The sequence below is a fragment of the Odontesthes bonariensis genome, chromosome 16 (assembly GCF_027942865.1).
Source record: "Odontesthes bonariensis isolate fOdoBon6 chromosome 16, fOdoBon6.hap1, whole genome shotgun sequence".
Classification (NCBI taxonomy): Eukaryota; Metazoa; Chordata; class Actinopteri; order Atheriniformes; family Atherinopsidae; genus Odontesthes; species Odontesthes bonariensis.
In genome coordinates this window covers 2,207,568-2,329,463 of record NC_134521.1, presented here as the reverse complement: position 1 = coordinate 2,329,463, position 121,896 = coordinate 2,207,568, and the positions used below count along the sequence as shown (strand labels likewise).

Sequence of the window (121,896 nt, the reverse complement as noted above, 5' to 3'; positions counted from 1 at the left end):
TCCAACTACGCTCTCTTTCCTCTGAGAACTATTAGTATCATAATTATGAGATAATATCTCATAATTTCGATTTAGTATCTCATAATTTCAACTTAGTATCTCATAAATATGAGATAGTATCTCATAATTTTGACTTAGTGTTAGATCTATTCTTTCAATCGTAGCTCAAGAACAAGCTGGAGGAATCTCAAGTTAAATAAAGTGTTTATTGGTAGTCACACATCAAGCATATCAGCGCTGGGCTCAGTGGAACAAAGCTCCCGCAGGAAATCCGTCAGACTGAGCCTCGATTTCCGGGTATCATTTGCATTTATAGCCTCATAGGTTGGACTCACACTCGACAGAGTATGATTGGACATGAGTATGTTCAACATGTTTTATCATATTCTCTTGATCAGCCAAAACAACGTGTGTGTGTGAATCTGCACCTGCTTTCCCAGGCTAATTGTTTTGTCTTCCCATTCCTGGAACACTTTAGGTCATCATGGAAAAGTACAGAGACTATTTCATTCATAATGTCTACAAACAAAGCCAATTTTAACAATTCCCCCTTTTCATATGATTCTATCATTTCAACTAATTCAGTCAAATAACTCAGGTAGGAATGTTATCTTCTGTATTGTGTCACACCTGTTTAGCAGCAGCAAGTTTTTTAGCAGTCCCCCCAAATTGCAAGATGCCACTTACCTTTAAGGTGCAGCACAACCAGATAGGAGATTTTTGTTATCCCCCTTTTGATATAACTTCATGTGTCATGTGAGCTTTTATGTGTAAGCTGTTCTTCATTGCAATTACCAGCAGCAAGCAAGTCATCATTGCACAAGCATATGGAAATAGTAAAAATAATTTCAATGCTTTAGCTAAACTTTCTATATCAGGAGTATTTGATCATAATTCTAGAAATAGAAACTCTTTTCTAGTAAGGTTAAGACCTTCCTCACTCAACTGATAATAACTCTGCAAATGAGCACATTTCTGAATAGATTATATGTAGAAAATAATATTTTGATATTGTGGCGGGGTGCTGTTATAACTTGGGCAAAAATTAAAGCCAAATGCCGGAATTCACTTAGATGGTGTTTTATTGTGCTCATCTTCAAGGCTCAAACAAAAGAGTACGAGTCTAAAAACCCAGACTGCCAGACTGTGGCACCGAGCCCTCTTCTTATAGCTATAGTGCTCCGCCCCGAGGTATAAACCACACCTCTTTACAAACAAAAGACAAGTAAACCCCCAAACAATTTCTACTAATTCAGGTAAACATCTCACAGTAAATAAAGTCAAAATGTACAAAAATAAATAAAATAAAAAACCTGTAATCAAAAATATCTACTCAGTTTAACAAATGCAAACTAAATTAATAAGTAACCCGATGACGTCACCATTGCTTTGTCACATGACTCCCTTCCGGCAGCGCTCACCCGGAAGTAACCAATCTTACCGATCTAAACCATGCAAAAATGTTTGATACTAAACTACAACTTATGATGGATATGACGATTGAGGCAGGAACACCGTGTGTGCACCCACGACGACCCGCTCCAGCTTCACTGAAACCAAAAGTAAGTGTATGTATGTATCTGTGTATCAAAACGGACTTTACTCTTGTGCTACGTTCTAGCTCATGACGGCTCCTCCGTCACAGATATATATATATTGTGTGTATGTGGCCCCGAACCCATCCTCTGTGGAATCTTTGTTCATAATGGCCTAAAACTATATGTGGTTTGAGCAGTGTCAAGGCCCTAATCACCCATAAGTACCATCACAACACACAACACTGATTAACTAAAAATTCTCACATCATTTCTAAACTACTGACACTCAACCATTGCTTAAGGCGATTAACATTACCATCAGGATTGTCAACTGCTCGCAGTGCATAGGAGTGAAAAACCAGATTTGTGAACCGGGAATTCCTCCTATGGCCCCATTTCCACTTGGCGACCGACCGAATCAATGTCTAAGGTCCCACTCCGATCAGCTGAGTCACACCAATGGCAATGGACATACTACTAAAAATCATTCATTAACACCCTTTATTAAGAGGAATTAGCTAAATTATTTAAAAATGAAAACATAAGAAATATAAATTTAACAAAGGCATCCCAATTAGGGATGGGAATCGAAAATTCCTTGGAATCGTTTGGCGATTTTGCAAACGATTCCCTTATCGATTCCAGTGGGCGCAAATGACGTCACCACGCAACGCTGCGTGGCGAGTCCAGTGCAGCCAACAGTCAACAGTAAACATGGCGCCCAAGCGGTACAAACGCTCGAAAGTTTGATTACACATCCCTAAAAAAGACGACAACAGGGCAACTTTAAAGTGAATATTTCACCAAAGGGAGGAAATACTACCAACATGCAATAACTATGAATGAATGTCGCGTTTTCGATCTGCTCCGGACTAACGTTGGTGAATCTGAACCCAGCAACGTTAGCAACGTTAGCATGTCCTCGGCTAACACTGCAGGTAACTAACTAACAAACACTGCCTATCATGTTAGCACCATTTGCCTGATTGTAAAAGCTGCTGTTAGTAACGGTTAAGGTTAAATGAATGCCTTCTCAGGCATTACATTTAGATGAAATCATGAGAGACAGAGCCTGACTGGCTCAGAGCCAGAGGCTGGTGGTACTACCCCCAGTTCACCTCTACCTCCAGCTTCTCCTTTCACCAGAGCAGGAAGAGTTAAATTACCCAGGCCAGGATAGACCAATGTGGACCTCACCGTTGTTGGGTTTGTAAGGTCATGACTCGTGTTACTTCTAAACTAAACAAAGTTGATGCTAATCGACCGCTTTGTTGTCCTTTTTCTCCAAATGAGAATCGATAAGGGAACCGACAAAGAACCGAATCGTTAAGCAGAATCGAAAATGGAATTGGAATCGTAAAAATCTCATCAATTCCCATCCCTATTCATTATATGATTACATGAACCTGTTGACAAATTATGATTAACGTTTCTTTTAAATGAACAAAAATGATATATATATTTTTTTCTGATGACCACGTGATGAGTCATGTGGTCTCTTCTGGTCCAATCCTGTCACTGCTTGGTGCTCGGTTCTCCTCCTGGCTGAACATCAGTTCAGCATTCTGATCCGGAGCTAACTCGAAGGAGAGGTCACCAGTACGTCACTCCATAAAGGGTCTTTACCACCCCTTTTTCTAACTAATCTTCTTTTGGGATAATTTTGTTGTGTGGTTTTTCCACCATCATCTTGGCATGATGGGCAAGGCCTCCCAGAACTCAAGCTTATGAGTCCTCCAGCCGTACGTCCCGTAGTGGTTCTGAATCTGTGGATTGATATTAGCAGGAGAACAAATCGCGCAGCACACCAGTGCAAAATGTTATTTTCACGGTATTTTTATACTCAGGGCATGTCTTTTTTGAAAGGTTCAATCCTAATCCCCAATTCATCATTTATTTATTTTTTTTTTTTTAAATGGACCCCAACCCAAAACAAAAACAAACGAAAATTAAATTAAATTAAATCAAAGAAATCATGAAATAAACATAAACCAAAACAAAACAACTGGCCAGTTGGTATAACCCTTGTTTTTAGGACAAAGTTGCTGTCCAGCATTCATAAGAAATTCTGTATTATCAACTTATTCTGCTGTGGAAAAAAACTTCAAATCATTTAGAGAACACATCAGCACAGAGACACAAGACAAGACAACGCAGAACAATAACAAATAAAACAAAAACACACACAGATTTTTGGGAAAATTTGAGAAGTTTTAGTAAACCATGATTAATTGTTAATTAATTGCCAAACTCCTCCACTGCAGTTTCTGCTCCTGTGTTGCTCTTTGCTGCAGGATAGAAATGTTTGTGGTTAGATTTTGGGAGCAGCACAGCATCAAGAAAGCAGACATTTCTTCTCAATGACTAACTGATTAACCTGTTTAGGATAAGTATTGTCTGTCCTCTCTTAATTCAGCTCAGAGCGTTAAAGGGACACTATGTAATATATTAAGTAATTTATTAGCTCAAATCAACATATTCTTTCATAAATTAGTCCTCATTGGTGTAAAATTATCTCTGTCAAAAATCTCACTTATCCTCCTGAGTGAAGAATAACTTGTCTGTATCTACATAGAGCGGGCAAGCTCTATGGAGGCTGCCATGTCCTTACGGTCTATGAAAAACGACGAAGTGCCGAGAGGGACATAAAGCACTTCGACGCCAGGCCCGCAAGAGTAAATGCATTTTGACGTCACGTCCGCCGAATGGCTTATTACTGGCGCTAATGGTAAATAGATTTTATCTCGTAAATGATCCCACTAATAATGCATTGATTGTTACCAAACTTCTGCCGCAGTACACATAGGCTCTTAACTCACAAAACGAGGAATTAGAGAGTTTGTAAGTTTACCGGGAGTTTATTTACCGCTGCTAATGCTCCTATTGCTAACGCTGCTAATGCTAACGCTGCGTCGACGTCACTCCCGGTAACTCCCGGAATATGACTAATTGCATTGTTTGCACACCAAAGGCTATGTCAACTTATGTTATCTGACATGTTATCTGCCATCTGTATTTATAGTGTTATTGTATGTGTGTTATGTAATCCTTTGTACTGTGTGTCTTGATGTCTTTTTGTTTGTATGGACCTTGAGTCTGAAGCAGGGGCGGCGCCAGAGATTTTTTACTGCCCGTGCTACGGGGGAGCACAGCTTTTTACCGAGGGTGCTACCCCTCCCAACCATCATCCCCCCCCCCACACCACACCACACCACACACACACACACGACCATGAAAAGCGCTATATACAATCGATTGTATCATCATTACTGTTTTACTGTTGTTTTTATTATCATTATTATTTATTACTATTAGGCTATTATTATTATTAGCCTACCTCCAACGCAAGACAGCCTACTATAAACACATTCACTCATACTTTGCATTTAAAATGCGTATAGGCTAAACTAAATACTTGTACACATGTTTCCATACACTGCACGAGCCTTCACGAGCCGATGCATTTGGAAGTTTGTACATAGTCCAGGAGTTTATTATTATCAACACAAGCCTAATAGCTTTTCTGCTGCTAAAGCTGCGTTGACGTCACTTCCTTGATCTGGGAGCTTCAAAGTAAGATGAGGGTTGATCTACTACTGTAGACAACAAAGCAAGCCTGCTCAATTTCTCCATTGATAAAATAAATCCACAACTCTACAACATAAAAATTCATAAAAATTCATGCAGAATATAGCATATACTTTGTTGTCTACAGTAGTAGATCAACCCTCATCTTACTTTGAAGCTCCCAGCTCCCAGAAGTGACGTCGACGCAGCTTTAGCTGCAGAGAAGCTATCAGGCTTGTGTTGATAATAATAAACTCCTGGACTATTTTCAAACTTCCAAATGCATCGTTTTGTGAGTACAGACCATATTTGTACTACTGTAGAAGTTTGGTGTCATGGCATGTGATTTTAATGTGGTAATTTTGGAGATACTGCCAGGGTCCGTTAGCGCTTGTACCCTTAAGGCCGCATAAGGGATAAGAACTCCTGGGTGCTGTTGATGGTATATCCCTGCTCTTCTTCTGCCTGCAACTTGAAAATAAATTGGGTCAAAGCTTATGACAGAATCGTCATTTTTTTGTGTCTAAAACAATCTGTTCGTTGATAACTTTTTTTATTTTCTGGCTGAAATATGTTACCACACAATAAATAATAGAGAATATAATTTAATATTTGAAAATGGGATATTTTCTTTGGGTTGCTACGGGGTGCTATGGCTAATCCAGGGGGAGCTATAGCACCCCCTAGCGCCCCCCTGGCGCCGCCCATGGTCTGAAGCTATAGCTTCTTGAATCTTGACACATCCCGCCTGCCGTAGTTCAAGAAGATGCAACGCACATTTGAAAATGCGAGGCGCTAGAGAGCAAATTCATTCGACTTTGCAAAATAAAATTGCACCACTAGATGGGGGAAGAATTACAAAGTGTCCCTTTAAGATAAAATTTCAGCATAATCTGCTTAATTCTCACTTGTTACTTAATAATAAGTTTTCTTAAATTCTTACTAGTGGCTGTGTTTGGTGATGCTGAGCCGTCCACAGACAGTTCAGGATCAGCATTAAGTTTTTTCCGGCTCCAGTTGAATCAGAAACACTTCATGTGGTACCAACAGTGTGACATCAGAGCTGTTTCCAACATCACATGATACCATAACATGTTTCCATACAGATTAGAATTAAAAACATAGGTTCATTTTATTTCTTTATTTCTCCTAATTCATCCTTTATTTTTTATCTTTGAGGTGAGCGTTGTGGCCCTGTGCTGCTGACTTTTCCTCAGCGGTGCCACAGCATCGTGCTTGTGTTGTCAGACATCAGATCTTTGGTTGGATATTGATCCTCTGTCAACCACACCTTTACACAATGTGATGTAGCTTCTGCTACCTTGTATGATCCCGTCCACAGAGGAGAGGACCAGTTACGTTTGTTGACTTTATTCAGTTGTTTCCCATATTCACACAAGTTTTCATACTGTCGTAAAAAAGGGTATTTTCTCCCCGTCCAGGCCTCATGCGGGACAACCTGACAACATTCATATATAGGTCATATATTACACATCATATAAAATATTAGGTTAAATAACATAATAGGGAGAGCTTCAACCCAATTTATTTTGTTTTGGGCTGTCACCAAGCTGCTCTCTGCTCACTGTTTTTAAATGCGCCATAAAAACAAACCTTGACTTTTCTTGTTATGGCTCACTCTTGCTGCAGCTGCTCCTAATGCCCTAATTTATTTAAACCTCTTTGCTGCTTTATTAAGAGAGCATATTAATTGTTTCATAGATCTGCTGCAGTTAAATAGTTAAATGATTTAGTTAAATAGTTAAATGGTTTAATGAGTTTAAATCTAAATATTGATTATAACTATTAACTCAGAATTGGTGAAAAGAGGCAGAAGAAAACTATTTAGAGCAGCTAAAGTCACGTTAATATCTCCTAATAACAATAAAGGCTAACCTTTAATACTTTAAGATGATATCAAATTGTTTGACATCTGACTATCTGGCCGTGATATTAAATCCTAAATCCTGATAGTTTAACCTGTCATAGATGGTCTGACTGTCTCATCTCAGTCCTGCTTCAGGTGAAATCAGAAAGTTTCAAATTGTACAACATTTTTTCTCAGATGGTTTTTCAACTAAAGGAGCAAATCTCCTAAACACTCTGCTTGTGTATTTGTCTTTAAGAGAGCTGTTAAGTCTTGTTACAGCAACAATTTGTATGAATGTCTTGTTTCAAACACTGTTGTTCCTGGATTTATTTTGGACATTTTGTTGTTTCTTATCTCATCACTGCGATTTTTGCATTGTACAGCTGTTTTCAGTTTATCTACATACTTTGGTGTATCTCCCAATCATATGCATGTTAAAATAGATGGATGAATTAATAATAATTTCTCTAGTACAAAACTAAACCCATTATCATTATAAACTCAGGCCATTGATCACTCAGAGTCTGTAGATAAACAAATTGTTTGGCCTGTTCTCACTCTCAGGGCTGAATGAGAGAAAAAGGAAGCAGGGTTGAGAAGAGATGCTCTTAGGGTGTGAGCATTTATGACAAAGAGAACAACTATAAACTTAAATTGGGAACATTATGGCTCAAAAAGCGTTTGGAGAGTTTAATCTCTGTGATTCATTATTTCCTGCGATGCTGCTGCACAGCTGACCTTTAGTTAGAAACCTCAGGCCTCAGGCCAAGCCTCCAACTCTGTTGATCTTTTCTTTTTGTTTTATAGGTCTCTTATTAGTGCGTTGATGCTGAAAAAAAATTATTAACTTCTGTCAATGAACTTTGGGATCAAATATATCAAAAGCTTTTTCCTCCTGTATTATGCATGTGCTTGATTCTTAGTCCCTCGCTTGTTTTGAAAACATTTTGAACACACTGAGCTTCATTGGAGCAAACTCACACATTCCATTAACGCATTTCTCCAGTCCAGTTTACAAATCTATCCGTCCCTCGTTTTTCTTCTTCCCTCGGGACCATTTTATGCCATCTAGTCAAGGTGTTAACTAATACCAACTCTACACTTTTCCCAGTTGTCGATCAATTTATGTGACATATTCAAATGTTAAACACGTGTTAGACAGAGTGGGTGAATGGCGTAATGCCCGAATGTTGGAGCCCGGTCAAGAAACTTCTACACAGAACCTAAAAGTTCTGTGCGCTTGATCGCTGGGGGTTCACCCAGTCCAGTCATCCGTTTTAATTCAACCCTCTGTGTAACACCCTATCTACCGTTCCCCCTTTTTATCTATACCAATGCCCCCTTTTGAAACAGAACTACTTGAGATCTGCGTGATATCGCAGTAAAATATCAATCAAGTAGCAAACCACCCCACATTTTCAAGAAAGATAACAAATCTTTTCCTGTGTCCTTATGCCGAAATCTTGGTCCACCCACCACATATGGAATTACAGACCCTTCGCGACCGGAGTTCTCAATCCGTCCTAACACCTGTCAGGGGGAAATGAAGACCTTTCGCCCACGGAGCTCTTCACACACGGTAACCTCTCAATTTAGAAGACAATTCCCCCCATGGGATATTCATTTATAAAATGAATTTATTCTGTCTTTTATTTGTTCAAATTAAATTATCTGGACACTTATTTACTTTCCCTATGTGTGATTATGTGTGATTGTGTGAGGACATCTTAATTCAAACAACTTAATTTAGCATGACCAATGTGCAGAAATTTCACATATATTCATATGAGGTTTTCTGCTCACCTTATATTCGGGCGCCTCGAATTGTCTGAAAAAAGGGTCCCCCTCGATCACCTCCAGCTGTGCTCCCTCGGACAGGTCTCAGAGTCTGCCATCCGGGTCACGGCACCAAATTGTTCGATCGATTCTTTCAATGGCAGCTCAAGAACAAGCCGGAGGAATCTCAAGTTAAATAAAGTGTTTATTGGTAGTCACATGTCAAAGCATATCAGCGCTGGGCTCAGTGGAACAGAGCTCCCGCAGGAAATCCGTCAGACTGAGCCTCGATTTCCGGGTATCATTTGCATTTATAGCCTCATAGGTTGGACTCACACTCGACCGAGTATGATTGGACATGAGTAGGTTCAACATGCTTCGTCATATTCTCTGGATCAGCCAAACTGTGTGTGTGTATGCTTGAATCTGCCCTTGCTTTCCCAATCGTTTTGTCTTCCCATTCCTGGATCACTTTAGGTCATCATGGAAAAGTACTGAGACTATTTCATTTATAATGTCTAAGAACAAAGCCAATTTTAACAAAAGCCACCATGAAGACGTTTTAAAATGTCTCTATAGGCCTACCTGTGTCTGTTCCTGGTGCAGATTTGTGGCCTCATTTTTGTGCCCGGCTCTGTAATGCCTCAGCATTGAAGAGGAGCTTTAATTAATGTAGGACAGTTCTGTCCAACAAATGCGACATTTAACCTGCCGAAAATAAAATAATTTAAACTGAGTCACTTTGAAATGGATTTGAATTCTGAAAGATCAAGTGGGAACTGGGAGGAACAGGATGAAACAAGCAAATAAAAAAAAAAGCCTTATTTGCCTGATATAAGATCAAAATGGTCCCATACGGCAGAAACTTTTCTTTTTCTTTCTGGCTCCATTATGGCTTGTAGATAAGATGTCTGTTTGAAATGATGAATGATTGTTTTGGCAGAGATGCATCCCGTTGACAGATTCGTCTCGTTTTAAACACAGTTTGGCGTGTATCGTGACAGGCGATACTTCAGCTGTATCGGTCACGTCCCGTCACTAATGTAAATATACATAAACGTATTTTCCCGTAAATATTGCCCGAGGATGAGAAGAAAGTGCACTTGAGTGAGTATGAAGGGAGAAACTCTTCCCCCAAAGAGTTTACATGTTAATTCCACTGTGCCATCCCTCGCCCCTGATTGGTTCAACTGCTCGACAGAGAACGGTCTTGTTTCTATGGAAACCTGTCTTTGTTTAGAGATGGCGGGCAGAGGGAAGAAGGAGCGCTTCGGTCACTCTTTATCAAGAAACATTATGGAGTACTGGGATATCTTGGGATATCAATTAGTAGATACCGAGACTTCATAATCCGTTGAACTGGCTTTATTGCAGTTACCAACACTGGCCATCATAATACAGGATTAACATGGGGGAGTCACGTTACAACCTCTCCTGGTCCGGTCTTTGACCTTTGGCCCACCAACTAACATAATGCAATTGGGCCAATAACACTGGAGCCCTCTATTTGTGATGAATTGTCATGAGACGTTCTGTGTCAGTGTCTGGAGGAAGTAAACACCTGGATGAGAGAGAATTTTCTACAATTAAATGAAGACAAAACTGAGATCATTCTGTTTGGGAGCAAAGAGAAGAGGGTCAGCGTTGGTAAATATCTTGAGACTCGGGACCTTACAATCACTGACCAAGTTGGTAACCTCGGAGTGTTGATAGACTCAGATCTGACTTTCAGCAGCCACATCAAAGCTGTCACCAAGGCAGCTTTTTACCACCTCAGAAACATCAACAGAATTAAAGGTTTCCAGGATCCATGCATTCATCTCCAGTAGACTCCATCACTGTAACGCTTTTACATTACATTACATACACTTAGCTGACGCTTTTTATCCAAAGCTACTTACATCTATTTAGATACAGGGTATTGGTTACAGGCCCTGGAGCAATGTGGGGTTAGGTGCCTTGCTCAAGGGCACTTCAGCCATGAATAGAGGTGTAGGGAGAGGTAATGGCGGGACTTGAACTTGCAACCCTCTGATCTTAAGTCCACCTCCCTAACCACTAGGCTGCCCCACAGTTATGGCACCATGTTGATGTACGTAATAACACCTTAAGGTACTGCTGGGATTTGAACCCAGGATCTCCTGTTTACTAGACAGGCAATTTGACCAACTAAGCCACAGCGCCACAATTTTAACTGGACTTCCCACAAAGAGCATTAAACATCTGCAGCTCATCCAGAACGCTGCTGCTGGAGTTTTAACCCGGACTAAGAGATCTGAACACATCACAGCAGCTTTAAAATCTTTACTCTGGCTTCCAGTCAGTCACAGAATAGATTTGTTTGCTTTGTTTGTTTGACTCACTACGAACATTTGCCGAGGAGCAGCGCGGACAAAGATCTCATATTTTACAGAGGTCTCACTCTGATGTGCCGACAAATGTCTCTTTATTTTGAGTTTTTGTGGGCGGGTCAGAGCGTGTTTCTCGACATGATGCGCTTTTTGCGTTAAGGTACAGATATGGAGACATTATAAAAGCCCTCGTAGAAATATCTCTGATAAGTGACAAAACAGATGAGCCTGGTGAAGCAAGTGCGCTCAAGAATGCCATAAGGAAATTTTCTTTCATATTTTTGGTCAACATGCAAACCAAGATTCTTGAATGTATAAACGTTGCCTCACAGTTACTGGAAGCTAGGGACGCGGATATTCTGAAAGCATCTACTCTTCTGCAAAATGCCATCAGTGTTTTGATGGAGTAAAACTAACCCAAAATTCCGTGGTTGCTCTCCGTGGCGTTGAAGCTTTTAAGACCCGCTGTTGCGGCAATGTGTATGTTGTAAAATTATGTTATGGTGAGTTTAATAAAGGTCGACAGCAGTGTCCATCCTCACCCCTCTGCATTGTTACAGAGACCCCGGTGACTGGTTATTCTCTAAAGACTGAGCGGTATTTCACCCGACACCGTTTACAGTTACATTTTATAGTTATATTTTTCATAAGTTGCACTAAACCGGTATCTGAGTTTACAGATTGCGTAAAGGCACAGACCTATTTGAATGTTATTTGTACTTTTATACATGTTGGCTGCAGATTAATTTTTTATGTTTTATATGCACTTAACTTTTACTGGGAAATTATCCTAACTACCTCCTACAGGGTTTGTTGTCGGGCAGAAGTCATATATGTACACGCACATTTTTCTGGGCTTTGAAGTATCGTTGTGTTAGCCTGGGCGAAAGCCGACTGTTGACTCCGTCAAACAGTCTGGGAAAACCCAAGAGGAATCTGTTTCCATGGAGGGTGGGACCTTACTCAGCAACTTAAATTCATTGGAGTTCCCTTAGCCAATCAGTAATGTTTAGAAATGACGTAGTTATGCACCGAGGTTCATGCTTACTCTCGCGAGGCTCTAGCTCGCGAATCACGCTTCCCACATCCGCTTTCATGATACCGGTACCATTTGATAAATCAAACTTTTCCCAAAGCCAGTTGGAAGGAGAGCTACGACATCCTTGCCACTAACAAAATTGACGAGGCATTCCTCTTGCTCTCGTTTTAATTGTGTAATGATCTCCAGAGTTGAGACAACTTCATGGATAGCTTCTAGCGTTCTTCCGTCGCCATGTTTATTTCCGCTGCGGTTGAACTACAATTATCTGGACTACAATGGACTCCGCGCGTGAGTTCTGCGTCACCACTCGCAACTGTTTGCTGATTGGCAAAACACTGAGCGAACCGAGGTAGGGGGGTTGAGCCAGACTATGTGCGGAGCCAAAATCTTTGGGCGGAAGTACGTAGGATGGCGTCGCCAGGCTATCGTTGTGTATCTTTGCTGACAGAAATAGTGTGATTACCATGATAATGTAATGACTTTGCTATTTTTGTGTTGTAAGCTTTGCCGATAAGTAACTTCTCTTCCAGGTGAGAAAGTATGGACATTTACTGGGCATTTGCCACAGTGTTATGCTGTTTTATTCCCCCAGAGGATTTCTTCAGGGACTGTGGGAAAAATGGACACTCATGGGAAATGTTTATTGAGAATTGTTCATTGTATTTTGTAACAGTGCTGGAGTGATGTTAAGGTTTTAATCATCATCCAGTGTGGGGGTAGTGTTACAGGCCCAGCCTTACTGTGATTTGTTATGTGGGAGGGGCTAGTTTTTCAGGTAGTACGTCAGCAGCGCATGCTGGGAAGGTGTATTGTTTTTCTTGGTGCAGTGAGCAGGCAGGTGACGCGACTGGGCAGCTACGTGTGTGTTGGATTGTATTCTTTTCATGCGAGAAGTGCTGGGAATTAAAAGTGCCGTTCTTCAGACGTGGTCCCGATCATTTTGTTTGTCACCACAACGAGCTAAACAGAGCTATCTCCAAGGGGGCTCCACCTACCACGGTTTGAGGGTCTGCCAGCTCAAGTTTGGTAACAGAGTCAACGAATTTTTACTTTTTATCTAATAATCATAACTTTTTATGAAAGCGCTGACTAATCTGGCAGATCTGAAATCACAAGAATATTTATTTACTAATTAAATAATTGATACACCATTAAAAATCTAATGGATATGAAAACTTAAGTTGGTAAATCTAAAAACGGTTTCTTTAAATAAAACAAATACTAAAGGGCAGAGTATTTTAGAATGGGTTTATTAAAGGAAAGATGCTGAATGCTGTGTTTATATCATAAAAGAAAAGGCAGGAAACTGTGGCACTCCGGTTTCATTATTTTTTACTTTTGTTTAAGGCAAAGGACTGACCGACGCGTTTCGACCTTTCACGGTCTTTGTCAGGGTGCAGTCATTCAATCACAAGACACAATATATCACAGCTGTTAATTAGTCATTGGTGGTGGGCGTGATCCATCCACTTAACCAAAGTGAACAGGTAGTTGTGAGACTTAGTTGCACAAAACATTTAACAAAATTCAAGTTGCACAAAGCATGAATAAAACAAGTTTGCACAAAGCACCAGTCATGACTGAAAACTAATATTCAGGTAAGTATGAGATTAATATACACAGATCATAACATTTTTTAGTTGTGGGTCCACTGAGTAACAACAAGCACTACACTTCATTGAAGGCCAATATTCACACACTGGTATAGGGCACATTCAGAAGAACAGATCTATCAAGGAGTTTTTTGTATGTTTTTTTGTCATAAGAATGGTAAATAGTCCACTTCATCATTAAGTCCTGGTGGTTTGGTAGCCTGTAAAGTAACAATCCAAAATGTTTCTCTTTGTAGAAGTTTTTTTACTCTGTCTCCTCCTCTTATATTAGGAGGTACACTCTCAAGAACCACTGCTCTTAGGGAAGATGGGCTTCCATGCCCTGCCTCTTCGTAATGCACAGCCATAGCATAGTTCTGGTTTATTGTGCGAATTGCAGTCTTATGTTCCCCGAGGCGGTCTTTGAATCTTCTTTTAGTTCTTCCAATGTAAAAGTGGCCACAGGGGCATTCCAGACGGTAAACTACACATTTGGTGTTGCAGTTGGCAAAGTGGTTCATTTTGTATGTTTTTTGTTTGAATATGTCTACAAAGGTGTTGTTTTTGGAAATGTTCTCACAGTGGCAGCAATGTCCGCAGGGGTAGGTGCCCATTGGTTTCTGGAGCCATGAAGTTCTTGGGGCAAGATGACTTTGGACCAGCTTGTCCTGTAAAGTAGGTGCTCTCCTGGAGGCAAAGGAGGGTAGATTAGGAAACAGTTCAAGCAGCATTGGATCTCCATGTAAAATATTCCAATTATTTTCGATGATATTGCATATTTGGTTGTACTGTTTACTGTACTTAGTCACAAAATAGACATTTGAATTGTGCGGTGTTCTTTGTGTTTTTTGTAGGAGATGTTTTCTGTCCATAGATTTCACTCTTCTGTATGCTGTTTGCAGATTATCCTGTTTGTATCCCCTCTCCCTAAAGCGTAGGGTCATTTCCACAGCTTTTGTATCGAAATTATCTTCTTTGTCGCATATGCGGCGAAGCCGCTGAAGTTGCCCGAATGAGATGTTCTTAATAAGGTGAGGGGGATGACAGCTCTCCGCGTGTAATGTGGTGTTGCGGTCTGTATCTTTACGGAAAATGGTGGTATGCAAGTCCCCTAATGGTGATTTTGTGATTTTCAGATCTAAAAAATGTATCTCACTCTGGCTGTATTCTAAGGATAATTCCACACTATCACTAGTGGAATTGAGGTATTGGTGCATAGCTTTAAGGCTCTGTAGGTCCCCATTACAGAAGAATACAAGATCGTCTATGTACCTTCCATACCAGATGATGTTGTTCCGGTAGATGTTTGAAGGGCCCCAGATGAACTTTTCCTCCCATAGTCCAAGAAATAGACAGGCGTAGTTTGGTGCAAATGTGGCTCCCATGGCTGTGCCCCGTTTTTGTTTGAAGGTTTTTTCCTGAAACACAAAGACATTGTTGTCGAGAATCCATTTTATGAGTTCCAGTATGAATGCATTGGGTGGATATCCTTCCGTCCTGGATTGCAAGAAGTGACTCACAGCTTCTAGGCCATCTTGGTGTTTGATGTTACTGTAAAGGGACGTGACATCCATAGTGGCCATGTATCCCTCTCCAATGTTTTTGATGTCGTTAATTTTGTTCAAGACATAAGTGGTGTCTTGAATGTAGGAAGGGAGAGAATATACCAATGTTTTAATGTAGTAATCAATGTATTGGGAGGAAGGCTCAGAGATGGAGTCAATGCCAATGATGATGGGGCGGCCGGGGGGGTTTTCTAAATTTTTATGAACTTTAGGCAACATGTAGAATGTTGGTATTTTAGGATTATTTTTGAGGAGAAAGTCTTTTTCTAGATCCGTAATCCATCCTTGCATCCTGGCATTATTTAATATGTCTTCCAATTCACGTTTCATGTATTCCATTGGATTGGATGGAAGAGCTGTGTAGTATTCTGTGTTCCCAAGTTGTGATAAGGCTTCTTGTATGTATTGCTCTCTTCCACACACAACAACAGCGCCCCCCTTGTCTGCTCTTTTAATAACCAAATCTTCATTATTAGATAACCAACGCAAGGCCGCGTTCTCTGGTTTTGATAGGTTAACTTGAGGGCTGTGTGTTAGAGATTGTAGAAAGGCGTCCATATCACATGAAACTTTCTTGGTAAATGCAATCAATGAAGCGTTATTCACTACAGGACAGAAAGTGGATCTAGGCTTAAATTCCTTTGTAGGTCTGACCTGGGCCTTGTAGTCATGTAACATTCTTTGGGTTGTAGAAGCATTTAAATGATGCCATGTTTTTAAATGTAAAGTTCTGTAAAACTTAAACAAATCAATCTTAGTTTCAAAAGTATTGACATGATGGGTTGGTGCAAAGCTTAGACCTTTAGAAAGCACAGAGGTACATTCTGGTGAGAGTGGGGTACCTGATATGTTGATAACTGAATTGAGTCCTATCGCCTCGTCGATAGTTCTGCCACTCGCTGACTATGGCGCGTGGGCTCCAGGTTTTTTCTTCCTCCCCCGCCTCGTCCTCTTCCTCTTCCTCCACGAGGTCTCTGGGTCTGGTGATGGGGAAAATCCAAAAAATCCGGTCTTTCAGTAGGGCCCTCTGTGTATTCATCTTCACTACTGGTTGGTAGGTTGAAGGAGACGGTGCGCGCTCGCGGTTTCCTCCTCAGCGCAGGAGCGCGTGTTGGTCGAAACGCGTCGGTCAGTCCTTTGCCTTAAAGAAAAGTAAAAAATAATGAAACCGGAGTGCCACAGTTTCCTGCCTTTTCTTTTATGATACTTACCACCCACAAAGACTGTTTGAGCACCTGTGTTTAAGACTTGGATCCTCGCAGCGCTTTCCGTTTTTCCCCTTTTTGCTGTGTTTATATGTTTCAGTTTTAAACACCAACATGCTTAAAGCGTAACATCGAAGCTATTAGAGACCTTTGTAGGAAAGTTATTTACAGGAAAATGACTTTTTCATGAACAATTGAATCCCTCTGCCTGTAAACCAAGCATATGTGGCAGCACCACCATGTGGACGGATTCAGTAGACCTCCACTGAGTGCATAATTCAGCTTGGTGGCTGCTTTGCTCTCAAACCTGAGCTGTAGCAGCCGTTGCTTCTCCTGTAGGGAGCGCCACAATAATTCCATTAAGTTTTTATACATTTTTAAGCCAAACTTACAATACGCAGATGTAGCAGCAGAATTATATATATTTATTTATATGTAAGTTATTTTTATGAGCCCTGAATGGTGGGGTGTTTGAACAGGAAAACGTAACATCCTGTAGTGATATTAAGAGGTTTTATTTAGTAAGAAAGACCGGAAGTAGTTCTGTGGTTACCCTGTAACTGAAGGTGAGGATTGAAGGTGGCCGCTGTTCGAGCCAGCGAATGTTGAACTGGTTCTTATGTGTAACTCAGTATATCAAGTCAAGAAGACCATCGTCTTACATATATATATATACTAAATTAGAAAATGGATGAGGTTTGTTTTAATAATGGGGGTTTTGTTGGGAAGCGTTGACGCTTTGTACTGTGAAACTCCGCCCACTGTCCTCCTTTACGTCCGCAGTTCAGATATAAACACAGAGCGCGCGCTCAGCGGCGTCAGTTGGTCTTTGAATTTTCAGAGTAAACGCAAACATGAGCGGCAGAGGAAAGGGAGGCAAAGGACTCGGTAAAGGAGGCGCTAAGCGGCACCGTAAAGTTCTCCGTGATAACATCCAGGGAATCACCAAACCCGCCATCCACCGTCTGGCCCGCCGCGGCGGAGTCAAGCGCATCTCCGGCCTCATCTACGAGGAGACCCGCGGTGTGCTCAAGGTCTTCCTGGAGAACGTTATCCGCGATGCCGTCACCTACACCGAGCACGCCAAGAGGAAGACCGTGACCGCCATGGATGTGGTGTACGCGCTCAAGAGGCAGGGCCGCACTCTCTACGGCTTCGGGGGTTAAACTCATCCGAAACCCGCTAAAAATAACCCAACGGCTCTTTTAAGAGCCACCCACCTTTACCTGAAGAGCTCAGATCTGCTGTTTACATTTTTATTTATATCTATATGTTAGCAGAATCATCTTTCGGCACAGCGTTCAACGTGACACAATGAGTCGGTTTGGCTTTCGTGTTTTTCCTCATTGTCTGAAGGACACACCCTTTATTGTGTTCAATTAGACAGGTCACGTGATGTGACACACAATAATCCAATAACCAAAACAACAACAAATGAGAGCACAAAAACATTCACAATGTCAACACTATATATAGATATATATTATATAAACGTGTTTTAAGCAGACCCCTTTGAGTCTGCTTAAACCACAACTATTCGTATAAGAATGTGTTTGCTAGCAGAGAGGAATGTGCTCATATAGCGTAATGAATAATAAACATTGAGTTTGAACCGTACTTCCCCTTCATCACATCGGGCCTTTGAAGATTGAGCTAAATTTCCTCAAATTAAACTGAACCCTCAGCTGAGGTTTGGGAAGAAAGAGGGAAATATATTAAATAGTGATGTGTAATACCACCAATTTCATTTAAATTTGATTCCGAGTTAACTGTACTGATAAGTTTTACCTTAATGTGTTAAGAAGGGAATTTAAAAAAATTGTTTCAACCTATAGCCACCCACTGACACCAGAGATTATCTTTCTTATACTTTATTTATCAAGCATTTTCAGTTGTAATAAAGATGAGAGAATAAAATTACTGAGAAGCTGCATTTTTATTATAAATTAAGGCGAGACACGGCCGGCAAAAACAGGGATTTTTCATGTAGTGGTCAATTTTTAGATTTTGGGCCAGTCTGCTCCTTCAATATGTGTTATTTCAAAACATAAATTAAAATGTTTATTTCATCACATTTTGTTTAATTGCGGCGGTACGTTTCGCCCAAATTTACCAAAATCTTTAAATGCCGTTTTTCAAAATCAGTTTTTTGTATTTTTCCAGTATCAATATCTCAGCCTATGGAGCACCTACTAACACCAAACTTTCCAGTTATACACTTAGCAGTATTCTGAAGATATTTGCAGAAGGATTTGTTGATAAATCATTCCTGGCCTGATTTATGTGACATTGCTAGAGGTTGTCAAATACTGATAGTAGGACACAGAGAGGTGCAAATCTGTGCTCCCTGTGTGAAGATCGCTCTGTCCGCACAGCATGTCATGCGAGGCTAATACGTGGTGGCCAAGGGGCAACTGCTAACCCTTCCACGTAAAACAACAACTTGCACACTGCAGAAACGTCACACCACTTTATAACCCATCCGACAATAAAGTCACAAGCCTTACCATCAAAACCATATGCATGGTTCTCACATTACTGGCATGGGGACGTTACAAAACAACTTTATAAACAGCATGTCACTCACCGGCTGGTTGTATGCTCGCGCATGTGAAAGCCCAAAAGAGTCGATGGAGAATAATCCCATATACAAAGCAATTATCTTCTCTAGAAAAACTGCGTTCAAGTATTTAAAACATTACAACAATACATGCCCAGTAATATTGTTGTAATGTTTTAAATACTTGAACGTAGTTTTTCTAGAGAAGATAATTGTTTTGTATTTGGGATTATCGTCCATTGACTCTTTTGGGCTTTCACATGCGCGAGCGTACAAATAACCGGTGAGTTACATGCTGTTTATAAAGTTGTTTTGTAACGTCCCCATGCCAGTAATGTGAGAACCATGCATATGGTTTTGATGGTAAGGCTTGTGACTTTATTGTCGGATGGTTTATAAAGTGGTGTGACGTTTCTGCAGTGTGCAAGTTGTTGTTTTACGTGGAAGGGTTAGCGCTTGCCCCTTAGCCACCACGTATTAGCCTCGCATGACAGGCTGTGGGAACAGCGCGATCTCCACACAGGGGCCCTCATTTATCAAGCCATCGTAGAAAGCATCGTATATATGAGCGGAGAAATCGTCGTACGCAGAGGCTCAAATGAGATTTACAGAACATGCGTACCACACCAATCCCATCGTAAAACAGAGCGGCTGTTGATAAATCCGGCGGCCGAAATCCATCGTAATGATCCTAACCACGCCTTCTACAAAAGGGGGTTGAGAGGCCGCACCTCTGGAATTTGCGACATGGATAGACGAAAGGCGGCAAAGAAACGCTGCCAACAGCGTTGACAGCTGGGACGGCTGTCACAGCGTTGGCGATGTAAATCGCTGACCGGACGAGTTATGTATTTTCCCCTACTGTCATGGTCAATAAAATGTGATAAACTCCAGATTAAATGAAATCTAAAATTGAACGATGTTTTACTTTTTCTCCAATAAGATCAGGAAGAAGTGGTCCGATATGAAATTTGCAGCTCTCCGACGCAGCATGTCACAAACGGAGGGGGGGGGTCTCCGATCCAGGTTTGGATTTGAGTGCCTTGGAGGAGAGGGTGGCTGGCCTGATCGGAGCTACGTCTTTGCGTATGCGCAGTGTTAAAGCACCTCACCTGTATGGCTCATGAGCCACTCATCATTTTCCCGAAAGAGATTCTGCCGGTCCCGGAACACTCTCTCGCGCCTGATCCGCGCGTTCAGGTCCTCCAACAAAGCCAGATCTGCCATCGTTTCGCCATTACCGCGCCGCTAGAATCACCTCTTAAATAGGCGGTTGAATAATGAGCCATCACTCTTCCAATTACGGAGTTGTACTTGTTTAATTTTTTTATTTATTTAATTTGCGTTTATGTTTATATTTGTGTTGAAGTCAAATAAAACATGGGCCTTCTCTGAAGTGATAAGTCTGTAATTTTAACCGAGGGATTTGTTGCGACTCATGAGGCACGCACTAGTGACGCTGCTGTTTATGTATGCTATTGCAGTCACCGCAAGTCAAAATGGAAAAGTGCGTACACGGCTTCAGACCTGTCGTGGCGATTTCATCTTTCCTGCGCTCACGATGGATTTGATAAATGCCAACCTTTGCGCAGAAAAGAACGTACACACGACCTACGCATGTTTTCCGTCTTACGCAAGTTTGATAAATGAGGGCCAGGGAGCGCAGATTTGCACCTGTCTGTGTCCTACTATCAGTATTTGACAACCTCTAGCAATGGAAACACGCTTCAAATGCCCCGGAGTTCCCCTTTAAGAGACAACTGTTGTCAGATGGGGAGATTAGCCTGTTAGATGGAAGGTGTGATTAAGGAAGATATGCATTATAACCAGAAACTTGTACAATTAATTTCTGATTAATCATAATGGCTGTCTTCCCAAATAAACTTATATACAGGCAACAAGACGGTGAACTCAGCGATCAGAATTAGAGCAACTTTCACAGCGGACTGACAACATTTTTCATTTCTTACCAAGTGAAGATGGCAAAACTGATGTCGGTGGTCTGACTTGGATAAACTTTCCTAAATGGAAAATCCGTCTACACCAGGGATCCCTTTAGTTAATTCTGTCAACCCAGAGAATCAAGCTGCTTGAAATGCTCCTGAAAAACCATGTTTTATGCACCGAATTCAGGCTAGCTCGTTTTTATGTCTTCTGAGTTATTCAGTAGTTTTCAAACTTACACTTACTTCTACAGAAGAACCACCGATGACACAGTTCTGGAAGAGTTCTTCTCATTCCAGCACAGACTGAATGGATCATTTCAAGTTGCTTATTATTTCCGAAAAAAAAATGACTTTGATTAAAACAAGAAATTATATTCATTTTACATTTGATGACAGTGATAAGTTACCTTCACACTTTAATCTAAGATTTAGAATACTGCGCTTTGATATTCATTACGTGACTACTTTATCAAGTATTATCAAGTGTTTTTCTACATATTTGACTTGTATCAACTATTAAAAAATAGTGTGTTTACAAAACAGGAAAACAGACATTAAAACAATCCACAAGTGCAGAAGAAAAAATGGACTTTGTAAATGTTACAAGTAGGAAAATTATTGGAAAATAAAATTTAACCGTCTTATATTTTCTTCTGATGTAGTGCTGTAAACAATAACAAACGAGCCTAAATTTGGGGAGAAACTGTGAGTGACCGTTTGAGATTTTGAATTTTTCAGCCACGGAGCGGGAGTCTTGTTAATGATATGCGTGTTTAACGTGAACTCTACTGTGATTGGTCAACTACTTTAACGCTCAGTCTGACCAATGAACGAGCAGCTGGGTTTGTTTATATACGCTGGCATGTGAACGTCAAGTATTCACTCTCACTGTAATATTTGAAAGGAAAGCAGCAGCATGTCTGGAAGAGGAAAGACCGGCGGCAAAGCCAGAGCAAAGGCAAAGACCCGCTCCTCCCGGGCCGGCCTTCAGTTCCCCGTCGGCCGTGTCCACAGGCTGCTCCGGAAGGGAAACTATGCTCAGCGTGTCGGAGCCGGAGCTCCCGTCTATCTGGCGGCTGTGCTGGAGTACCTGACCGCTGAGATCCTGGAGCTGGCTGGAAACGCTGCCCGCGACAACAAGAAGACCAGGATCATCCCCCGCCACCTGCAGCTGGCCGTCCGCAACGACGAGGAGCTCAACAAGCTGCTGGGCGGCGTCACCATCGCTCAGGGCGGCGTGCTGCCCAACATCCAGGCGGTGCTTCTGCCCAAGAAAACCGAGAAGGCCGCCAAGGCCAAGTAAACACCCGGCAACAAAAAACAATACAACGGCTCTTTTAAGAGCCAAACAACCCTCTAACAGCAATTCTCCTACTGAACATTGTTTATTACAGGAGACACTGATTCGAAATATTTTTATAGCCTCTTCTCCATCTAAAAACAACTTAAATTGTATATCAAAAGACTATATATAATCTTGTGCTTTCTTTCATTTGCACCTGTGATTTCACTTGCTTAAAGTTGATCCATAATTGCAAATGTAATGTATTCCATGTATAGGTGCCTTACTTTACACACAGGGTCACCTTACATCATCAAAGATAAAATCAAACTAAATTAAAATTAAATAAGACAAAGAAGTTGTGAGGGAGAGATGGAAGGGTTATCAATGGAAATGGGAAAGTTATGGAATTTGTTATCTGTAGATTTTGTGCCTATTAAAATAATTTCTGTTTTATAGCAATTTAATTCAAGGAAGTTTGAGTTGAACCAGGATTTTAGTTCCTGTTGTTCTTAATCATTAAACTTAAATCTATCTGATCATCTGGAATCAAAATAACTGTCTGTAAATCCAAATCTGCATCAAAATGCAAATAATGATGAATATAAATGGAAAATATGGATGTTTTATTTATTTACAATAAGCAGATGTAGCAGCAGAATTATATATATTTATATATGTAAGCTATTTTAGGAGCCCTGGATAGGGATGTTTGAAAACTGAAATGTAACATCCTGTAGTGATATTAAGAGCTTTTATTTAGTAAGAAAGACCAGATGTAGTTCTGTGGTTAAAGGTGGCCGCCATAGATATGTATAGAATGGCTAGATGTGTTACGTCTGAGTTTAGAACGTCAGCAGAAGTCGGCCATCTTACCACAGGGTGAGATGTCCGGGAGACAGTCAAACCTGAGGTAACCATAGTTACGCTAAGTGATCTGCTCTGACGCTATTACTCTTATCTCGCAGAAATCTCCACCATTTTACACTGTTTTACATACTAAAAGACCCTGTGCGATATTTTATTTATTCGGTCATCTGTGCAATAATTCACGTCACTACTGTGCAATATCATATCTATTTATGGTCAGACTATGTGCATACAATGTGTAATTAACACAAGTGTAGTGCAATATGGGCAATAACTCAACCATAGTGCTATAACTTATTTTATTTAACTCTCTTTACTTTGTATATCTTGTATAACCTATATTCTTTTTTACACTTTGTTTTAGATTATTCTATATTAATTATATTTTAATTATATGTTATATTAATTATTCTATATTATACTGTATTTTAGATTTATAGAGATCCTATGTGTGTGTTTGGAGCTACCAGGGACTTGAATTTCCCTGAGGGAGTCATCCCAAGGGATAAATAAAGTTGAGTCATGGGGCAAATAAACGTGAAATATTTACGTTTTTATTTTAAAAAATAAATATGGACTTCGTCTGTAGTGTGATAATTAGCTTACTACTTTGATATGTATAATAACCTAAACGTTTGAGAATTAAGCAAGTTATGTCTTGAATGTTTCACCAACACAATGTTTTCGGCGTTGACGTGCCATCCAGCGAAACTCCGCCCCCTGTCCTCCTTTACGTCCGCAGTTCAGATATAAACACAGAGCGCGCGCTCAGCGGCGTCAGTTGGTCTTTGAGGTTTCAGAGTAAACGCAAAAATGAGTGGCAGAGGAAAGGGAGGCAAAGGACTCGGTAAAGGGGGCGCTAAGCGGCACCGTAAAGTTCTCCGTGATAACATCCAGGGAATCACCAAACCCGCCATCCGCCGCCTGGCCCGCCGCGGCGGAGTCAAGCGCATCTCCGGCCTCATCTACGAGGAGACCCGCGGTGTGCTCAAGGTCTTCCTGGAGAACGTCATCCGCGATGCCGTCACCTACACCGAGCACGCCAAGAGGAAGACCGTGACCGCCATGGATGTGGTGTACGCGCTCAAGAGGCAGGGCCGCACTCTCTACGGCTTCGGGGGTTAAACTCATCCGAAACCCGCTAAAAACTACCCAACGGCTCTTTTAAGAGCCACCCACCTTTACCTGAAGAGCTCAGACCTGCTGTTTAGCTTCAGTTATGTGTACGATGCAGTCAAAACATGTGTAGAGCAGATTTCAATAAGTAAATCCTCTGATCCTTTGCTAATTATTTATTTTTTTTTTTTTTTACAGAAATGGAAAGAAAAAATAAATTATAATGTAGTCCTTGTCTGCACTTAATCCTTTGAAGCCTGAAGTACCTAAAATGGAAGCTTATCCCTCCTGTTGTCTTGCGGGTCTAAAGTGAGCCACTACCATGTTTAGCTGTAGAAAAAATACCTTAAACTATCTTTTTCCAACTTGAAATGTTATGACTTTTCCTAAAGGGACCCCATCATTAGAAAAAGTCACACTTTATTTTTGTTTATGTTTCCATGTGGGCTGTACACCACTAGGGGACAAAGATTGTCTTATGGGTCATTTTTGACCCTTGAATTATAAAAACATTTAAACACCAGAAAAAAGTTCACTGTTTTTTTCCCTTTCAATATAATTAATTCAGAAGTAATTACTTCACATTTATATAATAGCAATAATAAACCTTTATGTAAAAGAAAACTGAGAAAACAAGAAAACTGTTGGTCCAACTGACAGTTGGTTTGTGGTTTAAAAAAAAAAAAATAAAAAGTGTAATCCTGAAAACTGCTGATTGTCTTTCTGTATTGTGTAACAAAAAATACATGATAAAAAATGTATTGAATTGAGTTGAATAGATAAATAACAGGTGGTTTCATCATACAAAATAGATTTTGGATTTAAAATTCAATTAAGTTGCTTTATTTTGGGGCTTTGGTAGGGCGGCTCACTTCTGACCCGTAGGACAAGGGAAGTAAACACAATGTTAAGACCACACAAAGGGTTAAAAGAACCCTCAAAACTGAATTTTGGGGAAACATCTGCAGTAGTGATGTATAATGCCACCAAGTGAAACCCATGCTGTTTATGATACTGATACTTTTTTCTTCTACAAACGCTTAATGAATATCTAACCATTGACACCAAAACTCATTTTTTATTCTTAATGAAGATCAGAAATGGGGATGGGACAAATTAAAACTAAACCTGAGAAGCTGCATGTTCATTTTAAGTCACAGCAACTGACCTGCAGAATAAGTGAAGATGCACCCTAATCCTACGTCCACAGGCTTATTTATCAGTTCAGACTTAGAACCATGTGCAGTTTGATCGTACATGGTTTGGGATTTAATTTAAAATCCCTATCAGCTCAAAAATCAGAACAGGAGACATTTTCCTCTCACGCATGATTATGAAATATTTTTATCTCAACCCTTACAAGCAGTTGACCTCCAACCTCCAGAGATCCCTTAAAGTCAATTCTGTCAACCCAGAGAATCAGGCTGCTGGAGATGCTCCTGAAACACATGTTTTATGCACCATTCTTCTGAGTTATTCTGTAGTTAAAACTTCCACTGAAAAGTTAAAACAAGCAATTCTATTTGTTCATTCTATTTGATGATATGATTAGTTGCCTTTACACTTTAATCTAAGATTTGGAATACTTTGCTTTAATGTACATTACTTGACTACTTTCAAGTATTATGTGTTTTTCTACACATTTGACTTGTATCAATTAAAAAAAAAAAAAAAGTTTAAATAATTTTAGAGCATAATGCTATAAATCCTCTTAATTGTATTATATTTTTCTTTTTTCGCATCTTCTTTGATTGCTTTAAACTGTGGGTTTTAATTTTTATTCTCTTTAAATTGCTTTTTTATGCTGCTTTATGCTGTTCTTTTAAACGTCTTGTCTTTATGTAAAGCAAATGGAGTTGCCTGTGGTATGAAATGCGCTCGCTATAAAAATAAAGATGCCTTGAAAAGAGGAAAAACAAACATTTTTACTGATGTAATGCTGTAAACAATAACAAACGAGCCTAAATTTGGGGAGAAACTGTGAATGACCGTTTGAGATTTTACATTTTTCAGGCACGGAGCGGGAGTCTTGTTAATGCTCTTCTGTGATTGGTCAACTACTTTAACGCTCAGTCTGACCAATGAACGAGCAGCTGTGTTTCTTTATATTCGCTGGCATGTGAACGTTAGTCATTCACTATCACTGTAACATTTGAAAGGAAAGCAGCATCATGTCTGGAAGAGGAAAGACCGGCGGCAAAGCCAGAGCAAAGGCAAAGACCCGCTCCTCCCGAGCCGGCCTTCAGTTCCCCGTCGGCCGTGTCCACAGGCTGCTCCGGAAGGGAAACTATGCTCAGCGTGTCGGAGCCGGAGCTCCCGTCTATCTGGCGGCTGTGCTGGAGTACCTGACCGCTGAGATCCTGGAGCTGGCTGGAAACGCTGCCCGCGACAACAAGAAGACCAGGATCATCCCCCGCCACCTGCAGCTGGCCGTCCGCAACGACGAGGAGCTCAACAAGCTGCTGGGCGGCGTCACCATCGCTCAGGGCGGCGTGCTGCCCAACATCCAGGCGGTGCTGCTACCCAAGAAGACCGAGAAGGCCGCCAAGGCCAAGTAAACACCCGGAAACGATACAACGGCTCTTTTAAGAGCCAAACAAACATCCAACAGAGTAAATCTCCTATTGAATATTGTTTAGTACAGCAAACACTGTTGATTGGAAAATTTTTCTAAAGATGGGATTTATGGCTCTTTTGGGGATCTGGCTCTTTATGGCTCGTTCCTTTCAAAGAGCTGTTCAAAAAACTGGCTCTTAAGTATTTTAGGCTTATAATCAATTTCCGCCATGTCCGCTCGTACACATGGTTACTCAAAAGATTTTCTTAGTCTTGTTTGACTGTCTGTGGTTACTCCACAAACGCAAAGTCCTGCACACATTTGGGAATGCGGCAGAAATCATACATAAGATGCATAAGTTACATTTAGCTTTGGCATCCCCCTCAGCTTGAAAGTGGACACAATATTGCTCCTCTTTCTCTAGCTCATTTCGAAACAAATTTGGCTGCTTCCCTTTCTGTAAGCAATGAGTGACTCTGACTAGATTCCTATATTACTTTTCCCTCACGTTCTATGTGTCGGCGTGGCACCACAAAGGCCTCCCCCCATACAGAAGTGTCAGTGCTCACTCAGACACGCACGTGTGAAGGGCACGTGCAAGCTACCTGTGCCCTACTAGTATTTGTCCTATGTGGGGGGAATCTGCAACTAGATGTCCCCTGGGAGCTGCGTGAGACACGCATAAGTAAAAAAAAAAAGAACAAGAAATAGAACGGCTCCCGCGCCGCTGCAACTCGGCTCCCTTCGTTCATATCAAAGGTGCTGTTTACACATACCCGGGTATTTTGATAAGCGCATATTTTCTAACCTTCGTTTTCAAAAAAAACTTGGTGAACACAGCCCCGTTTAAAAAAAAAAAAAAAACACGTCTACATTGATCCGCATAAATACGCTATCAGGAGCTGTTAAATTACGCCAAGCCTGACGGTGGTATGGCCGGGCTCTGTCTGCCAACAGAAGCTCCGCAATTGCTGCTCTCCGCGCCGTAATGCGCCTTTGTTGTTCAATACATTGTATGACTGTAATTTTCAAAATCACACAAGCAAGTATAGCTCTCAACAACAGAAATGCTGCTAGTACCTCCATGCTTGCCAGATAGGGGCGGGGCTCTGTACTCTGACGACAACTCCGCATTCCATTCTGAAAACTCTGTTTTCGTCTCTTTCAACCAGTTTACACACAAACTGTGTGTAATCTCCACTTTTGCCGGAGTTTTTTTTTTTTAGCTTCGTTTTCGGAGGAAAAAACTCCGTTTGTGTATAAACGAAAGGAACAAACGAAGGGAAAGGTCTTCGTTTTTCAAAATACCCGGGTATTTGTAAACGGCACCAAAGAGCCGTTCAAAAGACCGGCTCGTTCGCGAACGTCACAACACTAGTAGAAGTCTTTGCAAAACTTCCTGTCTTCACCACAGCAGAAAATTGAGAGCAGGCATATATATATATATATATATATATATATATATATTTTTTTTTTTTTATAGATCTTTTATAGATCCTTACTCTCTTGAAATCAATGCGTATTTTCTGAAAAATACTTGAATAGAATCTCAAATACCACTATTATATAATACTGTTTTCTTTTAATATACACCCAGAAGAAGTTAAGTCTGTTAACTCAGATTTCTAAATGTATCTACTAGTGATGGGTCCATTGGGCGTCCTGAAGCGTTTAGACACGTTTCCAAACTGTGTCGATGCTGTCGGTACTGTGTTGCTCACTACTGACACCTCCTGGATCTTAAAAATCATTACCGGCAACCAGGGGCGATTTTAGGATCTGGTCTTTAGGGGGGCCCAGCCCCCAGTGCTCGGAGGCACATTATTTCTCACTAACTAAGGCAAACTAGTGCATTTTATAAATTTTGGAGCTGTATTAGTTTTGCTTTGAGTAGTGTTTTCCCCTACAACATTCAATTTTGACCTCGTCATTCATTGTGGCTTGACAGGGATAACAGAGAGCCTGAGACAAATATTGAAGATAACTCAACATTTATTTTGGGAGTAAAGAGTTGAAACAAAAACAACTGCTAGAAAATAAAATAAAATGCTCACTAAAATAATGCATCCTTGAGCAAAAAAACCTGTCTTTTAAGGTCATAACATATACAAATCAAAATGAAGGTGTTGTGAATGCGAGGATGCTTATGTACTTGTCCTTGAGGCAGGGTGGGGATTCTTAAAAAACTTTTATTCAAGAAAATGAGTAAAAATAATATGAATTAACTATCAATAAAGCCACCATGAATGAGTTCGACACATGCGCAGATGCATCGGTGTTGCCGGACCCGTCACTACTGTAAATATACATAAACGTATTTTCCCGTAAATATTGCCCGAGGATCAGAAGAAAGTGCACTTGAGTGAGTATGAAGGGAGAAAATCTTCCCTCATGTTAATTCCACTCTGCCATCCCTCGCCTCTGATTGGTTGAACTGCTCGACAGAGAACGGTCTTGTTTCTATGGAGACCAATTAGTAGATACCGAGACTTCATAATCCGTTGAACTGGCTTTATTGCAGTTACCAACACTGGCCATCATAATACAGGATTAACATGGGGGAGTCACGTTACAACCTCTCCTGGTCCGGTCGTAGACCTTTGGCCCACCACCTAACATAATGCAATTGGGCCAATAACACTGGAGCCCTCTATTTGTGATGAACTGTCATAACAGCAGTACCATCAGTGACATAACAGTCAGGTTATGCTTCTGAAAACCCCCCCAAAAAAACCGGTTTGTGCAGATCTGAAGCAACTAACCACCTTTTATCAGTGATCAACACTTACTGTAGCTGAGGTGGATGTTTTCCTGGTTCCTCATTCCTCACTGAGCAAAACATACTTATATTAAAAGGTGAGAGGATTTATTCAAACTTAAATGTAACTTTTTAAAAAAACGTTTGATTTACATTTTACGTATTTACATTTCACCATTTTTTTCTAACTTTGATTGTTGGCCACTTACCATGACAGATCTGTACATCTTTTAGTCAAAATGAATTCCAAAAGTATGAGGAAACATTATGTAATGAATCCTTCACGGGACTTGAAGGCCCAACCACCCTCTGAAGGAAACTCTTTTCAGTCTCTTCAATCTGCAGTCTCATTGTTCCAGTCACGGCCCAAATCTCATCACCACCTGTGAGGATTGGAACAAAGTTGGACCAGTTTATCAAAGGCATCACATTTCTGCTCAGCTGCCTCCTCACCGCATTGGACCGCAACAACACCCCCAATAATGCTGACAAATCCCTGATCTGTCCGTCCATTTCTTGCTCCATCTTGCCATCACCTGTGAACAAGATCTTGAGATTTATAAACTTCTCAGCTGGAGGCAAAAAGCTAATCCCGACCAGGAAAGGAGCACTGCATCGTGTTCTGATTGTGAACTGTGACCTCAGATTTGGTGGGGATGACTTTCATCTTGGCCACTTTGCACCTGACTGGGAACCAGTAAAGTGCAGGCAGGAGGTCATGAAGAGACCAACAGAAACAAATCTATAAACTTTATTCCAAGCTCAAAGCCCACAATGGAAACATTACAGTACAAACATCATTAATACAATACATTACACATTCATATACATATACTGACTGACAAATGACTGCAAAGTGCAGAGATAAAGATTATATATTAGATCGTGACTATTGTGTACAAAAGGAAACAAAAAATAAAATAAAAACCGGTTTGTACAGATCTGAAGCAACTAACCACCTTTTATCAGTGATCAAAGTTTACTCTAGCTGAGGTGGATGTTTTCCTGGTTCCTCATTCCTCACTGAGCAAAACCTACTTAATTTAAAAGGTGAGAGGATTTATTCAAACTTAAATGTAACTTATTATTTATTTATAAATAAAAAATAAAATAAAAACAGGTTTGAACAGATCGTACCATCTTTTTCAGTGATCAACGCTTACTGTAACTGAGGTCGGTGTTTTCCTGGTTCTTACGTATACTCTGAATGGTTCCTCATTCTTGAACATGTAAAACCTACTTAGATTAAAAGGTGGCATTCTTCTTTTAAACTGAGATTCTACTTTTTTAAAAACAATTAAACTGCGTATACTGACTTCACATTATTAACTGCTAAGCTGGTTTAAACTTTCTTGTTCTGTGAAAGTACTCAGAGTACAGAGTAGCCTGTTAAAAACAGGCTGTTCATCTTTAATTTCCCCTCCTTTTAATAACACATTATACTAAGTATATTCATCTCTATCTTTTTGAGTTTAAACTGTGAACGGGCCAAAGGACAGCGCCAGCTTCCCCAACACCTCGGGGACTTTTTGGTTGGTGCTGTGGACAGCTAACCAGCTAACTAGGGCTCTGTAGCTCATTGGGGGAAAATGTGTCTTTGCACAAACTCAATGTTTATTCTTCGTTATGCTGTATGAGCACATTCCTCTCTGCTGGCAAACACATCCTCATGTGAATAGTCACCTGATCTTAATCTGATGTTTACCTGGCAGGACGTTACCTCCCTCATCCTCACACCTCTTTTTTCGGCTATATAAATCTCTCAGGTTTGCAGGTGACACAGTCGAGGTGTGCAGATTCCCAGAGAAAGAATGAAGATCGCTCTGTTTCTCCCGCTGCTTCTTGTGGTCTGCTCCGTCTGCTCCGTGGAGACGGAGCAGACGGAGGCGTTGGCACTCCAGCAGTCATTTTCACCGGACGTCCATGCTGCTCTGAGAGAGATGATCGCCTCGTTGGAGAGGCTGGAGCTCAAGTTCCTAAAAAACGACAATGCAGGTACATGTTTTGTCAGATAATGAATGAACTTAGGAGCCATGTTTTGTATTTTTTCTGGGTGAAAAAAGAAGATTCCAGAGAATTGAAGACAAATTGAAATTAAAAAAGCCGTTCATGCTGTGTTTTTTGTCACATCCAGCAAAGTTTGAGAGACAGGAAGCTGAAATCGAGAAGCTGAAGAAGCAGCTGAAAGGTAACATGTGGAAATCATCACAGCTATGATTAATCCAATCAAACTGTTAGGCTGAAACTCGGTCTGGACATGAGTTTGAAGGCACATGTTGCAGGAATATTAATGTGTTTATTTGTGTTAATTAACTTGTATTAGTTTTAATCTTTTTCATGAATTAATGAATTCAAGTTAAAACGATCTTTAGTTTGGAAAATGTTCTCTATGATGAACAAATTTTCCAGTGTGGATCCAAAGCCTGCATGATGCTGACATATTAGAGGGTGTTTAAGCTTTGTCAACAAGATGAAAATATTTGCAACATATATCTGTGTCATGAAACCAATGCTCTGTTTTTCAGACCATGATACGAAGTTGGAGGGACAGGAGACTGAGACGAACAAGCTGAAGAAGCAGCTGAAAGGTACTGGAAGGAAATCATAATCAATCTGATTGGTTCCCATAAATATGGGATGTTTCAGGGTCACCTGAGCCATCCCTAACTATAAGTTTTATTAAAAAGGAAAGTTTTAAGCCTAATCTTAAAGGTAGAGAGGGTGTCTGCTTCCTGAAGCCAAACTGGCAGCTGGTTCCATAGAGAGGGGCCTGATAACTGAAGGCTCTGCCTCCCAAACTGGCAGCGGGTTCCACAGAGAGGGGCCTGATAACTGAAGGCTCTGCCTCCCAAACTGGCAGCTGGTTCCATAGAGAGGGGCCTGATAACTGAAGGCTCTGCCTCCCAAACTGGCAGCTGGTTCCACAGAGAGGGGCCTGATAACTGAAGGCTCTGCCTCCCAAACTGGCAGCGGGTTCCACAGAGAGGGGCCTGATAACTGAAGGCTCTGCCTCCCAAACTGGCAGCTGGTTCCATAGAGAGGGGCCTGATAACTGAAGGCTCTGCCTCCCAAACTGGCAGCTGGTTCCACAGAGAGGGGCCTGATAACTGAAGGCTCTGCCTCCCAAACTGGCAGCTGGTTCCACAGAGAGGGGCCTGATAACTGAAGGCTCTGCCTCCCAAACTGGCAGCTGGTTCCACAGAGAGGGCCCTGATAACTGAAGGCTCTGCCCCCCAAACTGGCAGCTGGTTCCACAGAGAGGGGCCTGATAACTGAAGGCTCTGCCTCCCAAACTGGCAGCTGGTTCCACAGAGAGGGGCCTGATAACTGAAGGCTCTGCCTCCCAAACTGGCAGCTGGTTCCACAGAGAGGGGCCTGATAACTGAAGGCTCTGCCTCCCAAACTGGCAGCTGGTTCCACAGAGAGGGGCCTGATAACTGAAGGCTTTGCCTCCCATTCTACTTTTAGAAACTCTGGGAACCTCAAGTAAACCTGCAGTTTGGGAACGAAGTGCTCTGTTAGGAAAATATCTTACAATGAGATCTTTAAGATATGATGGAGCTCGGTCAGTAAGAGCTTTATATGTAAGGAGAAGAATCTTAAATTCTATTCTGAATTTAACAGGGAGCCAATGAAGAGAAGCTAAAACTGGAGAAATATGATCTCTCCTGTTAGTTCTCATCAAAACTCTGGCTGCAGCATTTTGGATCAGCTGAAGGCTTTTCAGAGAATATGTGGGACAGCCCAATAATAAAGAATTACAGTAGTCCAATCTTGAAGTAACAAATGCATGAATTAGTTTTTCTGCATCACTCTGAGACAAGATGTTCCTGATTTTAACAATATTACGAAGGTGAAAGAAGGCAGTCCTAGAAACCTGTTTTATATGAGCGTCCAATGATAAGTTCTGGTCAAAAATAACTCCAAGGTTCCTCACTGTAGAACTAGAAGCCAAGAAAGATGCTTGTCTTCATCCCACTCCTTTCCAAGCTTATTTGAATTTGCACAAATACTTAGCCGCTTGTTCTTTCTGTATATTATTTTTGCTTGGAATAAACGAAACAAAACGAAACGAAGAAAATACCATCTAGAATAACTATATAGCAAGACAATTTCATGTGGAAATCATCACAGCTATGATTAATCCAATCAAACTGTTAGGCTGAAACTCGGTCTGGACATGAGTTTGAAGGCACATGTTGCAGGAATATTAATGTGTTTATTTGTGTTAATTAACTTGTATTAGTTTTAATCTTTTTCATGAATTAATGAATTCAAGTTAAAACGATCTTTAGTTTGGAAAATGTTCTCTATGATGAACAAATTTTCCAGTGTGGATCCAAAGCCTGCATGATGCTGACATATTAGAGGGTGTCTAAGCTTTGTCAACAAGATGCAAATATTTGCAACATATATCTGTGTCATGAAACCAATGCTCTGTTTTTCAGACCATGATACGAAGTTGGAGGGACAGGAGACTGAGACGAACAAGCTGAAGAAGCAGCTGGAAGGTACTGGAAGGAAATCATAATCAATCTGATTGGTTCCCATAAATATGGGATGTTTCAGGGTCACCTGGGCCATCCCTAACTATAAGTTTTATGAAAAAGGAAAGTTTTAAGCCTAATCTTAAAGGTAGAGAGGGTGTCTGCTTCCTGAAGCCAAACTGGCAGCTGGTTCCATAGAGAGGGGCCTGATAACTGAAGGCTCTGCCTCCCAAACTGGCAGCTGGTTCCACAGAGAGGGGCCTGATAACTGAAGGCTCTGCCTCCCAAACTGGCAGCTGGTTCCACAGAGAGGGGCCTGATAACTGAAGGCTCTGCCTCCCAAACTGGCAGCTGGTTCCACAGAGAGGGGCCTGATAACTGAAGGCTCTGCCTCCCAAACTGGCAGCTGGTTCCATAGAGAGGGGCCTGATAACTGAAGGCTCTGCCTCCCAAACTGGCAGCTGGTTCCACAGAGAGGGGCCTGATAACTGAAGGCTCTGCCTCCCATTCTACTTTTAGAAACTCTGGGAACCTCAAGTAAACCTGCAGTTTGGGAGCGAAGTGCTCTGTTAGGAAAATATCTTACAATGAGATCTTTAAGATATGATGGAGCTCGGTCATTAAGAGCTTTATATGTGAGGAGAAGAATCTTAAATTCTATTCTGAATTTAACAGGGAGCCAATGAAGAGAAGCTAAAACTGGAGAAATATGATCTCTGCTGTTAGTTCTCATCAGAACTCTGGCTGCAGCATTTTGGATCAACTGAAGGCTTTTCAGAGAATATGTGGGACAGCCCAATAATAAAGAATTACAGTAGTACAATCCTGAAGTAACAAATGCATGAATTAGTTTTTCTGCATCACTCTGAGACAAGATGTTCCTGATTTTAACAATATTACGAAGGTGAAAGAAGGCAGTCCTAGAAACCTGTTTTATATGCGAGTCAAATGATAAGTTCTGGTCAAAAATAACTCCAAGGTTCCTCACTGTAGAACTAGAAGCCAAGAAAGATGCTTGTCTTCATCCCACTCATTTCCAAGCTTATTTGAATTTGCACAAATACTTAGCCGCTTGTTCTGTATATTATTTTTGCTTGGAATAAACAAAACGAAACGAAACGAAGAAAATACCATCTAGAATAACTATATAGCAAGACAATTTCTCCCTGAAGCGCTCAGGTCCAAAGATAACGACTTTAGTTACTCTTTAAGACATGCTTGTAGTCTGACCAACCTATTGGGTTCATCTGGTTTCATAGATAAGTACAGCTGAGTATCATCAGCATAGCAATGGAAATTTATGCCATGCTGTCTAATAATGTTACCTAATGGAAGCATGTATAAAATGAAAAGAATCGGTCTAAGCACAGAACCCTGAGGAACTCCATGACTTACACTGGTGTGTGAGGAACATTCTTCATTTACAAGAACAAACTGAAATCTTTCAGATAAATATGATTTAAACCAGCCTAATGCAGTTCCTTTAATCCCAATAACATGTTCAAGTCTGTGTAATAAGATACTGTGATCGACCGTATCAAATGCAGCACTGAGATCCAACAGGACAAGCACAGACACAAGTCCGCTATCAGAGGCTAAGAGGAGATCATTGGTAACTTTCAGCAGTGCAGTTTCTGTGCTGTGATGCACTCTGAATCCTGACTGGAACTCTTCAAACAGATTATTTCTGTGCTTTGATATGCTCTGAATTTAGATTCTACTAAACTGTTAGAAATTCAACGTAACACGTTCATTTGGTTTCAGCTGAACCGTACATTCCATTGAATCTGTCAGTGATGTAAAACTGTCCACATGGTGAGACCGCCGTGTGTTATTATGTTTAGAAAAAAGTAGAATTTTTTACTGATCCATGAAAGTTGCTGAAATATTTTTTGTTTTGTTTTATAACATAGAAATATGTTTAGCTGTTATAATTGTGATGAAGGTGTGACTCAACACCAGCTTAAATTCTGATATTCTCTCTTTAACAGTCAGTCAGGTGGCTTTCTCAGCTTCTCTGGTGGTTGACAGCGCCAAACATTTTGGACCCTTTAACATTTTTACTACGTTGGTCTTCAGTCATGTCGTAACAAACATTGGAAATGCCTACAACCAACACACAGGTAACAACCTACATCACAACAAGTCTGACCAAATTTCAGATTTGATTTATCATTTAACAACATCAACAAACATCCTGCAGGTATTTTCACTGCACCGGTGAAAGGAGCCTACCACTTTGAGTGGTACATAGGTGGACATGGTGGCAATGAAGGTTCAGGCGCTGTGTTGCTGAAAAACGGAGCAAGAATCTTCATCTCATACGAACATCAGACGTCCGGTTATGTAAAGTCCTCTAATGGTGCCACACTGCTGCTGGAGAGGGGAGATCAAGTATTTGTACAACAGTGGGCTCATACAAAAATATTTGACGACGAAAATCGCCACACAACCTTCAGCGGCCATCTGCTGTTCACCGTGTGAGAGAAAAACAGTTTCTCTGTTTCTGAAAGATGATCTGCAGGTTAATCATATTAAACTGACATTTATCTGATCATCTGGAATCAAAATAACTCTGTGTCTAAATCCAAATCTGCATCAAAATGCAAATAATGATGAATATAAATGGAAAATGTGGATGTTTTATTACTTCTCATGATTCAAAGTGATTCTTTTTCTGATTCTCAGTTTTCTCAATAAATGTGTCAATGCAGCAACGTCTGAGAATATTTCTTCATTTGTTTCAAACATACACGTCAACAGAGTGAAATCAGAAAATCAAATGTAGCATCAGAGTAATGTGAGGAAACATCTTTCCCATAGAGAGATCCAGGTGGTGGAATTTATCTATTTAACATAAAGGAGTCAACGAATTTTTACTTTTTATCTAATAATCATAACTTTTTATGAAAGCAGGGCTGACTAATCAGGCAGATCTGAAATCATAAGAATGTTTATTTACTAATTAAATAATTGATACACCATTAAAAATCTAATGGATATGAAAACTTAAGTTGGTAAATCTAAAAACGGTGTCTTTAAATAAAACACATCCTATAGGGCAGAGTATTTTAGAATGGGTTTATTAAAGGAAAGATGCTGAATGCTGTGTTTATATGTTTCAGTTTTAAACACCAACAAGCTTAAAGCGTAACATCGAAGCTATTAGAGACCTTTGTAGGAAAGTTATTTACAGGAAAATGAATTTTTCATGAACAATTGTAACTAGTTTACTTTGAAGTTTTATTAGTTCACATTTCTTTCTCAACATTTGTGACTCTTTCAACAATATGGAGATGATAAAGATTTCTTGGTGATCAGAATCCCTCTGGCTGTAAACCAAGCATATGTGGCAGCACCACCATGTGGACGGATTCAGTAGACCTCCACTGAGTGCATAATTCAGCTTGGTGGCTGCTTTGCTCTCAAACCTGAGCTGGAGCTGCCGTTGCTTCTCCTGTAGGGAGCGCCGCAATAATTCTATTAAGTTTTTATACATTTTTAAGCCAAACTTACAATACGCAGATGTCTTACGCAGATATCTTATCTATTTATGGTCAGACTATGTGCATACAATGTTTAATTAACACAAGTGTAGTGCAATATGGGCAATAACTCAACCATAGTGCTATAACTTATTTTATTTAACTCTCTTTACTTTGTATATCTTGTATAGCTTATATTCTTTTTTACACTTTGTTTTAGATTATTCTATATTAATTATATTTTAATTATATATTACATTAATTGAGGCCTGCCATAGCATTGCAGTGCCTCCATTTCCAAACACGCGTACACCGTCAACGAAATATTTTTATCTCAACCCTTACAAGCAGTTGACCTCCAACCTCCAGAGATCCCTTAAAGTCAATTCTGTCCACCCAGAGAATCAGGCTGCTGGAGATGCTCCTGAAACACATGTTTTATGCACCATTCTTCTGAGTTATTCTGTAGTTAAAACTTCCACTGAAAAGTTAAAACAAGCAATTCTATTCGTTCATTCTATTTGATGATATGATTAGTTGCCTTTACACTTTAATCTAAGATTTGGAATACTTTGCTTTAATGTACATTACTTGACTACTTTTATCAAGTATTATGATGTGTTTTTCTACACATTTGACTTTTTTTAAAAGAACAATATGTTTAAATAATTTTAGAGCATAATGCTATAAATCCTCTTAATTGTTTTATATTTTTCTTTTTTCGCATCTTCTTTGATTGCTTTTAACTGTGTGTTTTAATTTTTATTCTCTTTAAATTGCCTTTTTTATGCTGCTTTATGCTGTTCTTTTAAACGTCTTGTCTTTATGTAAAGCACATTGAGTTGCCTGTGGTATGAAATGCGCTGTATAAATAAAGATGCCTTGAAAAGAGCAAAACAAACATTTCTTCTGATGTAGTGCTGTAAACAATAACAAACGAGCCTAAATTTGGGGAGAAACTGTGAGTAACCGTTAGATATTTTGAATTTTTCAGCCACGGAGCGGGAGTCTTGTTAATGATATGCGTGTTTAACGTGAGCTCTACTGTGATTGGTCGACTACTTTAACGCTCAGTCTGACCAATGAACGAGCAGCTGTGTTTCTTTATATTCGCTGGCACGTGAGCGTTAGTCATTCACCGTCACTGTGATATTTGAAACTAACGCAGCATCATGTCTGGAAGAGGAAAGACCGGCGGCAAAGCCAGAGCAAAGGCAAAGACCCGCTCCTCCCGGGCCGGCCTTCAGTTCCCCGTCGGCCGTGTCCACAGGCTGCTCCGGAAGGGAAACTATGCTCAGCGTGTCGGAGCCGGAGCTCCCGTCTATCTGGCGGCTGTGCTGGAGTACCTGACCGCTGAGATCCTGGAGCTGGCTGGAAACGCTGCCCGCGACAACAAGAAGACCAGGATCATCCCCCGCCACCTGCAGCTGGCCGTCCGCAACGACGAGGAGCTCAACAAGCTGCTGGGCGGCGTCACCATCGCTCAGGGCGGCGTGCTGCCCAACATCCAGGCGGTGCTGCTGCCCAAGAAGACCGAGAAGGCCGCCAAGGCCAAGTAAACACCCGGCAACCGAAAACGATACAACGGCTCTTTTAAGAGCCAAACAAACCTCAAACAGGGCAAACCTCCTACTGAATATTCCTGTTTCAACCTTAATGAACAATGTTTTCAACTTATTTTAACCTTTCATATATTTTCATTTATAATGAAGTGTTGTTTTTTTTTCTTTAATTTCAAATATTTATTTATATTTTTTTGGGGGGGGCACAACCAATCCACACAAACCTCACACAGAGTAAAACTCCTTATTCCTTAATGCATATTAGCAGGAAAAAAAATAAAATATTATCATTGTACCCATTAACACATATTGTCTTTCTATTAAATTAATTCAATGTAGAATTGACCAAAACTGGCAAATAACAGTACTCCTTATTGTGGCAATTCTTTAATATACACCCTGAGGAACTAACATGCACTGGACTAAATTTAGCCAACATTTGGAAATGATCATTTTGTTTCAGCTAGTCTTGAATTGGGAGGTTCAGGAATGAGTTTCCATCAGTCCTTCACGGCACATTTTTCTACACTTGGGTTGCACACAAATCATCTCCTTCCAAATACAAGTGGCCTGAATTTAAATATATAATTTAGAACATTTTAACATCAGAGGCGGGAGCGTTTTGGTCGCTCTGTAAACTCTTTCATTAAGAGAGAGATAAAACCCTATGGAGTTCCATCAGTGAGATAACAGTCAGGATATGCATTAGCTTGTGACTGAGGTAAAAAAAAAAAAAAAACAGGTCTGAGTAGTCCTGAACATAATTAGCTTTTTTAAAAAGTCATCAACAAGCTCTTACTGTAATTGAGGTTGATGTTTTCCTGGTTCTTGATGTTTTTATATTTGGTTCCTCATTCTTCATTAAAAAAAACTTTATCTTTAAAGTTCCCATGGCATGGTATAGTAGTGGCACTTTAAATGGGCTTTCGGAGGCTTCAGGATGTTATACCCCCAGGCCTTCTCAAAATTCACCCGGAAAACGCAGATTTGGCCTCTTAGAAGAAAGCCGCATTTCAGCGCTCTCTCCAGTGCCCTGTTTTCCTAATGAGAAGCAAGGAGGAGCGCGAGGGGTGTGTCATGGCTGAATGGGGGCGTGTCTGATTCTCTGTTTTGGCTCCGCGCATGTTAGCTGCCTGCTAGTAGGAAAAAAAAAATAGAAATGGCAGGTGAGCAAACCATCGTACCGTTCGCCTTCGACCCGGAATCGGACCCTGAAGCCGAGGCGCAAGCAGTTCAGCAACAAACTGCAGATCAGCAGCGCCTTCAGCAAAACGTCTCAGAATGGTGAGTTTGAAATGTTATGTCTGGATTGTTTATAGTTGGGTCGGTCCGAACCACTGAGGTGCGCAGATAGCAGTCGCTTAGCCTACGGTAGCCTAATTAGAGCAGAAATTAGTCACTACATCAGGACTACCTAAAATATTATTTTTGCTTACAAAGCGTATAAGTTCCCAACTTATTTTGTAATGTGGGCACGTATTTGCAGTGCTAACATTAGTGAGTATGGCTGCTGGCATCTCCAGTCTCTACACCAAGTAACTTTCTCAATGTCGCCTTGCATTGTACAACAGTAACACTGCCAAAGTATTTCCCATAGTACACATTGCCAACATGTTATGAAAAACAACTGTAATAAACGCCGGTGGGTAATTTCATGAAAATTGCAATTACCCCCACAAACACTGTCCTGTTTGGCAAATGATTCTCCACCCAGTGTTGACATAAGGGGAGCGATTTATAACCAAGTTTGCTAGACAAAAAGGTTTACATGCTGTAATATACAAAAAAACATACCTCATCATATCCTGACCATGTGCTGGTCCAAAGTGTGACTACACGAAGTGAAACTTATGCCACATATTTCTGTGTACACCTTTTTAGCAGCCTGTCTTCACTGGGAACAGCCAGCTGTGCGTTGCCCATGTAGTTATACAGTAGCCTATGGCATGCAAAAAACATGATAGTACTCTGACCAGCATGTAATTACTCTCCATGCTCACCTGTTAACTCATTTACTTGCCACTAAAGGTGTTTCATTGTTATATTTGCCGGCATTACCTGAAAACAGAATATCATTACACTGCCTTTTTTTTAATAATAGGTGTCAATGTGGAAATTGCGAGATAATGCCCACAGAAAGGGAGAATAGATGCTGCATGGAGATCCCTCAGGTAACACTGTAAACATTTCGATCCACCTGTTCCTGAAATGACACTTACCATGTCTAGTTCTAATCTTTATTAGGTCACAGCACTACTAGGAGAAGTGGCGGCAGAGCCAGCATGTATGCTGGATCATCCAGGGTTTGAGCCGGTCTGTCTCAATGTATATTCGCTACAAACCGCTGGGCGAGTCTACAGGCACCATTTTGGCAGTTTACGCCTGAGAAGAACGCATCGGTAAGCGTTGTAAAATAATCACTCATAGCCACATACATAGAGTTTACAGTACACCCACCCAACAGAGCCTGATAATTCAACTATGCAGACAGTATGAAGAGTGTTTGTAGATTTATTTACAAGACATTATTAAAACACAATCAAGAATAATCCATAGGAATATGTAAATATGTACAACATAGCAATAACAGCATTCTCTGCAAGTGTCATTTTTTCTATCTGTTCTTCCAGGCGCTTCAGGTATTTGGCCTACAGGCAGTTCGTGGCGTGGTGCTGGGGCTTTTTGGGTCGCCGGATCAGAGTGGTCATTCCTGCCTGTGTGGTCCTGCGTATCCGTGCCGAGTACCCCGATGATGAAGGACACTGCACCGGGTTTAGTCTGCCTCGCGTGTGAAAAATTAGGTCCATCAGGACATCCACATACCCTTTCACACAGAACATTCATACACACTGTACACGCACAACATTTGTATATTTCAGTTAGTCATTTGTACATTTCAATGTTTATTTATATATTTATATTTGTTCTATATATATTTATATTTATTTAGATTTCTATTTCTCACATTTTTTGTATTCCTATTTGTTGTGAAGAGAGGGGCGGAGCTGTCAACTGATCACCACCTGGTGGTGAGTTGGCTCCACTGGTGGGGGAGGAAGCCGGTCAGACCTGGCAGGCCCAATCGTATTGTGAGGGTCTGTTGGGAACGGCTGGCGGAATCCCCTGTAAGGAGGAGTTTCAACTCCCACCTCCGGCAGACTTCAACCATGTCCCGGGGGAGGTGGGGGACATTGAGCCCGAATGGGCCATGTTCCGTGCCTCCATTGTTGAGGCGGCCGACCGGAGCTGTGGCCGTAAGGTGGTTGGTGCCTATCGTGGCGGCAATCCCCGAACCCGCTGGTGGACCCCAGTGGTGAGGGAGGCCGTCAAGCTGAAGAAGGAGTCCTATCGGGCATTTTTGGCCAGTGGGACTCTGGAAGCAGCTGATGGGTACCGACAGGCCAAGCGGAACGCAGCCTCGGCGGTTGCTGAGGTAAAAACTCGGGCTTGGGAAGAGTTCGGGGAGGCCATGGAGAACGACTTCCGGACGGCCTCGAGGACATTCTGGTCCGCCATCCGGCGGCTCAGGGGGGGGAAGCGGTGCACCGTCAACACCGTGTATGGTGAGGGCGGGGCTCTGCTGACTTCTACAAGGGACGTCGTGAGTCGGTGGGGGGAATACTTTGAGGGCCTCCTCAATCCTGCCGACACGCCTTCCGATGAGGAAGCAGAGTTGGGGAGCTCGGACGTGGGACCTCCCATCTCTGGGGCTGAGGTCGCCGAGGTGGTCAAAAAACTCCTCGGTGGCAAGGCCCCGGGGGTGGATGAGGTCCGTCCTGAGTTCCTCAAGGCTCTGGATGTTGTGGGGCTGTCTTGGTTGACACGCCTCTGCAGCATCGCGTGGACATCGGGGGCAGTGCCTCTGGACTGGCAGATCGGGGTGGTGGTCCCCCTCTTTAAAAAGGGGGACCGGAGGGTGTGTTCCAATTATAGGGGGATCACACTCCTCAGCCTCCCTGGTAAGGTCTATTCGGGGGTACTGGAGAGGAGGATCCGATGGATAGTCGAATCTCGGATTCAGGAGGTGCAGTGTGGTTTTCGTCTTGGCCGTGGAACAGTGGACCAGCTCTATACCCTCCGCAGGGTCCTGGAGGGTGCATGGGAGTTCGCCCTACATGTGTTTTGTGGACTTGGAGAAGGCGTTCGACCGTGTCCCTCGGGGACTCTTGTTGGGGGTGCTCCGGGGGTATGGAGTGCCGGACTCTTTGATACAGGCTGTTCGGTCCCTGTATGACCGGTGTCAGAGTTTGGTCCGCATTGCCGGCAGTAAGTCGGACATGTTTCCTGTGAGGGTTGGACTCCGTCAGGGCTGCCCTTTGTCACCGATTCTGTTCATAATTTTTATGGACAGAATTTCTAGGCGCAGCCAGGGCGTTGAGGGGGTCCGGTTTGGCGACCTCAGAATCGGGTCTCTGCTCTTTGCGGACGATGTGGTTCTGTTGGCGTCGTCAGGCCGTGACCTTCAGCTCTCACTGGAGCGGTTCGCAGCCGAATGTGAAGCGGCTGGGATGAGAATCAGCACCTCCAAATCCGAGACCATGGTCTTCGGCCGGAAAAGGGTGGAATGCTCTCTCCGGGTCGGGAATGAGATCCTTCCCCAGGTGGAGGAGTTCAAGTATCTCGGGGTCTTGTTCACGAGTGAGGGACGAATGGAGCAGGAGATTGACAGACGGATCGGTGATGCGTCTGCAGTGATGCGGGCTCTGCACCGGCCCGTCGTGGTGAAGAAGGAGCTGAGCCAGAAGGCGAACCTCTCGATTTACCGGTCAATCTATGTTCCTACCCTCACCTATGGTCACGAGCTGTGGGTAGTGACCGAAAGAACGAGATCGCGAATACAAGCGGCCGAAATGAGTTTCCTCCGCAGGGTGTCTGGGCTCTCCCTTAGAGATAGGGTGAGAAGCTCGGTCATCCGGGAGAGGCTCGGAGTAGAACCGCTGCTCCTCCGCATCGAGAGGAGTCAGATGAGGTGGCTCGGGCATCTAGTGAGAATGCCTCCTGGACGCCTCCCCGGTGAGGTGTTCCGGGCCCGTCCCACTGGGAGGAGGCCCCGGGGAAGACCCAGGACACGTTGGAGAGACTATGTCTCTCGGCTGGCCTGGGAACGCCTCGGGGTCCCCCCAGAAGAGCTGGAGGAAGTGGCCGGGGACAGGGACGTTTGGGTCTCTCTGCTCAAGCTGCTGCCCCCGCGACCCGATCCCCGGACCAGCGGAAGATGATGGATGGATGGATGGATGGATGGAGGTTAGTATTTATCTGAGCTTCCAATAGGTTATATGTTCTCTGCAGCGCCACCTGCAGGTGAAAGCCTATTAGATTAAATTAAATTAATATTCAGTTTTAATTATAAAGTGTCGAATCACAACATCTCAAGGCACCACAAAAATGAAATCTACGGTGGCCCTGAAGTGCAAATCACAACGGCAAAAGAGAAAACGACATTAACCAAAACGGAAAAGGTAGGTACCCTCGGGAGAAGTGAATCGTCGCTGATTGAATTGGTGGTGGTCTGTCCTTTAAACTGGAAAGACTATGGTTTACATGTTTTCAAAATAAAAGTGCTGCTAGTGACAACATACACGCTGCTATTAAAGAATATTTTGATGTAAATATCCGGTCTTACTTTATCTCTTGATGTTAACAAAAATTTCTCAAAAGATATTGACAAGATGTTATTAAACTTTATAAGGCGGAACAAAAAACACTATGGGTTCTTGATAAATTGTTGAAACCAATTTATTTTGAAAGTATTATTTGAAGTGTAAAAGTCTAAAAAGTCATCTAAGATCATTATTACTTACTTTTTAATATAGTATTCTTTAATAGCAGTGTGTACGTTGTAACTAGCAGCGCTTATATTTTGAAAACATGTAAACCATAGTCTTTCCGGTTTGAAGCACGGACCACCACCAGTCCAATCAGCGACGATTAATTTCGACCGAGGGTACCTACCTTTTCCGTTTTGGTTAATGTCGCTGTGGTTTCTCTTTTGCCGTTGTGTTTTTTAATTTGCTGTTGTGTTTTCTCTTTTGCTGTTGTGTTTTTTTATGTGCCGTTGTGTTTTCTCTTGCCGTTGTGTTTTCTCTTTTGGTAGATATCTTGAGACTCGGGACCTTACAATCACTGACCAAGTCGGTAACCTCGGAGTGTTGATAGACTCAGATCTGACTTTCAGCAGCCACATCAAAGCTGTCACCAAGGCAGCTTTTTACCACCTCAGAAACATCAACAGAATTAAAGGTTTCCTCTCCCAAACAGACCAGGAGAAACTCATCCATGCATTCATCTCCAGTAGACTCCATCACTGTAATGCTCTTTTAACTGGACTTCCCAAAAAGAGCATTAAACATCTGCAGCTCATCCAGAACGCTGCTGCTGGAGTTTTAACCCGGACTAAGAGATCTGAACACATCACAGCAGCTTTAAAATCTTTACACTGGCTTCCAGTCAGTCACAGAATAGATTTTAAAAGCCCGCTGATGGTTTACAATCTGTGATCTGTTCAGAGAATATAAAGCCAGCAGAGCTCTTAGATCCAAGGACTCAGGTCAGCTGGTCCAGTCCAGAGTCCAGACTAAACATGGAGAAGCAGCATTTAGCTGTTATGCTGCAAACAAGTGGAACAAACTGCCAGTGGAGATTAAACTTTCACCAAATGGAGACATTTTTAAATCCAGGTTAAAGACATTTCTGTTCTCATGTGTCTATGCATGAAATATCTTTTAACTTATCTAGACTGTTGCCTGATTTTAAATTCATTTAAATGATTTTTTTTGTTTCTCTTTATATTATTTTATGTATTTTTAATGCTTCTTCCACTCCCTGCTGCAATGCTTTTATTTTATGTAAAGCACTTTGAACTGTTTGTACATGAAATGTGCTATACAAATAAATTTGATTTGATAAATAAATAATAAGTTACATTTAAGTTTGAATAAATCCTCTCACCTTTTAATATGTGTAGATCCAGTGCAGAGACCTGAGCACTGGACTAATGTGGTGGTATTTCCTGGTTCTGGTCAGGACTCGATCATGGGGAGCATGGATTAACAAGGGGGAGTCACGTTACAACCTCTCCTGGTCCGGTCGTAGACCTTTGGCCCACCAACTAACATAATGCAATTGGGCCAATAACACTGGAGCCCTCTATTTGTGATGAACTGTCATAACAGCAGTACCATCAGTGACATAACAGTCAGGTTATGCTTCTGAAAACCCCCCCCAAAAAAACCGGTTTGTGCAGATCTGAAGCAACTAACCACCTTTTATCAGTGATCAACACTTACTGTAGCTGAGGTGGATGTTTTCCTGGTTCCTCATTCCTCACTGAGCAAAACATACTTAATTTAAAAGGTGAGAGGATTTATTCAAACTTAAATGTAACTTATTATTTATTTATCAAATCAAATTTATTTGTATAGCACATTTCATGTACAAAACAATTCAAAGTGCTTTACATAAAATAAAAGCATTGCAGCAGGGAGTGGAAGAAGCATTAAAATACATAAAAGAATATAAAGACAAACAAATAAAATCATTTAAATTAATTTAAAAACAAGCAACTGTCCAGATAAGTTCAAAGATAGCGTACAGATTTCATGCATAGACACATGAGAACAGAAATGTCTTTAACCTGGATTTAAAAATGTCTCCATTTGGTGAAAGTTTAATCTCCACTGGCAGTTTGTTCCACTTGTTTGCAGCATAACAGCTAAATGCTGGCAAATAAGGCATTTGTTTTTATTTTGTTTTTTCATCCTGTTCCTCCCTGTTCTCACTTGATCTTTCAGAATTCAAATCCATTTCAAATTGACTCAGTTTAAATTATTTTATTTTCGGCAGGTTAAATGTTGCATTTGTTGGACAGAACTGTCCTACATTAATAAAAGCACCTCTTCAATGCTGAGGCATTACAGAGCCGGGCACGAAAATGAGGCCACAAATAGGACTACACCAGGAACAGACACAGGTAGGCCTATAGAGACATTTTAAAACGTCTTCATGGTGGCTTTATTGATAGTTGATTCTTATTATTTTTACTCATTTTCTTGAATAAAAGTTTTTTTATTAAAATCCCCACCCTGCCTCAAGGATAAGTACATAAGCATCCTCGCATTCACAACACCTTCATTTTGATTTTTACATGTTATGACCTTAAAAGACATCAAATATATTTAAGCTTTAATTATGATATGAAATAGTACGATATAAAATACAATATCTTCAATTATATAACCTACACTAGGTCATTAAACCAGTAAGTCAGTGGAGTCTTGTCACTGAGTTGCTGGCAGGGGCGAGGCTAGGGTATTTTTAGTGGTCTAAAAACACATTTTTAAAATATTATATTATGCAAAAAACTTGCTCTGCTCCTGCGCAATACTTTGGTGCGACTGGCCAATCTGGCAACCTTGTGTGTCTGGCAACCCCGATTCAAAACGAGGCTCGTGACCAGTCCACTTATCAACTACATCTCTTCTGATGAAGAGTGTTTTGGGGGGTTTTTTGCTCAAGGGTGCGTTATTTTAGAGTTATCTTCAATATCTGTCTCAGGCTCTCTGTTATCCCTGTCAAGCCACAGTGAATGAAGAGGTAAAAATTGAATGTTGTAGGGGAAAACACTACTCAAAGCGAAACTAATACGGCTCCAAAATGTATAAATGCACTAGTTCGCCTTAGTGAGAAATAATGTGCGTCTGTGAGCACTGGGGGCTGGGCCCCCCCAAAGGCCAGATCCTAAAATCGCCCCTGGTTGCCGGTAATGATTTTTAAGATCCAGGAGGTGTCAGTAGTGAGCAACACAGTACCGACAGCATCAAGACAGTTTGGCAACGTGTCTAAAGGCTTCAGGACGCCCAATGGACCCATCACTAGTAGATATATGTACAAATCTGAGTTAAGAAAGCAGTATTATCCGATAGTGGTATTTGAGATTCTATTCCAAGTATTTTTCAGAAAATATGCATTGATTTCAAGAAAGAGAGTAAGGATCTATAACGTTGTCAAGTTTATGCTGTGGTGAAGACAGGAAGTTTTGCAAAGTTTTACTCCGTTAGAGGTTTGTGTGACTGTTTTAAAAAAAAAAAAAAAGTTTAAATTAAAAAAGGAAATTTTGGAAGGAAATATTTTGAAGCAACATGTCTCCTGTAATAAACAATATTCAGTAGGCGATTTGCTCTGTTAGAGGGTTGTTTGGCTCTTAAAAGAGCCGTTGTATCGTTTTCGGTTGCCGGGTGTTTACTTGGCCTTGGCGGCCTTCTCGGTCTTCTTGGGCAGCAGCACCGCCTGGATGTTGGGCAGCACGCCGCCCTGAGCGATGGTGACGCCGCCCAGCAGCTTGTTGAGCTCCTCGTCGTTGCGGACGGCCAGCTGCAGGTGGCGGGGGATGATCCTGGTCTTCTTGTTGTCGCGGGCAGCGTTTCCAGCCAGCTCCAGGATCTCAGCGGTCAGGTACTCCAGCACAGCCGCCAGATAGACGGGAGCACCGGCTCCGACACGCTGAGCATAGTTTCCCTTCCGGAGCAGCCTGTGGACACGGCCGACGGGGAACTGAAGGCCGGCCCGGGAGGAGCGGGTCTTTGCCTTTGCTCTGGCTTTGCCGCCGGTCTTTCCTCTTCCAGACATGGTGCTGATTTCCTTTCAAATGTCACAGTGAGAGTGAATGACTAACGCTCACATGCCAGCGAATATAAACAAACACAGCTGCTCGTTGATTGGTCAGACTGAGCGTTAAAGTAGTCGACCAATCACAGTAGAGCTCACGTTAAACACGCATATCATTATCAAGACTCCCGCTCCGCGGCTGAAAAATGCAAAATCTCAAACGGTTACTCACAGTTTCTCCCCAAATTTAGGCTCGTTTGTTATTGTTTACAGCACTACATCAGAAGAAATGTTTGTTTTCCTCTTTTCAAGGCATCTTTATTTATACAGCGCATTTCATACCACAGGCAACTCAATGTGCTTTACATAAAGACAAGACGTTTAAAAGAACAGCATAAAGCAGCATAAAAAAGGCAATTTAAAGAGAATAAAAATTAAAACACACAGTTAAAAGTAATCAAAGAAGAGGCGAAAAAAGAAAAATATAAAACAATTAAGAGGATTTATAGCATTATGCTCTAAAATTATTTAAACATATTGTTCTTTTAAAAAAAGTCAAATGTGTAGAAAAACACATCATAATACTTGATAAAAGTAGTCAAGTAATGTACATTAAAGCAAAGTATTCCAAATCTTAGATTAAAGTGTAAAGGCAACTAATCGTATCATCAAATAGAATGAACGAATAGAATTGCTTGTTTTAACTTTTCAGTGGAAGTTTTAACTACAGAATAACTCAGAAGAATGGTGCATAAAACATGTGTTTCAGGAGCATCTCCAGCAGCCTGATTCTCTGGGTGGACAGAATTGACTTTAAGGGATCTCTGGAGGTTGGAGGTCAACTGCTTGTAAGGGTTGAGATAAAAATATTTCATAATCATGCGTGAGAGGAAAATGTCTCCTGTTCTGATTTTTGAGCTGATAGGGATTTTAAATTAAATCCCAAACCAGGTACGATCAAACTGCACATGGTTCTAAGTCTGAACTGATAAATAAGCCTGTGGACGTAGGATTAGGGTGCATCTTCACTTATTCTGCAGGTCAGTTGCTGTGACTTAAAATGAACATGCAGCTTCTCAGGTTTAGTTTTAATTTGTCCCATCCCCATTTCTGATCTTCATTAAGAGTAAAAAATGAGTTTTGGTGTCAATGGTTAGACATTCATTAAGCGTTTGTAGAACAAAAAATATCAGCAGGTGAACCCTTCTTGGTTCTGCCAGAAGTTTCTTCCGGTTCAAAGGGAGTCATTCTTCTCCAGAAGATTATCTGTTGGTTTCCTTAGCTGGGAAATTGTTTTTGAACTGGTTCTAAATGAATGAATTGGATTACTTTGTAATTATGATTACAATGAACTGAATTCCAATTGGCTTGAATTGGACTAAGTGCCTTGAGATGACATTTGTTGTATTTGGCGCTATATAAATAAAAATAATTGAAAATTACCACCAGGGGTTTCACTTGGTGGCATTACACATCACAACTTGAGAAATTTCCCCAAAATTCAGCTTTGAGGGTTCTTTTAAGCTTCCATTTCAGGTACTTGAGGATGACAGGATTTGAGACTGACTTAATTATTATTTAGAGTAAATTAGGAGACATTTCTGCAAAAAAGGAAAATTACAAAAGGACCAGAGGATTTATTTGTCGAGGTCTTTTTAAAACACATGTGTTGACTGCATCATACACATAACTGAAGCTAAACAGCAGGTCTGAGCTCTTCAGGTAAAGGTGGGTGGCTCTTAAAAGAGCCGTTGGGTTGTTTTTAGCGGGTTTCGGATGAGTTTAACCCCCGAAGCCGTAGAGAGTGCGGCCCTGCCTCTTGAGCGCGTACACCACATCCATGGCGGTCACGGTCTTCCTCTTGGCGTGCTCGGTGTAGGTGACGGCATCGCGGATGACGTTCTCCAGGAAGACCTTGAGCACACCGCGGGTCTCCTCGTAGATGAGGCCGGAGATGCGCTTGACTCCGCCGCGGCGGGCCAGGCGGCGGATGGCGGGTTTGGTGATTCCCTGAATGTTATCACGGAGAACTTTACGGTGCCGCTTAGCGCCCCCTTTACCGAGTCCTTTGCCTCCCTTTCCTCTGCCGCTCATGTTTGCGTTTCCTTCGTAAATTCAAAGATCAACTGACGCCGTTGAGCGCGCGCTCTGTGTTTATATCTGAACTGCGGACGTACAGGAGGACAGGGGGCGGAGTTTCACAGTACGGAATGCCACCGGGAAAACGCCATTCTCTCCGTTCGTTGACGGTGTACGCGTGTTTGGAAATGGAGGCACTGCAATTCTATGGCAGGCCCCAATTAATATAATATATACTTCAAATTCAATTAATATAAAATAATCTAAAACAAAGTGTAAAAAAGAATATAAGCTATACAAGATATACAAAGTAAAGAGAGTTAACTAAAATAAGTTATAGCACTATGGTTGAGTTATTGCCCATATTGCACTACACTTGTGTTAATTACACACTGTATGCACATAGTCTGACCATAAATAGATAAGATATCTGCGTATTGTAAGTTTGGCTTAAAAATTAGGGCTGGGACTTTAGCGCATTAATTTCGATTAATTAACTACACACATAGCGCGTTAAAAAAAATAACGCATTTTAATCGCACACTATAATTTTTTTTTTTTTTTTTTTTTTTTTTTTTTTTTTTAATACAGACGCAAGCAAGACTGATCGCACCCACTCAGAAATTTACTGATGATGAGGGCTGACGAGGGGCTCGTTGTGTAGCCAATATTTCATGCGGCATTAAATTTCATCTGGGCGGAATGAGAGAAAGATATGTCTGGAGAGAGCTTTTGTGTGTGCGCCAGTACTTCCGGTGAAAACTTCCGGTGATTTGACAGCTAGGGCGTCAGGTTAGGGCCAGTGGCCGTAAACAAAGGTTATAGCCGAGAAGAAAGATGATAATATAACGTAGCTAAAAAGACTAGCTTTCTTCAGTAGCCTAATGCTTACAGATTTAGCAAGCCTAGCAGCCTCATTGCTAATGCTAGCCGCCGTAACGTTAGCAACCATACCCGACGTCAAGGAGTTGGCTGAGCAGGGGCAAAATTATGGGGCTGGCAGAGTTAACTTCATAATGGATGAGTGCAGGTTTCATTCACTTGTTTTCATTCTTTCACAGGATCGATTCACTTCATTGGTTTATCCGATTGCTGGCCGCCGAGCCATTATGTGTCTCGGAACATGTAGCAGCTAGCGTGGAAGCTAACGGGGGCCCAACGCAGCTTAACATCCAAGATTCTATATACTGTGTTTTCATGCTACATTCAGATTTCAAATAGGGATATGTTCTGTTTTTGTTGAAATATTGTTGAAAATGTTAATTTTCTAAAGGATAAAGTATATGCGATTAAAATGCGATTAATTTCGATTAATTAATTTCAAAGCCTGTAGTTAACGCGATTAAAAAATTTAATCGAGTCACAGCCCTATTAAAAATGAATGAAAACTTAACAGAATTATTGTGGCGCTCCCTACAGGAGAAGCAACGGCTGCTACAGCTCAGGTTTGAGAGCAAAGCAGCCACCAAGCTGAATTATGCACTCAGTGGAGGTCTACTGAATCCGTCCACATGGTGGTGCTGCCACATATGCTTGGTTTACAGCCAGAGGGATTCTGATCACCAAGAAATCTTTATCATCTCCATATTGTTGAAAGAGTCACAAACGTTGAGAAAGAAATGTGAACTAATAAAACTTCAAAGTAAACTAGTTACAATTGTTCATGAAAAATTCATTTTCCTGTAAATAACTTTCCTACAAAGGTCTCTAATAGCTTCGATGTTACGCTTTAAGCTTGTTGGTGTTTAAAACTGAAACATATAAACACAGCATTCAGCATCTTTCCTTTAATAAACCCATTCTAAAATACTCTGCCCTATAGTATGTGTTTTATTTAAAGACACCGTTTTTAGATTTACCAACTTAAGTTTTCATATCCATTAGATTTTTAATGGTGTATCAATTATTTAATTAGTAAATAAACATTCTTATGATTTCAGATCTGCCTGATTAGTCAGCCCTGCTTTCATAAAAAGTTATGATTATTAGATAAAAAGTAAAAATTCGTTGACTCCTTTATGTTAAATAGATAAATTCCACCACCTGGATCTCTCTATGGGAAAGATGTTTCCTCACATTACTCTGATGCTACATTTGATTTTCTGATTCCACTCTGTTGACGTGTATGTTTGAAACAAATGAAGAAATATTCTCAGACGTTGCTGCAGACACATTTATTCTTGATTGAGAATCAGAAAAATAATCATTTTGAATCATGAGAAGAAATAAAACATCCATATTTTCCATTTATATTCATAATTATTTGCATTTTGATGGAGATTTGGATTTAGATACAGTTATTTTGATTCCAGATGATCAGATAAATGTCAGTTTAATATGATTAAGGACAACAGGAACCTGCAGATAATCTTTCAGAAACAGAGAAACTGTTTTTCTCTCACACAATGAACAGCAGATGGCCGCTGAAGGTTGTGTGGTGATTTTCATTGTCATATATTTTTGTACCAGGCCACTGTTGTACAAATACTTGATCTCCCCTCTCCAGCAGCAGTGTGGCACCATTAGAGGAACTTCCATAACCGGCCGTCTGATGTTCATATGCGACGAAGATTCTCGCTCCGTTTTTCACCAACACACCGCCTGAACCTTCATTGCCACCATGTGCACCTACGTACCACTCAAAGTGGTAGGCTCCTTTCACCGGTGCAGTGAAAATACCTGCAGGATGTTTGTTGATGTTGTTTAATGATAAATCAAATCTGAAATTTGGTTAAACTTGTTGTGATGTAGGTTGTTACCTGTTTGTTGGTTGTAGGCATTTCCAATGTTTGTTACGACATGACTGAAGACCAACGTAGTAAAACTGTTAAAGGGTCCAAGTGTTCTGCTGCCGTCAGCCAGCAGAGAAGCTGAGAAAGCCACCTGACTGACTGTTAAAGAGAGAATATCAGAATTTAAGCTGGTGTTGAGTCACACCTTCATCACAATTATAACAGCTAAACATATTTCTATGTTATAAAACAAAACAAAAAATATTTGAGCAACTTTCATGGATCACTAAGAAATTTTACTTTTTTCTAAACATAATGACACACGGCGGTCTCACCATGTGGACAGTTTTACATCACTGACAGATTCAATGGAATGTACGGTTCAGCTGAAACCAAATGAACGTGTTACGTTGAACTTCTAACAGTTTAGTAGAATCTAAATTCAGAGCACAGAAATAATCTGTTTGAAGAGTTTCAGTCAGGATTCAGAGTGCATCATAGCACAGAAACTGCACTGCTGAAAGTTACCAATGATCTCCTCTTAGCCTCTGATAGCGGACTTGTGTCTGTGCTTGTCCTGTTGGATCTCAGTGCTGCATTTGATACGGTCGATCACAGTATCTTATTACACAGACTTGAACATGTTATTGGGATTACAGGAACTGCATTAGGCTGGTTTAAGTCATATTTATCTGATAGATTTCAGTTTGTTCTTGTAAATGAAGAATCTTCCTCACACACCAGAGTAAGTCATGGAGTTCCTCAGGGTTCTGTGCTTAGACCGATTCTTTTCACTTTATACATGCTTCCATTAGGTAACATTATTAGACAGCATGGCATAAATTTCCATTGATATGCTGATGATACTCAGCTGTACTTATCTATGAAACCAGATGAACCCAATAGGTTGGTCAGACTACAAGCATGTCTTAAAGACATAAAGACCTGGATGACTCAGAACTGTCTGCTGCTAAATTCAGACAAAACTGAAGTCGTTATCTTTGGACCTGAGCGTTTCAGGGAGAAATTGTGTAGCTATATAGTTACTCTAGATGGTATTTCCTTGGCTTCTAGTTCTACAGTGAGGAACCTTGGAGTTATTTTTGACCAGAACTTATCATTTGACAGAGCTCCATCATATCTTAAAGATCTCACAGTTGGATGTTTTCCCAACAGAGCAATTTGCTCTCAGGCTGCAGGTTTACTTGAGGTTCCCAGAGTTTCTAAAAGTAGAAGGGGAGGCAGAGCCTTCAGTTATCAGGCCCCTCTCTGTGGAACCAGCTGCCAGTTTGGGAGGCAGAGCCTTCAGTTATCAGGCCCCTCTCTGAGGAACCAGCTGCCAGTTTGGCTTCAGGAAGCAGACACCCTCTCTACCTTTAAGATTAGGCTTAAAACTTTCCTTTTTCATAAAACTTATAGTTAGGGATGGCCCATGTGACCCTGAAACATCCCATAGTTATGGGAACCAATCAGATTGATTATGATTTCCTTCCAGTACCTTTCAGCTGCTGCTTCAGCTTGTTAGTCTCAGTCTCCTGTCCCTCCAATTTCGTGTCATGGTCTGAAAAACAGAGCATTAGTTTCATGACAGACATATATGTTGCAAATATTTTCATCTTGTTGACAAAGCTTAGACACCCTCTAATATGTCAGTATCATGCAGGCTTTGGATCCACACTGGAACATTTGTCCATCAGAGAGAACATTTTCCAAACTAAAGATCGCTTTAACTTTATTTCATCTCAATCTCATCCTAAAGTGATGCAGATTAAAACTCATACAAGTAAATTAACACAACCAATAATAGTCAATCAATAGTCAAAATAAAAAATCGAACTATATTCCTTAATATTTGCCTTCAAAATCATGTCCAGACCGAGTTTCAGCCTACCAGTTCAAAGTTTGATTGGATTAATCAGAGCTGTGACGTTACCTTCCAGCTGCTTCTTCAGCTTCTCGATTTCAGCTTCCTGTCTCTCAGACTTTGCTGCATATCCTGAATAAAATAGCATGAACGGCTTTTTTAAAATTTGAATTTTTCTTCAATTCTCTGGAATCTTCTTTTTTCACCCAGAAAAATACAAAACATTGCTCCAAAGTTCCTTCATTATCTGACAAAACATGTACCTGCACTCTCTTTTTTTAGGAACCTGAGCTCCATCCTCTGTTCGGTCAACGATGCGACCATCTCTCTCAGAGCAGCATGGACGTCCGGTGAAAATGACTGCTGGAGTGCCAACGCCTCCGTCTGATCCGTGGAGACGGAGCAGACGGCGCAGACCACAAGAAGCAGCGGGAGAAACAGAGCGATCTTCATTCTTTCTCTGGGAATCTGCACACCTCGACTGTGTCCCCTGCAAACCTGAGAGATTTATATAGCCGAAAAAAGAGGTGTGAGGATGAGGGGGGTAACGTCCTGCCAGGTAAACATCAGATTAAGATCAGGTACAGATCAGGTGACCATTCACATGAGGATGTGTTTGCTAGCAGAGAGGAATGTGCTCATACAGCATAATGAAGAATAAACATTGAGTTTGTGCAAAGACAGATTTTCCCCCAATGAGCTACATAGCCCTAGTTAGCTGGTTAGCTGTCCACAACACCAACCAAAAAGTCCCCGAGGTGTTGGGGAAGCTGGCGCTGTCCTTTGGCCCGTTCACAGTTTAAACTCAAAAAGATAGAGATGAATATACTTAGTATAATATGTTATTAAAAGGAGGGGAAATTAAAGATGAACAGCCTGTTTTTAACAGGCTACTCTGTACTCTGAGTACTTTCACAGAACAAGAAAGTTTAAACCAGCTCAGCAGTTAATAATGTGAAGTCAGTATACGCAGTTTAATTGTTGTTAAAAGTAGAATCTCAGTTTAAAAGAAGAATGCCACCTTTTAATCTAAGTAGGTTTTACATGTTCAAGAATGAGGAACCATTCAGAGTATACGTAAGAACCAGGAAAACACCGACCTCAGCTACAGTAAGCGTTGATCACTGAAAAAGATGGTACGATCTGTTCAAACCTGTTTTTATTTTATTTTTTATTTATAAATAAATAATAAGTTACATTTAAGTTTAGATAAATCCTCTCACCTTTTAATATAAGTAGGTTTTGCTCAGTGAGGAATGAGGAACCAGGAAAACATCCACCTCAGCTACAGTAAGTGTTGATCACTGATAAAAGGTGGCTAGTTGCTTCAGATCTGCACAAACCGGTTTTTATTTTATTTTTTGGTTCCGTCTGTACACCATTGTCATGATCTGATATATAACCTGTACAGAAGGGGGCTAAGCACACAGCCCTGTGGAGCAAGGGTGTTCAGGATCAGGGAGGAGGAGGTGTAACTGCCCATTTTCACCACCTGGGGCCCGTCAGGATGCTGGAGATCCAGCTGCAGATGGAGGATTCCAGCCCCAGATCTGTTAGCTTGGTGACGAGCTTAGAGGGAACGATGGTACCGAACGCTGAGCTGTAGTCAATACACAGCATTCTCACAGATGTGTTCCCTTGGTTCAGGTGACGGCAAGATGGAGCAAGAAATGGACGGACAGATCAGGGATTTGTCAGCATTATTGGGGGTGTTGTTCCGGTCCAATGCGGTGAGGAGGCAGCTGAGCAGAAATGTGATGCCTTTGATAAACTGGTCCAACTTTGTTCCAATCCTCACAGGTGGTGATGAGATTTGGGCCGTGACTGGAACAATGAGACTGCAGATTGAAGAGATTGAAAAGAGTTTCCTTCAGAGGGTGGTTGGGCCTTCGAGTGTTGTGGAGAAATTAGAGTCGAATCCCGCGTTGGTCAGCCGTCCATTGGGGAGTTTATTGAACAAACCGTCACAGCAAATGTGCGTACAGAGTGTACAAAATGTCCACCGTCTTCATACTGTGAACCAACTTTATACTGGTTTAATCATAACATGCATGCGTCATCCGGACTCAATCTCTTCCTGCGACGCCGAGCGTCTGCCCTAAATGTAAACAGCCCATACTACCTTTTACCCATATTCATATGAATCAGTCAACAAGGCCCAGGATGTAACTAGGCCAGAAGTCATGAACATGTCATGACATCCTCCTCTCACACGAGTCCCGTGAAGGATTCATTACATAATGTTTCCTCATACTTTTGGAATTCATTTTGACTAAAAGATGTACAGATCTGTCATGGTAAGTGGCCAACAATCAAAGTTAGAAAAAAATGGTGAAATGACTAAGCAAACTTTTTTTTTTTTAAAGTTACTTTTAAGGTTTTTTGTTTGTATTTTGTAATTCAAGTTTTTATTACTTTGTCTGTGGTGTTTGACAGTACAGCATTTTACATTGTGAGACATTTCTTATCATATGCATTGCATGTAGTATTAGTGTCATAGCAAAACCCAAATTAAATAAAAGTACAGTATGAACGATACTGTTCATCAAGAGGACATATTGATGGTTACATAGCTGGAGAGCATATCCATACAATAAGTTATAGTGCTGGATACAGGATCCAATCAGAGGGAGGTATTCATACTGCAGGCTCATCAGGCAATGTGATGTAAGCCCAGAACAGGTCCCACACTGCTGCCTTGGTCTTGTTTGTATTGTTCAACCTGTTGAGCATAAGTTCATATGAAGCTGTCTTTATCATAATGTTTATCCACTCTTTCAGTTCAGGGGGTTTGGGTGTTTTCCACAGTTTAAGTATTGTCCTAGCAGCTGTTGTAGTCCCTGCCATGATTACAGAGAATTCTCCGCTTGTTATGTTGTGTATTTGGCTTCTGTCCCCTAATAGGCATAATCTGGGAGATGGTGGTATGTCACTTCCCAGCCAGTTGCTCAGGTTGTCCACTACTGTTTTCCAGAAAGGCAGAATGACAGGGCAATCCCAGATGCAGTGTAGCAGAGCACCTATGTGTTTTTGACATTTCCAACACAAGTTATTGTTTATAAATAAATAATAAGTTACATTTAAGTTTGAATAAATCCTCTCACCTTTTAATATAAGTAGGTTTTGCTCAGTGAGGAATGAGGAACCAGGAAAACATCCACCTCAGTTGCAGTAAGCGTTGATCACTGATAAAAGGTGGTTAGTTGCTTCAGATCTGCACAAACCGGTTTTTATTTTATTTTTTGGTTCCGTCTGTACACCATTGTCATGATCTGATATATAACCTGTACAGAAGGGGGCTAAGCACACAGCCCTGTGGAGCAAGGGTGTTCAGGATCAGGGAGGAGGAGGTGTAACTGCCCATTTTCACCACCTGGGGCCCGTCAGGATGCTGGAGATCCAGCTGCAGATGGAGGATTCCAGCCCCAGATCTGTTAGCTTGGTGACGAGCTTAGAGGGAACGATGGTACCGAACGCTGAGCTGTAGTCAATACACAGCATTCTCACAGATGTGTTCCCTTGGTTCAGGTGATGGCAAGATGGAGCAAGAAATGGACGGACAGATCAGGGATTTGTCAGCACTATTGGGGGTGTTGTTGCGGTCCAATGCGGTGAGGAGGCAGCTGAGCAGAAATGTGATGCCTTTGATAAACTGGTCCAACTTTGTTCCAATCCTCACAGGTGGTGATGAGATTTGGGCCGTGACTGGAACAATGAGACTGCAGATTGAAGAGATTGAAAAGAGTTTCCTTCAGAGGGTGGTTGGGCCTTCGAGTGTTGTGGAGAAATTAGAGTCGAATCCCGCGTTGGTCAGCCGTCTATTGGGGAGTTTATTGAACAAACCGTCACAGCAAATGTGCGTACAGAATGTACAAAATGTCCACCGTCTTCATACTGTGAACCAACTTTATACTGGTTTAATCATAACATGCATGCGTCATCCGGACTCAATCTCTTCCTGCGACGCCGAGCGTCTGCCCTAAATGTAAACAGCCCATACTACCTTTTACCCATATTCATATGAATCAGTCAACAAGGCCCAGGATGTAACTAGGCCAGAAGTCATGAACATGTCATGACATCCTCCTCTCACACGAGTCCCGTGAAGGATTCATTACATAATGTTTCCTCATACTTTTGGAATTCATTTTGACTAAAAGATGTACAGATCTGTCATGGTAAGTGGCCAACAATCAAAGTTAGAAAAAAATGGTGAAATGACTAAGCAAACGTTTTTTAAAAAGTTACATTTAATTTTTAAATTTTTTTTTTTTGTAATTCAAGTTTTTATTACTTTGTCTGTGGTGTTTGACAGTACAGCATTTTACATTGTGAGACATTTCTTATCATATGCATTACATGTAGTACCAGTGTCATAGCAAAACCAAAATTAAATAAAAGTACAGTATGAACGATACTGTTCATAAAGAGGACATATTGATGGTTACATAGCTGGAGAGCATATCCATACAAAAAGTTCAGGCTTCCTGTCGCTCAGAGAATAGACTTTAACCCCTTAACGCCTGAATTTATATAGCTGTATATAAACAAATGTTTTGTGTGTGTTTCAGCCTTTAAGTAGATGGTAAATAATGCTGAGATTATTCATTTCACTTTTGCACAAAAAATAAATAGAAATTTTGGTATGTTGCTTATTTGCAACACCAGGCATAATGGTCAATAATAAGATAACAACAACACAGTAATATAACAGTGAAAAAACAATGGTTTTTTTTCACCCTTTTTTTTTAGATATTTATTTATATAAAGGTTCCTACAGTAGGAACCTTTATATAAATAAATATGTAAAAAAAGGAAGCCAGTGCAGAGACCTGAGCACTGGACTAATGTGGTGGTATTTCCTGGTTCTGGTCAGGACTCGATCATGGGGAGCATGGATTAACAAGGGGGAGTCACGTTACAACCTCTCCTGGTCCGGTCGTAGACCTTTGGCCCACCACCTAACATAATGCAATTGGGCCAATAACACTGGAGCCCTCTATTTGTGATGAACTGTCATAACAGCAGTACCATCAGTGACATAACAGTCAGGTTATGCTTCTGAAAACCCCCCCAAAAAAACCGGTTTGTGCAGATCTGAAGCAACTAACCACCTTTTATCAGTGATCAACACTTACTGTAGCTGAGGTGGATGTTTTCCTGGTTCCTCATTCTTCACTGAGCAAAACATACTTATATTAAAAGGTGAGAGGATTTATTCAAACTTAAATGTAACTTATTATTTATTTATCAAATCAAATTTATTTGTGTAGCACATTTCATGTACAAACAGTTCAAAGTGCTTTACATAAAATAAAAGCATTGCAGCAGGGAGTGGAAGAAGCATTAAAAATACATAAAGGAATATAAAGAGAAACAAATAAAATCATTTAAATGAATTTAAAAACAAGCAACAGTCCAGATAAGTTCAAAGATAGCGTGCAGATTTCATGCATAGACACATGAGAACAGAAATGTCTTTAACCTGGATTTAAAAATGTCTCCATTTGGTGAAAGTTTAATCTCCACTGGCAGTTTGTTCCACTTGTTTGCAGCATAACAGCTAAATGCTGGCAAATAAGGCATTTGTTTTTATTTTGTTTTTTCATCCTGTTCCTCCCTGTTCTCACTTGATCTTTCAGAATTCAAATCCATTTCAAATTGACTCAGTTTAAATTATTTTATTTTCGGCAGGTTAAAACTTGCTCTGCCCCTGCGCAATACTTTGGTGCGACTGGCCAATCTGGCAACCTTGTGTGTCTGGCAACCCCGATTCAAAACGAGGCTCGTGACCAGTCCACTTATCAACTACATCTTTTCTGATGAAGAGTGTTGTGGGGGTTTTTTTGCTCAAGGGTGCATTATTTTAGAGTTATCTTCAATATCTGTCTCAGGCTCTCCGTTATCCCTGTCAAGCCACAGTGAATGAAGAGGTAAAAATTGAATGTTGTAAGGGAAAACACTACTCAAAGCGAAACTAATACGGCTCCAAAATGTATAAATGCACTAGTTCGCCTTAGTGAGAAATAATGTGCGTCTGTGAGCACTGGGGGCTGGGCCCCCCTAAAGACCAGATCCTAAAATCGCCCCTGGTTGCCGGTAATGATTTTTAAGATCCAGGAGGTGTCAGTAGTGAGCAACACAGTACCGAAAGCATCAACACAGTTTGGAAACGTGTCTAAACGCTTCAGGACGCCTAATGGACCCATCACTAGTAGATATATTTACAAATCTGAGATAAGAAAGCAGTATTATACGATAGTGGTATTTGAGATTCTATTCCAAGTATTTTTCAGAAAATATGCATTGATTTCAAGAAAGAGAGTAAGGATCTATAACGCTGTCAAGTTTCTGCTGTGGTGAAGACAGGAAGTTTTGCAAAGAGTTTTACTCCGTTAGAGGATTGTGTGACTGTTTTAAAAAATAAATAGTTTAATTAAAAAAGGAAATTTTGGAAGGAAATATTTTGAATTAACATGTTTGCTGTACTAAACAATATTCAGTAGGAGATTTGCTCTGTGTGAGGTTTGTTTGGCTCTTAAAAGAGCCGTTGTATTGTTTCCGGTTGCCGGGTGTTTACTTGGCCTTGGCGGCCTTCTCGGTTTTCTTGGGCAGAAGCACCGCCTGGATGTTGGGCAGCACGCCGCCCTGAGCGATGGTGACGCCGCCCAGCAGCTTGTTGAGCTCCTCGTCGTTGCGGACGGCCAGCTGCAGGTGGCGGGGGATGATCCTGGTCTTCTTGTTGTCGCGGGCAGCGTTTCCAGCCAGCTCCAGGATCTCAGCGGTCAGGTACTCCAGCACAGCCGCCAGATAGACGGGAGCTCCGGCTCCGACACGCTGAGCATAGTTTCCCTTCCGGAGCAGCCTGTGGACACGGCCGACGGGGAACTGAAGGCCGGCCCGGGAGGAGCGGGTCTTTGCCTTTGCTCTGGCTTTGCCGCCGGTCTTTCCTCTTCCAGACATGCTGTTGCTTTCCTTTCAAATGTTACAGTGAGAGTGAATGACGAACGCTCACATGCCAGCGAATATAAAGAAACACAGCTGCTCGTTCATTGGTCAGACTGAGCGTTAAAGTAGTTGACCAATCACAGTAGAGCTCACGTTAAACACGCATATCATTAACAAGACTCCCGCTCCGTGCCTGAAAAATTCAAAATATCTAACGGTTACTCACAGTTTCTCCCCAAATTTAGGCTCGTTTGTTATTGTTTACAGCACTACATCAGAAGAAATGTTTGTTTTCCTCTTTTCAAGGCATCTTTATTTATACAGCGCATTTCATACCACAGGCAACTCAATGTGCTTTACATAAAGACAAGACGTTTAAAAGAACAGCATAAAGCAGCATAAAAAAGGCAATTTAAAGGGGCACTAGGTAGCATTTTCACCTAAAATTATAGCCTTCAGGAGTTTAACAAAGGTTAAACAAGTCAATGGTAAGCGAATGAAGCCTGTCTCGCTCCCAACAGGGGTCTGTCTGCTGAAAATCCCATATGTAACTTCGGCAGGAGCGACCCGCTTCTGAAGTCTCGTGATGCGCGAGAAGAGTCGTTTGTGTTTACGGCATTAGCTAGGTACTGTATGCTAGCTGTAGTTGTAGCTATGTGTTCGCTTGCGTTGAAGAGCCAACACCAAGCGATTCATATTCTGCCTTTCACAGACTGAATATGAAACGTTCGATGTTGGCACTTCCCATCTTTGTGAAATTTCTCCAAGCGTGATCTTGTTCATCTACCTTAGTGATCTGCGTTTTAGATCGTAAAGAGACGGGTGATGATGGTGCTCTAATTCCTCCTGAGCTCGAGACGTAGCCTAGCTTCAGAAATACACGGACTGACCTGATTAGAATAAGAATAGCGTTTTGATCCGAACAAGAATTGTTATCTACACATGAAAATTGATTCATTTGTGATTGTAATCGGAATAGTGTAGAGCTAGTCTGCGTTTATTGTGGCGTGTGTTGGTAGTGCCTGCGCGCATCTGTCTAAGATGTAACTTTTGTAAGTGTCTGCTAATACAAAGGAATCACTCCACGAATACACCATGATGAGGGAAGAATCCCATTCAAGATCAGCAACAGTCCATCCATACATCCATTATCTGCCGCTTGTCCGGGGGTCGGGTCGCGGGGGCAGCAGCCTGAGCAGAGAAACCCAGACGAGCTGTCCCCGGCCACTTCCTCCAGCAACAGTATTATAGCATATAATCTTGAGTTCTCTCCACAGAAAATCTCTGATTACAGTATCTTACGTGGGCAGTCTACACTTGTGAATCAGATGACCTAACTGCACTGACTAAATAACACAACGGCAGCATTCGCCACGATGGTTAGTTAGTGGGTGTGTACAGGTGGGCATTTTTACGACAGTGTAGAATTTCAGTTTGACCAATAGAGATCGCTATACTGCCGCTAAACTACCTTGTATCCCTTTAAAGAGAATAAAAATTAAAACAGACAGTTAAAAGCAATCAAAGAAGAGGCGAAAAAAGAAAAATATGAAACAAAGAGGATTTACAGCATTATGCTCTAAAATTATTTAAACATATTGTTCTTTTAAAAAAAGTTGATACAAGTCAAATGTGTAGAAAAACACATCATAATACTTGATTTTTGAGCTGATAGGGATTTTAAATTAAATCCCAAACCATGTACGATCAAATTGCACATGGTTCTAAGTCTGAACTGATAAATAAGCCTGTGGACGTAGGATTAGGGTGCATCTTCACTTGTTCTGCAGGTCAGTGGCTGTAACTTAAAATGAACATGCAGCTTCTCAGGTTTAGTTTTAATTTGTCCCATCCCCATTTCTGATCTTCATTAGGAATAAAAAATGAGTTTTGGTGTCAAAGAAAACATGATCAGCATCAGCTGGTGAAGGTAGAACCCTTCCTGGTTCTGCCAGAGGTTTCTTCCTGTTCAAAGGGAGTCGTTCCTCTCCAGTCGTCTCAGGACGTGAGATTGGACTGAAGATTATCTGTTGGTTTCCTTAGCTGGGAAATTGTTTTTGAATTGGTTCTATATGAATGAATTGGATTATTTTGTAAGTAATTATGATTACAATAAACTGAATTCCAATAGGCTTGAATTGGACTAAGTGCCTTGAGATAACATTTGTTGTATTTGGCGCTATATAAATAAAAATAATTGAAAATTACCACCAGGGGTTTCACTTGGTGGCATTACACATCACAGCTTGAGAAATTTCCCCAAAATTCAGCTTTGAGGGTTCTTTTAAGCTTCCATTTCAGGTACTTGAGGATGACAGGATTTGAGACTGACTTAATTATTATTTAGAGTAAATTAGGAGACATTTCTGTAAAAAAGGAAAATTACAAAAGGACCAGAGGATTTATTTGTCGAGGTCTGTTTAAAACACATGTTTTGACTGCATCGTACACATAACTGAGCCTAAACAGCAGGTCTGAGCTCATCAGGTAAAGGTGGGTGGCTCTTAAAAGAGCCGTTGGATTGTTTTTAGCGGGTTTCGGATGAGTTTAACCCCCGAAGCCGTAGAGAGTGCGGCCCTGCCTCTTGAGCGCGTACACCACATCCATGGCGGTCACGGTCTTCCTCTTGGCGTGCTCGGTGTAGGTGACGGCATCGCGGATGACGTTCTCCAGGAAGACCTTGAGCACACCGCGGGTCTCCTCGTAGATGAGGCCGGAGATGCGCTTGACTCCGCCGCGGCGGGCCAGGCGGCGGATGGCGGGTTTGGTGATTCCCTGGATGTTATCACGGAGAACTTTACGGTGGCGCTTAGCGCCCCCTTTACCGAGTCCTTTGCCTCCCTTTCCTCTGCCGCTCATGTTTGCGTTTACTCTGAAAATTCAAAGACCAACTGACGCCGCTGAGCGCGCGCTCTGTGTTTATATCTGGACTGCGGACGTAAAGGAGGACAGGGGGCGGAGTTTCACAGTACGGAATGCCACCGGGAAAACGCCATTCTCTCCGTTCGTTGACGGTGTACGCGTGTTTGGAAATGGAGGCACTGCAATGCTATGGCAGGCCCCAATTAATATAATATATACTTCAAATTCAATTAATATAAAATAATCTAAAACAAAGTGTAAAAAAGAATAGAAGCTATACAAGATATACAAAGTAAAGAGAGTTAACTAAAATAAGTTATAGCACTATGGTTGAGTTATTGCCCATATTGCACTACACTTGTGTTAATTACACATTGTATGCACATAGTCTGACCATAAATAGATAAGATATCTGCGTATTGTAAGTTTGGCTTAAAAATTAGGGCTGGGACTTTAGCGCGTTAATTTCGATTAATTAACTACACACATATTAGCGCGTTAAAAAAAATAACGCATTTTAATCGCACACTATAATTTTTTTTTTTTTTTTAAATACAGAAGGATGGACGCAAGTCAAGCAAGACTGATCGCACCCACTCAGAAATTTACTGATGATGAGGGCTGACGAGGGGCTCGTTGTGTAGCCAATATTTCATGCGGCATTAAATTTCATCTGGGCGGAATGAGAGAAAGATATGTCTGGAGAGAGCTTTTGTGTGTGCGCGAGTACTTCCGGTGAAAACTTCCGGTGATTTGACAGCTAGGGCGTCAGGTTAGGGCCAGTGGCCGTAAACAAAGGTTATAGCCGAGAAGAAAGATGATAATATAACGTAGCTAAAAAGACTAGCTTTCTTCAGTAGCCTAATGCTTACCGATTTAGCAAGCCTAGCAGCCTCGTTGCTAATGCTAGCCGCCGTAACGTTACTAACCATACCCGACGTCAAGGAGTTGGCTGAGCAGGGGCAAAATTATGGGGCTGGCAGAGTTAACTTCATAATGGGTGAGTGCAGGTTTCATTCACTTGTTTTCATTCTTTCACGGGATTGATTCACTTCATTGGTTTATCCGATTGCTGGCCGCCGAGCCATTATGTGTCTCGGAACATGTAGCAGCTAGCGTGGAAGCTAACGGGGGCCCAACGCAGCTTAACATCCAAGATTCTATATACTGTGTTTTCATGCATTCTACATTCAGATTTCAAATAGGGATATGTTCTGTTTTTGTTGAAATATTGTTGAAAATGTTGATTTTCTAAAGGATAAAGTATATGCGATTAAAATGCGATTAATTTCGATTAATTAATTTCAAAGCCTGTAGTTAACGCGATTAAAAAATTTAATCGAGTCACAGCCCTATTAAAAATGAATGAAAACTTAACAGAATTATTGTGGCGCTCCCTACAGGAGAAGCAACGGCAGCTACAGCTCAGGTTTGAGAGCAAAGCAGCCACCAAGCTGAATTATGCACTCAGTGGAGGTCTACTGAATCCGTCCACATGGTGGTGCTGCCACATATGCTTGGTTTACAGCCAGAGGGATTCTGATCACCAAGAAATCTTTATCATCTCCATATTGTTGAAAGAGTCAAAAATGTTGAGAAAGAAATGTGAACTAATAAAACTTAAAAGTAAACTAGTTATAATTGTTCATGAAAAATTCATTTTCCTGTAAATAACTTTCCTACAAAGGTCTCTAATAGCTTCGATGTTACGCTTTAAGCTTGTTGGTGTTTAAAACTGAAACATATAAACACAGCATTCAGCATATTTCCTTTAATAAACCCATTCTAAAATACTCTGCCCTATAGGATGTGTTTTATTTAAAGAAACCGTTTTTAGATTTACCAACTTAAGTTTTCATATCCATTAGATTTTTAATGGTGTATCAATTATTTAATTAGTAAATAAACATTCTTGTGATTTCAGATCTGCCTGATTAGTCAGCCCTGCTTTCATAAAAAGTTATGATTATTAGATAAAAAGTAAAAATTCGTTGACTCCTTTATGTTAAATAGATAAATTCCACCACCTGGATCTCTCTATGGGAAAGATGTTTCCTCACATTACTGTGATGCTACATTTGATTTTCTGATTCCACTCTGTTGACGTGCATGTTTGAAACAAATGAAGAAAAATTCTCAGACGTTGCTGCATTGACACATTTATTCTTGATTGAGAAAACTGAGAATCAGAAAAAGAATCACTTTGAATCATGAGAAGTAATAAAACATCCATATTTTCCATTTATATTCATCATTATTTGCATTTTGATGCAGATTTGGATTTAGAGACAGAGTTATTTTGATTCCAGATGATCAGATAAATGTCAGTTTAATATGATTAAGGACAACAGGAACCTGCAGATCATCTTTCAGAAACAGAGAAACTGTTTCTCTCACACGGTGAACAGCAGATGGCCGCTGAAGGTTATGTGGTGATTTTCATTGTCATATATTTTTGTATGAAACCACTGTTGTACAAATACATGATCTCCACTCTCCAGCAGCAGTGTGGCACTATTAGAAGAACTTGTAACATGGGATGGCTGATGTTCATATGCGAGAAAGATTCTCGCTCCGTTTCTCATCAACACGGCGCCTGCAGGTTCATGGCCACCATTTCCATATATGTACCACTCAAAGTGGTAGGCTCCTTTCACCGGTGCAGTGAAAATACCTGCAGGATGTTTGTTGATGTTGTTAAATGATAAATCAAATCTGAAATTTGGTTAAACTTGTAGTGATGTAGGTTGTTACCTGTGTGTTGGTTGTAGGCATTTCCAATGTTTGTTACGACATGTCTGAAGACCAACGTACTGAGAGTGTTAAAGGGTCCAAGATGGTGGTGGCCGTCAGCCACCAGAGCAGCTGAGAAAGCCACCTGAGTGACTGTTAAAAACAAGATATCAGAATTTAAAGGGACAGTTCACCTCTTCTGACATGAAGCTGTATAACATCCCATATCAGCAACATCATTTATGAACATCTTCTTACCCCCTGCTGCGTCCTGTGAGCAGAGTTCCAGCCTCGTTTTGGTGTTGATGAAGGTAGTCCGGCTTGTTGGCTGGGGTTTAAAAAATAAAGCGTTTTGCTTCTCAAAACAATATGCGTTCAACAGAGTAATACATTTGCATCACAAAATGGTTCTCCAGGAAAAAGTCAGACCTCACAATCGCTTGGCGCCATTTTCTCTCCCTTCGTATCAATGCGTTCAGCCACCTAGCGATAGCCGCGCCTGATACGGTGTTTGCTGCTCGGTCTGCTCAGCAGGCCGTGATACGAAGGGAGAGAAAATAGCGCCAAGCGATTGTGAGGTCTGACTTTTTCCTGGAGAACCATTTTGTGATGCAAATGTATTACTCTTTTGAACGCATATTGTTCTGAGAAGCAAAACGCTTTATTTTTTAAACCCCAGCCAACTAGCCGGACTACCTTCATCAACACCAAAACGAGGCTGGAACTCGGCTCACCAGCAGGCATGGACTGGCTATAGGGCTTACCGGGCAATGCCGGCTCTAAGAGCCGGCTCTTTGAAGTGAACGACAGGAACCGGCTCTACAATGGGAGCCGTTTTTTTTCTTTCAGTATCTCGCTGTCTCTCCGCCTCCCTGTCGTTGCGCTTGTGCTCTGCAAGTGCCACAGAGCCGACAGTTTTTTCCCCACGTCGTTTTTTTTTGTCCTTCAGACCGGTGCCTCGCTGTCTCTCCCCTCCCCCTCACTCTCCCTCTCCTTGCGCGTTTTGCTCTGCTTCTGCCAGTGCTAGACGGGGATATATGGGGAGCCGTTTGGGAGCCGAAAGAGCCGGCTCTCCACAGTAAGAAGAGCCATTAGAGCCACATCTCGAAAAAGAGCCGAAAATCCCATCACTACTGTGGTGTGTGCACGTTTCTGTCACAGAGATCATTCAGTCTTTATTTTCAACTAATGCTATGAGTAGATTTACTTTATTTGAAGGTGTAAAAGTGCCATGCGCCTGTCATTAGCATTACAGTACTTAAACCATCATTAATGTAGGTAAGGCTATATCGTGTCTAGTAGGGATGGGAATCCCTACTAGACACGTTCTTGTTGAGAACCGGTCCCCAGTGTTTCAATTCCTTGGAATCGTTTTGGCGATTTTGCAAACGATTCCCTTATCGATTCCAGTGGGCGCGAATGACGTCACCACGCAACGTTGCGTGGCGAGTCCAGCGCAGCCAACAGTAAACATGGCGCCCAAGCGGTACAAACGCTCGAAAGTTTGGTTACACATCCCTAAAAAAAATACGACAACAGGGCAACTTGCAAAGTGAATATTTCACCAAAGGGAGGAAATACTACCAACATGCAATAACTATGAATGAATGTCGCGTTTTCGATCTGCTCCGGACTAACGTCGGTGAATCTGAACCCAACAACGTTAGCAAGTCCTCGGCTAACACTGCAGGTAACTAACAAACAAACACTGCCTATCATGTTAGCACCATTTGCCTGATTGTGAAAGCTGCTGTTAGTAACGGTTAAGGTTAAATGAATGCCTTCTCAGGCATTACATTTAGATGAAATCATGAGAGACAGAGCCTGACTGGCTCAGAGCCAGAGGCTGGTGGTACTACCCCCAGTTCACCTCTACCTCCAGCTTCTCCTTTCACCAGAGCAGGAAGAGTTAAATTACCCAGGCCAGGATAGACCAATGTGGACCTCACCGTTGTTGGGTTTGTAAGGTCATGACTCGTGTTACTTCTAAACTAAACAAAGTTGATGCTAATCGACCGGTTTGTTGTCCTTTTTCTCCAAATGAGAATCGATAAGGGAACCGACAAAGAACCGAATCGTTAAGCAGAATCAAAAATGGAATTGGAATCGTAAAAATCTCATCAATTCCCATCCCTAGTGCCATTCGATTTTGTAGGCTTATGTAAAGTTGACTGGTGTGCAGATATTGCAAATACCCAATGACATCAGTCATAGATATCAAGTGTGTCATTAATGTTTATGACACTTTCATGTAGACACCAAAGTGTTCAGTGTTATTTTAGCTTGTTATAACTATATTGTTTGCAGGTGTTACAGGTTACAGTTGCCCATGTAATATTAGTGAAACATTGCTTTGCTGAAATGGATTGGTAGGTAACCGGAGAAATACGAAATTTATATTCCTGCCTCGGTCATTTTCAACCCTCCGCTACATCAAACACAGACTGAGGAGTTGCCTTTCTGCCAGCAAACTGGAAGCCTTTATGTTGATGGCCACCGAGAAAGCTGTTCTTGTGTCCCTTGATACTGACACAGTGATGGACCGAGTGGCAGAGAAGAGCGATTTAATGAAAAAAATGCTTTTGTAAGGTGAGGAGATTTATTTAAATGAATATATTTGTGTTAGGATTTAATTGCATTTTTCACAGAAAGTGATGAGATTACTTGTGTGATCGTATAAATATTCATGGTGGGCCGCCATGGCCAAAAATGCCCGGGCCATTTTTTGGTCCCAGTCCAGCCCTGCTCACAGGACGCAGCAGGGAGTAAGAAGATGTTCAAAAATGATGTTGCTAATATGGGATGTCATACAGCTTCATGTCAAAAGACATGTTGAGTCAAACTTTCATCAAAGCTGTGGCAAAGTGATAAAAAAATTATCCATAAAAACAATAATTTGACAGCTAAACATATTTCAGCCTAAAAGTTCAAAGTTTGATTTGATTAATCAGAGCTGTGACGTTACCTTTCAGCTGCTGCTTCAGCTTGTTAGTTTCAGTCTCCTGTCCCTCAAATTTCATGTCATAGTCTGAAAAACAGAGCATTAGTTTCATGACAGACATATGTTGCAAATATTTTCATCTTGTTGACAAAGCTTAGACACCCTCTAATATGTCAGTATCATGCAGGCTTTGGATCCACACTGGAACATTTGTCCATCAGAGAGAACATTTTCCAAACTAAAGATCGCTTTAACCTTATTTCATCTCAATCCTCATTAAAGTGATGCAGATTAAAACTCATACAAGTAAATTAACACAACCAATAATAGTCAATCAATATTCACAATAAAAATAAAAAAATCTAACTATTTTCCTTAATATTTTCCCACAAACTCATGTCGAGACCGAGTTTCAGCCTAAAAGTTCAAAGTTTGATTGGATTAATCAGAGCTGTGACGTTACCTTCCAGCTGCTTCTTCAGCTTCCTGTCTCTCAGACTTTGCTGCATTTCCTGAAAAAAAAACAAAAAAAAAAAAAACAGCATGAACGGCTTTTTTCAAATTTAAAATTTTCTTCAATTCTCTGGAATCTTCTTTTTTTCACCCAGAAAAATACAAAATACTGATATCAATGTAACACAGCTGTGGCTCCTGAATTCCTTCATTACTGTACCTGCACTCTCTTTTTTTAGGAACCTGAGCTCCATCCTCTGTTTGGTCAACGAGGCGACCATCTCTCTCAGAGCAGCATGGACGTCCGGTGAAAATGACTTCTGGAGTGCCAACGCCTCCGTCTGATCCGTGGAGACGGAGCAGACGGCGCAGACCACAAGAAGCAGCGGGAGAAACAGAGCGATCTTCATTCTTTCTCTGGAAATCTGCACACCTCGACTGTGTCCCCTGCAAACCAGAGAGATTTATATAGCCGAAAAAAGAGGTGTGAGGAGGAGGGAGGTAACGTCCTGCCAGGTAAACACTGACAGGTCAAGATCAGGTGACTTTTTTTACCAAAACTATTTACGTAAGAATGTGTTTGCCAGCAGAGAGGAATGTGCTCATACAGCGTAATGAATAACAAACATTGAGTTTGTGCAAAGACACATTTTCCCCCAATGAGCTACATAGCCCCAGTTAGCTGGTTAGCTGTCCACAGCACCAACCAAAAAGTCCCCGAGGTGTTGGGGAAGCTGGCGCTGTCCTTTGGCCCGTTCAGAGTTTAAACTCAAAATGCTAGAGATGAATATACTTAGTATATTATGTTATTAAAAGGAGGGGCAATTAAAGATGAACAGCCTGTTTTTAACAGGCTACTCTGTACTCTGAGTACTTTCACAGAACAAGAAAGTTTAAACCAGCTCAGCAGTTAATAATGTGTAAACTCTTTGAGGGAAGAGTTTCTCCCTTCATACTCACTCAAGTGCACTTTCTTCTCATCCTAGGGCAATATCTACGGGAAAATACGTTTATGTATATTTACAGTAGTGACGGGACCGATACAGCTGAAGTATCCCCTTGCACGCGGTGCGCCAAACTGTGTTTAAAACTAAGCGAATCTGTCAACGGGATGCATCTCTGCCAAAACAATCATTCATCATTTCAAACAGACATCTTATCTACAAGCCATAATGGAGCCAGAAAGAAAAAGAAAAGTTTCCGCCGTGTGGGACGATTTTGATCTTATTTCAGGCAAATAAGGCATTTGTTTTTATTTGCTTGTTTCATCCTGTTCCCACTTGATCTTTCAGAATTCAAATGCCTTTCAAAGTGACTCAGTTTAAATGATTTTATTTTCAGCAGGTTAAATGTGGCATTTGTTCGACAGGCCTGACACTGTGGCTGCCGGGTCTCTGGACACTGCGGCCGCCGGGTCTCTGGACACTGGGGCGGCCGGGTCTCTGGACACTGGGGCGGCCGGGTCTCTGGACACTGGGGCGGCCGGGTCTCTGGACACTGGGGCGGCCGGGTCTCTGGACACTGGGGCGGCCGGGTCTCTGGACACTGGGGCGGCCGGGTCTCTGGACACTGGGGCGGCCGGGTCTCTGGACACTGGGGCGGCCGGGTCTCTGGACACTGGGGCGGCCGGGTCTCTGGACACTGGGGCGGCCGGGTCTCTGGACACTACGGCGGCCGGGTCTCTGGACACTGCGGCGGCCGGGTCTCTGGACACTGCGGCGGCCGGGTCTCTGGACACTGGGGCAGCTGGGTCTCTGGACACTGAATCTGTGGACTGAAGTGTTGAAGAGGTGAGGGGGGATGAGTATAGTGCAGCTACCTGTTGTGGCTCAATGCCAAAAATGTCCAGCGTTGCAGCGCGCTGCACAGTCCTCGCCTTCCCCCAGATGCGAGACAGGTCTATAGCCCAGGTCTGGAGAACTTGCTTTTCCAAAAAAAAGTCAATGTTATTGTCAGGTTGTGGTGAAGGGAAGGACACGGACAGGGATGCGGACACGGATGCGGACTTTAAAATGGAAAACTTGGTTTATTTAACAAAAATAACAAAGTACAAGGGAAAGGCGCGGCTTAGCCGGATTCACAAAACATGACAAAATAAACAAAGGTGTCAACATGGCATGGATAAATAAATACTTAACTTGGCAAAGTCGACGTGGACCATGGCTGACGAGACGGGTGAGACATGTAGGGCACGAAACGAAGGCAAAGATCCGACACACTGAGGGGAGATTGGAAACTAAATAGGGAGTGAGAGTGATTGGAGACAAGGTGCAGCTGGTGGGGAATAAACAGGTGCAGTGAATGAACTTAGTGCAGGGATACTAAAACATGGCAAAACTAAAAACCAAACATGGACCAAGAACCAAAACATGACAACCAAAACACAAAACCCAAACAGAGTCCCATGGCGTGACAAGCAAAAGCTTTAGTTTCACCCCTTTCTGATTTCATGCAACCTGCTGATCTGCACTGCACATCACACGTTTCTTTGGGGCCTGACTATGACTATGAGAAGAAGTGGTTTCGCACTCCTTTTGAAAAAAATATGTACGTCTACTTTATTTTGGAATTCACAAACTGCTGCACTGGCTGTGTGCCTCACTCCAGAGCAATTAGAGTTTTTTAATGTTTGTGGTACTCGCCCTCACATCTCCTTGGCCAAACCTACACATTGGCACTGGCAGGGTGTGGGAGAGTTTGTTGCAACTCGTCAAAAACAGACTGATTGGACAGTTTCACCTGCTGATCCAAATTTGATGTTTTCTGAACGATTGTCAGCATACAAGAAAACCTTTTTGAGCACAATGCATTGTCAAAGAACTGTGGAACTAGTTCCCACTACAGAATCACTTTTTGAAGCATGTTTTTTATCTGAAACAGATCTGTCTTCATTACCCATGTTGGCTGAAGTGGCCACTGATCTTTGGGCTAAAAGCAAAAATGATGTGGGGTTGATAAAAGGCTGTGAACCGGTAATTGTCACCCCTAAATCGGACTTTCGCCCGTGTAAAAAACAATATCCTTTGAAGCCTGAAGCAATTAAAGGGATCAAGCCTGTTTTTCAATCTTTTCAGAAAACAGGTGTCATTGTTCCCTGTGAAAATTCACCTGTGCGCACTCCATTATTTCCTGTTAGAAAGATTAGAGATGCTGGCCAGCCAGATGAATGGCGTTTTGTGCAGGACCTCCAAGCCGTGAATGCTGCAGTTCAGCCACGTGCTCCCACTGTGCCCAACCCACACACTATTTTGTCTCAAATTCCATCAGATGCACAGTTTTTCTCAGTTGTTGACTTGTCTAACGCATTTTTCTCTGTCCCTGTGCATCCTGACAGCCAGTTTTGGTTTGCTTTCGAATTTGAGGGGAAATCTTGGGACTTTTACCCGGTTATGCCAGGGATATTGTGAAAGTCCCAATATTTACAATGCTGCCCTCAAAGCTAGTCTGGACCCTCTCCAACTAACCCAAGGCTCTGCTCTATTACTTTTACTCTATTGGAGTAAAAGTATGCAATTAAGTTTGCAAATATAGTGAAGTAAAAGTGAAAGTTGTCAAAAAATGTTAAACTCGAGGAAGGTACAAAGTATTCCAAAATATACTTCAGTACAGTAGTGAAGTATTTTTACTTCATTACTCTACAACACTGCTAAGTGTGTTGGGTTTGCAGTAAGTTCTCCATATGACACTTTGCTGTCTGGTTCCCTTCCTAAACACTTCTCTGCCCAAACTGCTGAACTCATTGCACCTACTGAAGCGTGTAAGCTGGCAGCTGGTAAGTCTGTCACCATTTACACAGATTCCAGAAATGCTTTTGGTGTTGTTCATGACTTTGGTGCGCTGTGGAAACACAGACATTTCCTTAAATCAGATGGCAAACCCATTTTGAACTCCTCACAGGTTTCTGATCTTCTTGATGCGATCCTTTTGCCTACAGCCATTTCGGTCTGTAAGTGTGCGGCTCACACTAACTCAGATGATCCTGTTGCTCGTGGCAACGCCAGAGCTGATGCTGCAGCTAACTCTTTTCCTGTTTTCACTTCCCTCTTTTTGCAAGCGGAAGACACGCTCACAGATTTCCATGCTTTGCAAAGTTTTGCCTCTGCAGATGAAAAACATTTGGTCCTCAGCGGGTGCAACTCATACAGATGGTGTTTGGCTGGGACCTGATGGGAAACCCTGTCTTCCTAAACATTTTTTCCCTCACTTTGCTAAATGGACACACGGGTTGGACCATGTGTCAAAAAGGGGAGATGCTGAATGCTCTCACTGCTCATTGGTTCACAAAAGGGTTCAGCTCATATGCACAAAAATACTGTCAGTCATGTTTGGTTTGTGCTACACACAATGCAGGGAAAGCAATACACACTTCACAAGCTGCACATCCTCCGCCAGAAAGGCCTTTTGAACATTTAATGATGGACTTTGTTGAACTCACACCAGCTGAAGGAAAGAGATATGCACTCGTAGTAGTGGACATGTTTAGTAAATGGGTTGAAGTTTTTCCTGCAAAACATGCAAACAGTCATGCACTGCTGACAGAAATCATTCCAAGGTGGGGCATTCCAGAGAAGATCAGCAGACACTTTGTTAACACAGCATTGACCGAGGTTGGTAAGTTCCTGGGAATAAGCTTGCGTACACATTGTGCCTATCATCCACAGAGCGGAGGTGCTGTGGAGAGAGAAAATGGTACTTTAAAGTCCAAGCTAGCCAAATGCTGTGAAGAAACGGGTCTGCCATGGACAAAAGCATTACCTATTGTGCTCACCTATATGAGGATGAGAATTAGAGCTCGAGTGAACCTCAGTCCATTTGAAGTTTTATTTGGCAGACCTCCTAACCTGGGAGTGGGACCTGTAACCAGACCCTCCCCCCCACAACTGTTTGTGATGATGCAATGTTGTCTTACTGTCGAAAGATGAAGCGACGTGATCATCACACGTGTGAACAATGGCAGAAACTGTTTGTTGTTTGTAACCTGACGTGTAATGTTACCGTCCCTGTCACATGGGGAAGAAGTAATACTCAGAATTCAGTAGCTTTTCATTGTATTTTTACTTATTGCCTATTTGATTCTCCCTCCATGTCTCATTGGATTTTTAATGATACTTTGCATTCCACTCGCCCTGTCCCGGACATGTTTTGGCTGTGTGGCCGTCACAGTAAGCTACTTTCCAGTTTGCCTGCCAATTGGACTGGTAGGTGTGCCCATGTGATGTTGGTGTATAATGTCCGTATTGCTGATGACCCTTTTGCTCCTCAACCCACCCGCTCAGTACGCAAACGCTCTATTCCTGGCAGTTTTGATGATCGTGTCTATGTTGATGCAATTGGAGTCCCCAGAGGTGTCCCTGACGAATACAAAGCCAGAAATCAGATAGCTGCTGGTTTTGAGTCCATTTTCTTACTATTAACAAAAATGTGGACTGGATCAATTATCTTTTTTATAACCAACAGTGGTTTATTAATTACACTCATGCTCCTATTGAAGGACTAGCTGAACAGCTAGGCCCCACTTCTCTTATGGCTTGGCAAAACAGAATGGCTTTAGATATGTCGCTAGCTGACCGCGGAGGGGTGTGTTAATTTTTGGGGTTTTTTTGTTTGTTTTTATTTTATGTTTTTATTTTTCTGTACAGCACTTTGGTCAACTGAGGTTGTTGTAAAGTGCTTTATAAATAAAATTGGATTGGATTGGTTAATTACATCTACGCATCACTTATGATCTGTACATTGATGAATAGAAATATTTCCTGTTGACATTTACAAATTCACCATGTGATGTCGCTTTTATAGCAATGTGTGAGCAGTCATAGCTCCGGTTACATTAGGAAAACTGCAGATTGGGCTTTAATGTTGGCCTGTATCTGATATACCTGGCTGAGATGCGGGAAGTTCCGTCCCAAACGGCTCGGATAAAACAGTTTCTGACACATTTGTGTCGGTCCAGGAAGGTTTCGTCAACATGACGGTGTGAAGGTTATTATTTTAACTATCAAGATGTCTTTAAATATGATGTTTATTTGCTTTATTTAGCCTTGTGTTTTATTCCAGGAAGTTTTTTAGGATCATAACCTTTGGCACTACCCCTTTAAATGTGGTCTGTGTTCTCTGAACTATGAATGGGGATAAAAGGTCTACTTTACACCAACATGCATCTTTGTCTTTGAGATAAAATCTGCTGCTAAATTTCTCTGAAGCTGATCAAATCTAAAAGTAATATCAAAGAGTCCTTGTTTTCCTCTTTGTTTTAATATTTCTCATCATTTTTTTAAGTAAAGCCAATAAATACTGAATTAAAGCGGATTCTTTTTCATCATTAATCATTTAATTTGTATTTATTAAAGCAAATCTTCAGACTGCTTTAATTAAATGCCATAAATGCAGAAATGGGTTTTATTTGGATCTTTTAATAATAGAATGCAAACAGATGAAAAAACACAAATAAAACTGAACAATTCACTGAAATTTGATGCACCGTCAGAGAAAAGAAGCAGCTTCAGTGTCTCTGAGTCTTTATGGAAACACACTCTCCTGTTTTATTTGTTTAAATGTGAAGTTAACAGATGATGGAAACCGGATTATAAAGTAAAGGCTGAAACTTCTTGTGCTGACAGCTTCGACCGACAGATGGAGCCAAAGTACATTTAAACGTTTCAGCATCACCGTAAATTACAGCTGATGTTTACTTTTTATCAGGGAACATACTGGCTGTTATTGTTGAGAATATTTCTGTGTTTCCACATTATTTAAAAACATTTTATTATTCCAACACACACAGTTCAAGTTATTCAAAAAGTAAAACAGCTTGATAAAGTGCTCTTACTGTGGGAGTAACAAGTCATTCACAAGTGGAACATTCACACAGCAGATAACTTAACCTTTTAAAGTCATTTACAGAATATCACCAGTGGCTGTAAATGTAAATATAATGATGAATAAACCCGATCACCTGCTTTTTCTCTTGTTCTTCTTCATTTACCAAATACCCACCAGCCACTGATACTGGCAAAGCACAGCAACCTCTCTTATTTCTACGAAGGCATGTCCTCATCTGAGAGGAGGCTGTTTGTTGCTATGGAAACGGTCAACACAAAGTTAGGCCACGCCACTCGATGTCATAGGGTTAGCAGCCTGAGAAGGGTTGCAACTGTAATATCAAACATGAAAACTCAACCTGCCATTAGCTGGTTACCTAACAGCCACTTATCAGGTTCACCTGTTCAGGTACCTGTCAGCACAAGCAGCCAATCAGCTCAGTGCATTCAGGCGTGTAGAGGTGGTCACAGCGAGCAGCAGAACGGGGGAATAAAAGTGTTTAAGGGACTCTGAACTAGAGCCTGGCTCGGGCCGGATTTTTCTGTCCGAGCCCGGCCCTCAACCGACAGAAAAGTGCTCAAATCCGACCCGAGCCCGACATTAATTAAAATATTTGTGTCCGAGCCCGCCGGAAGCCCGAGACCAGTGACCAACGCAAGACGGCGCACCCTAATCAGTAAATACACATTGGTGACAGCGCACCATTATCCACCATAATCCATTATAAAACATACACATTAATGGCGGTGCACCATAACAAATGCACAGGCACTCTTCGACCAGAATAAACACCCATTAAACTCAATACAGAGAGAGAAAGAAGTTGACTAATAAAACACTAGAAACTCGAGTGACCAGAACAGTAGCCCAACTATGCTAACCAGAGCTAAATGCAAACCAACATGGAGCGAAGATAGGCTACTGTAAAATATCAGCAAGACCAGTAGTCAATTCAATAACATATTACTGAGTTACAAAGTTAGAAATCACTACAGCAGCCCTGTCATAAATTACCACCAGATCAAAAGGTTTGCATACCGTGAAATGTGCGCATTGTCTCTTTCGAAAGCCAGACTAGCCAGAGACATAACTGTAGTGTTACGATAGTAAAAGTGACAACAATAAAACCCTACGCGAAGGACATGACATGATATCAAAATGATGCCACGGCGGACATAATGATTAAATTAAACCTCTATGCCCTACCTTGTTTTCTTCGTAGCGTCTGTGTGTGCATCATATCTTCTTGGTGCTGCTTTCCTCCAAAGTTTGTTACCATATTGTGCTCTTCTTGCTAGCCCATGCTGCAATGCATTCCTTGGCGAATGCAGTGATTAAACTTCGTAATTTTATATTCTGACTTCAAGAAAGCCTAGAAGGCATACTACAACATATATTAAAAGACCGCGCTTTCACTGGCAACTGATACTTTGGCTATTCTTAAGAAAACAAGGTAGGTTGGCTCACAGCATCTTCCGTGCTGATTCTGAATCGGCTGGTTCGGAGAGTCGGCGTTCAAACGTTGCCACTGGCAACTCGCTCATGCACACACCACAGATGCACACTGCATGCTGCACGGCATGAGGCACGAGTAGCCTACCAACATTTCCATTTATGCATATTCAATTATTTATGTTTATCACAAAAACTGATGTTTGCAATGAACTGAAACCTGTCCTCTGGCTGTTTATAATTTTCACGATGTCTGCTTGCTTTCGAGCCCGACCCGAGTCCGACAAGACATTCTAATTTTTTGTCCGAGTCCGACCCGGCCCGTCGGGTTCCGACCGGGCCCGTCGAGCTTCGGTCGGGTTGCCATACTCTACTCTGAACGTGGCATGGTTGTTGGAGCCAGACCGGCTGGTCTGAGTGTGTCAGAAACTGCTGATCTGCTGGGATTTTCACCCACAACCATCTCTGGGGTTTACAGAGAATGATCCGAAAAAGAGAAAAAATGCCTCGTTGGTGTGAGAGGTCAGAGGAGAATGGGCGGACTGGTTCCAGATGATGGGAAGGCAACAGGAACTCGTTCCAACCAAGGAAACCGTCTCTGAACACGTGGGAAAATAGATCAACTGATTATCCATGCAGAGCAGATTAACAGAAGAAGAAGAATATTATAAACATCTGCCAAACGCCAACCAGCATACAACCACACGTGTTGTTTTTATATCGGCATGACTTTATTGGACAGAACAAAGCACAAAGTAACATCAAGCTTGTCGCCATAGAAACAGTCAACACACAACTGGACTCTCAAGTTGATTTTTTTAATAACTTGATGAAGTTGTTCAATAATTTTTAAGGTAAACACAAGAAACTTGAGCTAAAGACTTACTTTAAGACCACTTAAATACATCCTGAACTTCTTCTTTGCTTCTTCCAAAAGTCAGTTTACCCTGAGTGCTCCCCCTGCTGGGCCCCCAGCTGCTATTGCTTCTTCTAATCCAAATCCACTGACTGGACTTTACTGCCTCATCTGACACTTCCTTCACTATTTTCCTCACACTCTGTCCACTTACACCCAGCTCCCTCAACAATGAGACAACAGACTTTGCAACAAATCCTCTACATCCTACTTCCACTGGACAGATTCTAACCTTCCATCCTCGCTGCTCTGCTTCTGCCCCCAACTCCACATATCTAAGCTTTTTCCTTTCATATGCTTCTGCTACTAATTCCTCCCAAGGAACAGTCGTCTCTATGAAACAGACTCTCATTCTACTCCTAGACCACAAGCCTATATCAGGCCTTAGATTTGTAGAGGCTATCTCCTGGGGAACAACAAGCTTATTTCCTAAATCTACCTGCATCTCCCAATCACAAGCATCCTCCAAGCTGCCTTTCGTCCTTATCGTCTTATTGACTTTCTCCCCCTCTTGAACAAACTGAATTGCCATTAATTTAGCAGGAAACTAACCGTTGTTACGGTTGTAAACTTCATGTAAACTTTAGCTGATACGCCGAACACCTTTATCAGAAACATTTGTAGAAATGTTAATCCTATAAAGTGGCTTAAAGATGCGCCTCGTCCCCCTCCTGAGATGAGGCTGATCTCTGTGGTGTCGTCCCTGAACTTAAAGGAGAACTCCGGTATTTTCTACATTAAGCCTCTTTTCTGAGTCATCTGCAATGTTTTAGAACCCCCCTCACCGCTTTTTTGATGTTTACTGCTGTCTCCGGTATTTGCCTAATTTTGATTCTTCTCAACCTTCTTCAGAACGGCAAGTCATGCGCATGTCTACAAAGGTCCGTAAAAGCACAATAAACGTCCGTTTTCAATATAATCAACTCACCGGAGTGGTTACTGGTGTGCACTGGTAATCCATATCAAATTTCGTGGCGAAAAGTTGCTTCTGTCGTGTTTTATTTGACATTTTGTACTGGATGTTCGTTGATATTACTCCGCCACCGCTAAGAAAATAGTGCGAGCATGAACGAGCTGCCAAATAAAACACGACAGAAGCAACTTTTCGCCACGAAATTTGATATGGATTACCAGTGCACACCAGTAACCACTCCGGTGAGTTGATTATTTTGAAAACGGACGTTTATTGTGCTTTTACGGACCTTTGTAGACATGCGCATGACTTGCCGTTCTGAAGAAGGTTGAGAAGAATCAAAATTAGGCAAATACCGGAGACAGCAGTAAACATCAAAAAAGCGGTGAGGGGGGTTCTAAAACATTGCAGACGACTCAGAAAAGAGGATTAATGTTGAAAATACCGGAGTTCTCCTTTAAAGATGGAGATGTGAGTGGGTTTGCAGTCAGAAGTGCACGGTGAGTACAGTAGTGGGCTCAGCACGCTGCCCTGTGGAGTGCCCGGATGGAGGCTGATGGAGCAGAGAAAGGGGCCCAGCTCTACAGACTGCGGGGTGGTGAGTTCGACTGTCCAAGATCCAGATGCAGAGATGAGGGGTGAGGGTTAGGGTGGAGGAGTTTCCTGGTGTTTTCCCTGGTGTTGGTGTATTGTTGACACAATAATTCAGATGAGAAAACTTTCAGAAAAGATCGAACTGTCATCTTGGGATTTAGGGAAGGACACGGATGCGGACTTTTCAAAAGAAAACTTAATTTATTAACAAAAAACAAAGTATCAACAGAAAGCGTGGCGGACAAAAGGTCATGGCATGGAATAAATAAATAAATACTAGGGATTGACACGGACGCTTCGGCGCTTGTTTCATCTTCGTGAAGCAGAGTGGTTCGGCACAATGTTCCGGGGCGTGTATCAAATGGCGCTGATCACGTGATTGATGACGTCCGAAGCGCCGAATGCATTGTTTGGTCGAACCACGGTTCAGAGGTCTCTCATCGTTTGAACACTTGGGCGCGCTATTCTCTATAAAAGGAGACCAGTTCTGTTGCCCTGTCAGAATTGAATTCCTTGCTCTTTTCCATGGCTTCTGGCAAGAAACGTTCTGTGGCTTGGGATAACTTCACCTTGGTTTCTCCTAATAAGGTGATACTATTGTACAATATACTATTGTGTGATGGAAGATGTTTGCTTGTTTTTGTTTTTCAAGTGTAAATATAAGCTTTATTATTATTATGGGTATGCATGCTAATATAGTTCTCTTCTTAAAATAAGGGGGCAGCACATTTAAGAATCTAAGTTATGTAGGACAATACATTCATCTTGGACTTGTTTATTTAGCGCATATCCCAAACAAAGCGCTTACGGCCATTATTCCACAGCTGTGTCCCGTGTACCAAACACCTCTCTGTCTGTGTTCTGACAGAAAGGTGTGTTTATTATGCAAAGTGTCTCTGAATTATTTAAAACAACTAAAGTGTACTATTATTCTTAGCTATTGATGATGTCTTTAACTAGACATGATGTGAATGGTGGGAGCACACAGTCTCTTAACTGATAGCTCAGTGATTAGCTTAGTGGCTTTTGCATCCAAAGGTTATGAGTTCGAAACCAGCATTTTACAAGTTTGCCCTGCGTTTATTTTCTTGATATGTAGAATTTTATTTTTGTAGTGTCAAGGTAGCAAAAGCTTGATTCTGTGTTGGTGGATATGATTGTAATGGATGTGCAACCATTTTCCATTGTGGAATATAAAGGTTTCAAGGTACGGTGGCTAGTAGTTCTATAGCATTTATAGTATCAATGCATGTTTACCTAATGAGCTGTATTTCATTTAATGTCACCATAAGCACACACCCCTCTCACTTTATACTTATCATTCACAATGTAACACAAGCACTTCTCATATAAATCACATTTTTTTTCTTTTACGCTTTTTATTTTGTACATATTGTACAGGCTGGTTGAAGCAGATGATACTTGCAGTGCACCATCAGATGTCGCTGTTCTGTGTGGTTTCAAAGCCCCGAAACTTTGGTTCATTTACTGGCACAATCAGATGAATCCTGCGGAAGCTTCATGAGGCTTCACCGGCCATCTCTAATAAATACTTAGCTTTGGTAAAGGAGGAACATGGAGTAAACAGGTATCATGGCATGGATGGCAAAGATCCGGCAAACTGAGAGGGGAGACTGGAAACTAAATAGGGACAGTGATTAGTGACTGGGTGCAGCTGGAGGGGAATGACACAGGTGAAGTGAGTGAACTAATTAACAGAGTGCAGGGAAACTAAGACATGAATAAACTAAAAACTAAACATGGACTGAAAACCAAAAACGTGACCTAAAACAGGAAACTAAAAACATAAGTCCATGGGCGTGACACGAACTAAGTTTGGGCTGAAATAGGAGACATTTAAACAAGCTGGAGTTCAGCTGCTTGTTCTGCTGGATGCTGATATGCATTCAGACAGGCAGGTCTTACATTATAGAAAACAACAGCACCAACAACAAGAACAAATATTATTGCAACTGGAGGTCCAACTTTCAGTCCAAGAGAGCCACTCTTCTCTCCTCCATCCTTCTTTCCTCCTCCATCTCCCTTCCCTGCAGGTCAGAAACAGGTGTGAGTATCAGCAACATCTTTAGAAAACACCTGAAACCTCTGATCTGAGATGTTTCACATCAACAACCAGGAAGCTGCTTCAGCTCTGATCCAGAGACAAACACAAACTCACCTGCTGGAGAAACTTCCAGGTTGAAGGTGACGTTTTTGTCCCATTTCAAAGGTCCCAGATTATTTTCTCTCTGGACTCGACACTGAAATATTCCGCTGTCGTTGGTCGTCACATTCTTCAGATCCAGAGAGACGTTTCCATCCTTCATCTGCAGATCCACCCGGCCCTTAAAAGATGGAGGTACTGACACAAACTTCCCGTTTGTAAAGAAAAAGTCACCTTCAGGCAGATCAGGTCGGGTGCACTCTACAGCTATGATGGTGTGTTTGTTGGGAGCCGGCCATGTCAGAGTAACATTATCTCCAGGTTCAGCTGGGACGATTATCTGTCCTGCAGGAGAGGAAACAACACCGAGCAGAGAAGTTAAAGAGGTTAAAGAAGTTAAAGTGGAACTCTGAACTTCCACAGCCACAGAGTCCACGCTGCTCTGAGCTGTTTGACTCTCTGAAACCTGCCAGGATCAGCTTTTATCAGAGGATTAAAGGGACATTACGAAGCTGGAACCAGGTGGAACCAGTTTTCTGCTTATAGAGTGAGAATAATGATCTGATTGTTCTGTAAAAACTGTCAATAATTCGTTTAGTTTATTCCAAGCAAAAATAATATACAGAACAAGCGGCTAAGTATTTGTGCAAATTCAAATAAGCTTGGAAAGGAGTGGGATGAAGACAAGCTTATAGATTCCCACCCCCATTCAGTTCTTAATAAATAATAAGGCCGCCGCCATTTACATCATTAGTTCTCCATCAAATGTGTGTACATAGTACAGTTGCAAAAAAGAAAAGGAAAAAATACATACACATACATACACATGTATGTATGTATATATATATATATATATATATATGCATGCATACATACATATATACATACATTTCTCTTCCCCCCTTTCTTCTTCCTTAAAAAATACCAGCAATGGCAATAAGAATACCCCAAGGGTAAGGACTTTGAGTAACTGATTATAACATCTTTTACTGTCGTACGCAGCGATCTTCTTGCACACTGTACTTTAATAATATCATTTTTTTGTATCTTAGTTTGAAAAGGTGAATGCAGAGGTGCAGCTTGCCAACAGGCAAGGCAGGCAACTGCTTTGAGCCCCGAGCCACTAGGGGGGCCCCGAGAGCTGAGGTGCCAGGGTCTCCGCGGATCCTTAAAAAGTATTAAAAAGTCTTAAATAAAAAATACGTTTTTTAAGGTCTTAAAATGTCTTAAATTTCGCCGATTTTCGAAGAGTGGCATTAAATTTCATCTGGGCGGAATGAACGAAAGATATGTCTGGAGAGACGATTTTCTAACTTTTGTGTGTGCGCGAGTACTTCCGGTGAAAACTTCCGGTGATTTGACAGCTAGCGCGTCAGGTTAGGGCCAGTGGCCATAAACAAAGGTTATAGCCGAGAAGAAAGATGATAATATAACGTAGCTAAAAAGACTAGCTTTCTTCAGTAGCCTAATGCTTACCGATTTAGCAAGCCTAGCAGCCTAGTTGCTAATGCCAGCCGCAGTAACGGTACCAACCATACCCGATGTCAAGGAGTTGGCTGAGCAGGGGCAAGATTATGGAGGGGCTGGCAGAGTTAACTTCATAATGGGTGAGTGCAGGTTTCATTCACTTGTTTTCATTCTTTCACAGGATTGATTCACTTCATTGGTTTATCCGATTGCTGGCCGCCGAGCCATTATGTGTCTGGGTTTGTGTAGGTTACTGATCATGGTTGTTAGCAGTTGATAGTCAGGTTGTGTGATATGTGTGAGAGTGTGTATTTTTTCTATGGGTACGTGCCATTGACTGTATGAGCGGTCTGTGCTCGTTTTTTTAAAAATTAAATTAGATTGGAGATACTTTATTAATCCCGAAGGAAATTCAATTTTGTCGTGTGGTTTATGCTGCAAAGTCACTGTCCATAGTCTGTGCTTCACGAGTTGTCCAAAGTTCTGGTTTAAGTTAACTTGGGTAGTAAAATCGTTTGGCTAGTTGTAAAAGCACAGTAGACATAACTCGAAAATTAGGTTCAATTATGGATTTATTTTGCTCAGAGCCTCAGACAAATAGACAGACAAATGGCAGCGAAAACACGCTCCTTTGCAGAGGTGTGACAATTGGGCACGATTGTCCTGTAGTGTGTGGTGTTGCCTTGTGCGTTCGAATCTTATGCGATCATGTTGACACACTGAAGCACACATTTCACACTGGACTTTTTTTCAACACCGAACAGCCAAGAGTGTAGTTTTTATATATATTTTTGCCGTGGTAATGGTCTTAATTTTTATTCTAAGAGGTCTTAAAAAGGTCTTAAAAGTCATTCAATTTGTTGATAAAAAATGTGCAGATACCCTGGGTGCATTCAATCAGAAAATTTCTAGTTACTTTATAAACTGTCTCAAACAGTGGCGAACGTTTGTGGTGAACATGTTTTCTTTGAACAGTTCAATTTAAATGATTTAGTCAAAGGTTGTCTAGTTAACATGCCATTCTATAATTCCATAATTGCATTGTTGACTTAGTCAAACTCACGTCAAGTTCCACTGTAGGCTATGTTCGCGGAGAACTAGCTCCTCAGAGTGTTTGCGATTGTTGGCAACGTTCGCCGGAAATTAAAGGCCAGTGGAAAATAAAAACCATACTTATGAAATCGACATCATGAACAGCTTTACTTGTCACAAAGAATCTTTAAATGAACACAATTATTATTGGATGGCCAGCTACACCCGGTAGATAAATAGCAACAGGCGAATATCAAGTGCCAACGTAGACAACGTAGTCTTTTTTAGTTATTTATTTATTCTTTACATGTATATTTTAAAAATAACAATGTTTTTCATGTTTGGAACATGTTTGGAATAAAAAGAGGTTTTATTTCATACATTTTTCGTTGGTGTCAGATGTTTTGTTGACGAACACTGGTTGGTAGGGCCCCCTAGGATTTTTTTGCTTGGGGCCCCCACAGAGTCTAGAATCGCCACTGGGTGAATGGATGGGCATTGTTTAATATTGGCACATAGACTGTTCCATAGACGGACGCCACATACAGAGACACACATGGTCTTCCTCGTGGTCCTCACTGCTGGTACTTTGAATTTGCCACAGCCCCTCAAATTGTAGTTACCTTCTCTTTTTAAAAATATTCTTTGTATATTTGTCGGTAATAATTCCTTACTTGCTTTGAACAATAGCTGTGCTGTATAGAAATCAATTCAATCTTGTAGTTTTAATATTTTGGACTGCAGAAACAATGGATTTGTGTGTTCAAGGTAACCCACTTTATTAATGATTCTTACTGCTCGCTTTTGTATTGTTACTAGGGACTGAAGCGAACTTTTATAGTTATTTCCCCAGACTTCAATTCCATAGGTTAAGTATGGCGATACCAGGCAGGAGTACAATATATGCAAAGCCTTAGGATCTTGAACATATTTAGCTTTGTTCACTACTGAAATATTTTTTGCTGCCATTTTCTGTATATGTCTGATATGTGATTTCCAGCTCAGTTTATTATCAATTGTGATTCCTGAGAATTTGATTTCGGCTACTTTCTCTATTTCAGTACCATTTATGTTAATTGCTGATTTATCTTTTTCTCTATAATTTCCAAATGTGATAACTTTTGTTTTAAGTTGAGTGATAATTTATTCATATTCAGCCATGTTTGTACTTTAGTTAATTCATGATTTACCTCTTCTATTAGCCTACTGTAATTCTCATCACAGTGAAATAAATTTGTATCGTCCGCAAATAATACCATTTTTAGTACGTTAGAGACCTTAAATATGTCATTAATGTATAAGCTGAACAGTAATGGGGCCAGTATAGAACCTTGAGGCAGACCACAAACAATGCTCATTCGTTCAGACTCAAACTCACCCAACTTCACAAATTGCTGTCTCTCTGTTAAATAGCTTTTAATCCAGTTCCAGGCCACTCCCCGTATGCCATATTTTTCTAATTTTTGGAGTAGGATACCGTGATCAATTGTATCAAATGCTTTCTTCAGGTCTATGAAAATTCCGACAGCGTGCTTTTTGTTGTCTATTGCATCAGTGATTTCTTCTACAGCGTCTATGATTGCCATTGTGGTTTATCTCTTTGGTCTAAATCCGTATTGTCCATCATTAAGTAGTTTATGTTTCTCAATAAATTTTTCTAGTCTGGTGTTGAACAATTTTTCTAATATTTTTGAGAACTGGGGTAGAAGAGAGACTGGTCTATAATTTGTGAAGATGTGCTTATTTCCACTTTTAAAAAGTGGTATTACTTTAGCAATTTTCATTTTTTCTGGGAACTTTCCAGTTTGGAGGGAAAGGTTGCATATATAAGTTAATGGTTTTGAGATATTATTGATTATTTTTTTTACTACTCTCATGTTTATGTCAAAACTATCCATAGAGGATTTATTTTTTAATTTGTTCACAACCGCTTTAATTTCTTCCTCCTTCACATCTGTGAGAAAAATGGTTTTTGGATTCCTATTTATTAATGAGTTTGCAGAGTCATTGCTGTTGCTTACTAGGATTTTATTTGCTAGTTTGGGTCCGATATTTATATAGAATTCATTAAATTTGTTTACAATATTCTCCATATTATGCTCTTCAATAGAGTTGTCTATAAAATAATTTGGGGATGAGTTGGTTACATGAGTTGGTTACAACCCTGAACATCCTCTCCATGAGACTGTTATCAGAAAACAGAGTCTCTTCAGTCAAAGGCTTCTTCAGTTTGGATGCAAAACGGACCGCTACAGGAAATCTTTCCTGCCCACAGCCATCAGCATCTATAATAACTCCTTGATTTAATTGAGTTACATCAACATTTAATTTCCCTCTGGGATAAATAAAGTATTTTTGAATTTGAATTTGAATTTGAATTGAATTGATTATTTTTTAACACGCTGTTTAATATATTCCAAATTCCCTTCATGTTGGTCTTATTTGCATTTAATTGATTTTCATAATATACTTTTTTACTATTTCTAATAATGTTTGTTAATTTATTTTTGTAAACTTTATAGCGTTTTTCTGATTCCTCAGTCTTTAGTTTAATAAATTGTCGATATAAAGTATTTTTCTTTTTGCACGCATTTAGTAATCCATTTGTCAGCCAAGGACTTTTTTGAGATGTATAATTTTTTCTGTATAGGCGCAAAGGACAGTGTTTATCATATAATCTACAGAATATTTCTACGTAATTATTGTATGCTCTGTTTACCTCTTCTTCTACCATGACAGCCGTCCAGTCTTGATTTGCCAGGTCACAATTTAGTGCGTCAATATTTTTCTCGTTTATCTCCCTTTTAAAGATATTTTGTTTTGCATCAGATTTTTTTTCGTACTTTTCATTATACACTCCAAAGATTGGCAGGTGGTCTGTTATATCACATGTCATGAGTCCACTGATGTTGATTTGTTCGCTAGTATTTGTAAAGATATTATCAATAAGTGTAGCACTATGTGAGGTTATTCTACTGGGTCTGGAGATGGTTGGGACAAGGCTCATACTATACATACTATTCAGAAACTCATCTGTCGCATGATGTTTATTTGGATTTAATAAGTCAATATTGTAGTCTCCGCAAATAAACAGTGTTTTACTTATACTTGAAAATGTATCCTCCATCCATTCCATAAATGATTTAACACTTAACCCAGGCAATCTATATATACAGCTTATTATAATGTTCTTTTTTCTTTCACAGTTTATTTCCATTGATACACATTCAAGTAAATCATCCACTGCCACTGACATATTTTCAATTTTTTTAAATGAAATTTCTTTCCTAGTATATACTGCTACTCCTCCACCTGCTTTGTTTTTCCTGTTCACATAGCAAAGTTCATAACCTTCTAAATAAAAGTGATTTATTCCTCTTCCTTCATTGAACTAGGTCTCTGATATTGCCACAATACTGAATGGAGAAGTGAATTGCTGCACGTACTTTTTAATGCTACTGAAGTTTGTGTACATACTTCAGCTGTTAAAATGTATTATTGATAGGTTTGTTACAGTGTTAAAGTTCCCATGGCATGGTATAGTAGCGGCGCTTTAAATGGGCTTGCGGAGGCTTCAGGATGTTATACCCGCAGGCGTTCTCAAAATTAACCCGGAAAAAGCAGATTTGGCCTCTTAGAAGAAAGCAGCATTTCAGCGCTTTCTCCAGTGCCCTGTTTTCCTAATGAGAAGCAAGGAGGAGTGCGAGGGGCAGGGTTTAAATTGGGGCGGAGCGCTCCGGAGCGCAGCTCCGCCGCCTCACTTCGGACGGACCGGCAAACGGAGCTCCGCTCCGCCTGCTCTAGTGTTCATATTTAAAAAAAAAAAAAAATTTATGTGATTAAATTCATTTTTCAAGTCTTCTAAAAAATATTACAATTGTCAGGAAGGTTTGTCAATAATTACGCTGAAAATAAAAGCAAGTTTAGGTGAATTACAGCACTGTGCACATGCGCAGAGCCATGACATCACAGTTAGCATTATTCAATCCAGCCAGGCAGGCAGTGCAACATGCGCGTCCGAGATTTCATTCTGAGTGAAACAAGTTTGTAGTTGTAGCTGTCTGTGCTGTATCTTCGTGCTAAGAATTTGCAAATACATTTATCACCACAGGAACAATGCTTTAGCAAGACATGGGGTAAGTTGTGCTTCTTTCGTGCATTTTAGCTTCTCAGGCAATGAATGTCCTTTTGTATTGTAAGTAAACAGTAACCTAATGCAGATCTACTTGGTGGAGCGTTTGCTAACATTAACAGACGGCTCTCAGTCGAGAAATAAAAATCACCATCAAGTTCGTATTTCAGACTGTATTTCTGTCAGATTGTTCATTTACCAAGTTAGTTATTCTGTGGGTTCTAGCCTAGTTAAATATCACATCAGAATGTTTAAAAAAAAGAGTTGGCTAACTGATTGAACGAATGCCTGCTGCAACGTAGCTTTGCGTATGGAAACTAGAGGCCTGCACGGGACAGAATTTTTAGTCCCGCTCCCGCCCGCACTTTTTTTTTTTTTTTGCTCCACTTGTTAATAACATCAGATGGATTCAGTGCAACAATGTCTTTAGGTAGCTGTCAGGTTCAAATACCTACAAATTTATAAAGAAGCGAGAGAGACGTTATAGGACTTTTTAACTCATGAGGAGAACCGATGAGGAGACAGCCTTCACAGCTTCGTCCTGATCAATTCTAAACTGCTCCTCATCGCCTCCTCCAATTTATTTAGGAAATGGGTGTGTACAACAAGGAGACAAAGAAAAGAGTATCCATTTACAAACATCTCAAAACACAGGACAGGGGGATCCAGTTTCAGGCCGCATTCCTGACAAGGAATTTTTACGACCTTAACACAAATGAACAAGGCATACTTTGCTTACACTCTTGATCAATACAACAAACAGAGTATATTATGGGATAACTACATCACATGCATTTACAACTCAACATTTCCCTCCTTTTTATCACAAATATGCTCAAATTGTCATTTCAACAACGCAACCTCTTCTTGCGAGATTTCCAGCTATTTACGAGCGCATACCTGCTTACACACAGAGAGAAAAGTGATTACTCATAGACATGTGGATCAGAATACAAATCAAGGAGAAGGAATTATTTCCCTTCTCGTTCTTCATCATCATCATCAGTCTGGTAATCAAGGAGAAAGCACATTTGAGTCAGCTGCTGCTCCGAGGGTGAAATACAGTGTTATTAAGACAGAGAATACAACAACATCCATACAAGGTCAGAATTGCTGCAAAAACAGCAATAACAATCAACACAGATGAAATTGATGTTCTATATATTTACCAAATGCATCTATCCATGAGTCCCACATGGTAGTGCTCCTTCAGTTCAAGATTCGTAGGCCCCAATGTGATGCTGCCATCCTTTGGCGTATTATTGGGAATAAATGTGCAACATTGCTCGTCAAATATCACACACAAATATCCCTGTTCAGCCAGCAACATGTCCAGAGCCATATGATCTTCTGAAAGCCATAAGGGAAGATGCAGCCTATGAAAGCCAATTGTTCAGCAATTGCTTGAAACCCATGTTGTGTCATATTACCTAACCTCTGCACGTTGTAATGGATGTAATTGATTCTGTCTTAATTTTTGTTAATCGTACACCACCAACAGAGATGACTCAAAACCTGCTCCCACCTGATCAACCAGTTTGTATTCATCTGGGACTCCTCTAGGATTCCCTATAGCGTCTATATAAGACAGATCTGGAACAAGCATTTCTTTTTTAGCTCTCCAAAATTCAAGTAAGACAGTTTTCCACCTAAGAACTAGGTCTGCAGCTGAAATAGGATAAATTGAAACATGTAACAGTAAAGTAACATTTACACACACCATCACATTATTTGGAAGTCTGTCAAAAAGCTTGTTAGCACCACACCATCACCAAATGTCGCCACGGGACATTTAGAGGTTTAAATGTAACATTGATAGTTATTATCGTTTGACACCAATTTGTGCACATTCTACCTAATTGATTCTTTCCTGCTGTCATATTTATACAGGTAAAATTTTCTTTAGCTATCTTTTAGAAAACAAAGTTTTCTTTTTATCTGGAAAAGCTAATGGAAAAACGGTGTCAATTAGTGCAACTGGCCTTGCTAAGCCTAGTTTTATTCATTACTTCTAGTACATTCAGGTGAAATCAGACCAGAGACAAACTTCGGGAATGGGTCTAAGACCCAAACATACCACACAATCTGTTTGTGTTTTATTTAGCTGCAATCACAGTCATTAAAAACCAGTCACTACTTTATCCCAAAAACTCCTCTACCTCTCTCATCAGAGAGGTCTCCCAGCACCATGCAGACACACCAGCCCCCATCCGTGCTTCCCTGGAGAGCTGGAGGCCCCCACTGGTGCAGTCAAGCTCACACAGGACAATCTGTCCTCTGTGTGTAACTTGGGGAAAAGGGTGGCTTTAGTCAAGTTAACAATGAAGATAATCTCATCGGTTTTCTGTTGCATTTTTATGATTAATCTGTAATGTTTAACATAGTCAGTAGTCTTGTAAGCACTCCACCTTTACCTCTGAAACTTATAAGTGGCTGAGTTGAAAAGTTATCACCGCGATCCTACTTCGAGGTAAATAAACCAAAGGAATTGTCAAGTACATCTGAATCTTGTTTACTGTACATTCTAGATTTTCTGTTGCCTGGGCTCCTAGCAGGCCCACAATTAATACACTCCACTTTAACCACATGCTTACTGAATACAGTTTTAGGATTTGGTTGTGAGTGAAATCTAGATAGCACTCAATCTCAGTCTTCTGTGAGGAATGAGGGTAAGTTGTCAACTTCGATTTATTGGTCTCAGATAAGACAGGGACCAATCTGTCTCTCCTCCTCTCCAAAAAAGGAGTCTTTGTAAAAACAGATCTTAGCTCTCTCAATTTTATGGCAGTCTGCTCACTCACCTCTCCCAAAATGCTTTCACAGGTCTAAGGTTATAGTAAATTAGAAAATCCCTGCTTAAACTCCTCAAAACTCTCACAAGGGCTGTGGACATCTTCACCATACATTGAGACGATGATATGCTAATTAATATCATCCCCTTTGAAGTCTGGACTTTCCCTGTGGGTCATGAGTTGAAACAGAGACCCACCATCTACCAAAATGACCTTTTTACAATGACCAGTGTAACCATGTGTTCCTTTCAGCTATTTTAACTGCTGTGGGGGTGGTGAGCAAAGCCTCAGTAATCAGTTATCAGCTTTTTTATTTTCTTAAATTCTAGCGTTGCTCTCATATTATCAGCTAGATTACTCTCATCATTTAATTCCCATGTATTCTAAAAATTTAGTAATTCTATATGGCCATGCCAAACAGAGTTTCACAAGGTGTCAGTCCTGAGGAACTAGTTATATTATAAGCATTTTCACTAGGTCCAAACACTAATAATGGTCTTCCTGCTTTCTCCATACATTTCTTTAGTCTGTTTTTAATTGTTCCAATCATCCTTTCTAATAATCCTGCACTTTGTGGATGGTACGCGCAGTGGTGTTTTAGGTTAATGTGGAACATTTGTCCAATCCTATTCATAATTTGGTTCACAAAATAAGTTCCATTATCACTATATATTCTTTCAGGAATTCCTATTAGTTAGGATTCTTCGTTGAAAAGAATTCTATCCATTTTGAACACGCATCTATGATGACTAAACAAACCCTTTTTCTCTCACTACTATTTAATTCAATAAAATCCATATGAATTACTTGGAAGGGTAGTTTCTGGAAAGCACCTTTAGCCTGGCCTTAGATTAGGCTTATGCTTAGCGCATGTCAACCACACTCTACAAATGTTTTTATTTTTTATTATAAGTATTAAATCCATAGTAGTATATAATGTTGATGTACCTATACCACTATCCCTCCTTTTGAGACATGCGTTACGCCATGGCTCAATATTGCAGCCCAGCTGTATAGATCTTTCCTCGAGGATAGGTTTTTTGTTTGTATATTTCATTTATTTATTTATTTTTTCTCTCGTCATACATAGACGTCCTTTTTCAGTGTAGCTTTCTTTTATTATATCCATTGATCTATTTCTGACTCTGGCTCTACTGTTATATATCTCTCAAAACTCCTGCTTTAAGTGGTACTTCTAGAGTTACATTCATTATTTCAATGTGCTCTGCTGCTGCTTTAGCCGTTTCATCAACAAATGCATTTTCTTTTGAGACAAAATCTATGCGAAATGTATGCACAGCGCATTTGCATACTGTTAATTTTTTGTGTTCTAGCATTTGTTAATAGTTCTACATGTGTCACGGGTTTTCCTATAGATGTTACCATTCCTCTATTTTTTCTTATTTTTAAAGTATGTACCGTAGCATATGCATACTGGCTATCAGTATCCACAGTTACTCTTTTTATCTGTCATTAGTTTACATGCTTCTGTAAGAGCCACTAATTTTGCTGCTTGGTCTGAATAATTAGATAGTAGCTGCTGTGCTTTTTTTAAAAAAAACATTATTAGATTTTTATTTCTTACTTGTGGTGTAACTCACCACAGCATATCCTGTTATTATTTTACCCAACACATTTTTCCTAAAAAACCCATCTACAAACAATACTTCTCCATCAGCTAATGGCTGATCTTGTAGATCTGCTCTTGATTTTGCATTTTTCTCAGCTAGCTCCTGACAGTCATGATTTGTTTGCAGTTATACGACTGATACTGCATGTGGCTCTCTTAAAATAAGTGAATGGAACAGCACTATCGTTGCACTTGTTTCTACAGTTATTAATGCAGCTTATTACGGCTCGAACACATAATGCACATGCCACAGTATCTAGTTTAGATGAAAAATAAGCTATTGGTTTCAGCTTTGCTCCATGCTGCTGTGTTAACACTGAGGTCATAAAATGACCTTTGCAGTCTACCATCTGAATAAGAGGTTTGCTGTAGTCTGGCAATGCTAATGCTATACTGGAGACTAACTTCTTTTTTTTTTAATTTCGCAAATTCTTCTGGTATCTATTTGAGGACAGAGGACATTTTCAGTGTTTCTTCATACATTAGTTTATTCAAATGGTGCTGTTATTTCTGCAAAATTTGGAATCCAGGCTCTGCAGTAATTTGTCAGTCCTAAGAATGACATCATTTGTTTCTTTTAATTACATGAAGTTCTTGGCAACAATGTTGCCACTTTCTCTTTTGTGTCCATCTCAATAACCAAAACATCTTGTATACACATACAGAAACCATTTTCTTCTACCTTCCCCTACATACTTTTTCCATCAAAACCACTTAAACATCCTTGAGCAAGATGTTACATCAGCCAGAGCAGCTAATGTTACATATCTTGCCCTGACAATCAATTTCAGTGCAAAAACCCATCTTTATCCATTGTCTCTCTGTCCTCCTCTGAATGCATTCAGCAAAGCGTAGGGACTCATTTAGCCCTCTGTACTACAGCTTGATTTACAGCTCTTAAATCCTGCACCATCCTCCATCCAATAGATGAGGCCTGTTTTCTTAATATTGGTGTATTACATGGTGAATCATTACACGGAACTATAACACCTGCTTTTATTAAATCTTCAATAACTGGTTTTATTCCATCTTTAGCATCCTGTTTTAATGGATTCTGTCTAATATCTGTTTTAGCACTCATCTGAACAGGCAGAGTTTTTCTGTTATCTGTCTAACATCAGTAGGTCTTTCTGACCCTAATTTATGAGGGCCTCTGCTCAGGAATGCGTCTTCTGAGTCAGAGGTCTTTCTTTTTTTATTTTTTTTTTATTTCTAATTCTATTTTATTTTAGTCTGTAGCTATTTTTCCTGTACCCAGATCCTCCCATTTCTGATTTTTTGCTTTGCTTACTGAGACATGCAATGGTCTCCACTCTCTTTTAATTTATTTATTTTGTCTGCGAGCTACTCTTTTTAATTGTTTTTTCTGATATTCATTATTTTTATACCAAAAAGGTAACATGCCAGGCCTCACTAAGATATATCTTGTAATCTGGAAGACATTCCCTTCAGTTAATAGGGCTGTGGCTGTTATTGTATTAGCTGGATCTTTGTCTAGCAGATCTAATGTTAAAAAAAATAATGACGTGATAAGAACAAAGAAATCTCCTGCCTTGATTTCCTCTGTCCTTTTCACAACAATCTGTCCTTTAATCTTTATTATCTATCAGCTGAATTTCTGGTTTTATGTCTCCATTCAGAAACAAATCTTGGTAATTCAACTGAAACTTCAGGGTCTTCTAGTCTTGCTATTTAATTTAGTAATGCTATACAATTCCTGTCTTGACCCCCTGCTCCTGTGACCCCCCCCTCCTCTGCTTCATGCACCAAAACCGGAATGAGGAGGAATAAGAGGAGCTGAGAGGCTCGCTATTTATTTATTTTTTAATCAACCAGAAATGTTACATTCTCCATGCCTTCCTTCTCTTCCTCGTTATATCCCTGATAATATATAATTTTAAATCAATAGTTCACTTTGCTGATTTAATTTAATTAATCTCATAAAACCATGGGCATGGACTGTCTTTTAATTTATTTATATTAGAGCTTCCACAAAAGTTTACATAACTATATAACTATATTTACTATATGTAAATACTCTAGGAATCACTAAAACAGTCCAAACTCTCCTTCCCAAAGCAGAATTTCTTTAAAGTAATTGTCAGTCGGAGTCTGTCCAGTCTTAAAAAGTTATCATTGCCGTCAACGTCAGTCAGATATCATTCAGTGGAGAAGTCAGTTCTAAGTTTCTCCGTCGAGTCTCTAGTCAGTTCAGTATTATTTCTGAACTAATTTAGTCAGTCAGTAACATGCACCAACCCACTCTGACTCGCCAGTTTTTTTTATTTTTTTTATTTTTATTTATTTTTTTTTTATTTGGCCAACCTTTTTTCTTTGTTATAACTTCATCCTGCAGCACAACTAATTTTTGTGTATTTAAGCTACCATTAAATCCATATTTTTACTCTTTTTGGAAGGAATTCAATTTTATCAGGATCCTGTTTTCCTATGAATTATCAATCTTTGCATAATATCTGTTCTATGCACAATTTATCTTCTTTGCTTCTTTATCTTCTTTATAGACACTTTCTTTTTTACTGTTTACTTCCCCCGTTTCCCATTTTGAAAATTTGGTCCAGCTTTTCAACACCTAGGGTGTTCTAATAACTGGTTATTTTTATTCAGCAGGGCAGAGATAAATCTCCTCTTTTGGTAACTTTCACTTCAACTCTATTTGAGTGGAAAATTCTTGCCTTTGCATCCAAAAGAGGCTCTCTGTTTACACTCCTGCTGTATTTTATGAGGGGAAAAATATCGAATGATATTTTCACTCTCCTTGCACACATTCACATTCACACGTACGGAATTTTTTCGCGTCTGTCAACGCAGGACCCCGCAGTCCTCGCGGGTATTCGTCGGGCCCCGTTCCCAACAGGCGTTTACCTGTCAGTGCCTAGGATTACAGGGTTTTTTTACGCGCTGAACCCTCGTTCACGCTTCTCTTTTTAAGTTTAAACATACTCACCTACAACGTTGTCTCTAGCCTTCTTTCACGGATTTTTTCCCGTCAATCCTCAGATTCCAGTGGGCAGGCCGACCTCCAGTCCTGGAAAAAGGATCTAAAGAACTCACTAGAGTTCTTAGCCGTGCACGGTCTTACTGGATTCTACCTCGCCCGCTGGAATCATCAGATCTCTTGGTATCCGGCTCGAAGGACCAATTAAATGTCAGGTTCAAATACCTACAAATTTATAAAGAAGCGAGAGAGACGTTATAGGACTTTTTAACTCATGAGGAGAACCGATGAGGAGACAGCCTTCACAGCTTCGTCCTGATCAATTCTAAACTGCTCCTCATCGCCTCCTCCAATTTATTTAGGAAATGGGTGTGTACAACAAGGAGACAAAGAAAAGAGTATCCAATTACAAACATCTCAAAACACAGGACAGGGGGATCCAGTTTCAGGCCGCATTCCTAACTGTCATGCCATGGACTTGAGTTTTATTTTAGGTTAAGTTTTGATGTTCGTATCATGTCCAGGCTTTGCTTTTCAGTTTTGTCATTGTTTTTCCCCCTCACTCAGGTCATTAGTTCACTCACTTCACCTGTGTTTTTTCCCTCAGCTGCACTCACTCCCCAATCACCCTCACTCCCTATTTAGTTTCCTGCCTCACCTTTCAGTTTTGCCGGATCTTTGTTGATGTCACTGGTACTGTTACTGTGTTGCTGTTAGTTTCCACGTCATGTTTCCACGCCATGTTTCCACGCCATGTTTTCGTCCAAGTTAAGTACCTATTTATTCTATGCCCTGCCAAGTGTTTTTGTTTTTCCACAGTCACGTGTTCTGAATCCGGCTTAGCCGCGCCTTTTGTTTGTACTTTGTTTTTTGTTAATAAATCACCCTTTTCTTTATAAGTCCGCATCCGTGTCCTCCCCTCTCTACAACCACATCCTTGACAGAAAGATCCGGCCAGAAATGGACGCGGCGGACTACACTGCCTTCTGGGAGCTGGCTGGGGACTTCTGGTGCCTAGCGGGATCGAGCTGCACCTCCTGGGAGAAACTGAACTCTTCCAATGAGCTCATTGACTTTTTTTTACAGAAGCAGGTCCTCCTGCACATGTCAGGAGTGACACACATCTGGGAAGAGGTGAGGTGTGTACAGCGCGCTGCCATGCTGGATATCTTTGGCATGGAGCCACAGAAGGTAGCCGCGCTGTACACACCCTCCCTCACCACTCCAGCATCCCAGTCCCCGGCCCCAGCCGTTCCAGAGCTGGCCCCGGCCCCAGCGGTTCCTGAGCTGGCCCCGGCCCCAGCGGTTCCAGAGCTGGCCCCGGCCCCAGCGGTTCCAGAGCTGGCCCCGGCCCCAGCGGTTCCAGAGCTGGCCCCGGCCCCAGCGGTTCCTGAGCTGGCCCCGGCCCCAGCGGTTCCAGAGCTGGCCCCGGCCCCAGCGGTTCCAGAGCTGGCCCCGGCCCCAGCGGTTCCAGAGCTGGCCCCGGCCCCAGCGGTTCCAGAGCTGGCCCCGGCCCCAGCGGTTCCAGAGCTGGCCCCGGCCCCAGCGGTTCCAGAGCTGGCCCCGGCCCCAGCGGTTCCAGAGCTGGCCCCGGCCCCAGCGGTTCCAGAGCTGGCCCCGGCCCCAGCGGTTCCAGAGCTGGCCCCGGCCCCAGCGGTTCCAGAGCTGGCCCCGGCCCCAGCCGTTCCAGAGCTGGCAGAGCCTGACCACGAGGCTTTAGAGCCTGACCACGACCAAGAGGCCACAGGGCCTGACCACGAGGCTTTAGAGCCTGACCACGAGGCTTTAGAGCCTGACCACGACCACGAGGCCACAGGGCCTGACCACGAGGCTTTAGAGCCTGACCACGAGGCTTTAGAGCCTGACCACGACCACGAGGCCATAGGGCCTGACCACGACCACGAGGCCATAGGGCCTGACCACGAGGCCACAGGGCCTGACCACGAGGCCACAGGGCCTGACCACGAGGCCACAGGGCCTGACCACGAGGCCACAGGGCCTGACCAAGAGGCCACAGGGCCTGACCAAGAGGCCACAGGGCCTGACCACGACCAAGAGGCCTCCGGGCCTGACCATAAGGCGGCAGAGCCCGACCAAGCCTCAGGGCCCATGGGGCCCATGGACTCACTGGTTCGAGCCCCTCCCTCCCACCCCCGGACTTTTGGGATGTCTGGGATCCATCCTTTGAAGGGGGGGCTCCCCCCCCGTCGGAGGTCCGTCCGACCGTGGGACGGTCCCCACCCCCTGCTGCCACGCCACGGGATGTCTGGCCGCCCGCCAGACCACCACCTCCTGCTGCCACGCCACGGGATGTCTGGCCGCCCGCCAGACCACCGCTTCCTGCTGCCACGCCACGGGATGTCTGGCCGCCCGCCAGACCACCGCTTCCTGCTGCCACGCCACGGGGGGTCCGGGCGTCCGCCGGATCACCGCCTGCTGCCACGCCGACGGAAGTCTGGGCGTCCGCCAGACCACCGCCGTCTCCTGCTACGCCGTCTGCGGTCTGGGCGTCCGCCAGACCACCGCCTGTTCCGGCTACGCCGTCTGCGGTCTGGGCGTCCGCCAGACCACTGCCTCCTGCTGCCCGAAGCCGGTACCACGCCCGGTTATGGTTCCCCGTATGACCGGCTTCGAGCCCCTCCCTCCCACCCTCAGACTTTTTAGGGGCGTCTGGGATCCGCCCCTTGAGGGGGGGGCTCTGTCATGCCATGGACTTGAGTTTTATTTTAGGTTAAGTTTTGATGTTCGTATCATGTCCAGGCTTTGCTTTTCAGTTTTGTCATTGTTTTTCCCCCTCACTCAGGTCATTAGTTCACTCACTTCACCTGTGTTTTTTCCCTCAGCTGCACTCACTCCCCAATCACCCTCACTCCCTATTTAGTTTCCTGCCTCACCTTTCAGTTTTGCCGGATCTTTGTTGATGTCACTGGTACTGTTACTGTGTTGCTGTTAGTTTCCACGCCAAGTTTTCGTCCAAGTTAAGTACCTATTTATTCTATGCCCTGCCAAGTGTTTTTGTTTTTCCACAGTCACGTGTTCTGAATCCGGCTTAGCCGCGCCTTTTGTTTGTACTTTGTTTTTTGTTAATAAATCACCTTTTTCTTTATAAGTCCGCATCCGTGTCCTCCCCTCTCTACAACCACATCCTTGACACTAACAAGGAATTTTTACGACCTTAACACAAATGAACAAGGCATACTTTGCTTACACTCTTGATCAATACAACAAACAGAGTATATTATGGGATAACTACATCACATGCATTTACAACTCAACAGTAGCTCAATTCCTTTTCATTCTGTACTGTAGCTCATGTTGATTTTAACTACATTCAAGTTTGTGAGCCAGTGCATAGTGGACCACCCCCACATACATTGGTATTTAACTTGATTTTTCTGTTCAGAAGCTGTAACTCTGAGAATGAAGCGGACACTGAGGGACTTTTTCAGTGGGTATGTTGAGGTCATTTTGGCAAAAAAAAAAAACTAGCCATATTTATTACATTGGATTATAAATTCCTAAAACCTGTGTTTAGAATTGGTAACCATCATATTGTATGCATTTTTGCTGTCAGGAGCAGCAAAGGAGTAAGTGCAGGTCCAGCTACAGACCCCTCCAGAACCAGAGCAGGTCCAGCTACAGACCCCTCCAGAACCAGAGCAGGTCCAGCTACAGACCCCTCCAGCAGCAATTTGCCAATATGCTGGAATTTAAAACAATATGAACACTTCAAGACCAAATTCCCTTTCATTTATGTTTCAAATAAAGCCCTAGGATCTGAGGTTTGTAGGGATGCAGCTTCAGCAGGAGTTTTTAAGTCAGGACCCATAAGGCATTCCTTTTCTTCTGAATGGCAAAATGCCAGAGTAACTCCTTATGGAAACACAAAAGATAAGCAAATGAAATCATTGAGAAAAAAACTACATGATCACAAAACCTCCCACAGTCACAAGCTGGCTCAGTCAGTTTATCAGAAAACACCTGAGGCTTCATTAGAAGACAGTTTTCTCAGAGCACAGCAAGAAAAGTTAAGCACAACTGAAAAGGTCTTCAGAACGGCATATTATATTGCCAAAAATAACCGACCTTTTACAGATCACCCGGGCCTCATAGACTTACAAACACTCAATGGGCTCAACATGGGCAGATTCCTCCACAGTAATGTGTTATGCACTGACATTGTTCATTTTATTGCTGAAGAGATGAAGAAATCCCTAATGTCCAGTATCAGGCGTACAAAGCCCAAGGTGTCTATCCTGGTGGATGAAAGCACTACAGTGAGTAAGAAATCCCTGGTCCGGGATGTCTGGACGTGAGCACTTGATGTGCTGGCCAGTGTAGCGTTACCGGGTATTTATATACGTATTAAATATAAGGATTTATAAGACGTTCTCACTGTCTTAATATCCTTAAACCTCGAAATTAGGGCACCACCTCGCTGATGTTTAAACTTGCTTTAAGTTACAGTCCAGGGAGGACGACTGTTAAAATCTTACGATCCTGGTATGTTAAATTAATAATCAATTAATAATCAATTAATAATCAGTCTCATATCTCGCTACTTTCGTGAAGTTCTCGTTTGGTTGGACAGACATTACGTAAAGAAAGCATACGACACAATCTGTGATTATAACATATATATAGATATATGAGCTGTTTATTACAATGATATGATCTTAGACATGAACCTTTAAACAAACAGGAGATGCATGGAATATGGGTGATTATATAAAACACTTAGTGAATATAAAATAAAATATGGGGAATGGGGAGATACTGGATGTATTCAAATAGTTTGGGTTGGCTGACTATTTGAAGCTAAATACTGACATTTCGGATTAATGTATCATTCTGTGAAAGCCTCGAGACATCCATCAAACCCACTTTAAGGTGAAAACGGGTCGGTCTTACTGTGCTGAAGTTCTGCTTAGTCAGCTCGGAACACGGCAGCGGCCACGCGGGGTCCGAGGGGACTTCTCTTCCGCTCTCTGGGCCTTCCTGGCTGTGGTGGCTGACCTTTTTAGCTTCTCAGTTGCTTCTCTTCACAGGGAAACGGGGACGATGATGTCGAGGGCTTTACTGTGGGATGATCAAATCCATCGTTGTGTCAGAGTTGGTCCGTTGCTGCTTTCTCTGATGAAGTGAACTTAAGTTCACAGAAGATTAATAAAAGGTTGCTTGGCGTTGGCTTCTTGGTAGAAAAAGGTGATGATGGCGTGAAACAGCGGAGGTTAGAACGTGCGACGTAGAAGGACGTGGATGGCGAGGGACGAACAAAAACACGTAAAACGTGCATCTTCAGAGTATTTCAATCTGTTTCTTTGTTCGGGTCTTCCTCGTCTTTCTTTGGGTCCTTCTTTGGTCATGGAGGGCTTCATCCTCTCCTCTTTCTTTGGGTCCTGCTCCGTCCTTCTCCTTCCTCCCTTCCGTCGTCTTCTCCACGGCTCATACTCTCATCTTTCCGTGCTCTTCAAATCTCTCTGAGCAACTCATCTGATCAATTCTCCATTGTTCTTCTCTTTTCTTCCTTCTGAAACTCTGTGTTGGAACCCTTCTGGAACAAGAGGCAGGAAGCAAGAGAGCCAGAGAGCCAGAGCACAAGAGAGCGTGTTTTTCCCGGGTTCCAGGTTTTGACTCTCGGAGGCGGGGCTTACACTACTTTTTCAGCCAATGACATGCTTGAACTGTGTGCATGTCTCTGTAAGGTGATCTGTGCTATAGGGGGATTTCTGGATGAGACAAAGAACTCTGTGTTTCTCCATTACTCCCATCTCATAGAACATTTGTCTCGGTGATTCTGAAAACACCACATCTTGTTAAGATATGCAGATTAAAGATATAACATAGACTTGTAATATAAAGACATCAAAATAACACACATGATAAAGACAATTATGACTTTCAAAATTCAGATGAATATCTATGAAATCGTGACATATGAATAGTGAGCCATAGAATATTCATTTTCTGTGTTAACAATGGGGACACTAAACAAATACCAAATAGATACCGAAGGGACATCGTTAGAAGTTAAATTGTTGCATATACATTGTCCATTTTACTGAGTCCTCTGGGATTTAAATGTTCAACTAATCAACACTGCAGACCACTAGGGGGCAATGTGGTTCCATCAGGCAGGTTGGGCGTTTTCCACCAAAATCAGTTCTTTGTCAATATTTAAGCCAGAATCGTACAAATTGTCTCTATATGCGTCTTGTGATCAAGCTGGAAACCTGAAAGAAATTGTACACGGTTATCAAACACATTTAATATAGTTTTAAGATTTGACTAAAAGTGAGTCTTCTCAGTTCATGTGTAGCCATCTGGTCGGTTTGCTGGTGAAAAGCGGTGTTAAAGTGTCAACTTTCGAGTTATGGTCTAGATAAGATAGTAAGTCTCCCACTTTTCCAAGAGTGAGTTCGACTCCCCAAAAGCTCTTAAGGGTGTTGTAAATTAGGCAGTTTCTGTCTCTTTTTCCTTTGTGGAAAGAAAATGAAGATCTGGTTTATATCCACATACGTAAACATCCCCCACAGGAATGTTGGTTTTGTCAAAGTTTGAAAAACTCTTAATCCACACGGCACTGTGACTGCTACACCAGTGAAGAGTGAACCTGATGCAGACAGAGAGCACACATCTCATGGTTCGAAAGCCGAGCATTACACTCGTGATAAACTGACGAGTCACGACAGATTTGAAGTCAAAACTGTGTTCGAATTGACAGATACATAATGGTGTATGTTCGAGGGAAGTCAGCAAACGTTTGCTAAACATCCCTACCCTTCACCCAGCCACAACAACCGATCGCGTATCCCACACGAAAGACGCAGAAACGACGTTATAAAAAAAAAAAGTCACCAAACCGTAACAAATGCTTTCAAAATATAAAGTCACCAATCGAAAGAAAGGCTTACAAAATCTGAATTGTTTTCGTCGGGCGTCATTTTCCGTGTAACAGACAAGTATCAAGCCGCAGAACATGCCAATAACTAGACTTGCTTACCTAAGTATTCATGCTGTATGTAGTCCTCTACACGTAAGATACTTGGTCAAAAGACAAATGTCTTGTTTTACAACCAATTTTCCAAATCTAACCAGTTTAACAGAGTATTGGTTTTGTAGCGCAGTGTAGGTTTCATGGATAAATACCTCCACAGCTAATGTTGGCTAGTTAGCTGGCACCCATAAAGTAGCCAGCGGCTAGCAAATAATTATGACTTACTTGATCGGTGTGGGTAGCTGATGGACCGGCAAGGCTTGGCACTGATCCAGGCTTCAACTTCAGGTGTAGGGCAAAACGTGCCCTGTACTGTCCCAAGTTGTGAAAGCATTCCTCTGTGAAATGTGTCGCGCAAACATTGACGCTCTTTGGGACATGCATGGGCACCTGTCCCGCGTAAATGAAATTAAGCCATTCCGTTTTCAAAGGGTCAGAGGATGGAAGCGCAAACAGACTCTTCTCTTCATCTTCACATCCTGGCACAGTACATTTCGCATGGTAAAGTCGTTTGGAAGCCATTGCTGTATCTTCTGTCTTCGGTCGTAACTGGCGAGTCTTCTTCTTCTTTGGCGAGTCTAGGTCTACTCCACATGAGTTGGGGGGGGTAAGGTAATACAGGTAGTTTACCAGCAGTGGGTGGAGACAGAGGGCGTGGCGGAGAGAGGGCGTGGGGAATTTTGATCAGCTCATCCTGGCATGACGTCAAACCAGGGGCCGTGAATCACTGAGACACTTGGATGCGCTCTTTTCAAAACATGGAGGAAATGCTGTACTGCTTACTGAATACATTTCGCAATTTCTACCCACTGGGGTGACTTAAGGAGGCTAGAGGAACTCATTTTAAGGCTAAAAAACCTCTGAGTGAAATTTTCATGCCATGGGACCTTTAAGCTTCCATTTTAGGTACTTCAGGCTTCACAGGATTAAGTGCAGTTGAGACCAGGACTAAATTATTATTTAGAGTAAATTGGAGATATTTCTGTTACGGTGCGTTCACACCAAACGCGATGCGAATATTCGCACCGCCTTCATCGCGCGATCGTTGCCGCAGGTGTAAATTAAATTCCATCGCCTCAAACGCCTCTTTCGCGCGAGTAAAAAACGAGTGAATAGCTCAAGAGGCTATCCATGGCTGATCGCGTCCTTGTACCTGCTGTGGCAGTCCGAGATTCGTCTGAAACGCACACGCCGTCGTGTCTGGATCAGTGACATCATCCGGTGGTGCATTCAGCTCGGAAAATTTCATCGCCTTCTCCAGGAGTTGCGTCTGGATGACGGCCGCCTCCAGCGGCACCCCAGGCCCACCAGGACCCAGCCTGACGACCCGCTCGGGAGGACCGGCGCCTGCAGCCGGCGTCCCGCCGAGAGATCACGGCACCGATCCTCCCGAGCAGGCCACCAAACTGGGTCCCGGCGAGCCCGAAACACCGCTGGAAGCGGCCGCCACGGGAGGATCGGTGCCGCGATCTCTCAGCGGGACGCCGGCTGCAGGCGCTCCGCAGCTGGGCCGCGGCTCCGTTTCAGCTGCGGGGCGCCTGTGGTTGGTGTCCTGCCGAGAGATCGCGGCGCCGGTCCTCCCGAGCGGGTCGTCGGGCTGGGTCCTGGTGGGCCTGGGGTGCCGCTGGAGGCGGCCGTCATCCAGACGGAACTCCTGGAGAAGGCGGTGATTTAATTTTTTTATTTTATTTAGTCAGGGACCATGTGCAAAGTACATTAATTTGTAAAGAGATGACCTGCACCAGATTGTAGCTTAGAAGCTAATTTCCATCTGCAGTCCCATCTGCATGTCACAGACAGCGCCTGTCCATCTGTCTCCACGTCACTGTCGTCCAGAATCTCAACGCTGATAGGCTGTCTGGCGCGAATATTTCGCCAAAGTAGGATTTTTTTGAACTCGCGCGAATCGCATATTTTCACTCGCGCGGCGGCCAGCGCTCCTCACCGCTCCCCACCGCGCCTCATCGCGCCGCCGGCTCGAATCCGCGTCTAATCGCGTCTTTGCATTGACTTTGTATGTAATCGCGTCGCCCGACCGTGTCTGGTGTGAACGCACCGTTACTGCTACTGTTTATTACTAAAGGACCAGAAGATTTATTTGTCGAGGTCTGCTTAAAACGTGTTTCCACATAAATGAACCTGAACAGCAGGTTTGAGCTCTTCAGGTAAAGGTGGGTGGCTCTGAAAAGAGCCGTTGGGTTGTTTTTAGCGGGTTTCGGATGAGTTTAACCCCCGAAGCCTCTGTGTTTATCTCTGAACTGCGGACGTAAAGGAGGACAGTGGGCGGAGTTTCACATTACGGAGCGTCAACGCTTCCCAACAAAACCCCCTTTATTACAGTTTTTTCTGTTCGCTAAAGCACGTTTTTTGTAACTTTGGCTGTTTAAGCGGAACTCTTCACACATATACACAAACATTTCACCAATGTAGCAAAATTGTAAGCACAAAAACTGATTTGCACTGAGTTTGAAATGTTAGAAAGCACAGTTTGCAAAATGTACCAAAGCAATCCATTGCACAACACTCTTTTTGCATAACTGTAAACACAACTCACTGCTTTACACACAATTTCCAAATGATGAACACACTCCTAGAAAAACTATACACATTAATGGATATTTTGTACACTATACTACTAATTATTAGACAACATGTGACAGGTGGACACAAATTTAGATAATCACTTCACCTTGGAGAAAGACTTGTCGGAAGAGTGAGGATCAGAGGAGGACGAGGCAGAGGACGTGAAGAAATAAGAGGGAGAGGACAACATGGACCGAGACAAGAAAATGAAGTCTTAGGAAGAGGACGAGGGGCCCAAGGAGCAAGAGGACGAGGAAGGAGACAAAGACACATAATTACAGATGACATAAGGGCCACATTGGTTGACCATGTCATCAACCATGGCATGAGCTACAGGGAAGCTGGAGAAAGGGTTCAACCCAATCTGAGCCGCTACACTGTAGCAAGCATAATCAGAACATTTCGCACTGAGAACCGGTATGTAGAGTCATTTCATACTCTATACATTTCATACTTCATTTCAACATTGCAGTATAGGCCTACTTGCAATCTGTACATAGAAATACAGTGTACATGTTAGACAATATGTATACTTCTGTAATATGTAAAATACAGTAATGTACAAATGATGCCATTGCTACTTTACAGAATTGCTAGAATTCCGAGAGCTGGGGGCAGAGAAAGACTGTTCACACCTGAGCAGGAGATCCACATTGTGAATATGGTGATGGCGAACAATACTATAAGGCTGCGTGAAATTCAGCAGCGTGTAATTGAAGATGACACAACTTTTGCAAATGTAAATACTGTGAGCATCTCAGCAATATCACGCTTACTTGGCAGAAACAAAATTTGCATGAAGCAGGTCTACAGAGTGCCCTTCAGAACGAGTAAAGCAACTGCGTTGTGAATATGTGCAGGTAAGCAACAGTATTGGTGTTGAATTCAGAAGTGTATACATGGTCCTTTTACATACTGAAGTGTATGTATTTTCTTTGTTTTTTCTTTTTCAGAGAGTAATGGCGCTAGAGGCAGATGCCATGGGCCATGAGCTCATATTTGTGGATGAAGCAGGGTTCAACCTCACTAAAACAAGAAGACGGGGCAGGAATGTCATCGGACAGCGTGCCATTACAAATGTGCCAGGGCAGAGGGGGGGCAACATAACAATGTGTGCTGCGATCAGCCAGAACGGTGTCCTTCACCATCATGCCACACTGGGCCCGTACAAGACAGACCTCATCATTGCATTCCTCAACCAGCTAAATGCCATCCTCACAAATGCACATCGAGCACACCAAACAAGATATGTCGTAATATGGGACAATGTTAGCTTTCACAGATCTGCTGCAGTCCGTAACTGGTGTCAGGATCATCCACATTTCACTATCCTCAACCTCCCACCTTACTCTCCTTTCCTCAATGCCATCGAGGAGTTCTTCTCTGCCTGGCGATGGGGGGTCTATGAGCGTAATCCCCAGCAGCGTATGGCCCTGCTACAGGCAATGGAGGAGGCATGTGGGGATATTGACCAGGCAGCACGTCAGGGCTGGATACGCCATGCAAGGCGATACTTTCCCCGCTGTCTTGCACTTGAAGACATAGCATGTGACGTTGATGAAATCTTGTGGCCAGATCCAGCAAGGCGTCTGGGTTTTCAGTAACTTCCTTTTGTTTTCAGTACACTTGTATTGAGTTTTCTTGTGTTTTTATTTACATGTAAAAAAATATGTTTAGTTTGTTTTGGTGAATGTAAATAAACAGTCATGATTGAAGTGATTCCCTGTGTGTTTATATCAAACGTATTCATGATAAAAGTATGATGTAAAATTGATTTACATTATGCAAAGAAAAGCACAAGCCGAATGTGTGTATCATTCATACCATTTGTGTGTAGTTGCAGTGTGGGCGTGTTAATCAAAATGATAGGTTGTGTGAATGATTTGCCACAAAAATGCAATTTTTACAAAGGTGTATAATGTTTTTCAACCTTAGTTTGATTTTGCAATGTATCTACAATGCTTGGCTAGATTGGTGTGAAGTTCTTGTAGTTGTGTGTAGAGTTTTGCAAAAGCAGCCAAAGTTGCGAAAATTGAACTTTAGTAATCAGAAAAAACTGTAAAACAAACCTTGTATATGTATGTAATATATATATATACATAAATATATATTACATTACATTACGGTCATTTTGCAGACGCTTTTAACCAAAGCGACTTACAATAAGTGCGTTCAACATCGGTAGGCAAAAGAACTTCAGGTCACAAGAAATCATAAGTGCATTTCCTTCTAATACCAAACAGCTAAGAGCAAAACTAGTGCTAGAGTAAGTGCGATAACCAACCAGCCTCTCACCAACTGCACACCAGTCACAGCGGGGTGGGGATGCAAACCCTGGTTCGGGTAGGGGAAGAAATAAAAGAGGTAAGAAAAGCAGGAATGGGATTCAAACCCTGGTTCGGGTAGGGGGTAATGAAAATATAGAGGGTGCCAGTGGTGGAGGAAACAATAATTGCGTAAGGAACTAGGACGGCGCAGGTGCTGTCCTAAGAGGGCGGATCAGGGTAGTTTTTCTTTCAGCCAACGGCGAAAGATGGGCAGCGACTCAGCTGTCCTGACATCAGTCGGGAGATCGGGGTGCCAGAACAGAGAAAAGCCGTGACCGTGTCGATCGTGCGCAGGGACCCCTGAGTGACGGGGCAGCCAGGCGCCTAGTGGCCGCAGAGCGAAGTGGTCGGGCGGGGGTGTAGGGCTTGACCATAGCCTGGAGGTATGAAGGAGCTGTTCCTTCCACTGCCCTGTAGGCCAGCACCAGAGTCTTAAACTGGATGCTGCAGCTACAGGGAGCCAGTGTAGAGAGCGGAGAAGGGGAGTGGTGTGGGAGAACTTGGGGAGGTTGAACACCAGACGAGCAGCAGCTTTCTGAACCAGCTCCAGAGGTCTGATGGCAGAAGCCGGGGCGCCAGCAAGGAGGGAGTTGCAGTAGTCCAGGTGGGAGATGACCAGAGCCTGGATGAGCACCTGTGCTGCCTTGTCGGTGAGGAAGGGGCGAATCCTCCGGATGTTGTAGAGGAGGAATCGGCAGGAACGGGTCACTGATGCGATGTTTGGCGAGAACGACAGTTCGTCGTCCAGGGTCACACCCAGATTCCTCGCGGTCCGGGTTGATGTCACCACAGAGTCATCCATGGTGATGGCCAGGTCTCTGAATGGGCAGCCCTTCCCCGGGAGAAACACCAGCTCAGTCTTGTCCAGGTTGAGCTTAAGGTGGTGCATCGACATCCACCCCGAGATGTCTGCCAGGCACGCAGAAATGCGTGCTTCCACTTGGGTGTCAGAAGGGGGAAAAGACAGAATCAGCTGGGTGTCGTCTGCATAGCAGTGGTAGGAAAAGTTATGGGAGTGGATGACAGAACCAAGAGATGATGTGTAGAGGGAGAAAAGAAGAGGACCCAGGACCGAACCTTGGGGAACCCCAGTGGTGAGCCTACGTAGCTTCGACACAGACACTCTCAGTGTGACCTGGTAGAAGCGATCTGTCAGGTAGGATGAGAACATGGAGAGTGCAGAGCCAGAAACCCCCATTCCCTCCAGGGTAGAGAGAAGGATGTGGTGGTTCACTGTGTCAAATGCTGCAGACAGGTCCAGGAGAATCAGGACAGAGGAGAGAGAGTTAGCTCGAGCAGTTTGGAGTGACTCAGTTACTGCTAGGAGGGCCGTCTCAGTTGAGTGGCCCACCTTGAACCCGGACTGGTAGGGATCCAAGAGGTTGTTCTGGTGGAGGTAAGAGGACAGTTGTTTGAAGACAGCACGTTCAAGAGTTTTGGACAGAAAGGGTAGAAGGGATACCGGTCTGTAATTCTTGATCTCTGAAGGGTCAAGAGCTGGTTTCTTTAGAAGAGACTACTGACTCTGGCAGTCCTGAAAGCAGAAGGAAAAGAGCCTGATGTCAAAGACGTGTTAATGAGGTGGGTCAGGTAAGGAAGAAGATCAGGTGCAGCAGAATGAAGGAGAGGGGAAGGGACTGGGGCAAGGGAACATGTGGTGGGGCAGCTGGATGTTACAAGGTGGAGGACCTCATTTGCAGAGAGGGGAGAGAAGTGGGACAGAGAGGGAGGTGAGGGAGAAGGTGGTAGGGAGGGAGGAGTGGGAGGGCGGCAGGTGTGGGTGGTGTGGACAGCTGGGAGGTGAGGGAAGGAAGATCGGATATCGTTAACCTTCTTGTCAAAGAAGTCGGCGAAATCGTCAGGGAGGAGGGAGGAGGAGGGGAGAGGGGATGGGGGTTGGAGGAGGGATGAGAAAGTTTGGAAGAGTTTTTTGGGGTTGGAAGCAGAAGTTTGAATTTTGTTACAGAAGAAGGCAGTTTTTGCAGCAAAGAGAGAGGAGGAAAAAGTGGAAAGCAAGGACTGGAAGGCAAGAAGGTCTTCAGGAAGTTTACTTTTCCTCCATTTGCGCTCGGCCGCCCTCACGCTCCGCCTCTCAGTACGCATTGAGTCCGACAGCCAAGGGGCAGGTGGAGCTGAGCGTGCAGGCCTGGAGGTGAGGGGACAGAGTTTGTCCAGAGAGGAGGACAGGGTGGAGAGAAGAAGATCAGTAGAAGTGTCAGGGGAAAGAAGAGAAAAAGATTCAGGGGCAGGCAGAGCAGAGAGAACAGAAGAGGAGAAGTCAGTGGGGGAGAGAGAGCGGAGATTGGGACGAGAAGATACCAAGTGGGTGGGGGGAGGTCGGGAGGGAGGAGAAGAGAGGGAGAGGGTGTAGGACATGAAGTAGTGGTCAGAGAGATGAAGAGGAGTGACAGAGAGGTTGGCGCTAGAACAGTGTCTGGTGAAGATAAGGCACAGTATGTTGCCAGCCTTGTGGGTAGGAGGAGATGGGGAGAGAGCTAGGTCGAAGGAGGAGAGAAGAGAAACAAGAGGGTGAAGCTTCTCTGTCTGGATGTTGAAGTCACCGAGAAGGGTGAGGCCGGAGCCATCATCAGGGAAGTGAGACACAAGAGTGTCCAGCTCCTCCAGGAAGTCCCCAGTAGGGCCTGGTGGTCGATAAACTACAGCGATGGTGAGCCTGACTGGGTGAGAGACAGTGACAGCATGAAATTCAAAGGAGGAGGGAGAGAATTGCAAGAGGGAACAAAGAGAGTATTTCCAGTCCTTGGAAATCAGCAGGCCAGTACCACCGCCCCGCCTCGCAGCTCTGGGAGTGTGAGAGAAAGAGTACATATCAGACAGAGCTGCGGGCGTGGCAGTGTTTTCTGGGGTGATCCAGGTCTCTGTAAGAGCAAGAAAGTTAAGGAAGAGCATGGATGCATAACCTGAGATAAACTCAGCCTTCTGCACAGCAGACTGGCAGTTCCACAGCCCCCCTGCCACCACTTGCTCAACATGAGTAGAGAGAGAAGGGTGGATGAGGTTAGTGGGGTCCCGGCCTCTGGGTCTGACCCTGTATCTGCGTGGGCGCCAAGACCGAGAGGAGAGAACGGGCATGAAGCACATGGTTTCTTGAAAAATGGTACTTTAAACTTACAGGGACCGTCCAGATGAAAATCGTCCTTGAGGAAGTCGGACTTGAAAAAGTCAAGTGCCTTTGTATGACAGCCTTCGCTTGAAAGCTGACGCTTCCAACAACAGGAGTTGCTTTGTACTGATTCACTAATTGCTGATTGTCTGCAGGAGTGCAGACCCCTCCCACAGATTAAAAGACAAGTGGCCACTCAGGCCTGAAGCTAGTTTCAATGGGGCTGTTATCACACAGTGAAAAACAAGCCTACAGCAAATTTACTTTTTAGCAGTCAAAATCTAGCAAAGATTTAGCAAAGATTTAGCAAAAATCTAGCAAAAAGCTAAATGGTACACAAGATAAATGTAGCTTACGAATTCTGGATGAATCAAGAAGTCCACAGCTCCTCCAGAAGGTCAAACACATATATAACACATATATATATATATATATATATATACACATGTAACCGATGGTCTTCTTGACTTGATATATTGAGGTACACATAAGAACCAGTTCAACATTCGCTGGCTCGAACAGCGGCCACCTTTAATCCTCACCTTCAGTTACAGGTTAACCACAGAACTAGTTGCGGTCTTTCTTACTAAATAAAAGGTCTTACAGAATGGTACGTTTCCCTGCTCAAACACCCCACCATTCAGGGCTCATAGAAATAGCTTACATATAAATAAATATATATAATTCTGCTGCGTATTGTAAGTTTGGCTTAAAAATGTATAAAAACTTAATGGAATTATTGCGGCGCTCCCTACAGGAGAAGCAACGGCAGCTACAGCTCAGGTTTGAGAGCAAAGCAGCCACCAAGCTGAATTATGCACTCAGTGGAGGTCTACTGAATCCGTCCACATGGTGGTGCTGCCACATATGCTTGGTTTACAGCCAGAGGGATTCTGATCACCAAGAAATCTTTATCATCTCCATATTGTTGAAAGAGTCAAAAATGTTGAGAAAGAAATGTGAACTAATAAAACTTAAAAGTAAACTAGTTACAATTGTTCATGAAAAAGTCCTTTTCCTATAAATAACTTTCCTACAAAGGTCTCTAATAGCTTCGATGTTACGCTTTAAGCTTGTTGGTGTTTAAAACTGAAACATATAAACACAGCATTCAGCATCTTTCCTTTAATAAACCCATTCTAAAATACTCTGCACTATAGTATGTGTTTTATTTAAAGACACCGTTTTTAGATTTACCAACTTAAGTTTTCATATCCATTAGATTTTTAATGGTGTATCAATTATTTAATTAGTAAATAAATATTCTTGTGATTTCAGATCTGCCTGATTAGTCAGCCCTGCTTTCATAAAAAGTTATGATTATTAGATAAAAAGTAAAAATTAGTTGACTCCTTTATGTTAAATTGATAAATTCCACCACCTGGATCTCTCTATGGGAAAGATGTTTCCTCACATTACTCTGATGCTACATTTGATTTTCTGATTCCACTCTGTTGACGTGTATGTTTGAAACAAATGAAGAAATATTCTCAGACGTTGCTGCAGACACATTTATTCTTGATTGAGAAAACTGAGAATCAGAAAAAGAATCACTTTGAATCATGAGAAGTAATAAAACATCCATATTTTCCATTTATATTCATCATTATTTGCATTTTGATGCAGATTTGGAGACAGGGTTATTTTGATTCCAGATGATCAGATAAATGTCAGTTTAATATGATTAAGGACAACAGGAACCTGCAGATCATCTTTCAGAAACAGAGAAACTGTTTCTCTCACACGGTGAACAGCAGATGGCCGCTGAAGGTTATGTGGTGATTTTCATTGTCAAATATTTTTGTATGACCCCACTGTTGTACAAATACATGATCTCCACTCTCCAGCAGCAGTGTGGCACTATTAGAAGAACTTGTAACATGGGACGGCTGATGTTCATATGCGATAAAGATTCTCTCTCCGTTTCTCATCAACACGGCGCCTGCAGGTTCATGGCCACCATTTCCATATACGTACCACTCAAAGTGGTAGGCTCCTTTCACCGGTGCAGTGAAAATACCTGCAGGATGTTTGTTGATGTTGTTAAATGATAAATCAAATTTGGTCAGACTGGTTGTGATGTAGGTTGTTACCTGTGTGTTGGTTGTAGGCATTTCCAATGTTTGTTACGACATTTCTGAAGACCAACGTAGTAAAAATGTTAAAGGGTCCAAGATGTTTGTGGCCGTCAGCCAGCAGAGAAGCTGAGAAAGCCACCTGAGTGACTGTTAAAAACAAGATATCAGAATTTAAAGGGACAGTTTACCTCTTCTGACATGAAGCTGTATAACATCCCATATCAGCAACATCATTTCTGAACATCTTCTTACCCCCTGCTGCGTCCTGTGAGCAGAGTTCCAGCCTCGTTTTGGTGTTGATGAAGGTAGTCCGGCTAGTTGGCTGGGGTTTAAAAAATAAAGCGTTTTGCTTCTCAGAACAATATGCGTTCAACAGAGTAATACATTTGCATCACAGAATGGTTCTCCAGGAAAAAGTCAGACCTCACAATCGCTTGGCCCTATTTTCTCTCTACCTTCATATCAGTGCGTTCAGCCACCTAGCGATAGCTGCGCCTGTTACGGTGTTTGCTGCTCGGTCTGCTCAGCAGGCAGTGATACGAAGGGAGAGAAAATAGCGCCAAGCGATTGTGAGGTCTGACTTTTTCCTGGAGAACCATTTTGTGATGCAAATGTATTACTCTGTTGAACGCATATTGTTTTGAGAAGCAAAACGCTTTATTTTTTAAACCCCAGCCAACTAGCCGGACTACCTTCATCAACACCAAAACGAGGCTGGAACTCGGCTCACCAGCAGGCATGGACTGGCTATAGGGCTTACCGGGCAATGCCGGCTCTAAGAGCCGGCTCTTTGAAGTGAACGACAGGAACCGGCTCTACAATGGGAGCCATTTTTTTTCTTTCAGTATCTCGCTGTCTCTCCGCCTCCCTGTCGCTGTTGCGCTTGTGCTCTGCAAGTGCCACAGAGCCGACAGTTTTTTCCACACATCGTTTTTTTGTCCTTCAGACCGGTGCCTCGCTGTCTCTCCCCTCCCCCTCACTCTCCCTCTCCTTGCGCGTTTTGCTCTGCTTCTGCCAGTGCTAGACGGGGATATATGGGGAGCCGTTTGGGAGCCGAAAGAGCCGGCTCTCCACAGTAAGAAGAGCCATTAGAGCCACATCTCGAAAAAGAGCCGAAAATCCCATCACTACTGTGGTGTGTGCACGTTTCTGTCACAGAGATCATTCAGTCTTTATTTTCAACTAATGCTATGAGTAGATTTACTTTATCTGAAGGTGTAAAAGTGACATGCGCCTGTCATTAGCATTACAGTACTTAAACCATCATTAATGTAGGTAAGGCTATATCGTGTCTAGTAGGGATTCCCATCCCTACTAGACACGTTCTTGTTGAGAACCGGTTCCCAGTGTTTCAATTCCTTGGAATCGTTCGGCGATTTTGCAAACGATTCCCTTATCGATTCCAGTGGGCGCGAATGACGTCACCACGCAACGTTGCGTGGCGAGTCCAGCGCAGCCAACAGTAAACATGGCGCCCAAGCGGTACAAACGCTCGAAAGTTTGGTTACACATCCCTAAAAAAGACGACAACAGGGCAACTTGCAAAGTGAATATTTCACCAAAGGGAGGAAATACTACCAACATGCAATAACTATGAATGAATGTCGCATTTTCGATCTGCTCTGGACTAACGTCGGTGAATCTGAACCCAACAACGTTAGCAACGTTAGCATGTCCTCGGCTAACACTGCAGGTCACTAACTAACTAACAAACACTGCCTATCATGTTAGCGCCATTTGCCTCATTGTAAAAGCTGCTGTTAGTAACGGTTAAGGTTAAATGAATGCCTTCTCAGGCATTACATTTAGATGAAATCATGAGAGACAGAGCCTGACTGGCTCAGAGCCAGAGGCTGGTGGTACTACCCCCAGTTCACCTCTACCTCCAGCTTCTCCTTTCACCAGAGCAGGAAGAGTTAAATTACCCAGGCCATGATAGACCAATGTGGACCTCACCGTTGTTGGGTTTGTGAGGTCATGACTCGTGTTACTTCTAAACTAAACAAAGTTGATGCTAATCGACCGGTTTGTTGTCCTTTTTCTCCAAATGAGAATCGATAAAGAACCGAATCATTAAGCAGAATCGAAAATGGAAATGGAATCGTAAAAATCTCATCAATTCCCATCCCTAGTATCTAGTGCCATTCGATTTTGTAGGCTTATGTAAAGTTGACTGGTGTGCAGATATTGCAAATACCCAATGACATCAGTCATAGATATCAAGTGTGTCACTAATGTTTATGACACTTTCATGTAGACACCAAAGTGTTCAGTGTTTTTTTAGCTTGTTATAACTATATTGTTAAACGACATCAGGTTGAATACTGATTCTGGTAATGTTTCAGTCCTGGTCCTGTTGGACCTCAGCGCTGCGTTTGATACTGTAGATCACAGAATCCTGTTGCACAGGCTGGAAAACTGGGTTGGACTTTCTGGAGCGGTCCTTAACTGGTTCAGGTCCTACTTAGAAGGCCGGAGTTATTTTGTTACAGTTGGCAGCTATGAATCTGAGCGAGTGGCCATGACTTGTGGAGTCCCCCAGGGGTCAATTCTTGGACCTCTTCTGTTTAACTTGTATATGCTCCCTTTGGGTCAGATATTGCAGAACTTTAACATCAATTATCACAGTTATGCAGACGATACACAACTTTATGTGTCTCTGTCACCGGACGAGTGCAGCCCAGCAGACGTACTGTGTCAGTGTCTGGAGGAAGTAAACACCTGGATGAGAGAGAATTTTCTACAATTAAATGAAGACAAAACTGAGATCATTCTGTTTGGTAGCAAAGAGAAGAGGGTCAGCGTTGGTAAATATCTTGAGACTCGGAACCTTACAATCACTGACCAGGTTCGTAACCTCGGAGTGTTGATAGACTCAGATCTGACTTTCAGCAGCCACATCAAAGCTGTCACCAAGGCAGCTTTTTACCACCTCAGAAACATCAACAGAATTAAAGGTTTCCTCTCCCAAAAAGACCAGGAGAAACTCATCCATGCATTCATCTCCAGTAGACTCGATTACTGTAATGCTCTTTTAACTGGACTTCCCAAAAAGAGCATTAAACATCTGCAGCTCATCCAGAACGCTGCTGCTAGAGTTTTAACCCGGACTAAGAGATCTGAACACATCACAGCAGCATTAAAATCTTTACTCTGGCTTCCAGTCAGTCACAGAATAGATTTTAAAAGCCTGCTGATGGTTTACAAATCCCAGAACGGTTTAGGCCCAAAATACATCTGTGATATGTTCAGAGAATATAAACCCAGCAGAGCTCTTAGATCCAAGGACTCAGGTCAGCTGGTTCAGTCCAGAGTCCAGACTAAACATGGAGAAGCAGCATTTAGCTGTTATGCTGCTAACAAGTGGAACAAACTGCCAGTGGAGATTAAACTTTCAGCAAATGTAGACATTTTTAAATCCAGGTTAAAGACATTTCTGTTCTCATGTGTCTATGCATGAAATATCTTTTAACTTATCTAGACTGTTGCCTGTTTTTAAATTCATTTAAATGATTTTATTTGTTTCTTTTTATATTCTTTTATGTATTTTTAATGCTTCTTGCACTCCCTGCTGCAATGCTTTTATTTTATGTAAAGCACTTTGAACTGTTTGTACATGAAATGTGCTATATAAATAAATTTGATTTGATTTTGATTTGATTGTTTGCAGGTGTTACAGGTTACAGTTGCCCATGTAATATTAGTGAAACATTGCTTTGCTGAAATGGATTGGTAGGTAACCGGAGAAATACATAATTTATATTCCTGCCTCGGTCATTTTCAACCCTCCGCTACATCAAACACAGACTGAGGAGTTGCCTTTCTGCCAGCAAACTGGAAGCCTTCATGTTGATGGCCACCGAGAAAGCTGTTCTTGTGTCCCTTGATACTGACACAGTGATGGACCGAGTGGCAGAGAAGAGCGATTTAATGAAAAAAATGCTTTTTTAAGGTGAGGAGATTTATTTAAATGAATATAATATTTTTGTTAGGATTTAATTGCATTTTTCACAGAAAGTGATGAGATTACTTGTGTGATCGTATAAATATTCATGGTGGGCCGCCATGGCCAAAAATGCCCGGGCCATTTTTTGGTCCCAGTCCAGCCCTGCTCACAGGACGCAGCAGGGAGTAAGAAAATGTTCATAAATGATGTTGCTGATATGGGATGTCATACAGCTTCATGTAAAAAGACATGTTGAGTCACACTTTCATCAAAGCTGTGGCAAAGTGATAAAAAAATTATCCATAAAAACAATAATTTGACAGCTAAACATATTTCAGCCTAAAAGTTCAAAGTTTGATTGGATTAATCAGAGCTGTGACGTTACCTTCCAGCTGCTTCTTCAGCTTCTCGATTTCAGCTTCCTGTCTCTCAGAGTTTGCTGCATGTGACGAAAAAAAAACAGCATTAACGGCTTTTCAAATTTAAAATTTTCTTCAATTCTCTGGAATCTTTTTTCACCCAGAAAAATACTGATATCAATGTAACACAGCTGTGGCTCCTGAATTCCTTCATTACTGTACCTGCACTCTCTTTTTTTAGGGACCTGAGCTGCAGCCTCTGTTTGGTCAACGAGGCGACAATCTCTCTCAGAGCAGCATGGACGTCCGGTGAAAATGACTTCTGGAGTGCCAACGCCTCCGTCTGATCCGTGGAGACGGAGCAGACGGCGCAGACCACAAGAAGCAGCGGGAGAAACAGAGCGATCTTCATTCTTTCTCTGGAAATCTGCACACCTCGACTGTGTCCCCTGCAAACCTGAGAGATTTATATAGCCGAAAAAAAGAGGTGTGAGGAGGAGGGAGGTAACGTCCTGCCAGGTAAACACTGACAGGTCAAGATCAGGTGACTTTTTTTACCAAAACTATTCACGTAAGAATGTGTTTGCCAGCAGAGAGGAATGTGCTCATACAGCGTAATGAATAACAAACATTGAGTTTGTGCAAAGACAGATTTTCCCCCAATGAGCTACATAGCCCCAGTTAGCTGGTTAGCTGTCCACAGCACCAACCAAAAAGTCCCCGAGGTGTTGGGGAAGCTGGCGCTGTCCTTTGGCCCGTTCAGAGTTTAAACTCAAAATGATAGAGATGAATATACTTAGTATATTATGTTATTAAAAGGAGGGGAAATTAAAGATGAACAGCCTGTTTTTAACAGGCTACTCTGTACTCTGAGTACTTTCACAGAACAAGAAAGTTTAAACCAGCTCGGCAGTTAATAATGTGTAAACTCTTTGAGGGAAGAGTTTCTCCCTTCATACTCACTCAAGTGCACTTTCTTCTCATCCTAGGGCAATATCTACGGGAAAATACGTTTATGTATATTTACATTAGTGACGGGACGTGACCGATACAGCTGAAGTATCGCCTGTCACGCGGTGCGCCAAACTGTGTTTAAAACTAAGCGAATCTGTCAACGGGATGCATCTCTGCCAAAACAATCATTCATCATTTCAAACAGACATCTTATCTACAAGCCATAATGGAGCCAGAAAGAAAAAGAAAAGTTTCCGCCGTGTGGGACGATTTTGATCTTATATCAGGCATTTGTTTTTATTTGCTTGTTTCATCCTGTTCCTCCCAGTTCCCACTTGATCTTTCAGAATTCAAATCCCTTTCATAGTGACTCGGTTTAAATTATTTTATTTTCGGCAGGTTAAAGGCGGGGTAGGGGATCTTTTTCTGGAAATTTTTTTTACATATTGCTTGAAATACTCTTCACACCCCCATTGCAACCAATTAATTAAAAGTTTTGACACAAATATGAAAAGTTTTAGTGGCCTCTAGAACGTACAATCTAGGAAAAACAGTATCCAATCATTGTGAACGGACCGTTCACAATGATTGGATTCTGATGCCGTCTATCAAACTGCAATCTGCTCCTCCCTCCCCCTCCTCCTCCCTGTGCGCGTACCCTGCTCCGTGAACGTCCAGAAGCTTGGCAGGAAGCTAAACTAGAGCCAGCTTGGCTAGCACCTAGCATTATTAAACGTATAGTTAGCATAAACTAAATACTAAATACGGCAACGATCGATGCTTGCTGTCAGAACAGCGCTCGTGCACCTTCGTGCTCGTTCAAGTACTCTAGAGGCGTGCCTTCGGGGGAAAGTGAAGAAAAGGGTTGGGACTTTTTACCTGTGTATTTTTAAAATGCAGCTTCGCTGGACTCAAAATCCAGGATCTCCTACCCTACCTTTAAATGTGACATTTGTGCGACAGAACTGTCCTACATTGATAACAGCACCTCTTCAACGCTGAGGCATTACAGAGCCGGGCACGAAAATGAGGACGCAAATAGGACTAACTGATCAGCTGAAGCTCCAGCCTCATACCTCCAAGGCCTTTCGAGGTATGAGAGGGCTGACGGGTCCGTTTCCTGGATACCAGCGCTGGGGTCATCTTTTGAAACACAATCTGGGGCGGTAAAATTGCTTTCTGTTATTATTTGGAAAAGAGATTTTCCCGGTTGTGTCATTAGAGAGACAAAGATTTCACGGGTAAGTGAATCTTAAATCAGTCTGAAGAAGTGTGAGTACAGATTAAGGTCCTCATTGGAGACGTCCTTTGAGTAAA

General features: G+C 42.0%; 10 protein-coding genes and 1 non-coding gene across 11 annotated transcripts; 5 read left to right on the top strand and 6 right to left on the bottom strand.

Moving 5' to 3' along the window:
• Nucleotides 1–10,861: 10,861 nt before the first annotated feature.
• trnat-agu (transfer RNA threonine (anticodon AGU)) lies at nucleotides 10,862–10,935 on the bottom strand. The gene has a single exon. It is a non-coding gene; the product is annotated as a tRNA-Thr (tRNA).
• A 6,397-nt stretch (nucleotides 10,936–17,332) lies between these two features.
• On the top strand, nucleotides 17,333–18,354 carry LOC142401628 (histone H4-like). Its single transcript, XM_075487095.1, has one exon. It carries the CDS (start codon nucleotides 17,361–17,363, stop codon nucleotides 17,670–17,672), a length of 312 nt encoding a protein of 103 aa, XP_075343210.1. The 5' UTR covers nucleotides 17,333–17,360; the 3' UTR covers nucleotides 17,673–18,354.
• Nucleotides 18,355–21,895: 3,541 nt separating this feature from the next.
• On the top strand, nucleotides 21,896–26,844 carry LOC142401900 (uncharacterized). The gene is made up of 3 exons (XM_075487356.1): nucleotides 21,896–22,311; nucleotides 23,871–23,940; nucleotides 26,440–26,844. The coding sequence occupies exons 1-3, from the start codon at nucleotides 21,929–21,931 to the stop codon at nucleotides 26,836–26,838; spliced, it is 852 nt and encodes a 283-aa protein (XP_075343471.1). The 5' UTR covers nucleotides 21,896–21,928; the 3' UTR covers nucleotides 26,839–26,844.
• On the top strand, nucleotides 23,944–24,900 carry LOC142401840 (histone H4). Its single transcript, XM_075487303.1, has one exon. It carries the CDS (start codon nucleotides 23,978–23,980, stop codon nucleotides 24,287–24,289), a length of 312 nt encoding a protein of 103 aa, XP_075343418.1. The 5' UTR covers nucleotides 23,944–23,977; the 3' UTR covers nucleotides 24,290–24,900.
• Nucleotides 26,845–31,361: 4,517 nt separating the features above from the next.
• Nucleotides 31,362–36,799, top strand: LOC142401839 (complement C1q-like protein 2). Its single transcript, XM_075487302.1, has 6 exons — nucleotides 31,362–31,590; nucleotides 31,730–31,783; nucleotides 32,121–32,183; nucleotides 34,044–34,106; nucleotides 36,074–36,205; nucleotides 36,286–36,799. The coding sequence occupies exons 1-6, from the start codon at nucleotides 31,407–31,409 to the stop codon at nucleotides 36,564–36,566; spliced, it is 777 nt and encodes a 258-aa protein (XP_075343417.1). The 5' UTR covers nucleotides 31,362–31,406; the 3' UTR covers nucleotides 36,567–36,799.
• A 1,907-nt stretch (nucleotides 36,800–38,706) lies between these two features.
• On the top strand, nucleotides 38,707–39,353 carry LOC142401621 (histone H2A). Its single transcript, XM_075487090.1, has one exon. It carries the CDS (start codon nucleotides 38,740–38,742, stop codon nucleotides 39,124–39,126), a length of 387 nt encoding a protein of 128 aa, XP_075343205.1. The 5' UTR covers nucleotides 38,707–38,739; the 3' UTR covers nucleotides 39,127–39,353.
• Nucleotides 39,354–48,312: 8,959 nt separating this feature from the next.
• LOC142401899 (uncharacterized) lies at nucleotides 48,313–62,403 on the bottom strand. Its single transcript, XM_075487355.1, has 4 exons — nucleotides 61,988–62,403; nucleotides 58,778–58,888; nucleotides 58,051–58,129; nucleotides 48,313–48,765 (listed from the first exon to the last, which is right to left on the bottom strand). Exons 1-4 carry the CDS (start codon nucleotides 62,368–62,370, stop codon nucleotides 48,367–48,369), a joined length of 972 nt encoding a protein of 323 aa, XP_075343470.1. The 5' UTR covers nucleotides 62,371–62,403; the 3' UTR covers nucleotides 48,313–48,366.
• Nucleotides 50,411–50,854, bottom strand: LOC142401835 (histone H4). Its single transcript, XM_075487299.1, has one exon. The coding sequence runs from the start codon at nucleotides 50,824–50,826 to the stop codon at nucleotides 50,515–50,517; it is 312 nt and encodes a 103-aa protein (XP_075343414.1). The 5' UTR covers nucleotides 50,827–50,854; the 3' UTR covers nucleotides 50,411–50,514.
• On the bottom strand, nucleotides 52,971–56,719 carry LOC142401834 (complement C1q tumor necrosis factor-related protein 3-like). The gene is made up of 6 exons (XM_075487298.1): nucleotides 56,631–56,719; nucleotides 55,671–55,905; nucleotides 55,477–55,539; nucleotides 55,042–55,104; nucleotides 53,571–53,702; nucleotides 52,971–53,490 (listed from the first exon to the last, which is right to left on the bottom strand). The coding sequence occupies exons 2-6, from the start codon at nucleotides 55,858–55,860 to the stop codon at nucleotides 53,210–53,212; spliced, it is 729 nt and encodes a 242-aa protein (XP_075343413.1). The 5' UTR covers nucleotides 55,861–55,905; nucleotides 56,631–56,719; the 3' UTR covers nucleotides 52,971–53,209.
• Nucleotides 62,404–64,756: 2,353 nt separating the features above from the next.
• Nucleotides 64,757–65,243, bottom strand: LOC142401636 (histone H4). Its single transcript, XM_075487102.1, has one exon. It carries the CDS (start codon nucleotides 65,212–65,214, stop codon nucleotides 64,903–64,905), a length of 312 nt encoding a protein of 103 aa, XP_075343217.1. The 5' UTR covers nucleotides 65,215–65,243; the 3' UTR covers nucleotides 64,757–64,902.
• A 2,117-nt stretch (nucleotides 65,244–67,360) lies between these two features.
• Nucleotides 67,361–120,052, bottom strand: LOC142401833 (complement C1q tumor necrosis factor-related protein 3-like). The gene is made up of 5 exons (XM_075487297.1): nucleotides 119,848–120,052; nucleotides 119,652–119,705; nucleotides 70,916–70,978; nucleotides 67,972–68,103; nucleotides 67,361–67,891 (listed from the first exon to the last, which is right to left on the bottom strand). The coding sequence occupies exons 1-5, from the start codon at nucleotides 120,035–120,037 to the stop codon at nucleotides 67,611–67,613; spliced, it is 720 nt and encodes a 239-aa protein (XP_075343412.1). The 5' UTR covers nucleotides 120,038–120,052; the 3' UTR covers nucleotides 67,361–67,610.
• Nucleotides 120,053–121,896: the final 1,844 nt, after the last annotated feature.

Coding starts and splice junctions, on each gene's coding strand:
- LOC142401621 (XM_075487090.1), top strand. CDS start 38,740: ATGTCTGGAAGAGGAAAGACCGGCGGCAAAGCCAGAGCAAAGGCAAAG.
- LOC142401835 (XM_075487299.1), bottom strand. CDS start 50,826: ATGAGCGGCAGAGGAAAGGGAGGCAAAGGACTCGGTAAAGGGGGCGCT.
- LOC142401834 (XM_075487298.1), bottom strand. CDS start 55,860: ATGAAGATCGCTCTGTTTCTCCCGCTGCTTCTTGTGGTCTGCGCCGTC. Junction 55,105..55,476: donor GCTGAAGAAGCAGCTGGAAG/GTAACGTCACAG, acceptor TCTGTTTTTCAG/ACCATGACACGAAATTGGAG. Junction 53,491..53,570: donor TGCCTACAACCAACAAACAG/GTAACAACCTAC, acceptor AACATCCTGCAG/GTATTTTCACTGCACCGGTG.
- LOC142401636 (XM_075487102.1), bottom strand. CDS start 65,214: ATGAGCGGCAGAGGAAAGGGAGGCAAAGGACTCGGTAAAGGGGGCGCT.
- LOC142401900 (XM_075487356.1), top strand. CDS start 21,929: ATGTCTGGAAGAGGAAAGACCGGCGGCAAAGCCAGAGCAAAGGCAAAG. Junction 22,312..23,870: donor GAGAAGGCCGCCAAGGCCAA/GTAAACACCCGG, acceptor CGTGCCATCCAG/CGAAACTCCGCCCCCTGTCC. Junction 23,941..26,439: donor CAGAGCGCGCGCTCAGCGGC/GTCAGTTGGTCT, acceptor AACATTTGAAAG/GAAAGCAGCATCATGTCTGG.
- LOC142401899 (XM_075487355.1), bottom strand. CDS start 62,370: ATGTCTGGAAGAGGAAAGACCGGCGGCAAAGCCAGAGCAAAGGCAAAG. Junction 58,889..61,987: donor GAGAAGGCCGCCAAGGCCAA/GTAAACACCCGG, acceptor TATTGACTACAG/CTCAGCGTTCGGTACCATCG. Junction 48,766..58,050: donor CATTGCCTGATGAGCCTGCA/GTATGAATACCT, acceptor GACATTTGAAAG/GAAATCAGCACCATGTCTGG.
- LOC142401833 (XM_075487297.1), bottom strand. CDS start 120,037: ATGAAGATCGCTCTGTTTCTCCCGCTGCTTCTTGTGGTCTGCGCCGTC. Junction 119,706..119,847: donor CCTAAAAAAAGAGAGTGCAG/GTACAGTAATGA, acceptor CGTCACATGCAG/CAAACTCTGAGAGACAGGAA. Junction 68,104..70,915: donor GCTGAAGCAGCAGCTGAAAG/GTAACGTCACAG, acceptor TGTTTTTAACAG/TCACTCAGGTGGCTTTCTCA.
- LOC142401840 (XM_075487303.1), top strand. CDS start 23,978: ATGAGTGGCAGAGGAAAGGGAGGCAAAGGACTCGGTAAAGGGGGCGCT.
- LOC142401628 (XM_075487095.1), top strand. CDS start 17,361: ATGAGCGGCAGAGGAAAGGGAGGCAAAGGACTCGGTAAAGGAGGCGCT.
- LOC142401839 (XM_075487302.1), top strand. CDS start 31,407: ATGAAGATCGCTCTGTTTCTCCCGCTGCTTCTTGTGGTCTGCTCCGTC. Junction 31,591..31,729: donor CCTAAAAAACGACAATGCAG/GTACATGTTTTG, acceptor TGTCACATCCAG/CAAAGTTTGAGAGACAGGAA. Junction 32,184..34,043: donor GCTGAAGAAGCAGCTGAAAG/GTACTGGAAGGA, acceptor TCTGTTTTTCAG/ACCATGATACGAAGTTGGAG.